The 144179-nt window shown below is 45.1% G+C and overlaps 1 protein-coding gene and 1 long non-coding RNA gene across 2 annotated transcripts; one reads left to right on the top strand and one right to left on the bottom strand.

Moving 5' to 3' along the window:
* Window positions 1–36305: 36305 nt before the first annotated feature.
* LOC137529069 (transmembrane 9 superfamily member 2-like) lies at window positions 36306–120301 on the bottom strand. Its single transcript, XM_068250985.1, has 17 exons — window positions 120062–120301; window positions 114118–114185; window positions 110539–110632; window positions 104074–104195; window positions 103292–103421; window positions 101334–101461; window positions 98706–98817; window positions 91105–91184; window positions 84325–84433; window positions 78753–78885; window positions 76390–76509; window positions 74413–74470; window positions 72324–72483; window positions 65571–65722; window positions 53240–53351; window positions 50955–51126; window positions 36306–38982 (listed from the first exon to the last, which is right to left on the bottom strand). Exons 1-17 carry the CDS (start codon window positions 120173–120175, stop codon window positions 38915–38917), a joined length of 1932 nt encoding a protein of 643 aa, XP_068107086.1. The 5' UTR covers window positions 120176–120301; the 3' UTR covers window positions 36306–38914.
* Window positions 85041–98858, top strand: LOC137529071 (uncharacterized). The gene is made up of 2 exons (XR_011023574.1): window positions 85041–85218; window positions 98459–98858. It is a non-coding gene; the product is annotated as an uncharacterized lncRNA (long non-coding RNA).
* Window positions 120302–144179: the final 23878 nt, after the last annotated feature.

Raw genomic sequence — 144179 nt, 5'->3', positions numbered from 1 at the left:
AATCCTGCCCTGCATGCAGCATATCAAGTGTCTCTAACATTATTGTCAGATCTGACAAGATTAGCTGCATGCTTGTTTCTAGTGTGATTCAGACACTACTGCAGCCAAGTAAATCAGCAGGGCTGCCAGGCAACTGGTATTGTTTAACAGGAAATAAATATGGCAGCCTCCATATTATTCTCACTACGGTTGTCCTTTAATAAGACAAAAGAGTGATATTTTAACATGCTCATCGATGAAACAATTGTTATTGTACAATCGTTGCCAAAAGTATGTAGTAGAAGGGTACATCGTGCAAATATACTTTGAATGGATACTTCAGGTAGTAACTCCCTCAGAGCTTGTTCACACCTAGGGCTTGATTCACTAAACTGTGATAACTAATATCACGGGCGTTTTTGCGCATTTTCGCCTTTGAGCACAACTGCGAATTATCGCGCGCCAATCGCGAATTATGACACAGAAAATTTGCGATTGCATGCACTAATTCGCGATCACGCGCATTTTCACGTTGCGCGTGAAAACGGCCGTGATATGAGTTATCACGGTTTAGTGAATCAACCTAGAGCTATTTGGGGATTTTTTAAGCTCCGGCAATTTTCAAAATTGCCCTAATAGCGCTTGTGCAATGACTCCCTATGAGAGTGTTTACATCTGAGCGGTTCGATTCCGATCCGCTCACTAAAGCGCTGCCTGTACCATTTTCTGGGCGATTTGCCTATAATGGAAGGTATAGGGAAATCACGCTTGAAAAAGCGCTTTGCATAGCGATTTCCCCAGCGCTTTCATAAATAAATACATTGTATTTATTCATTTCCGGGTACAAGAGTTCACTTCCTGACTGAAGTCAGGAAGTGAGAAAAAAATCCTTCTGCAAAAGCGCTTAAAAAAGCACCGTATATAGTGCAGGGAAAGACAAAAAATTGATCAGCGCTTACAAAAGTGCTGGCAACTTATAGTACAAAAATGTCCAATCAAGCATTGATGGCCACCTTAAGGCAGATAATACACCATGCAACCTTACTTTACAACCATTGTCCAAACATATATATATATCGGTAGTATCAGGGTCAGCTGCTAGTATAGAACTGGAAAAGTATTTTTTAAGTAGGCTGTTACAATACCCGAAGGTAAGATTGTGCAAAGAATATGCCAATTAAATTACGGTACATCTTTGCATGATTTGGTTGGTCCATTTTCAAGCAGCATAACTTTGCAAACCAAATTTGCATAAACCTGCATCAACTCAGAACGATTAGTATCTCATTGACTATCCCTATTCAGTGACCACCCTGAAGTCTGGTACACACTTTCAATTTTGATTGGCCAATCACTGACCAATTTTACCACTTCCATGTAGTATGAGAGTTTACCTACACAATCTGCTCTTAGTATTCAACATCTGTTGACCCTCATACTCAGGGCCAGATTTAGGCCTAGGCCACCTAGGCCATGGCCCAGGGCACCACAGGAGCAAGGGCACCAAAGCAGCAAACTAAACTGGTGCAGTATTTGCAAGACTGCAAATGCTGCAATGCAGGAAGATCAAGTGAGCTCCTAATCTCCCTGCTGCCAGCCACCTTGCTCTCTGTGCACGTTGGCGTTGTGGTGTGCGGCTACGGACTTGGGCAGCATTGGAGACGGAGGGGAAGAGGAAGGTTCTGCACTGGAGATGAGCATAGAAGTGAGTGACACTGATGGCTGCTGCTGTGTGGAGGCAAGCTGTACTGTTTGGGGGGGAGTGGGAAAGGGAGGGATTAAGGTAGTCATCTGGCTATCTAAACTGGAGGGGGGAGGGGAAGGGGTCATCAGGCTACCTATACTAGAGGGAAAGAGGGGACGGGTCATTTGGCTACCTATAATGGAGGGGGGTCCTAAGGCTATCTATACTAGAGGGAAGGATGGAGGGGTCATCTGGCTACCTATACTGGAGGGAAGGGGGAGGGGTCATCTGGCTATCTATACTAGAGGGAAGGATGAAGGAGTCATCTGGCTACCTATCCTGGAGGGAAGGGGGAAGGGTCATCTCGCTACCTATACTGGAGGGAAGGGGGAGGGGTCATCTCGCTACCTATACTAGAGAGAAGGGGGGAGGGGTCATCTCGCTACCTATACTGAAGGGGGCGGCTGGTGAAATTGGACTTGGGCGGTAAAGAGTACAAATCCAGCCCTGCTTATACTACGCTGACCTGATTACCATGTATAAATACATCAGAGAGTAATACAAAATCTCGGCAAATAAGCTTTTTTTCCCTAGGGTTGTACAATGGAAAAGGGGAAATGATCTGTATATAAAAAAGAAAAACGCTTTTACCATCTATTTAGAAAGAGGTTCTTCACAGTAAAGCTAAGTACACACTTGAGATAAAAATCTTTTGGAAAATGAAAGATCACAGACCAATTTTACCACCTTCCGTGTACATACCTCCCAACTTTTTGAGATGAGAAACCGGGACACTTAAGCCATGCCCCCAACCACGCCCCCAAACACCCCCCTGACACACCCCTAGTCAAAAAAAAAATATATATATATAAATGGTGGGGAGAAGGGTGAGTGTGCCCAGGGTGTGGAGGTAAAAGAAAGGATCGAGGCGCCAGCCGGCGGATGCGGTGTGTGGGATGCGGGTCTGGGATAAGCTTGTCCCCCCTCCCTCCGAATGTGCCCCCCAGTGTCCCCCTGTATGGCGAGATACGAGCGCAGCAGAGCGGCAGTCTTACCATTCCTCGTCGCATATGGGCATCTCGTCTTCTCCGCTTCCTGTGATGTCACAGGAAGTAGATGGAAGCAAGAGATGCCGTACGCGAAGAAGATGGTAAGACTGCCGCTCTGCTGCGCTCGTATCTCGCCATACAGGGGGACACTGGGGGGCACATTCGGAGGGAGGGGGGACAAGCTTAACCCAGACCCGCATCCCGCACACCGCATCCGCCGGCTGGCGCCTCGATCCTTTTTTTTTCCTCCGCTGCCTCCTCTGCTGCCAGCCGGGACAAAGGGGGGCTATCCCGGGACAGCGGGACCCCTCCCCCAACCCGTGATGGTCCCAGCGAAAACGGGACGGTTGGGGCCCCTGCGTGTTGTATGAGAGCCATACCTACACAGTCTATTCTATTAAGCTGAGTACACCCATCAGATGAAAATCATGTGCATCAAAAAAGGGCGCCTGGAAAAAAGGGCACGGGATATAGCCGAAATTATAAGTTGTAATGTAAAATAGTGTTGATCGAACACCCAGTTATTCGGGCTCGGGTCGGCTAGGCCGAACATGGTCCAGATGTTCGGGATATTTGGCCGAACACCGAGCCTAATTGAAGTCAATGGGGACACGAGCATGCCTGCTTTGCAGGCCTGAAAAAACTTGCAAAATGAGGGAAACTTCTGCAAAATGGGTTGGAAATAGTGGTTGGACATTTACACATAGATCTTAGGCTCAGAATAAAAGCAGGGACTCATGTTTGCAGAGCAGTGCGCCAATTATACTTGACTGCCAATAAAACAAATAAAACTCCCAAAAAAAGGCATATGTGTATGGGGAAAAACTGCACGCTGGCAACAATAAGCAAGAGTAAAATGCAATAAAGTGTGTTTTTTTTTAATGGGCACAACTGTTCCCAGCTGGCACTGCAAGTACTGCTTTTTTTTGGTAGCAATAAGCAAGAGTAAAATGCAATAAAGTGTGTTTTTTTTATGGGCACAACTGTTCCCAGCTGGCACTGAAAGTACTGCTTTTTTTTTCAACAATAAGCAACCGTAAAATGCAATAAACTGTGCTTTTATGATGGGCACAAGTTTTCGCAGCTGGCAGCAGGAAAAAGGCTGCCCTCAGTGTTCTGGCACAAACATGCTGACAGTGGTTGGCCTGGGACCAAATATGATGGGCACGGTGGCTGCTGGCAGTGGTGAGGCAGGTGCACTGTGGCTGGCAACAAACAAGATGGGCACAGTGGCTGCTGGCAGTGCCTGCTGGCAGTGATGGTGAGGCAGGTACACTGTGGTTGCCAACAAAAAAGATGGGCACAGTGGCTGCTGGCAGTGGTGAGGCAGGGGCACTGTGGCTCCTGCCAATGCCTGGCAGTGGTGAGGTAGGGGCTCTGTGGCTGCTGCTGGCAGTGGTGAGGCTGGGGCACTGTGGCTGCTGCTGGCAGTGGTAGTGAGGCTGGGGCACTGTGGCTGGCCTGGCTGGCAGTGCTGGCACCTAACAGCTCTGTCTCCTACCTACCCCAAGCTAAACCCCAATGCGAATGGCGTAGCCAGCCGCGCGTTTCATGCGGTGCTCGGCTGTGCTCGACCCGAACACGCCAATGTTCGGGGAATAACGAACAGTGCCGAGCACTGTTCGATCAACACTAATGTAAAACAATATTTTTTGCTTATAGCTTATAAACGAAAATGTAGTGCTAAATAGGTTGAATAAACGGAAATGAAACGCCAACTAGCGTCTATAACAAAAAAAAACAATATTTACACTTGTATTAAGCATAGTAATACAATGGTAGATTTTACAGGTATTTTACTGCAATTACACCTATCTGTAGGCTCACACAGATTTCTCCCTAACCCCTAGACCCCCCCCCCCCCTTTCCCCTTTGTGTAAATATACATAATTTAATAAATTGTATATATTTCAGATATTGTACTGTAACTATACCTAACCCTACACAGAACCCTCCCTGTACCCAGTGGTGTAGCTAAGGAGCTCTGGGCCCTGATGCAAGTTTTACATGGGGGCCCCCCCCAAGCACTCTATATATAACAATTTATACGGCACACCAAAACTTGCTAAGGACATCCACAGTGTCAGAGGTGCAAGAAGGGGATGGGGAACAGTTTGTTAACGATTATCACTATTCAAAGTATCTATAGAAGTGATAATTATGAGCACAGGGCCAATAGAGAGCTAATACTACAGTTGCGGGAGGGCCTCTTGGGGCCCCTCTGGCCCAAGGGCCCGATGCAGTTGCTACCTCTGCACCCCCTATTGCCATGCCCCTGCCTGTACCTATCCCTAACGCCTAGACCCCCTGGTGGTTCCTAACCCTAATCACCCCCCTGGTGGTGCCTAACCCTAACCACCCCCTGGTGGTGCCTAACCCTAAATCTCCCCTAGTTCTGCCTAAACACCCTTACACACATATAAACAATAATATATTTAATCCTTAAAATACTTCACTATAAATAACATGAATAGAATAATTTATATATTTGTAATAGAATAAATAGCCTTAAAATCACGTACACATTAATAATATTATAAATAGAAAAAGGTATATATATATATATATATATTAGAATATTAGAATAGATAGCCTTACAATCATGTACGCATTAAAAATCTTAAAATAACGGTAATATTAAATGCGATATATTAGTAAGTTAATAAATCTGAAAACTATAATCGACGCAGTATAAGTGTAAAAAACAAAGTTAATACCAAAAGTGAAATTTAAAAACGAAAAAATAAGTAAACCACAAAGTCGAAACAAACTTGTAAACGATATTTGTAATAAACCTTATTCTGTAAACAAAAACTTTTTTAACACGATCCCTGCAACCGCTATTTCTCGGGCGCCCAAATTTCCTGTCGGGTGCCCAATAGCCGATATTTTGCATTGCAGTCTATGGCGGCGCCCTTTTTGTCCATTAGCCATAGGCGCCCTTTTTTACTTCTTCCTGAAAATCTTTGCAAACTGAGGAATTTACAATATCTGTTACATAGGTTTATCAGGGAGGTTTGAAAAACTGATCTTTCTAAAGATGCTGAACACATGCAAAAGATCAGGATCTGCAAAAGATTAGTTACTGCAAAAATGCTTTTATTGTGTATGATATCTGGTGATCTCATACACACTTTGTTTAATGGACATCTGCAGATCAGATCTTCCTGGATGGATGCTGGTGGTTCTGATCTGCTGATGAATGTCCGTTATACAAGATGTGTATGCGATCTCCAGATATCATAGACAATGGAAGCATTTTCAAATAACTAATCTTTTGCAAATCCTGATCTTTTGCATGTGTACAGCATCTTTAGAAAGATCAGTTTTTCAAACCTTCCTGACAAACCTACGTGACGAGATAAATTCCTCAGTTTCTCTCTCTCTCTCTCTCTCTCTCTCTCTCTCTCTCTCTCTCTCTCTCTCTCTCTCTCTCTCTCTCTCTCCTCCTCCATCCATCCATCCAGGAATTGCAGATTTTCAAAACAGCTTATATACCATAGCTGGGATTTGAACCCAGAACCTAGTGTGTAGTAGGTATCTGTCTTACCCTCTAGACCATGACCCACACTACATGCTAAAGCTGCCGGTAGCATAAACCATACTTCCATTATGATCAATTCGATAGAAAAAGTAGCATGATTAAGGATTTGTACTTTTTGAAAAGCATGCTTATTTATATACCATAGCTGGGATTTGAACCCAGAACCTAGTGTGTAGTAGGTATCTGTCTTACCCTCTAGACCATGACCCACACTACATGCTAAAGCTGCCGGTAGCATAAACCATACTTCCATTATGATCAATTCGATAGAAAAAGTAGCATGATTAAGGATTTGTACTTTTTGAAAAGCATGCTTATTTATATACCATAGCTGGGATTTGAACCCAGAACCTAGTGTGTAGTAGGTATCTGTCTTACCCTCTAGACCATGACCCACACTACATGCTAAAGCTGCCGGTAGCATAAACCATACTTCCATTATGATCAATTCGATAGAAAAAGTAGCATGATTAAGGATTTGTACTTTTTGAAAAGCATGCTTATTTATATACCATAGCTGGGATTTGAACCCAGAACCTAGTGTGTAGTAGGTATCTGTCTTACCCTCTAGACCATGACCCACACTACATGCTAAAGCTGCCGGTAGCCTACTTCCATGCAGTGTGGTTCATGGTCTAGAGGGTAAGACAGATACCTACTACACACTAGGTCCTGGGTTCAAATCCCAGCTATGGTATATAAGCATGCTTTTCAAAAAGTACAAATCCTTAATCATGCTACTTTTTCTATCGAATTGATCATAATGGAAGTATGGTTTTTGCTACCGGCAGCTTTAGCATGTAGTGTGGGTCATGGTCTAGAGGGTAAGACAGATACCTACTACACACTAGGTTCTGGGTTCAAATCCCAGCTATGGTATATAAGCTGTTTTGAAAATCTGCAATTCCTGGATGGATGGAGGAGAGAGAGAGAGAGAGAGAGAGAGAGAGAGAGAGAGAGAGAGAGAGAGAGAGAGAGAGAGAGGAGAGAGAGAGAGAGAGAGAGAGAGAGAGAGAGAGAGAGAGAGAGAGAGAGAGAGAGAGAGAGAGAGAGAGAGAGAGAGAGAGAGAGAGAGAGAGAGAGAGAGAGAGAGAGAGAGAGAGAGAGAGAGAGAGAGAGAGAGAGAGAGAGAGAGAGAGAGAGAGAGATTTTAAAATTTTTCCGACGGAATTCCGCGGAACTGACCCGGTACAACCGTCGGAATGGAACGGTAACGGAATTTCTATATGTCGGAATGCGGAATTGTGCCGGAAACGGAAATCGGTTATTCCGACCATGCCTGCTCTCTAATCAGATTTGATCGGGGAGAGATTTGTCTCTTGGTCGAATCTGCCCATCATCGCTAGATGTATGGCTACCTTAAGTGGGGGTAAAATCTGGAATATCTTGCCTCAGGAAGTAGTTATGGCAAACTCTGTATCTGCATTTAATGAGGGCTGGGATGCTTTCCTTGCTCTGAAAGACATCAACGGCAGCAGGGACAGTTGTCTCTGTGTAGCTGGGTCCGTGCTATTTGCTACTGCGCATGTGCACAGCACGGACCCAGCCTCACACAGGCAGGACGACAGGGACAGAGCCAAGCGGGCATGTGTGCGGCGGGTGCACCAGCGGCGTGTGCAGCCGGTGTGCACGTGCGCGATGGGCGGGTGTGCGCAGCAGGCTCGCGTAGACAGACCTAGCCCGTTTTTAAATGGGCTAAGGTCACTAGTCTATGTATAAATTCTTTACAGAGAGTGCTTTTGTAAAGAATAATGGGAATGGTGAAAACCCCCTATGAGAAGATGAACAAGTCCAAAATCTGTCAGATCTGTCAGAATTTGACTGCTTACTGTAAGCAGCAGCAACATTGGGAAAAGGTAATTGACAGTGCATTTTACTCAGGAAGAAATGTACATCTTAAGGTGGCCACCAATGATCCAATCTTTTACATCCAATTATACCAAATTGATGTAGCATAAGGGTAAACTGAGTGAATATATTGAATGGATAATTTAGGCAGTTCCCTTATATGACACAGAAATGGTAAGATTGGATACAAAATATTAGATCATTAGTGGCCACCATGATATGTATGTGTTTACATGTGTATCACATTTTACAAAACTTTGCGATTATGGTCCCTTAAACACACCCATGCTACTTTGTGCAGTGAACCATGGGCCCCGGGCAGACTCTACACTGGGGCACCCCAGCACTTTATGTGTAATAATCACATGGTACAGACCATTAAAGTAAGCATTCCATGGACAGCCATGTGTGAGAGAGGTGGGAATGGTATGTTAGTGATTACCACTATTCAAACCACATTCAAAGGTGACTATTACCACTATAGCACCAATAAAGAACTAATGTAGGAGGCGGGTCTCATATGAGCCCCTCAAGTCGAGGCCCTGATGCAGTTACAACCATTGTATCCCCTATTGCTTGACCAACACACCAAACTCTAGCAGCTGCCCAAATTCAGTTGGAGTCCTGAACGTGGAAGTCTAATCAAACCACCACCTGTCCCATACACTGGCCCCTGTTCCAGTCCAGAGGATGGCAAATGATTAGTTTGTTTGATGGGCCTCATTCTGGCACCAACCTCATGTTTGAGAACCTTCTTGTAGCATATTTTACAAAAACAGTGATGCTTGCAAAGTGAGATTCCAAATATACATTTAAAGCGGATCCGAGATGAAAAACTAACTATAACAAGTAACTTGTGTATATATTTTATCTAAAGTTTAGATAGTTTACACAGCAAATCTAGCTGCAAACAGCTTTAATAGAATATGATTATTTCTTCCTGTGATGCAATGACAGCAGGTCAGCAGCCATGTTGTTTGTAAACATTACACAGAGGCACACTTATCTGTATCTTGAGCACTCAGCCTGTGAAAAAAACCTAATCCCCCCTCCTCCCCTCTGCCTCTGAAATCAATAGCTAGTAACACCTCCTCCTCCTCCTCCTGCCCAGACTGAGCTCCCATGAGCCCTTGCTACAGCCAAGGCTCTCTGAAAACTTGTGGGCATGGCTTGTTTAGTTTATATTGAATTATAGTATTAAAACAAAAACAAAAAAGTATTTGGCTTGAGGAATGCCCTATAAACAATAGGAAAGGAACACAATTATGGAATGAGTAAAAGTTCACCTCGGATCCACTTTAAGAGGACAAGTCTATGTTTCAATAACTGCTGCCATAGGTTGACTCACAAGCTGAAAGGTAGGACCAGGACACCAAAGTATCTGTTCAATGTGGAAATGAACAAAGGCACCAAAAGAATAAAAGTAGCTGAAACATTTTTAAAAAAACGGGGGAGGCAGTGGTGGACTTACCGTCTCCAAGTAGACACAAAAACAGGTTGATATTATATCAACAAGCAAATGTATTTATATAAACACAGCAAAGGGTCAAAGTAATGTGTTTCACAGTTGTGGCCCCACTTCATCAGCCAATAGCGGATGGAGCATACAGCAACAAGTGTCTATGACTCAGCCTAGCGCCTCTGTGCTAGCTACTTTTAGCCTTTTGGTGCCTCTGTTCATTTCCCATGGTGGAAGGGTGCCTTGTTTCCAGATCAACAGAGAGCAACTTCTTAATCCTGGGTGGGGACAAGTCTAATCTCCCCACCTACATTTACAGTGGTTGCCTTAGTGTTTGTGAGTATAACGTTACATACTTTCCTCTCATTACCCACATCAATCCAGTACATACCGCACTAAATTGGGCTCTTGGTGTTCTCTTCTTGTTTTTTCATTGAAAGCATCTGTTCAGTCTGTGAGGGAGATGGTTGCTTTAATACAAGTATGCAGCTTGTGAGTAGGGATAATGTGGTCATTGAGATGATAATAATTCAGTGTTGATGCAAATATAATTTTAATCTTATGCAAATACACGCTGCTTGAAAATGAAAATCAAATTCAGAAGTTGCTATTTCTGATTTGATAATTTCCAAGCTGCATGAATTTGCATTAAATTGGCATAGCATTTGCATCAACTTGGAATTATTGTTGAGTTACTTAAGCTCCCCAGAATAAGCCTCCAAGACAGTCTTGAGTGACTTTTCCAAGTGTATACAGGAGTAACCTGACATCCAGTTGTTAGCATTTGGGCACGCCGAAAGACCATGCCTGATTACTATTGTTATATATTGCCGCAGGCACCAGCAGTTTACCCTCACTGGTCCCCCCCCCACACACACACACACACACACCTCCCACATAGAGCAGAACATACTGATCAGTAGTTTCTTTCAAGTAGATAGCAGTGATATTCTATACAGCTATATTAAGCCAAACATTTCACTCTTGCTTACGTTCTCAGGTCTTTTCACGCTTGGTAAGAAACAGCAGAGAAGTGTGTAGCCTTATACACATGTAGATTCGTACAGGTCCCAATCCCTCAGGCAACATTTTTGGGACAAGGCTGCATAGAGACATTTCTAGCCTCCAGGATAGTGACACGTCTGTTACTGTAGAATTGGGAGGAGGAACAATGCATGATGGAGCAGCTTCCTGTGGGCGAGTGGGAGATCAATGCGCGTGGGGCTCACTTAGGAGTTGGACATCGCTTTGGCTCACACTGGCATTAAAAGGGTCCATTTAGCGGTCCATTTAGCGGACCATAACGGACCGGATCCTAAAGGATGTTAACAAATCATTTATTAATCAATAGGATCCGTTCACATTGCTTCGTTCGAACAGACCCGTTCGGGTCGTTCTTCCAAACGGACTGCAAGTTTGGGGAGGGAGTGATCTCTCCAGATCGATGGATGTGCCGAATTGAACTAACAGAACAGAGGGTCATAGTTGAAAAACTGATGCCCAATAAAAACTGATCAATTTGATCAATCAGTTTTTACACGTATCAGTTTTTCATCCGTGCAGCGTGAACCAGCTCTAAAGATCTGGCAGGCTGGATCTTTTTAAGGACAGGTGCGAGCAGGAAAAAAAAATAAGATCTACTTACCTGGGCCTTCCTCCAGCCCCTGGCAGCCTATCTGTCCCTCGCCGCAGCTCCGGCTATTGCAGATGCCAACTGCACCAGGTGAGCATCTTCTGCGCCTGCGCGAGCACACGGCGGCACCCTTGTGATTGCGTTCACGTGGTCTGGGGCAATACTTCTGCGCCTGCGCAGAACACTCCAATCCACGTGAGCTTGCGCAGGCGCAGAAGATGCCGCCCTGGCGAGGTCGGAATCTGCAACGGAGGGAAACCACAGACACCAAAGTTGCGGCGAGGGACACATAGGCTGCCATGGACTGGACTAAGCCCCAGGTAAGTAGATCTTATTTTTTCTCCTGCTTGCCAGGTTGCTCCCCTGCAAGCGCAAGATTCTCACCTGAGGGGAGTCTTGGCTGCTGCTGCTAAGTGTAATCTACCGTGTATGTAGGTAGCTTTTGTTCAATTGAATGTGATTGTATAGACATTTGCCCAATTCGGTTCCAGCTTATCAGCTTGCCTATCCATCAAGGCAGCCACTAAACAATTTAGCATAGAAACTGCTAATAGGTTTCCAAAAATCTTTTCATTTTTTTCACCAAACTGGATTTAATTTATCATGTTGAATTTGATAAAAGGTTCAATAAATTAAATTGTTTACCTTAAAAAAAATTGGTAAAAGGTTCACTTTAATTAAAGGAGACCTGTAGTGAGAGGTATATGGAGGCTGCCATATTTATTTCCTTTTAAGCAATACCAGTTGCCTGGCAGCCCTGCTGCGCTATTTGGCGGAAGTATTGGCTAAATCACACCAGAAACAAGCATGCAGCAAATCTTGTCATATCTGTCAAAATTGTCAGAAACACCTGATCTGCTGCGTGCTTGTTCAGGGTCTATGGCTGAAAGTATTAGAGGCAGAGGGTCAGCAGGATAGTCAGGCAACTGGTATAGCTTAAAGGAATACTATCGATTCACATATTTTTTTCAATTGACACAGGAATTGTTTGGGAAGTGCTGCTAAGTACTGGTGTATACATTTTAGTAGCAACTTCTTTGTTTACTGTTAGCAAAATACATTCAAAGTTTACTGATGCCAAAACTGACGGCTGACTGAGCCATGAGGAGAGGGGAAATTCCCCTCACACTTGATCAGGTAACTCTATGTGTAGCTCTGTGTGTGACAGAGAAGAGAGCTCCCAACAGCTGCAGCTCCTGTATCCTGTGTTTCTGACTGAAGTGTCTGAAGAGAGCAGAGGAAATGTAACTAATTGTCACAGCTTTTTCATACTGTTTTTGCTTTCAGAGTTTGATATGTTTGATATTTGCTTTCTGTAGTCTGATATGCAACTCTGGCTGTGCATTGAAGCAGACACCCCTTCTGCAATTGATTTGTCCCAATATAGCTAAATCCTACACTCAATAAATTACAGCTTTTGCCTCTGATATATAACATGAAAAGTAGGAAAATGTTTACACAGCTACTTAGACATTATTTGCACATTGTCATTTTGGAACACTTGGTTATCGATAGTATTCCTTTAAATGGAAATAAATATGGCAGCCTCCATATACCTCTCACTACAGTTCTCCTTTAAAATGGAATCAAGATATAATAGATGCACTAAGGTGTATTTATGTTATAACAGATCTGAACTGCAAAAATGTGGAGTACTCCAAAATTTCTCAGCAGAGCCGGGCCGAGGCAGAGGCGAGATAGGCTCCAGCCTCAGGGCGCAGTGTAGGAGGGGTCGCACAACTCACTCAGCTATCATTCCTCTATTGTGTTTGAAGCAGAGATAAATAAGAAAAGGGTATACATGGCAGTGGCTGCAAGCCAGATAACTAGAGACTAAGGTGTTGGGGGCCCTGGAGTGCCTCTTAGTCTAATAGCAATCAGTGTGGCAGCTGGGGTGGGAGGGATGGAGGGGCCCAATTTGGTGTCTTAGACTTGGGTGCTGGAGGACCTTGTCCTGCCTCTGTTTCTCGGCACACAGCTGAGATATACAGATAACTTCATAACCAGTGCCTTTATTACTCTCTTCTTTGGCTGACTCCAAAAGTGCACCTGTGATGTTTTGGGGGGGAAAAAATTCATATAATGAAAACTCTGTGAAAACTGCATGTAACCATAGATAGCATATCTATTCAGCACAGGCTGAAAAAGTAATCAGCAAATTATAAGTAGTGATGATCGTAATTTGCTAAAATTACGATTATGCAAAATGTTGCAATTATGGCCATACAAAATGTTGTCGTTCAACTGATTTCATGTAATCCATTCATAATTTCATGTAATTTTGTATAATTTGTTGTAGACTTTAACAATAATAATCCTAACATTTGTATAACACTTTTCTCCTGTTGGACTGAAAGCACTCAAAAGCGTCAGCCACTAAAGGCGTGTACACACGTCTGATTCCTTCAAATGTTGGATCGCCAGACCCACCTGCGGGGCGGCCGATCGGCCAACAGTTTGCCCCGTGTGTACAGTCTGTCGGCAGGCTGATAAGGCTCAGCGGATAGTCAAATCCAGCCTTATCAGCCTGCCGACAGACTGTACACACGGGCAAACTATCGGCAGAACGACCCGTCGTTTGAAGGAATCAGGCGTATGTACGTGCCTTAAGGGGGCGCTCAAGGGGCCACCCTGTAGTGTTAGGAAGTTTTGCCCAAGGACTTCTTACTGAATAGGTACTGATCCTAGCCAAAATTCAAACCCTGGTTGCTCATGTTAAAGGTAGAGCCCTTAACCAGTACATTATCTAGCCACTTTAATGGCAAAATCTCCCATACATGCTATTGTCACCAAAATGGCTACATACGGTGGTTTGCAAAAGTATTCAGCCCCCTTGAAGTTTTCCACATTTTGTCATATTACTGCCACAAACATGAATCAATTTTATTGGAATTCCATGTGAAAGACCAATACAAAGTGGTGTACACGTGAGAAGTGGAACGAAAATCATACATGATTCCAAACATTTTTTACAAATAAATAACTTCAAAGTGGGGTGTGCGTAACTATTCAGCCCGCTTTGGTCTGAGTGCAGTCAGTTGCCCATAGACATTGCCTGATGAATAATGACTAAATAGAGTGCACCTGTGTGTAATCTAATGTCAGTACAAATACAGCTGCTCTGTGACGGCCTCAGAGGTTGATGGGAGCAACAACACCATGAAGTCCAAAGAACACACCAGACAGGTAAGGGATAAAGTTATTGAGAAATTTAAAGCACGCTTAGGCTACAAAAAGATTTCCAAAGCCTTGAACATCCCACGGAGCACTGTTCAAGCGAGCATTCAGAAATTGAAGGAGAATGGCACAACTGTAAACCTACCTAAAACTTATTTAGGAGCAGCATGAGTTGTCGTAGGCCATGGGACCTAGAGGTGGTTCCACGGCAGTCATTAGAAAAGTATTTAGGAGCAGCAGGAGTTGTCGTAGGCCAATTATTGTAGTCATCTTATTATTGTATATTGGACTCATTCTCTTATGAATCAGTGAGAGGGGCCTTGTTTCTCCCCTCAATGTCCACAAAGCGTGCCATGGCCGTGTAAGACCGCCTGAAATGCCCACACAACTTACTGGCCTGCTTCAGGAGGTCCTGTAAGCCTGGGTACTTAGACACAAATCTCTGAATGATGAGATTCAGCACATGTGCCATGCAGGGAACATGTGTCAACTTTCCCAAATTCAAAGCTGAAATTAGATTGCTGCCATTGTCACACACCACGTTGCCGATGTCCAGTTGGTGCGGGGTCAGCCACTGATCCACCTATTTGTTAAGAGCAGCCAGGAGAGCTGCTCCAGTGTGACTCTCCACTTTGAGGCAAGACATGTCTAATATGGCGTAACACTGTCGTACCTGGCATGCAGCATAGGCCCTGGGGAGCTAGGGCTGTGTAACTGGAGAGGAGATCACAGCACCAGTAGAGTTGAAATACCACTAGCCAAGGAGGAGGAGGAGGAGGATGACAGTGAAGAGGATGTAGCAGGAGGAGAGGAGGAGGCAGCAGGCCTGCCTGCAAGCCGTGGAGGTGTCACAAGTTCCGCTGCACAGCCACGTACTCCCTGCTTGCCATCGGTCACCAGGTTGACCTAATGGGCTGTGTAAGTAATGTACCTGCCCTCACCGTGATTGGCAGACCAGGCATCCATGGTCAGATGGACCTTTGACCCAACACTGTGTTCCAGAGATGACACCACTTGCCTCTCAATTTCATCATACAGTTTGGGTATCGCCTTTATTGAGAAATAATTGCGGCCTGGTATCACTGCGGTGTCCCAATGGCCACAAATTTTCGGAAGGCCTCAGAGTCCACCAGCTGGTATGGTAACAGCTGGCGAGCTAACAGTTCTGTCAAGCCAGCTGTCAAACGCCGGGCAAGGGGGTAACTGGCAGACATTGGCTTTTTCCGCTCAAAGATTTTCCTCACGGACACCTGGCTACTGCTGTGGGCAGAGAGCAGGAGCCGCTCAAGGTGAGAGGGGGAGTGAAAGGAGGGTGGCTGTGATTGTGAAGGTGCAAGGGAGAAAGCAGCTGAAGATGATGCACCTGAAGGAGGAAGGGGAGAAGGTGGGTGGCTTTTCTTTTGTGTGCTGCTTGTCATACTCACCGGCCTGGCTCCCTCCGGCGTCTTCGCGGGCGCGTCCTTACACGCGCACGGGCACGCTGGGATTTGTAGTCCCTGTAAACTATCATGGCGTGCACAGCATGCGCAGGCGTTAATTTTGGCGCCCATTGCTCTATTTAAACAGGCCTGCCCTTTAGTCCAGTGCTGTTTGTTCATGCAGCGTGCGCCCAGTGAACCTGTTATATTCCTGATTGTTTTCCTGGTATTTGACCCTTGGCTTGTGACCCCTACTACTCCTGTTTGCTGCCCGTCTCGACCCTTGGCTTGTATCCCCACTATTGACCGTCTGCTGCCTGCCCTGATCTCCGGCCTGTCCCCGACCATTCTGATCTCCGCCTGCCCTGACCTTGGCTTGTGTTCGACCTCAAGTACGCCTGTACCTGGCTCTCCACACTGAGACGTCACCTGTTCTCCAATCCACTGTGGGATTATCCTTAAGCGCAACCTGGTGGGCACTAGGCAGCGAAGTTCCACTTCCCCCTCCTGGGGTTGTGGTCCTGCTTCCCCCTCAAGGGGTCGTGGGTGAAGACCCGTGGTCACTTAGATTCTGCGCTTGGGTGGTCCGTATCATAGTGGGGCGGTCAACAGCTTTTCCCGCAACCTTAACACTGCTTTTCCTCAGGTGGTCTTCCCATTGCAGTTTGTCCCTTTTCAGCATGTGCCTTCGTAAGGCAGTTGTCCCTACGTGGGTGTTGGCGTTTCCACAGCTCAATTTTTGGAGGCAGAGAGAACAGATGGCATTGCTCTGATCTACGGCAGACACACTAAAACATTTCCAAACCGATGAGCCCCCCTGGGGTGTGGGCACTATGGTGGCCTCAGCAGCTGACGTTGAAGGGCACGTTGGCTGGCTGTCCATAGGTGGCGATACATGGCGCCGGACACTGCCACCAGCTGTTTCTGATGACAAGCTCCCCCTTCTTCTTTTAGCAACTCGTCTCCTCCTACTCCTCTCTGACTCCCCCTCTGAACTGTCCCCTTGGTCATCTTGTCTCTTAGGATCCCACCTAGCATCCATATCATCATAATCATCCATCCCAGCTTCGCTTGCTTCAGACACCTCATAAACTGCACCACCAGCAGGTACTTCATCATCCTCCTCCTCACACGTTACATCCATAGTGTCGCCTAACTCAGACATATGAGGTGGTGTAACTTCCTTAGCGCCTTCATCTTGTTGCAACAAGAATGGCTGTGCATCACTGATTTCCTTACCAAATAACTCCTGCGATGTGTCAAATGCAGCGGATGTGGTGCTAGTAGTAGCGCTGGTGGCTGCGGAAGATGAGGTGTTCTGTGTTAAATAGTCAACCACGTCCTGGCAATCTTGGGAGTTGTGCCTTCTTCTGAGCACTGTACTATGGGCCAGGGCCGCACGAAATCACATCAGCACGACCTCGAACAGACCTGCTGGGTGGCCTGCCTCTGGGTCTGCCCCTGCCTCTGCCTCTACCTGTTTTGTTCAAATCGGGGGAGATGAAGTGAAAGGTGTGCACTGACTTGACTAATACAATGTGCAGTCACACAGGTGCAGTGAAAGGTATGCAGTGACTGGTATTACAATACAATGTGCAGCTGTCACACAGGTGCAGTTAACAGGTATGCTTGGAGTGGTATATTACACAGCATGCAGTCACACAGGTACTGTGAACAATTATGCAATGACTGGTATTACAAATGTGCACCTGTCACACACACAGGTACCGGACAGGCACAGTGACACTGCGTGTGCTCACGTAGGTAGGTGGGTGCACTGTGAACAACAGGTAGGTATATGCAGTGTTGGGTATTACAAATGTGCACCTGTCACTCACAGATAGGTACCGGACAGGCACAGTGACACTGCGTGCGCTCACGTAGTTAGGTGGGTGCACTGAAGTGAACAAAAGGTAGGTATATGCAGTGATGGGTATTACAAATCTGCACCTGGCACAATAGTAATTACCACCAAGGGGCCAAAGGCCAACTGCGACTGACTGACAGGGCTGTATATAATGCAAATGGGCAACACACAAAAAAAATAGATCACAAGAACAAGATTAGCTCTCAAAAGAGCTGTTGAGGGGTGCTTTTTTAGCAATAAGAATCAGCAAGGAGCAAGCTAACAAGCCTACAAGAGCCTAACTAAGCTTCCCCTATATCTCTCTCTGCAGCAGCTCTCCCTTCTCTAATTACTGCAGCCACACGAGTGAGTGAAAAGCATGACGCTGTCTGCCTTTTATAAGGGGGGTGGGGCTCCAGGAGGGAGTGTAGCCTGATTGGTTGCAATGTGCCTGCTGACTGTGATGTAGAGGGTCAAAGTTGACCATCATGATGCACTATGGAAGCGAATTGAACTTCCGGTAAAGTTTGCGGTTCTCCGCGATTGCGAACCCCGGAAGTTCGCCGGTTCCCGTTCGCCGGCGAACCGTTCGGGCCATCTCTAGTCCTGGACCACGCTTCCATTTTTCCTGCTGTCCGCTCCTCCTCAGGATGAGCCACCAGTTTCCGCGTGTTTCAGTGTATTTCCTAGTATGTTCAGTCTCTGCCCAATCGATTTCGTCACTGCCTCGTGACTCATCAGGGCCCCTGATATATGGATATGGATAATATAACATATATGGATGTGCGCTAAACAATCTTTATGGAATCTTTAAAGTGTAACTCCAGTTGCATGTACAGTTCCCACAAGGGATTTTAGCTCACATTTTTACAAGCAGCTCACCTTCTTCCATTGCTGTTTGTCACAGATGGTTACTTAGGTGAACTGACAGGAAATTGAGTGGTGTGGCTACACATGGGCTATGAACAGACATTTAGCAATGTACAGGAAAAGTTCACCCTAAAGGTAGCCACTAAAGGTCCAATTTCTAGCGAAAAATCGTTCGCACAATCAGATAATTCTGATTGGATGTGATCAGATTGGTTTTAAATAATCTCCGTTGATAGGCACAATCGATTATGAACGATTGTAAAAACAGTCGTCTGATTGGATTTTTGTTGAACCAAGATTTGGATTTTCTTGTCAGTTATGATAGACAGGAAGCAAAAATTGGTTCGTTAATGGTGTAGTGAATGATGTATTACGATATTTCACTTCCGATCAGAATTATGGTATCTGATCACTCAAACAATTTTTCGCTAGATTTAGAACTGAATTGGATTGGATTGTTAGTGGCCACCTTTACGGGTGGTTCACACAGGCTTCTGCCCAGCTTTCGCTCAACGCCACGTTCAAACGCCAGCATTTAGATGCCAGCTTTTTGGGTCTCTTCAATTGTTTCCCGGCATTTACTGCCTCTGAAAGCAACATGTTGCGTTCGAGATGAGACGCAATGCTGGGATCTACCGCCAGGCTTTCATGAAAGCTTGCAAAAGCCAGCTCTAAATGCTCCCATATACTTGAATGGGACAGTGGAAGATCCCAAAAAACGCAGCGTCTGAAACCCAGTGTTTAGCGCTGCAAAAACGCCCGTGTGAACCAGCCCTTAGGCATCACCAGAGGGGATTCTTCAAATCTGCACTGGATAAACAAAACAAAAATGTTCTGTTGAGTTGTTAGGATTTTCTACCCCCAACTGGGTCAAATCAGATTATGGTGGTTGATAGGTATGTAAATTAGTGGCTGTACATAGAATTCATAGTAAAGGGGCCCATACACTCAGCCGATTTTCTGGCCGACCGATCGATCCCGATCGATCGATAGATCGATTGCAAATCGGTTGGCCAATCGACCGATCGATGGCCGATTTCGATCGATTTCGATGGATTTCCATCTAACAGGCAGGGTGGAAAATTTAGGTCGATCTGATGAGATTGCTTAACAGTTTGCATTGGCCTTAATGGAAATCTGATGGCAAAAAAATGCCATCAGATCGAATTTCAATAGATTTCAAACTGAAATCTATTGGAATTCTATCCTGGTAAAAAATGTTCTAAAAACGCATCAGATAGATCATCAGATGCATTTCTTATCTATCTGCTGCCAATCTGACGAGTGTATGGGTACCTTAAGAATTAAACAAATAAATAAACCCAGGACAGGACATCTTGGGTTAATGAAAACTGTCAGTGCCAGCATGAGACTGCAATCACACAACTACTAATTTACTAACCTTTTAGCAATTCCCGCCAGGTTATTATATGATCAAGACTTCTTTTACCGAATCAAAGCAGATAGTTTTTAAAAAATATAATTTCACCTTTCGCGGACCGACGCAAGTAAATCCTACCCCACACTTGTGGCTGCTCTAGGCTGATGCGGCGTTTCCACTCCCGACTCGATCATGCTCACCGGAGAGGGGAGATTAAGATGTCATATGACAGCTGACATCTCCCCTCCCTGACCAGGAGCCATCGCATATGGCTCCTGGTCACGTGATTACTACAATCGTAGTGATCCCTGTTACTGATGTGGCGGTAGGGGGGGGGAAATAAGAGGATCAACTCACCTTTGGCACTCTCTTCCGATCTGGCCGGCTTCACCGCTTGCTCCGACGTAAGTGCCGGGTCCCAGCTTGATGACATCATCAACCCGTGATCCAGAACTTAGCGTCAGTACGAGCGGGGATGCCGGCCAGAGCGGAGGGGTCCACAGCGGCTCAACGCTGGAGCCTGGGAGGTTAGTAAATGCAGCTGGCTACAGGGGGGACATCTGGATACCATGCCCAGCTACCAAAAGTGGGGTTTCGGCTGCCTGACCCCCGGAACACACCTCTCCCCCTTCCCGGCATGCAAAATCGCCTGGTCCTTAAGAGGGGTTAGGGAGCTGGCCCCCAAATGGTTAAAGAGTAACTGAGGCAAAATAAAGATGATGATATAATAAATTGGTTGTGTAGTACGGATAATTCCTAGAACAATAGTACCATAGAAAATATTCTGATATTTTTATTTTCAGTTATATAGTGTTTTTATAGCATTGCATCATTCTCTAATATTTTCAGTTTACACACTACTCAGCATTCTAAATGATTTTACAGAGCAGCCCAGTGAACTATTGACCTGTCCTCTGGAGGGAGAAAAAGAAAATACAGTGACTGACAGTTGAGATAACAAGCTTCAGAAGACAGAGATCTCTGCGACTTGATCTTTGGAGACGATAGGTGAGGCTCAAGCTTTTGAATATATGGAGGTCCTCATAGCTTCGAGCAATATAGAGATAGCTGTTATCTGAAGAGCATAAACAGACAGAAGAGTCAAAGCCAGATTACTGAAGCACACCTTTTGAAAGTTCAGAACCAGGGGGTGTCGCAGCTACAACACATGCTTTGTCCCACCCACACCCCTCCTCCATCAGGCTATGCACAATGTTCTGTGCACGCACTGTTGAAATTATTTCTAAACCACACATGCCCAGAACACTCCTGTGTATGGCTTCCATGCACAGTCGCTCGGAGCACAATCAAGGAGGATTGCAGTCGGGTCAGAGCAAGCACCGTAGCGGCGACCAAGCCGAATCGTAGCTTTGAAGAACTGGGCCCACAGCAGCACTATGGAGGGGAGGACAAAGATACTGACGGGCCACTTAGATTATGGGGAGCTGGAAGAAGCCTCAGATATGGTCAATTCTTGTTTTTCTAAGTACAGAAGGGCTTTTTTAATACCATGTAACAATTCCATTACTCTTCATTATAGAAATTAAATATAAATGTACGCCCAACATTGCTTAGAAAAACCTCTCAGCCAGCCTTTTTTTACAGGCTGCAGTATCTAATTTGATATCTGCACTAGCCCTGTATTGTCTTCTCTTCTAAAGTGTTACATTCATGCTCAACTTAGTTGGTCCTGAAACAAGAGGGCATCAGCCACTTTGTTCACTGTTTGCACTTCTGCAGCAGCGCATTGGAAGATCACCACATGAAACCTTAGACTCCATTCACAGTGGTGCATTGCGGTGTGGTGTAATGGCCACAGTGTAACGTAGCTTACAGCACTGCAGTGCTCCACCTATGTGACATTCACAGTGCGTAGGATGCATTGCCGTGTAACGGCTTGCGGTATGGTACCACACAGGATGCAGTGTGTTCCCTGTAAATGCACACATTAACAGTAGAAGTGAATACTTTACTGTACCTAATACAACACAGCTGTAACTAGTGGTGTAGCAATAGGGGTGCATAGGTTGCGACCACACCGGGGCTTTTTGACCAGAGGGGCCCCAAGCCCCCCCCCCCCTCCCCTCCTTAACTGCAGAATTAGCTCTTTGTTGGTCATGGTCCTGTGCTGTGCTGGAATTAATAACTTCTATAGGTACTTTGAATAGTTGTAATCATTAACAAACTGTTCCCCATCCCCTTCTTGCACCTCTGTCACTGTGGTTGTCCTTAGTAGGTTTTGATGTGCCGTATCAATTGTTATGTATAGAGTGCTTGGGGAGCCCCAATGTAAAACTTGTACTTGGGACCGTAGCTCCGTAGGTATGCCACTGGCCGTAACGTTTTGATTCCGTTGTGTTCCACTGTGAACATGGCATGCATTTTCTGCACATCATGTTTGTCTGTATGTGAAAATACACAGAACTAATGTAATTGATAGTGAAAATGCATGCAGTGCTTCACTGCTGCCAGTTGTTTTACTGCATGGGAAAAAGGCATTCAAGTGTGCTCTAGTCCAGAGTTCCCCAACCCTGTCCTCAAGGCCCACCAACAGTGCATGTTTTGCAGAAAACCACAAACAACCACAGGTGAGGTAATTAGTGTCACAGCAGAGCTGATTATCCACCTCTGTGGATGTCCACAAAACATGCACTGTTGGTTGGCCTTGAGTACAGGGTTGGGGAACACTGCTCTAGTCCATTGATATAACATGGTTTTCGGTTTTCTATTGCATAAAAGGCACAAAAAAAACAGACAAGTGTGCTCTCAATCTCAGCCTTAGGGCCGGTTCACATTAGGTGCTTGCCCGCTGCTTCCCAGTGATCTCGTTCGGGTCCACGATCGCGATTCATCATGGGCAAAATCTTGTGATTCATGGTTGTGACTCCCGTTCAATAGAACGAGAATCACAGCACAATCGCCCCAAAGACGCTGCATGCAGCATGTTTGTGATTGATCAAAATAGCAAACACTGCGGTGTGAATGTATTCATAGGGATACATTATTAGTACCAGCACTTTGCTGATCGCCGACAACCAGCAAAGTGCTGAAAAAGTGCCAAGTGTGAACCAGCCCTTACTGTTGTATCAGTTGACTGTGCATTGATCATAATAATGGTTGAGGCATTGATATATGGGCCTATGATCGGAGTTCTGTTGAGCAGTAGAACACAATGTTACGCTTAAATGAAAACTACACTTTTGCCATAAAATTTCCATAGCTATAGATGTGGGTGGCACAAGTCTTGTTGGAATGTTATTTTATTAAAATTATCTTTGTATTTCAATCCGTAGCCAGCTAAGCTCAAATAGTTCTTATTTGCAACCATGGCAACAGTACTCTGCGTAGTCTGTTTGGAAAAATGTCCCCAGTAGAGTGTTGTACCATGTTAGGCCTCGTTCACACTAGGGACTTTTCTGTGCGCTTTTCACAGCGCATTGCCCTGTGCATTCTGCAAGGTATTGATTTGCCCATGTAATTAATGTGCCTGGTTCACATCCATGCACTGCGCTGAGCATTGTTACAAAAATGTAGGGTTGCATGCATTTCTGTGCATTGAGCTGTAAAGCAATGCAAGTGAATGGGTGCGCTTTTTTAGTGCATAAAAGTGCATACAAGCACGTAGAAGTGCATGCGGTTTTTACCCCTAATTGAAAAAAAAAATACATTTACATATGAAAACAAAGCTTTTTTGACAACTGCTACTGCTACAATGAGCAAAACGGGCTTAAAAAACGTGCAGTGCAATGCACTGAAGCACACTAAAACGCACACAAGCACACGCATTTTTTAACATGTGCTTGTACACGTTTCTCAGCGCACCTAATGTGAACGAGGCCTTAGCCATTAGCAAAAAGCAAGAAGTTTTAAATCAGGATATTATTTATTGGCTAACTTGGTAGAAATAGAGTAAGCTTTTGGCTGATGAGCTTTCTTTAGACTCGGTTCTGAGCTTTGGATTTCCTTCAAAGATTTTACATTTTAGAATTTGCCTTAACTATTGTGAAAACCCTCTTTCTACACAGGTGGTAAAATCTATTTTCTTCCATGCATAGATCATGTATTCATGTCCTTGTACAGGCCTAGAGATAAAGAGTTATTTTTCCACGCTTTTATATTGCCCTTGGATGTCTGGATGTACAGTTTTTTTTCCCCAGGAAAATGTTTAAGCTTTAAAAATTACAGCCAAATGTCTGACACAACCATGCCAGATGTTTCACAGAAAAACATATTACAGCGGTACATTCAGAAACTATTTCAGTTAAGTTGGAAATTCGAACAATACTAAAATATGTATGATCATTGCAACACCATTATTATTATTATTATTTATTGTATTTATAAAGTGCCGACATACAGTATTACATAGCACTGGACAATAAATATATAGAATGATACAAGAATGACAGATGTAACAAGGTTATACAACATAGAACAAAAAGTTATATATATTTTTTTACAGTCTTTCCCCAAAAGAAGATTGTGATGCAGTAAATAGTTTTTTTTCAGAAAGGGTAAGTCTAGGCCTGTAATTTTATGAGACCAGGAATGCAATTCTTGTCAGAATAGATGGATTGTAGGGCATCCCCAACACAAGTGGTCAAACCAACCCACATCTGCATTGCATTTTTGGAATCTGGAAAGAGTCTGTGCAGTCTTCCTGGGATGTTATACCAATGAGAAAGGATCTTAAAGTTTGTCTCCTGTATACTCAAACTGAAAGAACCCTGTAATGTGTAAGTTTCCCATTCCAAAGAGATCCTTTCATGGGATCTTGCATCTTCCCATTTCTTTATTTAAGGCCCTTTTCCACCAGCGCGTTTGCGCTGGCTGAATCGCAAAGTCGCAAACCGCTAGCGATTTTACAATCGCTACGGTTTGCTTTTTAACATAGGAATCGCGGTAGGTCATTTCCACTACCGCGATTCGTTTTTTACCCGAACGCGCGGCGGAGCGATATTTGCCGCGATTCTGCTATGCAGTGCATAGCATAGCAAAATCGCGGCCGCAAAACGTCGGGGAATCGCCGGTTTTGCGATTCAGCAATCGCTAGCGTTCAGCAGGTGGAAAAGGGCCCTTACTGTAGTTTATGTCAGACAGGGAGTTAGTTGGGATTAGCCAGGAGTCGATTTATAGATGTTAATCAGGTTTGCTGAGTCCAGTTAAGGTCCATACAGACGCCGGACTGGAGGCAACTCCCGCTGGGTGGGCGTTCCAGCGACAGTCTGGCGTGTGTACAGTCTGTCGGCGTGAAAATTTGGATGAGCCCCCCCACCCCCCTCGCTTTCTGAACAGGAAAACTGAGGACCAATGTGTTTTCCCCATGCTGATAAAAACACTTAGACTTAAAGGGAAGCTGAAGAGAGAGGTATATGGAGGCTGCCATGTTTATTTCCTTTTAAGCAATACCAGTTGCCTGGCAGCCCTGCTTATCCTCTGCCTCTAATCCTATTAGCCATAGCCCCTGAACAAGCATGCAGCAGATCAGGTGTTTCAGACTTCAAAGTCAGATCTGACAAGACTAGCTGCATGCTTGTTTCTGGTGTTATTCAGATACTACTGCAGAGAAATAGACCAGCTGGGCTGCCAGACAACTGGTATTGATTAAAAGGAAATAAACCTGGCAGTCTCCATATACCTCTCTCTTCAGTTCCCCTTTAAAAGAAACGTCAGGCAATCTATGCTACCCCTAGATTTACTTACCCAGGACTTCCTCCAGCCCCTTGCAGCCGACAAGTCCTCCCTGTTCCCAGTACATACATACACACACAGACTTATTATTTTACTACATGAGAGCACATGCTATATGGAGGAACAACAATGACATGCTGAACATAAGATATAGTATTCAATGTAACATTGGCAAAACATTCAGAATGTCACTGATTGATACTGTTATTATGGGATCTTATGAGACAACAAGCTCTCAATGAGGCAGTGACAGTCAGACATCAATCTCCACTCCATTGTGTTGTAAAAGTATTCAGAGGCCATAAAGTCATTAGCCTGTGTGTGATAAGAATCTAGGACCAAGCTTTGCTGAAAGGGAAAGTCTACAAACAAAGGAGTCACATTTTGAAAAAAAAAGTTGTAAAGTCTTTCTCAAGTGTTTAGAACTTTGCTGCAGTGAGAGACAGATGTTTTTTTACGAACTGTAGGGAGCAGGGACAGTGTACAAATTCCAAAGTGTGTGTGAGTCCTTATCTGTGTGGTGGACACATGCAGTCAATATAACAATGCTGTGAGAGCAGAATACGTTTTTTTTCCTCCATGCCCTTAGTTGTCAGTCTCTCAAACTTTTCCCCCCACGGGCCCCCTGTGGCGTCTGGGCCCCCTTGCGGAGGCATCTCTTGCAGGGTCTATTGTTACGCCCCTGACTACTCCCAAGGTGTACATTTAATAAAGATTACGGTAAAAAGGGCGTGAGATTATGCCAAAAGTAGAATATCAGTAATTTTACCTATATTCTACTATTCCCGACAGCAAACTATTGGTAATTATACCAATATTCTACTACCCCCCACTGTTACCTGATACTCACACTAACCTTCTCCTACCTACCGCTAAAGGCTCAGACTTACTATGCGGTTTTACCACGATTTTTCTGTGATTTTTTTGAGCGATGAACGTTTATCTTATGATGTGGGTATAGGTGCGCAATTACACAAACAACGTTTGGCGGCATGCAGCAACAATGAACATCACGCTGGATGGGATCTTTAAGATACCCGACGACTCCCGTGCAAAGTACCACGATCAATTGACCTCTTATTCATGCCCGTTGTGTACATTCACGTGACATCGTGTGTCCCGCGAGTATGAGGATGGATCGGGGAACCACGTTCGTAGGGAGGCATTGCTGTGAGATTCCCTGATCGATCGTTAGGAAAATATTTAGCTTTACAATAACCTGCCCCCAATATATGCCTAACACTAACCCAGATTACCTGTGCCTAACACTAACCTGCCCCTAATACTGTATATGCCTAACACTAACCCAGCTTACTTATGCCTAACACTAACCTCTCCCTGTATATGCCTAACACTAACCCAGCTTACCTATGCCAGTGATCTGCAAACTTGACTCTCCAGCTGCTAAGGAACTACAAGTCCTGCAATGCATTGCAGGAGACTGACAGCCGCAGTCATGATTCATAAAGGCAAATGCATTGTGGGACTTTTAGTTCCTTAACAGCTGGAGAGGCAAGTTTGCAGATCACTGACCTATGTCTAACACTAACCTGCACCCGATATATATGCCTAACACTAACCTGCACCCGATATATATGCCTAACACTAACCTCCCCCTATATATGCGTCCTACTGGACACATATGCAAAAAAGCTAGAAATGTATTTGAAAATTTTATTTTCCCCTTTTTATTATTTAATATGTCGAGACCACATCCTGAAGAACTTTTTAGCAGGGCCATTTCATTACAGGTCCTGGTTCTGTTTCTTGAGAACTACAAATAAAATTCAGTTTGAAGCTAAAACAGAGCAAGCATAAATCATGTTAGAAAATATTTATTCACACTTGTGAATATTTTTTCAGTCTCCTGTACTTTTGTATCTGTACAGCCGCGGCGTGAGAAGGAGAGCATGCTACACTGACATCTGCATGCGTTGTGTGTTCAGCTTCCAGCAAAATGATTCAGTCACTCGACATCTCGCCCAAAGTGTGATACTAATCTGTGTTTCTGGCAAATAAAACACAGATCAATCACTATTTACTTCCCAGTGCCCAGGACACTTTCCACATTACATCTGGAAAATATTTTGCTTGGCACGAGTCCATTTTAATACCAACTGCATTACATTAACATCCAGGTCTCTGCAAAGTCAATTTTTTTTCACAAACTGCCCAACAACATGTCAACACGCGGGAGATCTGGCTCAAGCTATTGCCTAGCAAAGAAAAACTGTCAGTGGCTGTTAGTGTCAGATCTCCCCTCTAAACTATTATTTTTGTTTTGGATGGAAAAAATAGAAAAAAAAAAAAAAAGAGATTTACAAAATGTAAACCTCGATTGTAAAGCCCTGCAGAATGCCATATACAAGAGATTTTGATACAATTGTTTAAAAAACATTCACAAAGGAATTCAAATCGTCTGGATGTTTTAAAATTATGTATTTGATTCAACTTGCTTAATTTTTCTGGTTGTCAAAAAAAAAAAAAAAAAAGAAGGATCAAATGTGATCTAAAACAAAGCCAGTTAATTGACGTATTTAAAAAACGGATGCCTATTGTATACATGGGGAGTTGTGCAGATGCTTACCACACTTCTTGTGCTCCTGCGTAACCCCCCTATTTTCCAGTAATTGGCCCCTTTCTTTACTTCCTGGTCGGTGCCCTCCTACACTGCGCATGCGCAGTATGCAGTGGCGTAGCTAAGGAGCTGTGGGCCCCAATGCAAGTTTTACAATGGGGCCCCCCAAGCACCCTATACATAACAATTGATACGGCGCACCAAAACCTGCCAATGGCAACTACAGTGTCAGAGGTGTAAAAAGGGAATGGGGAACAGTTTGTTAATGATTACCACTATTCAAAGCATCTATAGGTGTGATTATTACCAGCACAGGACCAATAGAGAGCTAATACTGTAGTTGAGGGAGGGCCCTTCGGGGCCCCTCTGGCCCAAGGGCCCCGATGCGGTCGCTACCTCTGCACCCCCTATTGCTACGCCCCTGGCAGTATGTCCGCTTGGGGACCTTGTGACTGCACTCCCTGGCGACCCCATATGATGTAAGCGCGCACCAATCAAATATACTGTGAAAGTGCAGCATAGCCAATCTAGCCAATGACCTTGCTGACCAGGAAGTAAAGAATGCAGCCAATTTCTGGAGATCGGAGGGTTATGCTAGGGGCTGGGCACGCGAGGTGCGGTAAGCATCTGCACAACTACCCACACACAGTAGGCATCCTTTTATAATTTACCACTGAGGTATCCTTTAACATTGCAATCCAGTTTTGCATGGATGGGATCGTTTTACAAGATTTGAAGTGTCATGGAACAACTAAAATTGAAATGAGTGTAGTTATCACTGCTATGGCACATTAGTAGCTACTATATCCCCTCTTGTCAGGGCATCATTTTGTACAGTGGCCCATTTCCACTGCGTGCGAATTCACATTGCAAAAATTCGCATTAGTACTGAACCATGTGCAATGTCAATGGAATAGCTTCCACTGAATGTTTTTTTTGTTTGTTTTTGTAGTCCGTTCTAATAAGGAAGCCTATTTTCATATTTGCACACCACGCATCTGCTTCACATGTAATAATTGTCAATTACGCTAGATGCATGTGAACATTTGCATATGGGAAACCGCATAAAAAATGTAATATCCTTGTGGAAACGGGGCCATAGGGTCAGGCTCAGGTGTGTTGCTAGGAAAGATCAGGGCACCTGTGAGCACCAATGGAGAAGCAATTATCATGGCAAAATGTGGTCATGGTCATGGAATCACTATGGGTGTGGCCAAACATTGTATGTGAACCTAGCAAAAAGGAATGGTACTAGAAATCAATTGTACCATTCTTCCTAAACAAAAATATGAAGTGAATATAAATTAATACAAATTGGTGAATTAAGCATGAATCCACCTTGATGCATTGCTGAAAGATCTTTCAGTTTTGATGCAGTCAGCTGCTCCACTGATACATTCAACACAGTATTCATGTTAAGTCCCTTGATGCTGAATATTGCTGCATTACACTGTTTTGCCCATTTGTTTACACTCTAGTATCGGTAAAATGCCTTTTTGAATTTTGGTTCAGTGATCTCCTCAACATGACCCTAAAATGTGCAGAATGCAAGATTTATTTGCAGATGAAACATCTAAATTGAGATTAACCCTTCCAGCTTCTAAAAAAGGCAATTAGATGACTTTCTCACTTAAAGGCAAGGTTGTCATTAAAATGCAAGCGGAGATGCCCATTACATGCACAAAAACGAGACTGTTTCATCTACAGCATGTTGTCTAAACAGTGCACAGATCCTCAACACAGGTTCACATTCAATGTATCCATGACAACCTCCTCAGGTGGGGAGAGAGCACTTTGCATTCTGCTGCTTTATTATTTCTTCCTTTTTACTACAGAGTTAAGCATTGCATTCAGCCCCTGCTTTGTTGTAAAGAGGGTCACATTGCAGATAACTTGTTTCCAAAACCTGTGGTAACAAGAGAAATACTGTGACCCAGAACGCCAGGCTTAATTTACCAAGGTTATTAAAGATGGAGACTGTCAGTGCACATGAGCAATTCTGCAAACACATTTTATGAAAAAGTGGAACTCTGCCCACTATTATTCGCCAGGGTGGAGGTATAGGACTGAAGGTGTGTGTGATACATGCCTGTCAAGTGTAGGATCAGCTTGCTTTTCCTGGCAGATCCACGTGTTTGCACCACACTGCAAGTTTGTGGCTGACCAATGCACAGGAGCAGCTGACGGCCAGTGAATGCACTTCTTGCAGCTGCCTGTCGGAAAGAGGTCTAAGCAGCGGCACAATAATAGTCTCTGCAATGGGGAAGGTGGGGTGGGGGGGATAAGAGTGGCTATGGAGACCCGCTCCTCCCTCACCCACTAGTGCAGAGTAACACAGGGAGTGTGGTTATATTTACCAGGTCCAATCTGCCTCTGGTCTCCTCTTCTTGCAGGGAGTCCTGCACTGTATGCCGACATTACGCATCAAGAGCCAGAGGATGTCAGCATAGATCGATGGGCTACCATCAAGAAGAGACAGCACGTACTTGTTAAATATAACAGCACTACCAGCGTTACTCTGCAAGGGGGGGGGGGGGGGGGGGTGTTAATTGTCTGGGCCCCTCAATCTTGCATACACCCCTTTGGCCTAAAGCTCCTTAGCCTGTTGCGATGGACAATATAATCATATCACAATGCAATGAAACAATATTTCTGTGGTGCATTCACATCGGCAGGGCGGTGTCCCTACTTCCGTTGGGATAACGCATAGGTTGCATTTACGCTGCAGTGAAGTATACTTTCAATGCAGTGTCTGCTTCACATTGCACTCAGATTGCGGTGCGACTTTCGCCACCATTTTGCTGTAATTTTTTGGATCATGTGCAAAAATGCCAACCTTAGGACCGGGGCCAACTGCAGCACTCGCTGACAATCACCAAAGCACTGCAACAGTGGACCCCTATGTGAGTAGATCCCTTGCAGAATGCACTGAATGCAGGACAGCCAGGCAACTGGTATTGTTGAACAGGAAATAAACTTGGCAGCCTCTATCTCACTTCAGGTGGGTCTCGAGCTTACGGGCTTTCCAGATCTGTTTTTTCCTTTTTAAATACTGTGAAAACATGGGCTGTATACCAGACCATTGGAACTGTCCTACTAAAAATCACAAAACACAAGATAAAGCAGTTAGTCGATATAGAGAAGATACTGCATAGTGGTTTGCCATTGGGCCATCTGGGGCTGATACAGTGGGATGCGAAAGTTTGGGCAACCTGGTTAATCGTCATGATTCTCCTGTATAAATCGTTGGTTGTTACGATAAAAAAATATCAGTTAAATATATCCTATAGGAGGCACACACAGTGATATTTGAGAAGTGAAATGACGTTTATTGGATTTACAGTAAGTGGTTCAGACTTATAAGTCTGATTTGACAAGACTAGCTGCATGCTTGTTTCTGGTTTTAATCAAATACTACTGCAGAGAAATAGACCAGCAGGGCTGCCAGGCAACTGGTATTGATTAAAAGGAAATAAACATGACAGCCTCCATATAACTCTCTTCAGTTCCCCTTTAACTCACACCACAGATATTCAATTATATTCAGGTCTGGGGATTGAGATGGCCATTCCAAAACGTACTTGTTCCTCTGCATGAATGCCTTAGTGGATTTTGAGCAGTGTTTAGGTTCATTATCTTCTTGAAAGATCCAACCCCGGCGCAGCTTCAGCTTTGTCACCGATGCCTGGACACTGGTCTCCAGAATCTGCTGATGCTGAGTGGAATCCATGCGTCCCTCAACTTTGACAAGATTCCCAATCCCTGCACTGGCCACACAGCCCCACAGCATGATGAAACCACCACTATATTTTACTGTAGGTGGCAGGTGTTTTTCTTGGAATGCTGTGTTTTTCCTCCATGCATAACATCCCTTGTTATGCCCAAATAACTCAATTTTGACCCCCTTAACTACTCTTTCTCTTAATTGGATTCACCTGTGTATGTAGGTCAGGGGTCGCAGAGTTTACCTAGCCAATTTGAGTTCTAAAAGTTTTGGAATCAATAAAATGACAATAGTGCCCAAATTTATGCACCTGCCTAATTTTATTTAAACAATTATTGCGCACTTTCTAGAAATCCAATAAACTTAATTTCACTTCTCAAATATCACTGTGAGTGTCTCCTATATGATATATTTAACTGACGTTTTTTATCGTAGCAACCAACGATTTATACAGAAAAATCATGACGATTAACAAGGTTGCCCAAATTTTTACAAAAGACTCGCTGATACAAATGTCCCGAAAATGGCTTTCTGATTCTGTGGTAACAAGTCAAAACTTTTTTTTTTTCAAAAAGACCTTGTCGTTTGAGAAAATCGATTTTAAAAATTCAAAAGAAAAAAATATTTTTTATACCCAGTAAAATGACATGTTGCTGCGATACACTATACTATTAAGAGAGTTCTGCATACATATTTTATACATTTTAAAGCAAACTTGTGATCCAGTGCTGGGACTGTCTGGAAGTTTGCGCACATGCTCCTGTCCATAATTAGCGCAACCGCACTGCACAGTACCTCGGAGCCATTCAGGCTTGGCTTTTCCCGCTAAATAAACAAACAAGGGAGAAGGCACACAACAGGCTTTTCAACTTGCGTTTATCTATACACAACATGTTTCGGGGTAACCCCCTTTAGGGGGGTTAGCCCAAAACATGTTGAGTATTTGCTAAAGTTTAGATAAACGCAAGTTGAAAAGCCTGTTGTGTGCCTTCTCCCTTGTTTATTGGATTACTTGAAGTGGATTGGTGACCCACTGGAGGATCAAGCACCAGCGACTCAGGATAACCTAACCTGAGCAGCTTCCCGTTGGTTACAACTGTCTTTTTCCACTAAACTTGAGCTACTCCATGCAGTTGCACAGGCACGAGGTCGTCTGTGTTGTGCGGCCGCTTCTGTTCATGGATAGAATTGCAGTTACAAACCTCCTAAAGGCTCATACACACATCAGACTATGGTCTTTGGAAAATGAAAGATCACAGACCAATCTTACCACCCTTTATGTAGTATGAGAGCCATACTCTACACAGTCTTTTCTATGGAGCTGAACTCCACATCAGAAAAAAATCTTTGCAAGATGCTGCACACACAGATGCTGTACAGACACAAAAGATCTGTATCTGCAAAAGATCTGTTCCTGACAAAAATCCATTCCTGCAAATTGCAATGATAGTCTATGAGATCTGCAGATCACCATACACACATGATTTAACTGACATTCATCTGCAGATCAAGCAATCATCCGCAGATCTGAAAATACATCCTGGTGGATCTGATCTGCAGATGAATGTCAGTTAAAATCATGTGTGTATGATGATCTGCAGATCTCATAGACTATCATTGCAATTTGCAGGAATGGATTTTTGGCAGGAACAGATCTTTTGCAGATACAGATCGTTTGTGTCTGTACAGCATCTGTGTGTGCAGCACATGGTCTATGGTCTGATGTGTGTATGTGGCCAAAGGGTCCCAGCACTGGATCAGTGGTCTCAAAGAACACGTGGGAAGCCTCTGGAGGATCCAGAAGCTTTCCTCTATCGAGGCAAGTATGTGACTATTTTTAAAGTCACAGGTTTGCTTTGAAATGTATAAAATATTTGTTTTAGTTGCCTCACCTTTTTATGCAATCGTTCTGTTCACCCCATTTAATTAAAGCTGAATGTCTGCATGTCAACTGCAACTGAGTGGTTTCATTTAAAATTCACTACAGTACTGTACAGAACAAAAATTAGGAAAAAAAAGTTGTCTCTGCCCAAATATTTATTCATCTATTTGACAGAGTTCAAAAAACATTTTTTCTTAAATTTTTTTTCAATAGGACTTTTTAAAAATTGTATTTGCCTTGTTCCTAATTGTTATTTTACATGAATGTGTTTTTGCAATTTATGCACAAAATAGTTTACAATGGCCGAGTTCATAATTTTGGAATAATAAGGTGAAATCTTAAGAATGGTTACGTGAAATACAATTTCAATTTTTTTCTACAATTCAGTTTTTGTTTTTTCACTGAGCCACGGTCTGTTGAACACCAAATAAAAGGTTATCATATTGTGATCACCATTTCTCAAATGTTCTTGAACCTGGACATTTAATACATTACCTGGTCTATTTTAAATTACCAAATCTAGCAGCACATTCCCCCTAGTTGGTTCAGTGACTACTTCAGTCCAGCAATGGTCTTGCAGTGCTTCTGGAAATCTGTGACTTTTAGTAGAATGAGTTGCTTCAAAATCCCGTTTGATGGCTGGATAGTTGATGTTACTCATATTTATGACCTAATTTTTACTTGCAGCTTTTCTAATCTGCTGCAGTAATTGAAGTTCTGCAGTATCATTTTTTTGCAGTATCCTTGATAAGCTATGGCTTACAGCACACCCTAATAAGCAATTGGCAACTTATTTCCACCCAGACAGACTTGACATCTTCACCCATTTCTTCATTCATGGCAGCTGCAAACAGAATTTTTAAAGTCAAATTGAAGTAAACAAGTCTGATAATTAAGGAAACCTAAACCGAGAGGAATATGGATGTTTCCTTTTAAACAATACCAGTTACCTGGCAGTCCTGCGGATCTTTTTGGCTGCAATAGCAGCTGAATCACAGACCTGAAACAAGCATGCAGCTAATCCAGTCTGACTTCAATCAGAGCATCTGATCTGCATTCTTGTTGAGGGGCTGTGGCTAAAAGTAATAGAGACACAGGATCAGCAGGAGAGCCAGGCAACAGGTATTATTTTAAAAGGAACAATCTATATCCTTCTCAGTTTAGGTTCCCTTTAGTACTGGGGGGGTGGAAGCTCCCAAAGATAGGTAATGTGCTGAAACAAAAAAATAATAAGGTGGAGGGAGGTGTCTTTACCACTCCAGATAGAAGAACCCAAACCACGGGGTTAACGTAAAGAAAATTAAATTTATTCAGCACGATTAAAAGTACGTGTTTCACGGGTCTCTGCCTGCTTCTTCAGGTCAATACGTCACAAGCATGGACGCCAGAAATTATACTGTCAAAGTCTGATACTTAGCTTTGGAGAGGAAAGGCTCTGGATCCTTCCCTGTCCTCTCTCGGTCCCCTCTTTCCATAGCTGTCACCCCCGTTGTATGTCTTTGACCAACTGGTCGAATACACCTTTGAGGCTCCTCGGAAGGCTTTAGGAGCATGTGGGTCTCCGAGCGCTCCTGAATACAGGTGGCTCTGAGCATGTGCGAGCATGCACTAGCTCATGCAGATACAGTACAGAGTCTGCCATCTTCAGACTTCACTCTGGGACACGAGCGCTCCTGAAGCCTTCTGTGGGCTCCTGGAGCCGACCTAACATCACCGGGGGAGCGAAAGCACGGAAAGGTGAGAGGGAAAGCACAATAGGATCCAGAGCCTTCCCTCTCCATAGGCAAGTGTCAGACTTTGCTTTATCTCTACGGATTTGCTTTAACAAAGAGCTCTTCTGTTTGCTCTAGTGTTTCCAAACATTGTAAGGGCAGAGACACCACCGAGTGAATAAACACAATTGCTGCAATTTTAGCGTAGGTCAATAGGAGCGTTAATAAAAAAAAAAAACTAAACTAAAACAGATCAAAAGCGCTTTGTGGTGTGTCTTTGCTCTTACCTTCCAAATTTGCCATCTAACCATAGTTATTACCCATCCATATTTCTACACTGTCATAGCCTTTGTCTGCATACAAGCAAAAAATAGCGCTGGGAAATTTGGGTGCAGGGTCTCACCCTGTTCCCAACAAAGTCCCGGCGGCATTAATTACCATTCCCGCTCCAGACTGCCATGGACTCCAGGGAAAGACGTAATTTGGTGGCCAGCTATTGCCAGCAGCCGAATTACGCTGATTTTAGAGTAATTTTGGCGCAGTGTTTCGATGGCGCCCAAATTATTGTCTGAGCGATGCTATAGTCATAATTCGCATTACCGCGAAAGGTGGAGCATGGTGCGCCAACATTTCCCAGTGCCGTTTTGCCTTTGTCAATCAAAACTGAACTAGTTAATCAACTTTCTTTGCAAGGCTCTGCGCATCGGCTACCATACACTTAATATTTTTACCACCACTTTTTCCAATCTTAGTTAAATTTAACATGCTCCATGCTGCAGAAGATGTCGGCACTGTATATGAAAATAATGATAATACAGCCACAAAAGATATTGGTTTTAAAACTTTTATTGCACAAGACAAGGGCAAGGCTGGAAGTACATGCCACATATTTTGGTCTGTCATTTCTAGAAAATCTGGAATTCAGTATCAACATTTTTACCAGAGAACCTGAAAGCATCAAATGGTTATATACAAGTGCAATGCTTTCTGGCTGAAACAGTAAAAAGAAACAAGTAAAGTTACAGTACATGGAACAAAGTATGATCCCCATCACCCGCAGCTGTACCATTAATATCAAGCCTGGACAACTCTAATGGTCTCCAGTAAAAGAGCACCTGTCAGTTCACTTAACTTAGTAAGCAATGCCCATCACCTGTATAGCATATGCTCACCATGCACATGATAATCTTACAAAAGTATCCCACACAACGCAGTATATAGACAAACATTTATATCCTGTTTTTCTCCTGACGGACTCAAAGAGCCAGAGCTGCAGCCTCTAGGGCACCCTCTATAGACAGTAGCAGTGTTAGGGAGTCTTGCCCAAGGTCTCCTACTGAATAGGTGCACAGGAAGAGCCAAAATTCAAACCCTGGTCTCCTGTGTCAGAGGCAGAGCCCTTAAAAAGTACACTATTTAGGCACTGGATAGTCTCAGAGATGTGTGTAGCACTGTACAGAATGCTGGGTGCTTGCTAGCAAAGCCTGTACAAGGTTCTTCAGCAACCCAACCCAACGCTGAGACATCAAAGTGCGCCCCTCCATCCCTCCACTCCTCAGCCGTCACACACTGATTGCTATTAGACTAAGAGGCGCTCCAGGGCCCCCAACACCTTAAGCTCTAGTTTTCTGGCTTGCAGTTACTGGCATGTATCCCCTTTTCTTATTTCTCTCGGCTTCAAACACAATAGGGGAATGATAGCCGAGCTGTGCGCCACCTCCTACACTGCACCCTGAGGCTGGAGCCTCTCTCGTCTCTGCCTCGGTCCGGCCTTGCTTGCTAGGTCTGCTTATATTTTTTGAAAAAACTCAAAATAGTTACTGCAGTTGCTATAAGAAGTTCAGGGTGAATTACTGCAACTCAAGCTGGCCAGGAAGACATGACAAGCACACAACACTGCAGAACACTGTAGCCAAGCACACTGTATCGCTGGGTGAAGTTGATACTCCTGTACTATTATGATGTTCATGGTTAGCACCTGCTGAATCGATAAAAAAAAAGGGTGGGGCAGAGTTTTGAAAGTTCAGCAAAGCAATAGGTGTACATAAAATAACACACGTAAGGCAAGAAGAAAAAAAAAAAAACAGAATGGACAATGTATTAAATAACTTGTGATTCCAATCCACTGAGGCAATGGTAGCACAATTAATTAAAGTCTTTTAAACACATGTCAAACTGGTAAATTAGTATGAAAGTTGAGTTTGGTAATCATGCCCAGCCATTTGAATCCTCAATATAAGTAATAGCCAGTAAATAGACCGGGTTTTTCACACAGCAGGTTTTACTGCGGGTGCCTTAGAAGCACCTCAAGTTGATTAATTTATTAAGGTAAACTTCCCGAGGTTGTGTGTGAAATCTAACTGTGCTGCCGGAATGCCGATACCTACGAGTAAGTCCCTAACTTCCAACTTTCAGCAAAGCCCCAACCATTCCTGCCCCATCAGCCATTTACAAGTTCAGCACTAGAGCCACAGTAACTAGTAGAAGCCACCAAACTGGAATGAAAAAATTCTGGAGTGAGGAGTCATACAAGAAGAAGCAACACTTTACTGAGGAAAGTTAATGGCCCTTTAGTACACTATGCACCAAGGTCTCCTCAGGTGCAGAGTTGAACTTCTCATAACCACAACAGAAGGGGTTAAGTGTGCACCTTGCTTGTACTGCTAAGTCTAAACATACTTTGTACTGGTATTTATTTTATTTAACAATCCAAAGGGCATTTAAAACCAAATCTTAATTTTTCTCAAAAGGTGCTTTATTTTGTTTTTCTAAAAGAAGGATGTAAACCAATGATCTCAATGCAACTACCAAAAAGGTGCCTAATTCTCAATGAATGACAGGGGGGCTATCAGAATGAGTGGTGGTCTCATTCAATGCACAAGCTCATTGCTCTGGCCAGACTTTGGCACTCTAGCCATAATGTGTTAAAAGAAGACATAAAATATATAGATAATTTGACATTAAAAAGTCATATTTTACAAACACAAATGTACTCTGAATGGACGAATTGATTGAACATTTGCACAAATAAACCTTCAATGTACAATAATGTCTGAAAGGCACAGCAGTAACAATTGAAACTGCCTTACAGCGTCATGGGATATCAAACAACATCGTGGTCAGCCATTACTTTGGATCACCAGTCATGGGTAAAACAAAATAGTGTATTCAGTCATTGTTGAATGAAACTAGTCAACAACATTCGGCAACTTATACTTCAGTTATTTACAGTAGTTTACAAACCGCGGCGGTAATAAAAACAGTATTTGAAGTATTTGGTGGAATGTTGTAAACAGTGTCCCAAGGTGCTCAGTCTTGGTAGCAAAGTCTGTATTTTGTGCCATCCCAACATCCACTGCATGTCCGTACATGGTAGTAATTTCAGATCCACTCTAGGCGTTTGCTGTGATTGGTATCTAAGCCACTGGTGTTGTCTTGGTTAATCCACCTTTACAACACTGTAAATCTTTCTGACAAACCAGTAGCATGCAAAGAATCCAATAGTGCCTGGAATAGAGTATTTAATAAACGGTCAGTATAAAACAACAAATATACCTGGCATGGATTAGAAGATTAAAATCAATTCACAAAGCTTTATTTGTCTAAAGTATTCTTTGTTATTGACTGAGTTAATTTAGTTTTTTTTATGCAATTCAGGGAAAAAACATTAAAATGAATTGTGATTGTATTTCAATTGGACTAAGTCATCGCTGCGCCGGGCAGCACAGATGCGAGCCAGCTCTATAGCAGACGACGCGTTGTGTTGCTATGCGGGGAGGCGGAGGGACGTCGGAGCGGCATGTGCGTGGCAAGCGGGGGAGCAGCATGTACAGTGTTACTGGGAGGGAGTAGGCGCCCCAAGATGGGATGTGTGGAATGAATAATGTAAGCCGGATAAAACATACATAAATAGGCTTACCTCTAATAGAAGGGGTAGCCCCAAAAAAGTAATACAAATTTTAATAGAAACCAGCGGACTGTGATCTGCAAAATGCGTCATCATTTAAGTGTCTAGTTTCTATTAAAAATGTTATTAATTTTTTGGGCTACCTCCTTCTTTTAGAGGTAAGCCTATTCTGTATGTGTTATCCAGCTTATATTATCCATTCCACACATCATATCTTGGGGCGCCTCCTTCTTCCCAGTAATATCCCACACCAACCCACTCTGCTCGGGGTGTTGGTCATGTAGGTTTGTTCCTTGGAACCCTTACACCCCTTTTTCTTTTCCTGGAGAACGGCCTACATTGATGGAGACTAAAGAACCCGAGTGAGGACGGGCTTTCCTCACCAGCCGTTACACCGTGGTTGCTGCTCTTGCAACCTATCCTTATCAGTATTCTGCACATATTGTTGTGGAGTGTCTCATACCCTCAACGTGCTACACTATCAGGGGCTCGTGGTGTCCCTGTTTCGTTTTTTTTTGTCTCCTTTGGAAGGTCCTTGGACTCCTTTGGCACCACACCCTCTATAGCATGTACAGTGGGATCGGCCATTGCTGGAGGTGAGTTGATACACCGGGAAGATCACTAGTGGGTTGGGGGTCGCGGGCCTCTGTACACATCCCTGATTATCATCTGAGGAAGACGTTATCGGCCGCCTCAGCTGACTTTATTCAAGCGTGTGTACGAGCCTTTAAGCTACATACACACACTGCTCTGAAGTCGCCCATGGCAGACGATAATGATCGACATGGCCGAGAATCGGGAGTCAGACCAGGTGTTGTACAGCAGCCGCACAAAGTCTGTTTAAAATGATCCCAGACCCCCGAGCACTGCACGAATGCATTGTTCGCCATTACGTTGCAGGTTGCTTGTTCTCCTCCTCCTCCTCCCCCCCATAGCAACAGATGTGCCTCTAGCTAGGAGGCTGATGCTGCGTATGTACAGTGTAAGCAATGCTCTGTCATCTGGCAGTGATCTGCACACAATTCTTTGGGTGACAAACTACCCAAAGTCGCCCCACCCCATTCCCAGTGTGTACAGTGTTCTACATCAAAGGACTATTTCCCACTAAACACACAGCTGTTAGTGAAAGTAAATTTATTAACCATCTACTACCGTGTTTCCCCTAAAGTAAGACATCCCCTGAGAATAAAACCTAGCAGGAATTTCAAGAATGCTTGAAATGTAAGACATTCTCCGAATTTAAGCCCTAGCAGCATCCCACATGACACCAGCAAGTCATGCTCAATACAAAGCCTGGATACAGGAGAGCAGCAGTATAATGTGAGTTCTACACAGTCCGATATATGTGTCAGGCAATTTGTGTTTTTGTTGGAGCCAGCCCTTCTGATCTGTTGTGATGATAAACATCACCAGTAGAGGTGGGCCGAACGGTTCCAGGCGAACATCGGGTGGTAGGCTCCGGCGGCCATTAGCCTCACTCGTGTGCCTGCTAGAGACAGAATAGGGAAAGCTGCTGCAGACTTGTTCTCCTAGGGACAGATTAGTCAGGCTCTTGCCTTCTTAGCTTGCTTAGCTGAATCTTATTGCTATAATAGCGCCCCAGAAAAGCTATTTTCAGAGCTCATCCTGCTGTGATCAATTTTTTTTTCTGTGTTTGAAACTGACACTTGTGGTGTTTAGACAGCATTGCTAATTCATACTGTGTGTCCCACTGCCAGCAGCAGCACATTCAGTGACTAGTACTACCTCTGTGTGTGTGATACACTTGCGTTGTTTAGACAGCATTGCTAATTCATACTGTGTGTGTCCCACTGCCAGCAGCAGCAGCACATTCAGTGACTACTACCTGTGTGTGTGATACACTTGTGTTGCTTAGACAGCATTGCTAATTCATAATGTGTGTGTACCACTGCCAGCAGCAGCAGCACATTCAGTGACCACTACCTGTGTGTGTGTGTGTGATACACTTGTGTTGTTTAGACAGCATTGCTAATTCATAATGTGTGTGTGCCACTGCCAGCAGCCCACCAGCATTCAGCAGCACATTCAGTGACACCTGTGTGTGTGACATGGAGCTGCACATTGTACTACCTACCCAGTACTGCATTTACCTACTACTAGTACCTGTTGTGTTTAGTTAACCCACCTCATCACTGCATGCACCTACGTTTGTGTTGAGTGAACCCACCTCGCTGCACATAACTACCTTTTGTGTTGAGTGAACTTGCGTCACTGCATATAACTACCTTTTAAGTTGAGTGAACTCACCTCACTGCATATATAACTACCTTTGGGTTGAGTGAACTCAGCTGACTGCATATAGCTACATTTTGTGTTCAGTGAATTCACCTCACTGCATATAGCTACCTTTTGTGTTCAGTGAATTCACCTCACTGCATATATAACTACCTTTGGGTTGAGTGAACTCACCTCACTGCATATAGCTTCCTTCTGTGTTCAGTGAATTCACCTCACTGCATATATAACTATCTTTGGGTTGAGTGAATTCACCTCACTGCATATAGCTACCTTTTGTGTTCAGTGAATTCACCTCACTGCATATATAACTACCTTTGGGTTGAGTGAACTCACCTCACTGCATATAGCTACCTTCTGTGTTCAGTGAATTCACCTCACTGCATATATAACTACCTTTGGGTTGAGTGAATTCACCTCACTGCATATAGCTACCTTCTGTGTTCAGTGAATTCACCTCACTGCATATATCTAGCTTCCCCCCGAGATGGACAAAATGGACAAACCAGGTAGAGGAAGAGGTAGAGGAAGACCCAGAGGAAGGCCACCTGGCACTGGCAGGTCTGTGCGAGGTGGTGTTGCTGTGATTTCGTGCGGACCTGGACCAAAGTACAGTGCTCAGAAGAAGGCACATGCCATCACTTCCCAAAATTGTGAGGATGTGCTTGAGTATTTAACACAGAAAACCTCATCTCCCGCAGCCACCAGCGCTACAACAAGCGCCACATCCGCTGCATTTGACACTTCGCAGGAGTTATTTGGTGGTGGTGAAATCACTGATTCACAGCCACTACTGCAACAACAAGAAGAAGGCACAGGTACACCACCTCATATGTCTGAGTTAGGTGGCGATAGTATGGACGTAATGTGTGAGGAGGGGCATGATTATCCACCTGAAGTTGGTGCAGTTGAGAAGGTGTCTGAGGAAAACGAAGCTGGGCAGGAGGATTATGATGACGATTATACGGATGTCACGTATGTACCCAATAGAGGAGATGACCAGGGGGACAGTTCAGAGGGGGAGCCAGAGAGGAGTAGGAGGAGACGACTCCATGATTGAAGCAGAGGGAGCTCGTCCTCAGAAACAGCTGGGGGCAGTGTCCGGCGCCATGTATCGCCAGCTATGGCCAGCCAGCATGCCCTTCAAGGTCAGTTGTTGATGCCAACGTAATGCCATCACCCCAGGGGGGCTCTGCGGTTTGGAAATATTTTACGGTGCGTGCCTCAGATAGGAGCAAAGCCATCTGTTCTCTCTGCCTCCAAAAATTGAGCCATGGAAAGGCCAACAGTCACGTAGGGACAAGTGCCTTACGAAGGCACCTGGAGAGAAGGCACAAACAGCTATGGGAAGAACACCTGAGGAAAAGCAGCACCCCTCAAAAGACAAGCCACCCTCCTTCTCTTCCTCCTTCAGGTGCATCGTCCTCTTCATCCGCTTTCTCCCTTGAACCTTCACAGTCACCCTCCTTCACACCGCCTCTGCCCTTGAGCAGTTCCTGCTCCTCTGCCCACAGCAGTAGCCAGGTGTCCGTGAAGGAAGTCTTTGAGCGGAAGAAGCCAATTTCGGCCAGTCACCCTCTTGCCCGGCGTCTGACAGCTGGTGTGGCGGAACTATTAGCTCGCCAGCTATTACCATACAAGCTGGTGGAGTCAAAGGCTTTCCGTAAATTTGTGGCCATTGGGACACCGCAGTGGAAGATACCAGGCCGCACTTATTTTTCACGAAAGGCCATACCCAAACTGTGCCGTGCAGTTCAGAGGCAAGTGGTGTCATCTATTGCAAAGAGCGTTGGGTCAAGGGTCCACCTGACCACGGATGCCTGGTCTGCCAAGCACGGGCAGGGCCGCTACATTACAGCCCATTGGGTCAACCTGGTGACTGATGGCAGCAAGCACGGAGTACGTGACTGCGCAGCGGACTGACTTGTCACACCTCCACGGCTTGCAGGCAGGCCTCCTGCCACCTCCTCTCCTTCTCCTCCAGCTACAGCCTCTTCGCTGTCAACCTCCTCCTCAGCTGAGTGTCAGTTGAACTCTAGTGGTGCTGCCATCTCCTCTTCCTCTCCAGCTACACAGCCCCATCTCCCCAGAGCCTACGCTGCATGCCAGGTACGACGGTGTCACGCAATTTTAGACATGTCTTGCCTCAAAGCGGAGAGTCACACTGGAGCAGCTCTCCTGGCTGCTCTTAACAAACAGGTGGAGCAATGGCCGACCCCGCACCAGCTGGAGATCGGCAACGTGGTGTGTGACAACGGCAGCAATCTCCTTTCCGCTTTGAATTTGGGAAAGCTGACACATGTACCCTGCATGGCAAATGTGCTGAATCTGGTCGTGCAAAGATTTGTCTCAAAGTACCCAGGCTTAGAGGACGTCCTGAAGCAGACCAGGAAGCGGTGTGGGCATTTCAGGCGGTCTTCTACGGCCATGGCAGAGCTCAGACATTCAGCGGAAAAACAACTTGCCGGTGAGACGCTTGATATGCAATAGCCCGACTCGCTGGAATTCCACCCTGCTCATGTTCTCTTGCCTGCTAGACCAGGAGAAAGCCGTCACCCAGTACCTGTACAGCTACAGTAGAAGGACACAATCTGGGAAGATGGGGATGTTGTGGCCCAACAGTTGGACACTGATGCGAAATGCATGCAGGACCATGCGGCCGTTTGAGGCGGTGACCAACCTGGTGAGTCGCGCTGAAGGCACCATCAGCGACTTGATCCCCTACGCTTACTTCCTGGAGCGTGCCGTGCGTAGAGTGGTGGATGAAGCTGTGGAGGAGCGGGAACAGGAACAGCTATGGCAGGAGGAGTCGTGGGAACAATTTTCAGCCGAACCACAGGTTTCCTCAACACCTGCGGCATCACAGAGGGGGGAGGAGGAGGAAGAAGAGGAGTCGTGTGGGGAAGGAGAGGAGTCAGACTCGGATGATTATGAGGAAGGTGTTTCTGTGGAGGAGGAAGAGGCGGCAGAAGAACAACCACAGCAGCCGTCACAGGGGGCTTCTGCTGCTCCACGTTCCCGTGGTATTGTCCGTGGCTGGGGGGAGGAAGAGGAGTTGCGTGACGTCACTGTGGAAGAGCAAAAGGAGATGGAGAGTACGTCTGGATCCGACTTTGTGCAGATGTCCTCTTTCATGTTGTCCAGCCTGTTGAGGGACCCCTGTATCAAAAAACTCAAGGGGAATGACCTGTACTGGGTGGCCACGCTGCTAGACCCTTGGTACAGGCACAAAGTGGCAGACCTGTTACCAACTACACACAAGGCGGAAAGGATGCTGCACTTGCAGAACAAGCTGTCAATGATGCTTTACAATGCATTTAAGGGTGATGTGACAGTACAACGCAATAAAAGGTACCACTGGCAGTATTCCTCCTCCTCCTCCTCACCAGTCCACGCAGGCAAGGACAGGCCGCTCCAGCGATCTTGGGGTGATGTCGGACATGCGGACATTCTTTAGTCCAACGCCTCGCAGTAGCCCTTCGGGATCCACCCTCCACCAACGCCTGGACCGGCAGGTAGCCGACTACCTGGCCTTAAGTGTGGATGTACACACTGCGACTGCGAGCAGCGAGGATGAACCCTTGCTCTACTGGTTGCGCATGCTTGACCTGTGGCCAGAGCTGTCCCAATTTGCCATACAACTTCTCTCTTGCCCTGCCGCAAGCGTCCTGTCAGAAAGGACCTTCAGTGCAGCTGGAGGCATTGTCACTGAGAAGAAAAGTCGCCTAAGTCATGACAGTGTTCAGTACCTGACCTTTATCACAATGATCGAGGCATGGATCCCTGAGGGCTATTGCACGACCGAAGACTAAGTCAGTCCCCACAGACAGCATCTCTGCCTGCAGGCCGTTTGACTGCCTTCTCCGCCGCCACCACCACCAGGGTCCAGGACTCTAGGCGGATTCCAGAATTTTTAAGGCCGCTGCTAGCAGCGGCCGCTATACTAATTTTTCTTGGGCATGCACATGCCTGCCTAATTTTTATGGCTGAACTGCAGGCGGCTGCAACAATAAACAAAAGGCATGTACATGTGCCCATCCCCCTTCGTGATCATCACCTTGCCGCGGTGAAGGGGCTTGCGTATCACAATGAAGCAATGACCGCCGGCTATACGAGTGTCTCGGGTGGGGGTGGCACATTAAAGATAATAAGGTCGTTGTTTCATTGTGGTCAGACCAAATTTGATCAGCTGGACAGTCACTGTTCTGTCATTCAGCTACATCAGCCGGGCGAGCATATGGGCTGAAAAGCCACCATCACATGCACTCTCGTCATGATGCGCACCAGTCCAGCACGGCCGTCACTACACAAACGGATGTTTGCACTCACTGCATACCTTTCACTGCATCTGTGACTGCACATTATACCTGGCAGTCAGTGCATAACTTGCACTTGAACGGATACAGTTTCAAACAATTTAAAAATACAACCATCTACATTTTCAAACAATTTAAAAAAATGCCAACAAAAATTGCCCTCCGTAAAACATTCTTGGCAAATGCTTTCGACTTGGTTTGTCTTCCGCTGGCTCAAGGGTCCATCTGACTACAAATGCCTGGTCTGCAAAGCCCGGTCAGGGCAGCTACAGCATGGGTCTCAGCAGGCTCCCACTTCCGGTCGGAATCCAACCTTCATTCCCCGCGGTGACAATGGCAGACTTGCCCTCCATAACGGATTCCCGTTAAAGGATTTAAAGTTGATTCATTACAATTGGGGCCTCAAAGTCCTGTATTGCATGCCTGGCTGCTGCCCTCCTTGGATGTGCAGTGGTAGCCGTTGCTCAGGCTCCACACCGGATTCCATACCTCATTCCCTGGCCATTACCCGGGGTCACAAATGGCAGACTTGCCCGCCTCCATATGATTCTCGTGAAAGGAATGTGGTGTCATCTTTGCCCGCCATAACTGGTTCTCGTTAAAGGATTTAAAGTACATTCATTTCAAATACACAGCAGGGCCTCGAAAGTCTTCCTCCTGTATTGTTATTTTTGGTCACTACCTCGGGGCGGGCGGGCGTGCATGCCTGCCTGCTGCCCTCCTTGGATGTGTAGCGTTGCTCAGGCTCCACACCGGATTCCATCCCTCATTCCCCGGCCTTTAACCGGGGTCACAATGTCAGACTTGCCCACCTCCATAGGATTCTCATTGTAGCGGTACTGAACAAGTACACAGCAAGTAGAAAATGTAATTTAAAAACAAAACATAAGCTTTTTAACAATGCCATGGAAAGTTGAGAAGGAAGTCACACATTACCTGACATCACTGAGTGAGGAAGAGCAATCTCGCCATGTTGCGCAGTAGTCCAGCATGGCCATCACTACACAAACAGCTGTTTGCGGTGCGTTACACAGTGAGTTTGGTGTGTCAGTGTGAAGCAGAACTCTAATTACACTCCCTGATTGATGTATACACATGCAAGATGTTTTAAAGCACGTTAGGCCTGCAATTTAGCATTCAATGTGATGTCTGCCCTTAAAACGCTGCTTTGCGTCACATCCAGATTTTTCCCCGGGACTTTTGGCATGTATTCCACTCCGCCATGCCCCCCTCCAGGTGTTAGACACCTTGAAACATCTTTTCCATCACTTTTGTGGCCAGCATAATTTTTTCTATTTTTCAAATTTCGCCTCCCCATTGAAGTCTATTGCGGTTCGCAAACTTTTCCGCGAACCGAACCTTCCGCGGATGTTCGCGAACCTAAAATCAGAGGTTTGGCCCATCGCTAATCACCAGCACTTCACCTCTTCCCAGGACACACACACAGCTTATCCTGTCATAGCTCTGGGGAGACTAACAGAGTTCTTTGCCTGCAAGAAATAAACTCTTACCTACATGATCAGCAGAATCAATTTCTTGTAATTGAGAGCCAATATTTGCAAACCACAAGCTCTGTGTATGTTGCACATGGCAATACAGTATGTACATTTTGTATAGGAAAAATACCAGTGTTTGCCCCAAAATAAGACATCCTCTGAAAATAGGCCCTAGCACATCTTTTAGAGCAAAAATTAATATAAGACTATGGCCTCAATTCACTAAGATCATGCTGGAGATGATAAGGCAAGAGAAAACTTACCTCCACATAAGAGAGAGTTATCTTATCTCTTCATTCCTTAAGTTACCTCCTCTGTAGTTAAGTTACCTCCTCTGTAGTTAAGTTACCTCCTCTGTAGTTAAGTTACCTCCTCTGTAGTTAAGTTACCTCCTCTGTAGTTAAGTTACCTCCTCTGTAGTTAAGTTACCTCCTCTGTAGTTAAGTTACCTCCTCTGTAGTTAAGTTACCTCCTCTGTAGTTAAGTTACCTCCTCTGTAGTTAAGTTACCTCCTCTGTAGTTAAGTTACCTCCTCTGTAGTTAAGTTACCTCCTCTGTAGTTAAGTTACCTCCTCTGTAGTTAAGTTACCTCCCCTGTAGTTATTTTCACATGCAGTTAATAAACAGCCTGTCTTTAACTCTGGAGTTATTTTAAGGATTGAAGAGTTAACTTAAAGACAGAAGAGTTAACTTTAGGTTTGCCTGAGGTAAAATGTTTCCTGAATACTACATGCCTTATCACCAAGGTAACAACTCTAGAAGAGTTATTAAAGACAGGAGAAAAGCTTAGTGAATTGAGGCCAGTGTCTTATTTTCGGGGAAACACTGTATCTCAAGCCGGGGGAAATTCTGTCTGCAATTGCAATTTAGATTCACCCCTCCAAATCCTTAGAAAAGAAGTGGCCAGAACCTAGTCTTCCTTTGAAGATACTACATATTGCTAAGGTGCACCTTTACTGCAGCCACACCAGTTAAGACAATCTCTGACTGGCTGCTATGTGTTACCACTAAACAAAGCAGTACGGTAAATGTTTCAATTTAGCATTGGTTCCTGTAAGTGCAGTTATTCAGGATGTAGTTGTAAATGCACCAATCTAGACACATTTCAGTAATAGGAGATTGCAATAAATGTCTCGGTTTGAAACATTGGCAGAAAGAACACTAAATTAGAGCAGCTTAAGGTTGCATCTGTCTAAACATACATTAAGCAAATGAAAACATACACTAGCAGACAACTGTCTCGCTGTATTTCCACAGCAGATTGGAATTCATTAATTTACATTTTTTTCCATGAAGTGGGTTTGCCTAAGTGCAGAGAGGCAGCCGGCAATATTTTTTTTCAGCCCACTACGAAGACAAAATTGGTTGTGCGTTCAAATATTTACTATGCTTTAAATAAGGGAACCAGTAGTCACAGCAACAAAAGCAAATTACCGTGCTGGCTTGTAGACAAACACCCCCCCCCCCCCCCTGAATAAACAGCACAGATGATGATGGGCGCACGAGAAGAGGCTAGCCATTGTTGTAAGTCACGGAAAGGAAAAGCAGTGCAATTTACTGCAGAATAGGAACCACCAGGGTTTCCTTCTGAAATAATCTTTCAGAAGGAAAAAAAAAAAACAAAAAAAACAAGCCAAACAAAAACGAGTTCTCACTTCAACCCATTTACTGGTCACAAACTGTAACTTGCAATGTAGGACACCAGCGAAATTATAATCGTGTTACTTCGCTGATAAGGATAACCCTTTCATCCCAGGAGAAAAAAGATCAAGCTTAACAGAAACCTGAAGTAAATGTTCCACCAATCAAACCCAATTCTGCCAGGTCCTACATATGTAAATATTTTCTTACTGTTGCAACATTTCACCTGTTTCTTGCTGTATTAAAAGGATATCACCAGCGGGGCGGGATTTCCCAAGACAGAAGGTGCAGGAGGGGCGAGTTGGAGTAGAAGGTCTCCTGCTCTCCACTGGAGGTAATCCTCCAGGCCATACCTCCCAACTTTTTGAGATGAGAAAGAGGGACACTTACCCCCCACCCCTGACCACGCCCCATCACACCCCTAATCACGCATATAACGATTTCATAAGAAAAATAGGTTTTATAATTTAAACCACACTGGTCCTTTCTATCCTGGTTCATTTTCCTTCATATTAAGATTTTAAAATTAGTAATATATCAATTTAAAGGATGGGAGTAAAGTTTAGAGTCAAACATTTTTTAGAAGATACATTTATATATTGATATAGAAAGAGGGACAAAGTCCTGAAAAAGGGACAAATGGGTAGGACAGAGGGACATGGCTCCCAAAGAGGGACTGTCCCTCAAAAAGTGGGGCAGTTGGGAGCTACGCTCCAGGCTAGTCTCTCACTAACCCGAGAGATTCGCAGCAGGGTCGGCCTCTGCTGAAAACAATCTATAAGGCTTCCATCTGCTTTTACATTTTTTTTTTAATATAGGTTGCCTCCATTGCGTTTATAATTAAATCATCACCCTCTTTTAGGAAGTTGGTGTCTTTAGGTCTTCTGTAATTCACCTTTTTCTAGGAGGCGAATGCAGACAGAGTTCCATCACTCAGCTGAGTGCAGGGCCAGCTTCATCATTTATCACCATTCTAGTATTTGCCATAGGGGCAATGTTGGTTTGTGAGCCCCTTTTTCCCTCAGGGCTGTGAAGTTGGAATCATTTTGGATACCTGGAGTAGAAGATTTCATAAACTGAGGAGTTGGGAGGGTCAGATGATTTTTGTACCCACTCCATAACCCTGCAAGGGATGTGGCGCTAGAGTCAAAGAAGCAGAGGTGGAGCAATGTTGAGTACTTGGAGTTGGAGGTTTCATAAACCGGAGTCGGAGTTTGAGCTGGATGATTTTTGTACTTTTGCTAGGTAATTTACATTTCCTCTAAATACTACACCAGGTTAGTTTCTGGTCTTATGCATTCTTTTGTTTTAGAAGTTCATCAATACTCTCTTTCTTACGGTGTATAATGCAGTGTGGTGGTATCATGGAACTGAAGGCTTGGTTCCCACTTGCACAAACCAGTTTTGTAGGTTTTTGGAAAAACAGCTAGGGTCATGTCCAGGAAAACAATGTTAAAAATAGCTTGTGCGCTAAACGGAATGCAAAATCCCAACCTGCTACATTTTTACTGGATAGTGGATGAGTTTCCCATAAAAACCTATAGTGGAGCATATCCACTCAAGAAAAGAAGGAGACAAGAAAAATAAGCAGAGCGGACAATCTGTTCTGCTCATCTCCGATCTAAATGGGGAAATTATGAATTGAAATCTAAAACTAAATTTATCCTTCAACGAGTACAAGATCAGAGAATAAAAACCAGTGATTGTTACTTTTCCTTTAGCACTGTAAAATAAGCCTGCATGTCCTATTGAGACAGATAAATCTTGTTCTTTGACTGTCCCTTGTACATCCCCTCATTTCACGACCAGGAAACATCCTCAAAACAAACATTTCTGAGAATTCTCTCTGTAATTACTACCTACCTGTAAACAGGAAAAAAATTAAGACCATGATCATAGTGTAGCCAAAGTACAAAATGGTGCTAGCAGTTCCTGTGATTTGCAGCTTAGAGCAGAAATAATGAACTGCATAGATAAAGAGGTAAACGGCGGTGAATCCGCTCGTTAAGAAGGATCTCCACCACCAATGGTAATCCTGAAAGGAAAGAGAAACATTTGTTTTATAAAGTCATTTAGCAAATTATTTTGGGGTTTAAAGACTAACGCTTGTCTAAATACACTTCCTGTAGTAGTTTCTAAAAGGTAAAGGCCTGTAAATATAGTCATTTTTTTCTCAGCTTCTGAGGATGGCAAGGCTGCCGTTTTTAAAATTTTCACACTTATGCTAGGTACACACTATGGGCTTGATTCACAAAGCGGTGCAAAGTGTTTAGCACGGGTGTGCTAAACAGTTAGCACGTGAAGTGCCGTTCACGGACTTTTGCGCGCGCAAAAGTCCGCGATCACGCGAATCGTGGCACTTTGCGCGCGCAAAAGTCAGCGAAAGGCACTTCACGTGCTAACTGTTTAGCACACCCGTGCTAAACACTTTGCACCGCTTTGTGAATCAAGCCCAATACCATTTTCTGGCAGATTTACCTGCCAGATCAATTTTTTCCAACATGTCTGATCTGAATTTCGATCAGTTTCCATAGAAGTGAACGGAAAATTGTTCGAAATTCAGATTGAACATATTAGAAAAAAAAATCGATCTGGCAGGTAAATCTGCCAGAAAATTGTATTGTGTGTACCTAGCATTAACCTCCCTGGCAGTAATCCTGAGTCAGCCTTGGGGTGAAAAAAAAAAAGCCAGGTGTAGTAATCCCAAGCCTGACCGGGGGGTCCTGAAGCACAGTGTGCATTTTAACTCGCCTGCCTCATTCAACCCGACCCCCCCCCCCCCCCTCCGGACGCTGGCAGTCATTCTCCTTTTGGTCCTTGGAGGCTCTGGATCCCCCTGGTGAGATCGCAGTTTGTAGTCATGACGACAGCGATCTCATTATAGGGATACAGCGCCACCCGGAGTACGGAGGGAGCGCTGGATCCCAGAGAGGAGAGTAAGTGCAGGGCTGCCGCAGACCTCACTGCGGTATGATTCCCCCCCCCCCCCCCCCCTGGTTTTAGTGTCTCTAAGCATGCTAAAAATTTGCACCGCTTTTGAAATTTCGGAAATAATCATACCGCCAGGGACGTTAAAGAGGAACTGTAGTAAAAAATTAATAAAATTGCTTATTTTTTACAACATTAATTTATAGTTTTAGTCAATGTTTGCCCATTGTAAAATCTTTACTCTCCCTGATTTACATTCTGAAATTTATCACGGGTACATCTTTAGTTCTGCTACATAATCTGTATGGAATGTTCGTTACTGAGAGTTGTATGCAGAGAGGGAGATATCGCTTTGCTTGCTCGGCAGTTGGCAAAAGCTCCCGTTTCTCACAATGCAACAAGGTTCACAGACAGCTAAAACTGTCAGGACCAATATTTTGACATCACACTGTGGGAGTGGTTTCACTATTTGAGAAAAGGTAAAGAAGGTCTCTCAAAGGAAAGGGGATATCAGCTACTGAGTGTGATGCTGATCGCTAAAGTCTTCAGCTAGTCGGCAGAAGCAGTAGCAATACTACATAGGGTTCAAAGAAACCTGAAGACTGCTAGTGGTGGACTCTGTTCTGCTTGGGTTGCACTAAGCTCCATCAGTAGCAAGTCATGAAAAAGCCCTTGGGGACTGTTCTCACTGGGCGATTAGCAGGCGATTCCCGCTAATCGCTGAAGCGTTAATGCTTTTCAAAGCGCTATCGCAATACTAACTATTGGCAGTGATCTCACTGCCGCGATTGCGATTAGCAGCAACCGCAAAACGCAGTGCATGCAGGATTTTACCGCGATTCTAGAGCAATCGCGATATAGTGCTTAAGCACTAATCGCAATTGCTCAAAATCCTGAGTGTACAGTGATTTTTCCATGCTAATCGTCGTAAAATCCCCCACGCAAAATGCTAGCGCTAAGTGTTTTGCACTTCTAAGTGAGAACAGGCCCTTATACTCTCTGTGCAGTCAGGCACTGTACTGCATATGTCACAAATGGTGCATCACTGTGGCAACCACTGTGCTTCACTGCTTGGCTTCCAGTACATCAAGCAATGTAAGCAGAACCATTCTGCTATCTGAAGAGGAGACGTGAGGTGGAGAAACATGGCAGATTCCCCTGTCTTTTGTAAGTTAAGTATAGCATGCTCATCATATAACACGAGTTCATTGTATAAGTACCTCTGCACATAGATGGAAGTAACACAGCAAGATGGTAGCTTCTGAACAAGTTATTAGGAGTATTATGAACACCAGAAACAGGAAACCAAACATATAGTACATTTGATGAGACCTACAAAACAAAATAAATGACGTGAAATGTACAAAAGTACGACCAAAGGGCCTAAAAATGACTAAAAAGCAGACATTTATGCATTTTTTTTATCATGTATAACATTTAACAGCCTATAGAAACAACAAGTTACATAGAAGGACATTTGACAAAAGGAACGAACATTATCTGAAAGAAAACGTACAGCATACAATTGTACATCTATTTAAAGAGACACTGAAGCGAAAAAAAATATATGATATAATGAATTGGTTGTGTACTAAGAATAAATTACTAGAAGATTAGCAGCAAAGAAAATATTCTCATACTTTTATTTTCAGGTATATAGTGTTTTTTCTAACATTGCATCATTCTCGAATATGTGCAGATTACACAACACTCAGCATTCAAAATGATGCTTTCAGAGCAGTCTGTGAACTAATGACCTCTCTGGCAGAGAAAAAGTAAATAGTTCAATAACAGTTGAGATAATAAAAGTCAGATAACAGCCCTCTCCACGACTAACTTAGTCGGAGAGCTTAATGGCTTGTTTGCATAGAGATAACAACTGGAGTTTCTCAACTCTTCCTGTACTGGAAACAATTAGACTGATGTATCTGATCTTAAGGTTTTATTTCTTAGCTGTGCTACACATACAAATCATAATATCATAATTTTTTTTCGCTTCAGTGTCTCTTTAATGCCCCAAGTTTTAAGTTTAAAACCAGTGAAAATATGTCTACTGGAACAGTCTTGCTTGTCTGGAGTACCCATGTGTGCAGAGCTGAAGATAGCAACTGATAAAAGATAGCAACTGATTTGCATTCCATTGAGGGAAATAAGTTTTTGAACCCTCTAACAATAAAAGACTTAATACTTAGTGGAAAAACCCTTGTTTGCAAGCACAGAGGTCAAACGTTTCTTGTAATTGATGACCAAGTTTGCACACATTTTAGGAGGAATGTTGGTCCACTCCTCTTTGCAGATCATCTCTAAATCCCTAAGGTTTTGAGGCTGTCTCTGTGCAACTCTGAGCTTGAGCTCCCGCCATAGATTTTCTATTGGATTAAGGTCCGGAGACTGACTAGGCCACTCCATGACCTTAATGCGCTTCTTCTTGAGCCACTCCTTTGTTGCCTTTGCTGTATGTTTTGGGTCATTGTCGTGCTGGAACACCCATCCACGACCCATTTTCAGTTTCCTGGCAGAGGGAAGGAGGTAGTCGTTCAGGATTTCACGATACATGGCTCCGTCCATTTTCCCGTTAATGCGATTAAGTTGTCCTGTGCCCTTAGCAGAAAAACACCCCCAAAGCAAAATGTTTCCACCCCCATGCTTGACGGTGAGGACGGTGTTTTGGGGGTCATAGGCAGCATTTTTCTTCCTCCAAACACAGCGAGTTGAGTTAATGCCAAAGAGCTCTATTTTGGTCTCATCAGACCACAGCATCGTCTCCCAGTCACTCACAGAATCATTCAGGTGTTCATTGGCAAACTTCAGACGGGCCTGCACATGTGCCTTCTTGAGCAGGGGGACCTTGCGAGCCCTGCAGGATTTTAATCCATTGCGGTGTAATGTGTTTCCAATGGTTTTCTTGGTGACTGTGGTCCCTGCTAATTTGAGGTCATTCACTAACTCCTCCTGTGTAGTTCTAGGATGCTTTTTCACCTTTCTCAGAACCATTGACACCCCACGAGGTGAGATCTTGCGTGGAGCCCCAGAGCGAGGTCGATTGATGGTCATTTTGTGCTCCTTCCATTTTCGAACAATCGCACCAACTGTTGTCACCTTCTCTCCCAGCTTCTTGCTAATGGTTTTGTAGCCCATTCCAGCCTTGTGCAGGTCTACAATTTTGTCTCTGACATCCTTGGACAGCTCTTTGGTCTTTCCCATGTTGGAGAGTTTGGAGTCTGCTTGATTGATTGATTGATTCTGTGGACAGGTGTCTTTTATACAGGTGACTAGTTAAGACAGGTGTCCTTAATGAGGGTGACTAATTGAGTAGAAGTGTCTAACCACTCTGTGGGAGCCAGAACTCTTAATGGTTGGTAGGGGTTCAAAAACTTATTTCCCTCAATGAAATGCAAATCAGTTGCTATCTTTTTTTTAAGGTTATTTTTTCAATTTTCCTTTTGATGTGCTATCTGCCACTGTTAAAATAAACCTACCATTGAAATGATACTGTTCTGAGACTTTTCATTTTTGTCATTGGACAAATGTACAAAATCAGTGAGGGGTCAAATAATTATTTCCTCCACTGTACATATCTGAATGATGAATGTCAATAAGAAAAACTGCTGGCTTGAGTAATTGGCATATCTACCTGCCTGAAGAAATTGCACCGTAAGGATAAATTCACTGTACTCTATGATTATTTTATCATTATTTTTAGTATTTATATAGCGCCAACACCTTCTGCAGCGCTATACAGAGTATATTGTCCTGTCACTTATCTGTCCCTCAGAGGGGCTCGCAATTTAATCCTTACGATAGTCATTTGTCCATGTATGTATAATATAGTGTATTTACTGTAGTCTAGGGCCAATTTAGGGGGAAGCCAATTAACTTATCTGTATGTTTCTGGGATGTGGGAGGAAACCGGAGTGCCCAGAGGAAACCCACACAGACATGGGAAGACCATACAAACCCCTTGCAGAGATTGACCTGGCTGGGATTCGAACTGGGGACCCAGTACTGCAAGACGAGTATGCTAACCACTATGCCATCGTGCTCTATGCGGGAAGGGGGGGGTGCCATGTCAAACTGCAATTCTACTAGAAGCGTCTGCCACAAATGCAGCGTTAGCCTTTTATGGTTTTGCAGGAAATGTCATTTCAACATTGGCAGAAAACAAAATGGCAGCCCTCATAGAGCAGACAGCACATTACGCAGTTCAGGCCAGTACAATGACAAGACACTGCAATAGTAAAATGATGTTACAGTAGAATCCCTTTATAGTAACCTCCAAAGGCCCAGGAAAAGTAGTTTACTATATCAGAAGTTTACTTCAGCAGAATTGGTCATACATTGTATATTTATACAGACACATTTGCTGGGACCTGAGGACTGAGTTTACAGTACTATATCCAGATAATTACTATATAAGAGTTATTATAACGAGATTCTACTGTATTTATGATTGAAAAACATGACAGCAATGGGATCATCTAAAGGAAAGTATAGTTCATGTTCTCTTTAACAGAGGTCTCTTAACGGAAACCCAAGGGGAAAATGAGCAGATCAGATACAATTGTATCGATCCTCCTACTCCTGAAAAAACACTTTTTTATTATTATTATTATAATAGAATCCAACAGTTTTCATTTTAAAAATGTAAAATAAAATAAAAATACCGGTAGGTTAATGTTGTATTGTCTCATATGAATGATAGCCTCACACAGCCTCAGTGTCCCAGGGCTAAAATATGTGACCATTACCCTTTTTAATTTATCCCTTGCAGCCATTTACTGCCAGGAAATAGTTTTATGGCTGTAAGTCTTTATCAGTGAGTGTTACGCCAACGTCCGACTAGCTCCTGACTAGAGAGAAACTGTCCCTTGCGTACCTGAATGTTTAATTCTTACAGGGAAAAAAAAAAAAAAAAGCAATACCCAGTTACTTGTATTCTTGGCACTGTACACACATGTAACCTTGGGTACACTTTAAAGTCTTGTCCACCATCACAATATTTGAATCCAACTTTCAGAGCAGAAATGTGATAGTTACCATTATGGATTTGTATTTAAAGAGAATCCGAGATGGCTTCTAAGAATCCAATTAGCATACAGAGGCTGGTTCTGCATACAATGACCAGCCATTGTTGCTATACTGTTTCCCCCCAGCCCCCCCCCCCACTGCGCTCTGCTGTCCCCCATAAATCAATCGGCTGTTTGCATTGTCAGTGTGCCGCTCCCCCGCCTTCCCCCATAGCGCCGGTCCCAATCAGCGGGGAGGGAAGGGACGCGTGCGGGGACCAGCGATATGGAGGAGGCGAGGGAGCGGCAGACTCCAGCAGTCACCAGCACGGCAAATTTATTTATTTATGGGGCATAGCAAAGCACGGGGGGGGGGGGGGGGGGGGGGGGTATAGCAATAGAGGCTGGGTATTATATGCAGACCCAGCCTCTGTATGCTAATTGGATACTTAGAACCCACCTCGGGTGTAAGGTGTAAGGTCTAAGGCAGTTATTCCACATATTTTACTGTTTAATAATCTTCTGTCACAGAACACGCATGCTGCCAGAATTTGTTCAGCCGCATGCATACTGCAAATGCTAGCCCAGGGTTTTGTATTGTAAAACCAGGTTCTTTTCTGACACTGGTTTATCCTCTATTTTAACACCCAAGTGTATCTAACATTTTAATGTTTGTTCATACACTGCTTTGTCTAAACTTGTTGCAAAATATTATTTCAAAAACAAAGAATCCATAAAAGACATAGGCTATATTTATTAGATATTTATAACCCCAGCAAGTGGTGTTGTAGCTACTATTTTTATATTTTAAGTTTACACATACCTGGGGCTTCTTCCAGCCTGACCGCTCCCACGCCGCTGTCCTCCGCTGCCTTAAGCCTCAGCAAATTGCCCCGGAAGGCCCGGTCCTGGGCATTCTGCATAGGCTGGCTGCACGCGTTCCCCCGTCATGCACAGAACCCTCCAAGCCACGGGAGTGAGACAGAGGAGCCCTCTTATAGGGGCCAGTTACAGAGGCTGTGAGCAGCTGAGGACGGTGGCAGCGGAGCGATCTGGCCAGAGGGGGACTGGAGGAAGCCCCAGGTATGTGTAAAGTTTGTATATCCCCCGTCTCAAGTACACTTTAAAGGACAAATGAAGTGAGAAGAATATGGAGGCTGCCATAGTTGGCGGCACTAATATTTATAGAACAGACAAGCATACAGCTACTCTAGTCAAATCTGACAATGTCAAACACCTGATCTGCTGCATGCCTGTTCAGGGTACATGGCTTAAAGCAGGGCTGTGGAGTCGGTCCAAAAATCCACCGACTCCGACTCCTCAGTTCAGGATTCCACCGACTCCACGACTCCGACTCCTCTAATTTGCATATTACAATTTTGTTGATTAAAAGTATGTAACATGAAATTCGTCTCTTAACTGCCAACGCTTAGGAATTTTACAAGACAACTGAAGTGAGAAGGATATGTAGACTACTATATTTATTCCCTTTAGACTAAAACTAGTCCTTGGTAAGAGTACTTGTAAAAGGTACAACCGGAACAAAGAACATCTATCAAGTGTGGGTGCATGTAAGAATGATGTGCAGGTACTCTGCAGGGGAATGAGGAGATTGAACACAGACAACACCTCTGTGTTCAATGTGCACAGCATTCTCAGTGGATTCCCTGCAGCTCTGTGGGGAGTGCATATGTAGAGTATAGTACTACTGTGTAACAAAGTAAACCTGAGACAGATGAAATTAAAGTTTTATACATACCTGGGGCTTCCTCCAGCCGCCTTCAGGATAATCAGTCCCTCGTTGTCCTCCTCCACCACCTGGATCTTCTGCTATGAGTCCAGGTACTTGAGTCAGTCAAGCGTAGTGCGCATGAACACACTCCGCCGTGAGCGTACTACACCTGTGCAGCACTATTGCGCAGGTGCAGAATGTTCCTGGCTGTGGGAGCGGCATGCGGCCGGACATCGCTGACTGGCTGAATTACAAGGACTCATAGCAGAAGATCCGGGTGGTGGAGGACAGTGAGGGACTGATTAGCCTGAAGGGGGCTGGAGGAAGCCCCAGGTATGTATAAAACTTTACTTTTCATCCGTCTCAGTTACCCTTTAATTTGTAGTCACCAAACCAAATTTTAATAACATATCAAATTATTTTATTTCATCAGCAAAGGGAGTGCATACATTTGCATAAATCAGCATCAATGCAGAATTATTTCCATCTCGTTGACCATCTCTATTAGTCACATAGCTACACATCAGGCTTTATTCTTACAGCATAGATGTTATTTAGTATATATAAGAGATTCCTGTGTACACATCATATATACAGTCACAATCAGATATGTATATCTGACTGCTTTATTGAAGCAGCACAAGTAACTAATTTTGATTGGTTTATTTCATTTTTGTGGACTAAGCACAGCTATTACTGTATATATACTGTATATATACATTATTTTTAATGACTATTATCTGAGAAATAGAACATTTTATCATATTTTCTATTTTAATTAATTACAAATTCATTAGGAGTCGGAGCATTTTTTCCCGACTCCGACTCCAGGCACCCAAAATTGCCCAACTCCACGACCCCGACTCCACAGCCCTGGCTTAAAGTATTAGGGCTAGTTCACACTGGGCGATTTTTCAGCGATTTGTTGATCACTGGCAACAGCAAAATGCTGCTGCTAATGCAAGTCAATGGTAGTGTTCACACCGTGGGAAATCGCCAGTGATTAGCTATTTGTGGATGGTGCATGCAGCATTTTTGGAGCGATTTTGGAGCGATTTTATTTCAATGTTACAGAATCACAAAACGCAATCACTCCTAAATCACTTTCTTGTACAGTGAAAAAACAGCTTTTTGCTGATCACTGGCGATCAGCAAAACTCTACCAAAGCGCACAGTGTGAACTAGCCCTTAGAGGAAAAATGATCAGCAGGACTGCCAGGCAAATGGTATTGCTTAAAAGGAAATAAATATGGCAGCCTCCATTATCCCTCTTGTTACAGCTGTCCTTTAAAGGCAGCTGCTCGAACTTATCTTGACCAACATTACATAGGTCAAGATTAAATGTTACATGAGGGTCTATGCACTAAAGAACTTTAATCTTGACATGTTGCAGATGGTGCACTTTAACCACTTTACCCCCGCGCGTACGGATTTCTCCGCCCCTTTTTCCATCCTTTCACCCCCAGGGACGGAGAAATCCGTACTCTGCGCACTCCCGCCGCTGTCCGCGCTCCCGCTCGTAAACACGCCGCCCGCCGCTAGTAAACACGCCGCCGCCCGCTCGCCCGGAGATCAATGAACGGGAAAATCCATTCCCGTTCGTTGATCTCAGCCCCGCAATGATCTGCTGCCGCTCGGCTGAGCAGCCCGATCATTGTGAAAAAAATAACAAAGTCCCAGCCTCTTTCTACTTCCTGCAAGAGTCCAGAAGGACGCTTGCAGGTCGTATGAAACAAATTGGTAATGGTGCCATCTTGTGGCCAAATAGTAAAACTACATCCTAACCATTTTTTTACACACAAATAAACTTGTTTTACACAAAAAATTAACTCCTTACCTCCCACACTCCCCAATTTTTTTTTTTTGTAATTAAAAAAAAAATAAAAAAATTTACAATTTAAAAAAAATACATAAATAGTTACCTTAGGGACTGAACTTTTTAAATATTTATGTCAAGAGGGTATAACACTGTTACTTTATAAACTATGGGCTTGTAATTAGGGATGGACGCAAAACTGAAAAAAATGCACCTTTATTTCCAACTAAAATATTGGCGGCAAACATTGTGATAGGGACATAATTTAAATGGTTTTATAACTGGGATAAATAGGCATATACATTTAATGGGTTTTAATTACAGTAGCATGCATTATTTAAAAACTATAAAGGCCGAAAACTGAAAAATAATTTTTTTCCCACATTTTTTCCTATTTTCCCATTAAAACACATTTAGAATAAAATTATTCTTGGCATAATGTCCCACCTAAAGAAAGCCTAATTGGTGGCGAAAAAAACAAGATATAGTTCATTTCATTGCGATAAGTAATGATAAAATTATAGACGAATGAATGGAAGGAGCGCTGAAAGGTGAAAATTGCTCTGGTGGTCAGGGGGTAAAACCCCTCAGTTGGGAAGTGGTTAAGATTACCATTACAATTTACATGGTGACTTGCACAAATTGCGTTACATGCTATATACATGCACCACTTACATTGTATGCTACTGAAGCAACGCAAGTAGTGCATGTACATAGCGCGGTATGCAATTTGAGTAAGCCACTAAGTAAATGCTTGTAATCTCAACATGCATCTACTGCCCACATTAACATTATGCAAGTAATGAGAGAACAGCGCTGGCATTGCAGTGCCTGTAGGAAGATTTGGACTAACTAGTCTCTATTAGTGTTGGGCGAACACCTGGATGTTCGGGTTCGCGAACGTGCGCCGAACATGGCCGCGATGTTCGAGTGTTCGCGCCGAACTCCGTACATAATGGAAGTCAATGGGGACCCGAACTTTCGTGCTTTGTAAAGCTTCCTTACATGCTACATACCCCAAATTTGCAGGGTATGTGCACCTTGGGAGTGGGTACAAGAGGAAAAAATTTTTTGAAAAAGAGCTTATAGTTTTTGAGAAAATTGATTGTACAGTGGTGGGTGAGCGGTGTACTACTATTCCCAGCAGCGACACAGAGCACAATGCTATACAGTGGTGGATGAGCGGTGTACTACTATTCCCAGCAGCGACACAGAGCACAATGCTATACAGTGGTGGGTGAGCAGTGTACTACTGTTCCCAGCAGCGACACAGAGTGGCAGTAAACACAATGCTATACAGTGGTGGGTGAGCGGTGTACACAGAGTGGCAGTAAACACAATGCTATACAGTGGTGGGTGAGCGGTGTACACAGAGTGGCAGTAAACAATGCTATATAGTGTGGGTGAGCGGTGTACTACTGTTCCCAGCAGAGACACAGAGTGGCAGTAAACACAATGCTATACAGTGGTGGGTGAGCGGTGTACACAGAGTGGCAGTAAACAATGCTATATAGTGTGGGTGAGCGGTGTACTACTGTTCCCAGCAGCGACACAATGACTGGGGGGACCCTGGCTAGCCTGGCTGGAGAGAGAACTACCCTGCCTGCCTACCCAAAGCTAAACCCACAGACAAATGGCGGAGAAATGACGTGGATCGGGTATTTATTTACCCGAACCACGTGACCCGTTCGGCCAATCAGAGCGCGTTCGGTTCCGAACCACGTGACCCGTTCGGTCAATCACAGCGCTAGCCGAACGTTCGGCCATGCGCTCTTAGTTCGGCCGAACACCATCAGGTGTTCGGTCGAACATCACCCGAACAGGGTGATGTTCTGCAGAACCTGAACAGTGGCGAACACTGTTCGCCCAACACTAGTCTCTATGCACACAAATTTCAGTATGTGGTCCTGGCCTGTGCATGCTCTGACCACGTAGACAATAAAAACGTGTGGAAGAATGAAAGTGAAGGTCGACACTGCTGCCATTGGCTTTTTAATTCAAAGATTTGCATACATCAATAACGCATACATTTTGTGAAAACATATTGGTGAATAGTACACAAAGAAAGGAATATGACCACATATAGCACCACACCTCCAGATTGAAAAAGATGTAACAATTTATTTAAATATTCATCACATAGCACCATAGGAACAAAATTAAAAACATCTAAAAACCAAAGAAGCACCTCATCTCACTGGTAAAGATCCATAAAGGAAATAATCACAATTAATAGCTGTAATAGCAATTATATGTATCACCAGGGTAGCTCAGTATAAAGGCTCACACACATCAGACTATAGTCTTTGGAAAATGAAAGATCACAGACCAATCTTACCACCCTTCATGTAGTATGAGAGCCATACTCTACACAGTCTATTCTATGGAACTGAACTCCCCATCAGAAAAAAATCTTTGCAAGATGCTGCACACAAACATGCTGCACACACTCAAAAGATCTGTAGCTGCAAAAGATCTGTTCCTGCCAAAAATCCATTCCTGCAAATTGCAATGATAGTCTATGAGATCTGCAGATCATCATACACACATGATTTAACTGACATTCATCTGCAGATCAGATCCACCAGGATGGATTTTCAGATCTGCGGATGATTGCTTGATCTGCAGATGAATTTCCGATTAAATCATGTGTGTATGCTGATCTGCAGATCTCAGACTATCATTGCAATTTGCAGAAACGGATCTTTGGCAGGAACAGATCTTTTGCAGATACTGATCTTTTGTGTCTGTACAGCATCTGTGTGTGCAGCATCTTGCAAAGATTTATTTCTGATGTGGAGTTCAGCTCCATAGAATAGACTGTGTAGAGTATGGCTCTCATACTACATGAAGGGTGGTAAGATTGGTCTGTGATCTTTCATTTTCCAAAGACTATAGTCTGATGTGTGTATGCGGCCTTAAGAGCTGCCACAGGGATTGAACCCGGGTTCAGTAGGCCATACTACTAAAGTGCATATAGAAGTGAATAGACATCAATATAAACCATGATCAAACAACATGTAAATAACAGTGAAAAAACCTGTGGAAAGAAAGTGCATAACGTGCTAATAAATATATCATATAGGATCAGCCCAGTAACAACCCATGGTCCTGAATAATATCATACTACACTATTATTCAGCATCCATGGGTGATGCATATAATTGCTATTACAGCTATTAATTGTGATTATTTCCTTTATGGATCTTTACCAGTGAGATGAGGTGCTTCTTTGGTTTTTAGATGTTTTTAATTTTGTTCCTATGGTGCTATGTGATGAATATTTAAATAAATTGTTACATCTGTTTCAATCTGAAGGTGTGGTGCTATATGTGGTCATATTCCTTTCTTTGTGTACTGTCATTTAGTGACTAAGCACACACTTATATTTCACAGTGTTGCTGGAACACATCTTGTGTTATTGTATATTGGTGAATAGGATGGTTGCAATTGTGATGCAACGAACCGTGGTGGTAGGTGCAGGGCACTGGATAGCCTTATAGCCGTTTTGTTATGTGGTATAACAGAGGCGCCGAGTAAAATTAGTTAAAATTGTTAAAAAGGGGGAAGTGGGTGGACTCACCTCCCTTCTGAAAAAATGGCCAGACAAGAGGCGCTATATCTGGCTCTTGACCCGACTTTGCTCCCTCCAAAAATTGTTTGCCTGAAGAAGCGGGACTGTTACCCGTGAAACGCGTTGCACTTTTGGAGCTCATAATAAATGTTACTTTAAACTTGAAGTAACTTGCCCGTTGTCTGGCCATTTTTTCAGAAGGGAGGTGAGTCCACCCACTTCCCCCTTTTTAACAATTTTAACTAATTTTACTCTACTTGGCGCCTCTGTTATACCACATAACTGTTTAGTCCACCCTTGGTGGAGGGGTGTATCCCCATTTCTTCTATCTACAGAGAGCGACTTCTTAACCCTGAGCGGGGTCAGGTTACAATTCTCCCTGCCTGCTTATCCAGTGGTTGCCTTGGAGGCGACCCGTCCTTGCGAGTATAACCATTGTGTGTGTTTGCATCAGACATCACCTCATTAACATACTACACCATATTGGGCTCTCGGTTCTCCCCCTTTCTTTCAAGCTTATAGCAGTTTTGCGCTTTCGGCACTTCTACGGAGGCATGCACAAAAATGTGTGCGTGATTGATGTGGCAAGTTTTTGGATTAAAAAGCCAATAGCAGAAGTGCCGACCTACACTTTCATTCTTCCACACACATTGAGCTTCATGTTCTTTAGTACGTCAAGCCCATGGTAAGTTGTATGAGGGAAGGGGGACCGCTGCACACCAGGTAACATATGGGGGGGGGGGGGGGCACTAGGCACCAGGTGAAGCTGTATGGAGAAAGGTGGGGTGGGGAGGGGGAACCACTAGACACCAGAGAACACTTTATAGGTGAGGGAGGAGGGACCCCTAGAGAACCAGGTGATGCTGTATGGGGGAGGGAGGGGTGAACACTAGAAACCAGGTAAGTCGCATTTTCTGGTGCCTGGAGGGAAAATTAAGTTCTTAGGTTTATACTCAGATTGGATTATATTGGAGTATATATGGCAAGTGATTCAGCAATCCTCGACTGCAATTTTTTTGTAAACGTTTACAACCATCACCCAGGTCATATTGGAATATAGACAGGGTTGCTAAAAGAATAGTGGATAGTAAAAAGGACAGTAATGCAGACTAGCCTGGATGGTAAACTCTTGGTGTGGATGCCCACTGCAACGATAGTAGTGGAAATGCCCAAACTAATGCCTCCTGCTTTTTTTAAATCCAGTTTAGGCTTTCTGATGTCTCATGTCTAGAATTTTCCTCCACCTCAGGAAACTGACTATGTCAACCCCAAAGTGAGTCTACAGTACACTAGAAGATACTCTGAAGCTCTTGCTACAGAGAGTTCTTTACACTGTAAGAAATTGCGGGCAATAAAAAAAAAAATATACAGTAGATAAATTATCAGAAAGATATGGTATATTTAAAAAAAATCGTACACTTACCAAATACTGTTCAGAATAAAGAACAGCTGTATAAAAATGCAGCCAAATGGAAGAATCCCACCCATAACGATGCCAGGCAATGGTTTTGTGAAGAAAGACTGTGTGGGTATCTGCCGAGGAATTTGATTTGTGCGAACTGGATGTTCAATGGACTATGAGAAAAAATACATTAAAACCGTAAAGCCAATTATAAGAAACAAAACCATCACACCTTGTTTCTATTCAATAAATAAAATTCAGAATATGCCTACAAGGCAAATAAATCCAGGGCCAGTTTAAGTGTTAGGATACATCTATTGAAAGCGAGTCTGTCTTTATGGAATGAAACTTAGAAATGAATAATTGTGCCTAGCCCATCCGTCTTCACTAGACTGCTCTCACTGGCTAACGGTCACTATCTCTATTCATAGGATGACGATGACAAGATTAGTGAGCGCTGGTCTCATGATGGTTGGCCAATATGAACAGCTTAGTAAAGAAGGAAGGGGTGGACACAATTTGCAACTTTGGCCTGCGTCTTACTCCATAAACTGTTGGATCACTTTAAAGCGTACCTGAAGTGGTGACATGTCATCTAGAGAAACAAGCACATACAGTACTAGCCCTACTAAGAAATTATCTGAAGTCCCTTTCTGTTTCCAGTACAAGAGTAAAAAAAACAAAAAACAAAACGCAATTCCCATTCATTAATCTAAGTCCCCGATTCAATGATTGCTGGCATCAATGAGAAGCCTGGATCATTTTAACTTCCGAAGTAACACGTCTACACATTACTTCCTGTTCGTGTACTTATAGTATAGGAATAGGAAATAATGCGCGAGGACATCTTGTGGCCAAATAAAAAAATGTAACCACTCTGCAACCGCCTAACACCAATTGGCGGCCGCAGAGTGCTCCCCCAGGACTGCCTAACACGACTGGCATCAAGTCCTGGGGGCGGGGATTAGCAGGGAACGCGTACGGGCATGCACGATTGTTTCCTGCTGAGACATGGAGCGGACCTGCGTGATCAGCCTGCCAGCCAGTGATTGTGGCTGGCAGGATGTTAAGAAAAAAAAAGCCATTATTTACTTTGTACAGTGCTGCGATCTAGCGCAGCGCTGTTCTGGGGACAACCCTGTCACTTGGCTGTCCCCTGGGGTGGCACGAAAACAGATCCCTCTCATAGGCTGATGCCTATGAGAGGTGATCACACGGATTGGCTCTCAGGGGGGGGCTCTGTTGGTGGCAAGAAAAGGAGGCAAGATTATTTTGTGTGCCAAGTTGTATGGCGTGCAGTGAACTGTTAAAGCTACAGAGTGCTGAATTGTAAAAAATGGCCTGGTCACAACGGGGGTTTAAAGGGAATTTAAACTGAGAGGGATATGGATGTTTTCTTTTAAACAATACCAGTTGCCTGGTTGTCCTGCTGATCTCTTTGATTGCAGTTGTGGCTGAATCACACACCTGAAACAAGCAAGGAGCTAATCCAGTCTGATTCAGTCAGACCACCTGATCTGCATGCTTGTTTAGGGGCTGTGGCTAAAGTATTAGAGACACAGGATTGATAGGAGTCAGGCAACTGGTATTTTAAAATGAAAAATCCATATCCTTCTCAGTTTAGATTCTCTTTAAGCCTGTGGTCCTAAAGAGGTTAAAATTAACCCCTTACCTCCCACCCTCTCCCATAGTTACCCAAATAAATTACAAGCATAAAAAACAAAACAAAAAAAATACACAAATGGTTACATTTGGGGCTGAACTTTAATATATATACCGTATTTTTCGGACTATAAGAGGCACTTTTTCTTCCTCCAAATAGGGGGGAAAAAGTGAGTGCGTCTTATAGACCGAATGCTACAAAATTTGGACTGTGCTATTGTCTCCCGCGGCAATCTTTAATCCTGAGCGTGTCAGATGGAAAGGCTGGGAGCTCTGTCTGCAGCGAGAAGATACAGTATCTTTTATTTGCCTGCCCGCTGCCTAATGTCGGGTGAATGGAGAGGAGCTGAGCGGGCTAATATTGCAGCGTGCACGGAGAGGCTGTCAGCTGTCTGCAGGAAGATTTAGCAGCTTTTACCAGCCTGCATACTGCCTATATCGCGCTGTAATGTCGGGTGAAGGTAGGAAGAGAGAGTGGAGGAATGTAGCAACTTTAACTGAGAGGCTGTCTAATCGAAGATTTAGCAGCGTTTACTTGCCTGTCAGCTGCCGATGTAACTCTGTAATGTCCGGTGAATGGAGAGGATCTGAGCGGGCTGTTACAGCTTTGTGCACAGAGAGGCTGTGAGCTCAGGCAGACAAGATCCTTCCTGCAGAGTGCAGACTATATAATGCCAACTTGCCGGGTGAAGAGAGAAAGATGAGCGGCGAGTGTAGCAGCTTGTGCGCATTGCATACAAGCTGCCTGCTACACTCACCGCTCATCTTTCTCTCTTCACCCGGCTAGTTGGCATTATATAGTCTGCACTCTGCAGGAAGGATCTTGTCTGCCTGAGCTCACAGCCTCTCCGTGCACAAAGCTATAACAGCCCGCTCAGATCCTCTCCATTCACCGGACATTACAGAGTTACATCGGCAGCTGACAGGCAAGTAAACGCTGCTAAATCTTCGATCAGACAGCCTCTCAGTTAAAGTTGCTACATTCCTCCACTCTCTCTTCCTACCTTCACCCGACATTACAGCGTGACCTAGGCAGTGGGCAGGCTGGTAAAAGCTGCTAAATCTTCCTGCAGACAGCTGACAGCCTCTCCGCTCAGCGCTGTCTGTCCCCTCACCAGATATACAGCAAGTAAGAGCTGTTAAATCTACACAAACTTTTTTTTACCCGATGCTTTGAGAAATGAGTGGATAGGAGGGAGAGGTCAATGTGCCCAACATTATCAACTTGCTTTTAAAACTTGCAGAGGAGGTAAAAAAAACAGCACATACAAACGCATACAGACACAAGCAATGTACACACACACACACTTTGTCCTCCTACAGAGTCTAGCTCATATACTACACAGACACACACAGACACAGACACACACACACACACAGACACACACACACAATTTACATAGACACACACACACACACACACACACAGACTACACTCGCTCACCCACCCACCCTACACCTAGCATGTCAGCAATAGCACCAGTTTTTGCCTCAATTAGGGGATTACTGTAACCGGGGAAGGAATTACTGTAACTGGGAGATTATGGAGACTTATGGAGCTTGGGAGAAGCTCCACAAGACGCCCCTGTACCATAGATGCACCAGGGTTGTATATATTTTTTTTCCCTTATTTTTGTCCTTTAAACCTAGGTGCGTCTTATGGTCTGGAGCGTCTTATAGTCCGAAAAATACGGTATGTCAAAAGGGTATATTAATTTTATTTGACATTATGGGCTTGTAATTAGCGATTGACCCAAAACTGAAAAAAATGCACCTTTATTTCCAAATAAAATATTGTCGCCATACATTGTACTAGTGAAATATTTTAAACGTTGCAATAACCAGGACAAATGCGCAAATAAAGTGTGTGGGTTGACTGTTATTTTAAAACTATAATAGCCGAAAACTGAGAAATAATGAATTTTTTAAATTTTTTTCTTATTATTCCCATTGAAATGCATTTAGAATAAAACACTGCTCAGCATAATGGATCACCCAAAGAAAGCCTAATTGGTGGTGGAAAAAAATCAAGATATAGATCATTTCGTTGTGATGAGTAGTGATTAAAGGGAAACTTAAACAAAAAAAATGAGTTTTACTCACCTTGGGCTTCCAATAGCCCCCTGCAGCTGTCCGGTGCCCTCGCCGTCTCCCTCCGATCCTCCTGGCCCCACCAGCAGGCACTTCCTGTTTCGGTGACAGGAGCTGACAGGCTGGGGACGCGAGTGATTCTTCGCGTTCTTCGCCACAATAGCGCCATCTATGCTGCTATAGCATATATCATATAGCAGCATAGAGGGTGCTAAGGTGTCTGCGAACGTGAAGAATCACTCGCGTCCCCAGCCTGTCAGCTTCTGTCACCGAAACAGGAAATGGCTGCCAGCGGGGCCAGGAGGATCGGAGGGAGACGGCGAGGGTACCGGACAGCTGCAGGGGGCTATTGGAAGCCCTAGGTGAGTAAAACTCATTTTTTTTGTTTGACTTAAGTGTCCCTTTAAGTGTCCCTTTAAGTTATTGGCAAAAGTAAGGGAGGAGTACTGACAGGTGAAAATTGCTCTGGTCCATAAGGGGATAAACCCCTCAGTGGTCAAGCGGTTAAAAATAAAAATATAAAACTGGAAGAAAAAAAAACAGGAGAGGGATGCAAGATGATCTGGCTCTTCAGATCTTTCAGTGGCAAATTGGGGTGGCACGTGCCAGATTCTCAGACACAGACCTGACTGTCTCTGGGAACTTAGTCTAGTGTATGTACAAGGCCTCATCAGCTAGAAAACCAAACAGAGGGTTAGGTGCCAATAAATAATGTTAAGGTTACACAGGGATGAGAAGCATTGTGGTCAGACAGCTGTAATGACACACAGGTAAAGGCCCAAAAAACAACATCAAAGCAAACTCTAAAAATACTTTAAAAAGTGTACCAGAGACGACATGTGACATGATGAAATTGACATATGCATATACAGTAGCAAGCATACAGACACGTATGCTGTGCTCCTTTTCTTTTTTCCCTGCCTGAGTTTATAATTAGCTATGGAACTGAAAGTTTTTCTCCAGTCAAATTACAGCCATCAAAAAGACTTTCCTAAGCAAATACCTGGGCTTTTTACTGTGAGAGGAATACATTAAAAAGTCAATTGTTCATGTATTTTCACTCTGGGACTCTTGTGACACTGCAGTTGAGCAGAGACTATGAAATATTAAATCTGCTTTGTAAATGTTTATACATAAAATAAAACCTTGAGATATTTAAGAGTCATTTTTAGGAGTAAAAGGACAGATCCAATTGTTTATCTCAGTTTATTTTCATCTCTGGTTCACTTCAAGCCAGAATCATATGTACTCTGCAACAGCAAAAGTAACGATGAGGCACGTTTGTACAGGAGCTTTTATGTTTTACATTTACGCAGCTGAAGATAAATTAGTGAGTACTGCTTCCCTTATTTTTATTCATTTTAATTTTTTTATACTGATTGGTGCTTCCGTTTCATCATCACCATAACAGTTTCCATGCATTATTTGAGTGAGTATATAGCATCTAGAAATCTGGAATAGAGGAAACTGGGCCTTAAAAGAAAACTCATTTACATGGTTCACTCTTGGTCTGCTGGAACCTGACTGGCAGCGCAAATAGTATAGATATACTGTACTGCTTTGGACGTCCACTACAGTGCCAGATATACTCAGGAGTGGAGGAGTGCTACTTGATCAGATAAATGGCAACACATCCAATTTCCCCCCCAAAAAAACATGCAGCTTAAGGTAGAGTGTTGTGGAAAGGCAATAGACAAATGGTGCAGACACAGATTCATAGGAAAGCGTGGGTCTGTTCTGCATGTCTGTCTATCTATCAGAGTCGGCCTTAGAGTACGTGAGGCCTGGGGCAAATGTCATATGTGGAGCCTAAAGCCATAAGTGTAGGCCATCGACCATACCACCATGCTCACAGGCTTGTCCACTTCTAATACAGTACACCTTATTATTGTTTAAAAACAAGTTTGTCAAAGGCCACTAAGCCAACCAATAAAGTGGAGATGAGCACTAAGCTGGCTGGGGAGCTAAGGATAGGTAGAGGTTGGGGAGCTAGGGGTGTGTACCAGGCTGGCTGGGGAGCTAGGGGTGTGTACCAGGCTGGCTGGGGAGCTAAGGGTGTGTACCAGGCTGGCTGGGGAGCTAGGGGTGTGTACCAGGCTGGCTGGGGAGCTAGGGGTGTGTACCAGGCTGGCTGGGGAGCTAGGGGTGTGTACCAGGCTGGCTGGGGAGCTAGGGGTGTGTACCAGGCTGGCTGGGGAGCTAGGGGTGTGTACCAGGCTGGCTGGGGAGCTAGGGGTGTGTACCAGGCTGGCTGGGGAGCTAGGGGTGTGTACCAGGCTGGCTGGGGAGCTAGGGGTGTGTACCAGGCTGGCTGGGGAGCTAGGGGTGTGTACCAGGCTGGCTGGGGAGCTAGGGGTGTGTACCAGACTGGCTGGGGAGCTAGGGGTGTGTACCAGACTGGCTGGGGAGCTAGGGGTGTGTACCAGACTGGCTGGGGAGCTAGGGGTGTGTACCAGACTGGCTGGGGATGGGTGCTTGGCTGAATGGGGAGCTCCCCTTTCTGCACCACCAGGTGACAGGGTGATATGTGTTGTGTCTCTGTTGGCCTGACTTTGCTAGCTGACTGATTCTGTTGGTGGTATTGTAGAGTCTTTACCTGTTTAGCAAATTCCAAAATAAGATGCTTCGGAGTCTTGTGAGGGGATAATTGTCGCAGACTCACAGTGGTCAGCGCTGGATTGGTGGAATTTTGCACGCCCGTGGCCAGGAGTGGCCAGGAGTGCTATGCACATGACGTAAATCAGCGGGTCAGCACCTGAGCATAAGCCGACCAAGAAGAACAGGGCTCTCAGTGCGAGCGCAGTGGGCATGACTGCGGGGCCTGGGGCGATCTTGCCCCCCTTAAGGCCGCCTCTGCGTCCATTCTGGGTAGTGGACCTAGTGTGGATACAGCCTGATGAAAGGAATTTCAGCTTTCATGCTATTCCATGGTCAGCAGCTTATGAATCACCTTCATTAAAAATATATAATATGCTTGGTTAGTTTCTAATAATGCAACATAAGTAATTTGTAAATACTCACTTGCTCTTTAAATCCAAAGTATGCACCTAGGAATGTCAAGGGGACAGAGATGCCAAACCACATTGCCAGGACAGCCACCAGTGTGCCAAAGGGGATTGCAGCGGATGAGCCTTTAGCCCACAAAATAACATTCATGATGAAGAAATCAGAAAAAATGATTCTGTAAATGGAAAAAGACAGACTTTTAGATCTACAATAGAACAAAGTTGACATAAGCCAACACCAGCCATTATGTTTATTCAGTTATACCAGTCACACCTGAAGCTTATTTTATGCTGCCCTCTAGTGGCTAGGTCTAAAGCACAAGTCCATAGACTGCTGAAACTAATTTTCAAACTATTGAAAGTTGGGGAACTCAAAAACAGATGATTTTTTTTTCTAGGGTCCGATACAGGCAAAGGCTTATATTGAAGAGATACATTTACAAAACCTACAGTACAATAAATAAAACAAAATTTCGATTTCTTTGGTGGATACCACCAGCATGCAGGTTTTGATATTTCACTGTTGTACGGACGACATTTTAAACAGCCATTTTCAAACTGCATACATTTGCATAAAAAAAAAAAAAAAAAAAAAAAAAAAAAAAAAAATTCGCATAATTTCAGAACAATTTGCATCTCATTGATCATCCCTAATATATATGTGAATGGCTTCAACTTTATCAAGAATAGTACAATGAGGTTGTGCCCCGTGTCACCTGGTCAATAGCAGTGAATCAGTACAGAGCTGAATGACTTAAGGTGCCCATACACTCGTCAGATTGGCAGCAGATAGATAAGAAATGCATCTGATGATCTATCTGATGCGTTTTTAGAACATTTTTTACCAGGATAGAATTCCAATAGATTTCAGTTTGAAATCTATTGAAATTCGATCTGATGGCATTTTTTTGCCATCAGATTTCCATTAAGGCCAATGCAAACTGATAAGCAATCTCATCAGATCGACCTAAATTTTCCACCCTGCCAGTTCGATGGAAAACCATCGAAATCGATCGAAATCGGCCATCGATCGGTCGATTGGCCAACCGATTTGCAATTGATCGGTCAGAAAATCGGCTGAGTGTATGGGCCCCTTTACTCATTGTATTATGGGCTAGTGTCACAGGAAGTTGTAAAGATGAATTAGAACCAGTGTCACCTGATTAGCAACACACTGTAGCAGAGATACGTAACCACAGGACTGGTTGAACAGGATTATACAGTAAATCCTTTCACAAGAACAAAACTACGTCAGCCCATATGGAACTCACTATTTCTTCCAAGTTTTTTCCTAGGTGATATTTTCATACTTGTCCACAAAATGCCTTTTACACCAGCAAGCAAGAAAATATTCAAAAATTGATAGTACCTTTTCACCTATTTTTTGGGGTACTTTTTCAATTGCAATGTTCTGTTATTTTAAGGAGGGGAGGGGGGGGGGGGGGGGGGTTAAGAAAAAATCTCTTATGAGAAAAAGTTAATTTCAATAAGGACCAATTGGCCGGATCCAATTCACTTTTTCCTCCTACGTTTTCACATAGGAGATCATTTTTCATATTTTTAAAATAACCTTTTAGAGCTTCACAATTGAAAAATTATCAAAAAGTGAAAAAGTACTGCCAAAATTATTCTGAGAATGCTTAACCACTTGAGGACCGCAATGTTAACCCCCCCTAGTGACCAGGCCATTTTTAGTTAAATAGGCCACTGCAGCTTTAAGGCCAAGCTGCAGGGCCGTACAACTCAGCACACAAGTTATTCCCCCCCCCTCCTTTTCTCCCCACCAACAGGGAACTCTCTTTTCTTTGTCAAGTAACACAATTACAAAGAGGCACCTGGCTGCCTTGAAATTTTGCAGCATAAAGTTTTTTTTAAATATACCTTTGGAGTGCCGATCTACTTAATCTTTTTATATTTTTGGATAACAAGGATCCATGGTTAGAGCACCAAAATATTGAGCCAAAATATTGAGCCATACCATAAGGAGCGCATTGTTGACACTATACCTTACCAATTCATTTCAAAAGACAGCTAAGACAATACATTCAAGCAAGCAGATTTATGAAATAGTGTTCACTCCAAGTACCTAAACATGTAGCACTTACCCAGGACACAATAGCGCAGTCAGCAGCACATTGGATTTCCATCTCTCGCCACCAAAAGCTGAGAACAAAAATTGGAAATACCGGTAAGTAAAAAATTAAGACAAACTGCAAAAGTCTGCATTATCTGATCCAGATTATACAGAAAGGAAAATGTGTCCCAGTTTCCCACTAATACTAAAACCCCATTTTAGGCTCCTGGTTTTAGACGCTTATTAATGCATATTTACTATATTATGAAATATACAAAGTTTTGTGCAAAGCACACCTTAACTTTTTGCAATAAATATTTTTTAAAATGCCAGACTGGCTCAGTTGTCTAGCTCAATTCCCTGTCGTAATGACAGTACCGTCTTTATTGGAGACAGCTGTCCAACTTCTCCCCCTATCCCATCACCCACAGAAGATGAAGGAGGTGGGAGCGGTCAGCAGCCAGTCTCTCCCTGTGTGCATAGATCACCTGACCCCACCCATCTCCTTGCTGCCCTGAGAGCTGGTTCACACAGCTTTTTCTGCACGCTTGTGATTTTAAAAGCTCATGGTAATGTAATTTTTCAGCCAAAATACGGCTCCATATATCTTTGCATCGCTCATTGGGGTACAAGTGAATACAGACTGGCTGGGTGAAGAGCTCTACAGTGTACAGTACATTCTGCACTTTATATTACAGGAGGAGGCACAAGTGGCTGCCGAGGCCACAGAGATGCCCCGTCAGGAACGCCAAGAACCAGGGTTGGTGGAAAGGGCAGTTGAAATAATGGACCCCTTGGTTTATATTTGAGGTCAACTATGTTTACTTATTCTTCGGATAAAAGTGAAACGCTCAGTTTACACACTATTTGTGAATATATATAGTAGTGCCAAAAGTTAAACAGTGCAAAAAAAAAAAAAAAAAACGTTTGTACATTGCTAATGAATGCAATTTTACTCGCAGTAGGTGAAACTGACGCAAATCTGACATGCAGGAGATATTGGTGTTGGGGGCAGGGTTGAACTATTGGAGGAAGAAAAAGGCATTCCACTTGATACAGTGTGGTCAACAGCATGGAGAAACTGGACTAGTGTTTCTGTGCATCATTATACCATACCTCGCTTTATGGAAGATGGTGTTTGCCAATTACTCTTTAATGAGTAGATCACGTTAATCAGGCTGTGTTTTCATTTGAGCTGAGAATGGGCATTTGTCCGTTTTCTACTCCTTGGAAAACCGACAGTGAATGGCTCCTATTTTATATATAGGAGCTGTTCACACGTGTCAGCCTGCAACCGATCCATTAGATCCGTTGCAGTAAGCACTTCTGTACACTCTGCAATAATCCTGGAAGAGAGAGTACATTCCCCCATATAACCTATGGGGGCAACGCATCTACCCCGGGCTCCAGTCAGATCATCAGAGCCGGCACTACACTGTCCGCTCCCGCACGTTATCCGATATGTCAAGTGGGAAATGACCCTTGTCCGGCTCACAGAGCTCTGCCGCCATAGTGACGGCAGAACAAGGGGGCTGTGCAATTGGCAGTAGTGGTGGGCCCATGCAAGCACAGTAATTTAAATTTATGTCCTGGCAGGAATAAGCAGCCAAAAACCGTGCATAAATTTTAATTACAGCGGTCTGGAAGCAGTTAATTAACTTACATAATTATTCATGATTGATTACAAATGATTTATCATTCTTTGACTCTCAAAAAACATAATGGATTGAGTGCGACAAGCTCAAGTACCCTTTAAACCTAACATAACACCTCCTATGGTTTGTGTGGTGAGTGTGGAGAGCATAGGAGCTAGAACTTGCCAACCCGATGTTAAGGGTGTCTGAGGACCTGGAGCTAAACCGGTTAAGTAACTGTACTGTAATAGCTCATTCACAATAATTTGTGTTCACACATGAAGTCCTCACAGGCTCCCCATTTTATAAAGAAAGTACTGTAAAAGTTGATAGGAACCCCAAACTCAACCAAATCAAAGCTATTAGTGACTCACTCTTGTACATCCGAGCAGAGACGTAGCCAGCAGGCGTTCCCAGCAAGACCCATAACACGACTGCACAGGTCATCAATGCTCCTCGGTTAGCAGGTGATAGGAACCCAAGGCATGCCAAGACTTAGCAGAACAAAGGAACAAATGTAGGTTAGAATATATGTACTTGGAGAAAAATAACTTTAATTCACCTTTCAATAAAATTTCCTGACAGACGCATTTATAAAAACGAGTAACTCGCTCCTGACGACGGTGGAACGCCGAAACCGGTAGAGCTGTGGACATTGGGCTTTTTCTCCAACATCGTGTTTACTTTGTGTGCACTTGATGCAATATTATTGCAAAAGGGTCCCTGTCATAAGGGCCCTTTGATGTGAGTTTTGTTTATACAATTTGAATGTGCTTTTGAATAAATGTTTGCAACTACTTTTAAAATGGGCTGACAGATATATGACACTTTTATCCTGGTGACGGTCACCTCTTGTCTGAGCACTGGGTGACTGCAGCTTTGAGTATCCCCGGTTGATTACTGGAAGTGTGGATGTAGTGCTGAGGAGTACTTTGGAATTTTGTTTGGAACCAAGTGGAATTGGTTACCTTGGCAGCGGGATCGCATCCAAATTGATTTTTTATGAAGATTAGCGCTGTATGGTTTACATATCTAACACATCAAAGTATGGCAAAACCCAAGGTTGGCCAACCATTGAGAACATGGAAAATGGCTGCACCCAAATTTGACTAAATATGGTGGCCATCTCGCCACTCCTAAACAGACCATTAGCAAACACCCAGTAGCAGCAGACATTCACCGCCATCAAGGGAACCTAAAGCACAAAGTATATGGAGGCTGCCATCTTTATTTACTTTTAAATACTAGTTGCCTGACAGCCCTGCTGATCTATTTAGCTGCAGAAGTGTCTGCATCACACCAGAAACAAGCATGCAGCCAATCTTGTCAGATCTGACAACAATGTCTAAAGCCTCGTCTACACGAGGCGATCCGGCGGCTCGATTAGCCGCTGGATCGGCTCTTCCGCATCCCCGCTCGCACCCGCCGCGTCCCCGCTCGCGTCGGATTCGATCCCCCGCTCGATTTCCCTGCCATTGTCCCCTCGTGGGGAACGAGCAGGAAATCGGCGGTGGCGAAATCCAACCCGACGGATCTTATCAATCGAGCCGCATCAGCGGCTCGATTGATAAGTCACATCGCCTCATGTAGATGAGGCTTAAAACATTGGACCTGCTGTTCAGGGCCTATGGCTAAAGGTATTAGAGGCAGAGGATCAGCTTAACCTTCCTGGCGACCAATTTCCCCAGGATTTCTGTGCAAAAAGTGATCAAATTAATTTTTATAACTTTTTTTTTCCTGTAACTTGCCAAAACGTGTCAAGCAAGGGTCTAGTATACAGTGCAGGAGAGTATTGATGTGTATGCACGTGTATACTGTTCACAGCATGTTTTGTATGGACGGATTATCTGTCAATACCGCTAGGGAGGTTTAATAGCCAGGCGACTGATATTGCTTAAAAGGAAATAAATATGGCAGCCTCCATATCCTTTTCCCTTCAGGTGTCCTTAAAGGGAACCTGAAGTTACTTAAAAAAAAAAAAGTTCACTTACCTGTGGGTTATGCGAGCCCCCTACAGCCGCTCTGTGCCCGCAAAGTTCCTGCAGTACGTCCTGTACGATCCTGCAGTCTCCCGCTGCAGCCAAGTTTCAGTACCGCTGACTTGCAAGTCAATGGCCACTGCTTATGTACAGGAAGATACATTTTTTTTCCCATGCATGCGCAGGACGGCGAAATGAGCGTTGACGAACGTGGCCAGGGCCACACAGGCGCAGTGGCTCAGCAACTGGCCAGCCACCGAAAATGAAACTTAGCCGCGGTGGGGGAATGGAAGATTGTTCCACGGTGGCATGGGCACAGGGCGGCTGCAGGGGGCTGGCAGAAACCCCCAGGTAAGTGATTTTTTTTTTTTTTTTAAAGTATCTTCAGGTTCCCTTCAAGCCTCCAGTGTGAAAGAGGTCTGCAAGGTAAAGTGGTTTGAGCTCACTGCCAATTATGTTAATTCTTGGATGACTCGCAGATTGAAATAGAAAGGTCATTTTACCAAAACTAAACCGCAGTAAGACTAGTGCAGCACAAAACTAGATATATAGCAAGGTTTTTCATTTATTTTTTAAATGAAAATTGAATTTCCAGTGAAATCCTAACCTATTAATTTAGTCAGGATATAGTGACTGACTTTAAACTCATGCAGTTTTTATACTTATACTTTATATAATGCTGCAGTATACACCCTCAGAGCCTTTCCTACTGGATACGTACCAAGCAAATTAGAAACAATTATCTACAATATACTTACACAGAGTAATAAATGTCATAATAAAAATTTGAGTTCCCTGCCCCAGAAACACAGACAGCAGCATTCCTTTCTTGGGTGGCCTGAATATATCACCATGCACCAACTTCCAGCCAAATTCTTCCTGTGCATCTTCCTGTTAATAGAGGAAAAAGACCTATGTGCTTTTTAAATGTAGTAGAAAGCATAGTTACTAAATAAATGTTGAACTTTAAGCTGCGGCACATCTCCCTGATAGCGGAGTTCCGATTCAGAGGAGCCGAGCGAGTGTAGTGTGCCGTACTGCCCTGCCAAACATGACTTTGCTCCACCCACTACCCTGTCTCCACATGACACCGCTCCCTCAAATACAATAAATGTGAAGGCTTTGGTAGATGAGTGCACATTCTGGCAGCCTTATAGAACACTGTGTGCAAGGAGTGCCTGCCATATACACATAGAAGGATACATAAGAGTGGAAAAACGCCATGGAATCTTAAATATTTTATATCCGTCTTGTGTAATTAAAAAAAAAAAAAAATAAAGTAAAGATTTTCCATCTAACTCTGTGGGAATAGATATCTGGAATTCAAATTGTTAAAGGGGGCATTTAAATTCCACGTAAAATCACCCCTTGCTCTCGCTCAGCATTTAATTCCCCCACAACTACTTTTGAAGGGCACATAAAAGTTGGGAATAAGCTCCATGTACTAACACTGGACAAAGGGGCTTCAAAATATGAGGGAGGATTTGTGGCCTCCTTTAACTTTTGTTAGGAGCCTCCCCAAAAGGTTATGGACCATGTGGGCTGTGCTCTGTGCAAAGGTTCAACGCTTGTGGGCTCTGGATTTCCTGGGACATACCAATTTGCTTGAGGGAAAAGGGGGGGTTCTTATTTCTTTAATACAATTAAAATATGCAAAAAGAAAGTGTTGCAGTGCTGTAGAAAACTCACCAAAACTATAAAAAAAAATAATAATAATAAAAAAAAAAAGAACTGCCCACCTATTGAGGAACACCCTAATTCTCAAAGCAACTTAAGGATTACATTAACCTTGCAATTGTATCAGCAGGCAAAGGGAGTGTTATTCAGACCAATGGTTTAACCATCCCAGGAATTTTTCCTAAAAAGATGAAAATTCACAACAACAACAAAAAAAAAAAAAAAAAAAAAGTTTACTTTAATTGCTCTAATTTTTTTTTACCAATGAATAGTCCTGTTTTGCCATTGAAAAGATGTACGCTGTAGCCATAACTATACTATAATTATCGTGTAACAATTGTCTGATGCATGATGGACTTAGGACTAGCCCAACTGAGCAGGGACCAACATTTCAACAGATTTCTTTTTATGACCATTTGGTACCTCCCTGCTTTCTAGTGGTCCCACCGGCCATTATTGCAAAGCCGTCCCCCACAGTTGTAAGCAGGCCAGTAAAGTAAAGCTGTGGAGACTAGGGGACACTTCTGTGTATGTCCCCCTCCTGCGTCCCTCAGTGGCTCAGTATGTGGGCAGTCATTATGCTTGGCTGTAGCACTAGATTCCAATCCAGAAATAAGGTCAGATTGCTTCATTCTGCAGTGAGATGCTTATTCAGATTGCCCATACAGTCCCAATTTTGAAGTGATGGTGGGTGGGAATATACTTACCTGGGGCTTCCTCTAGCCCCTTCCAGGCCAATCGCTCCCTCGCCGCCATCCTCCTGGATCTTCTGAATTTGGCCCCAAAATGTCAGCGCAGGCGCAGTCCGGCCACGTGTGCTCCCCCATCACACTCCCATATAGCTGGGAGAATGTTGTGCCTGCACAGAAGCACTGGCGTAGAACACGGCGGGGCCATGAATGCGCAGTACTGCTGCAGACCGGAGGACTTTCTGGGGCCAATTTCAGAAGAACCAGGAGACTGAGAAGGATGGCAAAGGAGCGATCAGCCTGGAGGGGGCTGGAGTAAGCCCCAAGTATGTATATCCCCCACCCCTGGTCATCTCAGGTTCACTTCAAAGGATACCTGAAGTGAGAGGGGTATGGAGGCAGTCATTTATTCCTTTAAAACAATATCCGTCCCACTGATCTCTCATGCCTCACTAGTGTTTGAATCACACAGCTGAAGCATGCATGCAACAAATCCAAATCAAACATCTGATCTACATTCAAAACAGGGGTGGAGGTGCCCAATGCATAAAAGATAGGCTAGTAAGCTGTTGATCTTATAAACAGAGGTAATCTTATTGAAGGATTTGGACCAGTTTAATGGGAAGAAAAAAAAAAAAAAAAAAAAAAAAAAAAAGTCTTTTATTGAAGCACATGAAATAAGATTACATCTCTGTTTATACAAACAGCAGCATATTAGCCTATCTTTTATGCATTGGCTGCCTCCTCCCATGTTTTAGTGTGTTGTCAAACTTCTTCATGAGGTGATAGTTTTTTAGTTTGTCCTAAAGAACATTTGGAGTGCGACCACCCAGTTCCTGTTACAGACCTGGAAAACCCAGCGGGGACTGTTAATTTCCCACCTGCTCTGAGCTCAAGGATTTGCAACCCACCTTAATGCTGGGCATACACGGTGAGAGGTTTATCAATCGAGCCGCTGATGGCTCGATTGATAATTTCCGAAGTGTCCGATCACCGTGCCGGATCGATACCGCGCTCGATCCCCGCAGGCGGACAATGGAAGAGACGAGCGCCTCAAAGGCGCCGAGCTCGCTGATATAGTATAGATGCTGTGACTCCTACTGTATTTTGCCTGAGGAAGCGGGATGTATGGCCCGTGAAATGCGTTGCATTGTTTTTTTGGAGTTCCGAATAAATTGTTGACTGTCTGAATCGCAGTCCTTGCCTGTGTGTTTGGAGGGGGTAAGACCACCGCTGCCTCCTTTGTTTAACCAGTTGGTTTTTTTAAGTTCAATTAACCTCCTTGCCGGTTATCCCGAGCTCAGCTCGGGGTAACCTGTGTAGGAGGATTTCTCAGGCCCCGCTGGGCTGATTTTCAAATTTTTTTTTTTTTACTGCACACAGCTAGCACTTTGCTAGCTGCGTGCAGTTTCCGCTCGCCGCCGCCAATTCGCCGCTACCCGCCGCGCCCCCCCCCCCCCCTCCAGACCCCTTGCGCAGCCTGGCCAATCAGTGCTTTGCTAGCTGCGTCCAGTTTCCGCTCGCCGCCGCCAATTCGCCGCTACCCGCTGCGCGCCGCCCCCCCCCCCCCCTCCAGACCCCTTGCGCAGCCTGGCCAATCAGTGCCAGGCAGCGCTGAGGGGTGGATCGGGATTCCCTCTGACGTCCCAACGTCCATGACGTCATTGGCGTCATCTCGCCCTGGGCTCGCTACATGGAAAAATAAAATAAAAAAAAGTGCTGCGCTGCCCCCTTGCCACCAGAATTGTAACGGCAAGGGAGTTAATTACCTTTTATTCTTTTGGCGCCTCTGTATCTTGTACACTAATTTGACCGAATTGGTCGAATGCTGCTACAGGTGTGCCAGCGCTGGAACGGGCAACGGGAGAGGAGAGAGAAGGCTCATTTGGACCCGGAGCCTTTCCTCTCCTTAGGCAAGTATCTGACTTGTTTTTTTCAAGCGGTTCCCATTGACTTTAAAGCAAAGAAGTGGAAAATTCTTGAATGGACAAGTCAGACACTTGATCTTAACCCAATTGAAAATGCATTTCACTTGTTGAAGACTAAACTTTGTGCAGAAAGGCCCACAAACAAACCGCAACTGAAAGTGGCTGTAGTAAGGCCGGGCAGAGCACTTAAAAGTAAAGGGGTTGCAACCAATTATTAGAAATTAACATTTTATTTCCAGTTACCGTATTTTTCGGAATATAAGACAGACTTTTCTCCCCCAAAAATAGGAAGAAAAAGTGCCTGCGTCTTATATTCCAAAGGCAGGGAATCCCCGACTTCAGAACCGCCTGCCGATGCCAACCGCCGATCCGCCGCATTGTCGGAGACTCCCTGCCTTGTCCCCCTGTGTGGTCTGCCGGTCCGCTCCCCCGGTAACAATAACTGCAGAGCAACTCACCTTCCTATGGATTCCAGCGCTGTGTGGTCTGCTGTGTGGTCCTCCGCCTCCAGCATGTCAGCTACACCTGTAAATGAAAAGTTAGCGCAGAGACGCTCACCTACTCAGCGGCAGCACGATCTGCAGACATCTCTCCCGGGAGGCTTCCCCTAGTGACAGCTCCTGCTAATGACTCATTGAATCATTAACAGAAATCGTCACTAGGGGAAGCCGCGCTGCTTCCCCTAGAGACGGCTCCTGTGAATGATTCAATGAGTCATTCCCCATGACTCAATGAGTCATTAGCAGGAGCCGTCACTAGGGGAAGCCTCCCGGGAGGAGATGTCTGCAGATCGTGCTGCCACCGCCGCGGCCGCTGCCGAGTAGGTGAGCAGACATCTCGGCCTCCCGGGACCGAGATGTCTGCAGATCGTGCCGCCGCTGAGTAGGTGAGCGTCTCTGTGCTAACTTTTCATTTACAGGTGTAGCTGACATGCTGGAGGCGGAGGACCACACAGCAGACTACACAGCGCTGGAATCCATAGAAAGGTTAGGTAGAGTTGCTCTGCAGTTATTGTTTCCCGGGGGAGAGCTCGACATAGGGGGGGGGGCACACATGGACATGCACAGGAGGGGGCACACACAGGAGGACAGGAGGGGGACACAGGGACTGGAGGACCACACAGGGGGGAGGGGGGGGGGTGAATGGGACACAGGGACTGGAGGACCACACGGGGGGGTGAAGGGAACACAGAAACACACACAAAGGGGGCAGGAGGGGACACAGACACACACAGGGGGACAGGCGTGGACACAAGGGGCCTGGAGGACCACAGAGGGGGGCTGGAGGAGACACACAGGACATTAGGGGACACATGGGGCAAGAGGATCACACAAGGTGGCAGGAAGGGATGCCACACACAGGGGGGCAGAAAGGGACACATAGTGGACACAAGAGGACAATGGGGAGAACATGTACTGTACAATACGCTCCTGGAATATGGACGCACCAGGTTTAGTATATACTGTATACATTTTTTTTCCCAGATTTTTGCCCTCTAAACCTAGGTGTCTTATATTCCAGAGCGTCTTATATTCCGAAAAATACGTTATTTAATCTGTCCAATTACTTTTGAGCCCCTGAAAAGAAGAGATTTTGTTCAAAAAGTGCTTTAACCGCTTCAGATTTTTGTGCAATCATTTTGTTCACCACACTGAATTAAAGCTGAAAGTCTGCACTTCAACTGCATCTTCGTTGTTTCATTTAAAAATGTATTGAGGTAATGTACTACTTAGAAAAAAAAAAGAAAAAAAAAGTCTCTGCCCAAATATTTATGGACCTAACTGTACGTAAAAAAATAAAAAAAATCTCCAATCTCCTGACAGTCAAAGACCTAGATACACTACCTAATTGCTCTTACTATTAGAAACATGCTACTAGGGTTATCCCAGTAGCCTAAATTTTGCTATAGTGTCCCTTTAACTTCACATAAACCACCAAAATAATCTGCCTCTAATGAACTAGATCTTTTTATGGTGTAAAGAACAGGTACACTGCTTCTACTTGAAAAATCAGTCTGAACTCCAGAAAATACTCACAGAAGAATCTATTTGGTTGTATCTGGCTATATCCTTGTGAAGAGTGCGCAGCATAATCATAGCTACCATGCCAGAGAGGAAGAGGACAATTACCAGGGAGTTCATTATGCTGAAAAGAGAAATGGAAAAGTCATTATACTACCTTATACAATAAGAGGGCAGCAATATAAAAATATTCAATGACTATTAAAGGGATACTTAGGAAAAAAAAAAAAAAAAAAGAGTTTTACTCACCTAGGGCTTCCAATAGCCCGCTGCAGCTGCCCGGTGCCCTCGCCATCTCCCTCCGATCCTCCTGGCTTCGCCGGCAGCCACTTCCTGTTTCGGTGACAGGAGCTGACAGGCTGGGGACGCGAGTGATTCTTCGCGTTCCTGGCCACAATAGCGCCATCTATGCTGCTATAGCATATATCATATACCATATAGCAGCATAGAGGGTGCTAATGTGTCTGGGAACGCGAAGAATCACTCGCGTCCCCAGCCTGTCAGCTCCTGTCACCGAAACAGGAAGTGGCTGCTGGCGGGGCCAGGAGGATAAGAGGGAGACAGCGAGGGCACCGGACAGCTGCAGGGGGCTATTGGAAGCCTCAGGTGAGTAACACTAATTTTTTTTGTTTGACTTAAGTGTCCCTTTAAGTATAAATCTGCATTGTGTTTTTTTTTTTTTTTTTTTTTTTTTTTTAATTCCTGTACTTTCCCTATGCCTGCAGGACAACAGTGGGCTAGCCTTGAAGACTGCTCACCTAATGGTATGCTGGAGAGATGTTCCTTAGTACCTTCCTATGCTAAGGAGGTGCTCAGCCTGTGCTGACAGAGTCTGCACTGAAAATGGATGTTCTCAAGAGACAGCAGGGGGTGTAGGCAGCAAAATTGCTTCCAGAAGAAGTGGAAAAGGTAAAAACCATATCGGACCTGCTAAATCTGCAATAATTCTTTAAACAGTAAGCCTACAAAGTGGGTGAAAGGTGTAAGCAGTTCTGCATACAGTATACACAGTCCTGATTTCTCCAGGGTTATATTTTCACACCTTATCAATAAAATGCTGTTTAAGCCCCCACCATAATTTTGACAGTACTTATTCAATCTATTATTGGTACTTTAAAAACATTTTTAGCACTCTGCAAATGTTAAAGGACACCAGAGTTGAATGGTAAATGAAAAACAGACGGTACAGTGGTGTGAGGGGAGCAGACTCTTACAACACTTCCTGTGTGCCAGCGTCCCCGTCCGTCTTTCTCTAAAAGCCTTTGTGTGGATACCGTAGGTTGGCGCCAGGGCTGTGGAGTTGGAGCAATTTTGGATAGCTGGAGTCGAAGTTGGAGTCGGTGGTTTCATAAACTGAGGAGTTGGATGATTTTTGTACCAAATCGACAACCCTGGTAAGAATTAGACTAAGGAGTCTGAGTCATTTTGGGTACCTTGAGTCGGTGGTTTCATAAACTGAGGAGTCAGAGTCGCATGATTTTTGTACCGACTCCTGGTCGGCCCTCTTTGACCAGGACATGCATGGCTGCACATTTACTGTATGTCAGTCGGCGCCTTGTCACCGTGCTCCCTGCTTGTGCACAAAGAAGATGATGAGCGGGGAGTGCTGTCACAAGGCGCCGACCTGACCTATTGTGCATGAGCAGCCATGTAGGTCTGGGTCAAAGGGCGCCAACCTATGGGACCCAAACAGAGGATTTTAGAGAGGAATTGAAGGGGATGCTGGAACACAGGAGGTGAGGTAGAGTCTGCACACCTCCTCACACACTAATATAGCATCCATTTTTTTATTTACTATTCAATTCAGGTATCCTTTAAACAAGATATGAAAAATATCTTCTAGAATACTTGGGAGAAAAATAAATTAAATAAGTGCCCTAGTCTCCATTAGGATTGCAGCAGTGCCACGTCCATTCACCAATACAATTTGAGGGACTTTCTGAAGTATTCATCCAAAGTATATTCACTCAGTTTACTTTTCAGCTAAGTTATATAGATTTGGTAAAATAATCAATTCATTAGTGAGCACCGTATGTCATCACCATGCAATGCTAGTTCTGTTATCCCCAATTCTGTTATACCCAAGATCTTGCTATACAAGTGGGACCTGACTTCATAGGCATCGGCGTACACTTATGACCATTTCATTAAAGGGGCACTACAGTGAAATTTAGGCTACTGGGGTAAACCTAGCAGAAGGTTTCAATAGTAACAGCAACAATTAGGTAGTGTATCTGGTTACAAATGTGGGCTGGATAGGATAATTTAACGCACCTCTTATGCTGTGCATACACGGCTTCGATTTTGCCGCTTGATTCTCCCGCCCGCTCGATTCCCCAGGAGATTCTGTTATGTTCCGCTCGTTTTTCTTATCATTTTTCCATTGTCCTCAATGCGGAATTGAGCGCGGAAACGATCGGGTCGGAGATCAGACATGTCGGAAATTATCTTTTGAGCCATCTAAATGGCTCAGAATCGAGCAGTGTATTCCCAGCATAACAGATCCTGGCTGTCCCTTATGCTGGCTACACACGGTGCGTTCCCGCACTCGATGCGCCGCTCGATTCCCGTTGATTCGTTTATTTCTGACATGTCCGATTCGTGTTTCGATGGATCATTAGGTCGATTTGCCATACTTTAAATGGCAATCGACCCTAAAATCATCGAAATGCGCTCGGAAATAAACGAATTGACGGGAATCGAGCGGCGCAGAAACACACCGTGTGTAGTCAGCATTGGATAGAAGCAATGTCCTTCTCTGTTTAGCTCAGCTGTGAGCGAGATAAAATGCTGTTCTGCAAGGGCGGCTGTTCAGCAAGTACAGATATCTTACGTAAACAAACAAGCAGCTTCCTGTTTATTTACCCAAGATATTTATACTACTTGCTGCTGACAAACCTGCCTACAGAACAAGCTTTTATCTCACTCACAGAGGGGAGAGAAAGAGTTTACAGCTTAAAGGTAGCCATACACTGGTCGATTTGCCATCAGATTCGACCAACAGATAGACCCCTCTCTGATCGAATCTGATCAGAGAGGGATCGTATGGCTGCCTTTACTGCAAACAGATTGTGAACCGATTTCAGCCTGAAACCGTTCACAATCTGTTGTGGTGGTGCTGCCGCCGCTCCCCCCGCCCGCATACATTACCTGCTCCGCCGGCGCGACTCCAGTCCCCAGGTCTCCACTATCTTCTCCGCTCTGGTCTCCAGGTCCAGCATGCTTTACTTCTTCCTGCCCGGCAGGAAGTTTAAAAACAGTAGAGCGCCCTTTACTGTTTAAACTTCCTGCCGGGCAGGAGGAACTGAAGCATGCCGGAGACCAGCGCGGACACGGAGCAGCGGTGACCGGGGGTAGTCGTGCCGGCGAAGCAGGTAATGTATGCGGCTCTATTACGTCGGGCGTCGGGTACTCGAATGCCGTTAGCGACGAGCTCCCTACCCACGGGCGATGGGCGGTAATTTTCCGCACGGAGCGATCGGACGAAATGGATCAAAATTTGGCGTGTAGCGCGAACGATTGGCAGTAGATTCGATCCCAGTGATCGAATCTGCTGTCGAAATGGCGGCAAATCGGGCCAGTGTATGGCCAGCTTAACAGAGGAGGAGGCTGCTTTCTAATGACACCAGGATCTGAAAGAGATGCTATCCTACCCAGCCAACCTATATGAAATCAGATATACTACCTAATTGCTCTTCCTATTAGAAACATGCTACTGGGGTTATCCCAGTAGCCTAAATTTTACTGTAGTGTCCCTTTAAGTAGAAAAAATAAATTAAAGCGGACCTGAACTCAGAACTTCCTCTCGGCTCTAAGATATGCAACAGCATAATAACCTTTAAAGAAAAACATTTGTTACAGCTGGTACAAATCCTGCGATAAATCTGCAGTGTCTACTTCCTGCATTCATGGAAGCAGACATAGGGTTAATATCCTGTGTTTACCAATTAGCTTCTCAGCTGTGGCAGTCAGCTGACACAGCTGAGTGATCAAATTACAACTTGCGACTAGTCACAGATGAGGGGCAATAAGACAGGCTAAACTCTTTAACTAAATACAAGGTTAAGGAAGGAGGAGATTGTGACAGTGAGGCGAACGGAAACTACGCGGGGATCGAACGGCAGCGCTAAAACAATACACAGATCTATGCCCCTGATTCACAAGTGAAGTATACAGGGGCGTAGATATGCGTAGCAAAAATCCTGAAGTGGTTAAAGTGGTTCTGCAATCATGGTGGCTGAGTATATGTTAGTATAAAGTAGTGGGAGTCCTACCAAATGCGTGTGGAAGTGTGCCCAACCATTCTAGGGTTGGTCTGGCAACCCTGAATATTGTCTGGCGTGCTTATCGGCAATGCATGCCCTGCTGTTAAGTACCTAGTGGTAGGACCATGGGTAATGCACAGGAGGCTTGTAAGGGCCCCATGGCTTAAATGTGCCATTGTAATTATATTTGACTAATACCTGTGCATTTAATGACTAAGATGTTGTTGCAGCCAGCTGAGGGCTTCCTGGAGTTCCTGTGTTTGGTTCAATTTGGTACCAGATCTGGATATGGCTCATAGCCTGGTATATAACCATGTCCTGGAACTAGCAAAGTTTGTAGAGTTCCAAATGTTAAAATGTAATGCAGCATTACCTAACATTGCAGCCAGTTGATAATTTGGCACTTTGTCCTCTCATTTCTTCACTCTACCCACATATGATCGCACCAATGCACAGATATCACACCGCACATAAAGCAGTATTTCGGTTTTTTTTTATCATGCTAGATGAATTATTAAGCTAGGTGTTAATTAGGGAGGAGTGAAAATTATCTCGCCAAAAACAAGATTGTCCCAGGGTGTATGAACGGTACAGGTTGTGTATGTGGGCATTATCTCACCTAAGTCAAGGCCTCCCTTCCCATGCTGCGCTCCATCTTACACTTGATAAGCAGAAGTTCCGGATTAGAAGGCAGAGGTGGAAGATGGAACACAGCACGGAGGAATGGAAAAATTCACACCAGCCTGTTCATTTTGTCTGTTGCTTTTCCACAAACAAACAATCCCAACAGGTATGATTTTTTTTGGGACAGCAGACTACCTTGCTATTCTCCAGATATACATGAATCTGCTCCGAACTGGAAGAGGACCCTGCAACTGACCACAACCCTGCATAAATACAGCACATCCATACAATACAGATAAAGTACTGCTTGTGCTGGACTCTTGTGAACCAAGCCTCAACTTCTGGCCCTGACCCACCTCACTCATTGGCCCAACTCATTTCCTACTTCATCATTTGATATACCGTATATACTCACATATAAGCCGACCCGCATATAAGCCGACCCCCCAACTTTTCCCTGAAAAACCAGGGAAAAATGATTGACCCCCCATATAAGCCGGGGGTAGGAAATGCTGGATTGGTGCAGCCCCCAGTGTGTCCCAGTATAGCTAGTATAGTTCCCAGTATAGGTAGGTAGTGTCCAGTATAGCCAGTATAGTGCCCAGTATAGCCAGTATAGTGCCCAGTATAGCCAGTATCGTGCCCAGTATAGCGCCCAGTATGGGTAGGTAGTGCCTCAGTTTAGCTAGTATAGTGCCCAGTTTAGCTAGTATAGTGCCCCAGTATGGCTAGTAAAGTGCCCAGTTTAGCCAGTATAGTGCCCAGTTTAGCCAGTATAGTGCCCAGTTTAACCAGTATAGTGCCCAGTTTAACCAGTATAGTGCCCAGTTTAACCAGTATAGTGCCCAGCATAGGTAGGTAGTGCTCCCCGCTCCCCCCCGCGGCCGCCGCCGCTATTACCTGCTTAGGCAGCGGCCGCTTCCTAATCCGCGTTCCTCTTCTGAACTTTCAGCGTGTATCACAGCAGCGCGCCCGCCGCTGCTGCTGTGACGATGCAGAGTGCAGGAAAGAGCGCAGCTCCCTATAGCAGCGATCCGTATCGCCGTTACCAAGGGAACCGCTCTTTCCTGCCCCCTGCATCGTCACAGCAGCAGCGCACACGCTGAAAGTTCAGAAGAGGAACGCGGATTAGGAAGCGGCCGCTGCCTAAGCAGGTAATAGCAGCGGCGGCCGCGGGGGGAGCGGGGAGGGGGTGAGCGGGGCGCGGACCACCCACCACTAGACCACCAGGGAAGACTCGCATACAAGCCGACCCCCCAACTTTTGACCCCATTTTTGGGGGTCAAAAATTCAGCTTGTATGCGAGTATATACGGTAGTTCAGATAAATAGACAAAGTACCAAAGGAGTATTGAAACAAAAAAGATAGATACTTACCTATATAGAGGGAAAGCTCTGAATCCTCCCGAGGCTTCCCAATTCCTTCTTGCCCCCACCGTTGGTGCGCAGCCATATTGCTCGCCCACGGGCGGCTCCGTGCTGCTCGGGCATGCAGAGGAGCGCAATCTGGAACTTCCAGAGGGTCCCTGACAGCTGTGGTGGTCTCTAGGACAACACAGAAAGCCTATAGAGGCATACCTCTTTGTAAGAAAGTATATTCTTTTTTGTTAGTATCCACCTCGGGAAAAAAACGGATCTATTCCATTGACTGGATACATTTTCCCTTCCCATTAGTGGACCCGATCAATCATTTCCAACCAATCATATTTATTGGATCAGCCGATTGACCAGGAAATTGGACTATTAGTGGCCACCTTTAGATGAAAATGCACCTATGTTCTGTAATATCTACAAAATTTGATTAAGGGCCCATAATGTAGCTGAGCTAAGTGAAAGAGTTCTGAGTATTGTTGCTCTTAATTTCTTACAATCGGAAGACACATTAAATACGCTTCACTTATCCTTACCTGAACCACTGAATATTTGTGTGTGGCATTGACTCCAATATATAGTCCCAACGGGATGCCCATTTAATGGCATCATTTGCCTAAAAGATTAAGAAAATTATATGTGAGAGATGACGAACAGTTACAATTTGAAAGGTTCTGCGGAAACATCTAGTACTAATGGCCAAAGGCACACACACAGGTTCATTCAGCAGTGACCAGCTATAGAACAGTTATGTGAAGCAACGCATTCAAGACAGCAAAAGAGGTCTCAAATGTTAAACTGTAGGCCAAATACACGAAGTTTTCAAAAAATCCAGCAGCCTCTCGGTCCTATCTAACATCATGTAGTTTTACATGGTACAGTTACTAAAGTGTACAATGCATGTTTCTATTGCACACCAAGGACTTTACCTCAAATGTGCCCAGTTGAACACTTTAAAAGAACAACTGAAATAAGTGTTATACAGAGGGTGCCATATTTATTTTCTTTTAAACAATGCCATTGCCTGGCAAGCCCGCTGATCTATTTGGTAGCAGTAGAGTCTGAATCACAACAAACAAGCATGCAGCTAATCTTGTCAGATCTGAAAATAATGTCAGAAACACCCGATGTGCTGCATGCTTGTTCAGGGTCTATGGCTGGATGTATTAAAGGCAGAGGATCAGCAGGACAATCAGGCAACTGGTATCGCTTTAAAGGAAATAAATATGGCGGCCTCCATATCCCACTTGCTTCAGTTGTCCTTTAAGCTGGCTTTACACATAATGCTAACTGCACAATTGTATCCAATCTCACCACATCTGTGATGTATGAAGGCTTACTAATAGAATATGTTCAAAAGGTAGAAGCAATCAATTTACCATTACATTGCATAGATCTAGGCCCATTCACAGTGGGGTGCTGTGGTGCAATGTAATGCATTGTAAAGCATTGTTACACAAAGTCACACTGCCATGTTAAATATATGCATGTTCATAGTTTGTATGGTACAGCTTGATATGACAGTGTGAGGTATCCCGATGTACTGCATGCAGTGCATTACAGCATTATGCATGTGTTAACGGTGAAGCATACTTTTTTCATTGACTGTACGCTTCACTGTATGTGACGCGCGCCACACACACACGGTTCAACTGGAAAGCAATGCAAAACCCACTCTAAAAGCAGCCTGAAAAACTTGGACACAGGTGTAAAATCGAGATTGTATAGTAGTGTATGCAATCTACAGGGTGGGCCATTTATATGGATACACCTTAATAAAATGGGAATGGTTGGTGATATTAACTTCCAGTTTGTGGCACATTAGTATATGTGTGTATAGAGGAGTATAGCACTCTTTCAGCAGTAGAATCACAGCAAGAGGTCTTCAAATTGCGTCGGAGCATAGGATTGGTCGTCGTGGGCCAGTTGAATGGCCCCCAAGGTCTCCCGATCTGACCCCCTTAGACTTTTATCTTTGGGGTCATCTGAAGGCAATTGTCTATGTTGTGAAGATACGAGATGTGCAGCACCTGAAACTATGGATACTGGAAGCCTGTGCTAGCATTTCTCCTGCGGTGTTGCTATCCGTGTGTGAAGAGTGGGAGAAGATGGATCTCCTGCTGATCTTGTTCACACCACCAACACAATCAATGAGTTCGCTCTCATAGCCGAAAAGTATCAAAGTTTCTTGCTCAACTGGTTGCTCACAACCGACAGATAAAAACAGCAAACTGGCTGTATGCCAGGCCAATTGTGCCAAAAGCTTGCAGGTATCCGGCTAAACCGGCTGTCACTACATAATCCTGCTGGCATCTAGCACCAGCCTGCTGCTAAAGATAAACCCAGTGTGTATCCCCTGCGTCTGGCCCATATGACATGCTACAATTAGAACAGCCCTCCATACCCCCGAGCTGGACTTTTACGCTACGAGAGCGAACTCTTATTGTATTGGAGGTGTAAATGAGATCAGCAGGCGATCCATATTCAGGAGGTTTCCAGCAGGCGCAGCATCTGGCGAGTTGCCTGCATTAGGGAGGAGGGGTTTCATGGTGATCCCATGCCCTGAAGCAATTTGAAGACATCTTGGAGGTGAAGTGGTTAAAGAGAATCTGTATTGATAAAATCGCACAAAAGTAAACATACCAGTGCGTTAGGGGACATCTCCTATTACCCTCTGACACAATTTCGCCGCTCCTCGCCGCATGCAGTTGGCTGATGGTATGCAGTTGGCTGATGGTGTAATGGTTAAGGGCTCTGCCTCTGACATAGGAGACCAGGATTCGAATCTCGGCTCTGCCTGTTCAGTAAGCCAGCACTAATTCAGTAGGAGACCTTTGGCAAGTCTCCCTTACACTGCTACTGCCAATAGAGCGCGCCCTAGTGGCTGCTGCTCTGCTCTGGCGCTTTGAGTCCGCAAGGAGAAAAGCACAATATAAATGTTATTTGTCTTGTCTTGTCATTAAAAGTGGTTAAAAACAGTTTTAAAAAGTTTGTTTATAAACAAACAAAATGGCCACCAAAACAGGAAGTAGGTTGATGTACAGTATGTCCACACATAGAAAATACATCCATACACAAGCAGGCTGTATACACCCTTCCTTTTGAATCTCAAGAGATCATTTGTGTGTTTCTTTCCCCCTGTTCTCATGCACTGAAGTTTCAGGCTGCTTGTTTCTTCCTGCAAACAGCTTTGCCCTTGTCTGCAATTCCTCAGTATGTGAAAGCCCAGCCAGCTCAGAGGACTATTTATCCAGCTTGTAAAAGATAAGAGAGAAGAGAGAAGCTGCTCTAATCCTAAATAATACACAGGCAGTGTGCATATAGGGGCCTGAAAGGGGGAGTTCATAGCAGAACCACAACACTGAAGAACTTGGCAGCCTTCCAGACACAGCCTGACAAGTCTGACAGGGGAAAGATACATTGATTTATTACAGAGACAGTGATAGTATAAAGTGCTGCAGTAAGCCAGAACACATTAGAATAGCTTTTTGAACTTGTAGGATGATAAAAAACAGGATGCAATTTTTGTTACGGAGTCTCTTTAACAGTGTGGACTGTTTGTGTTTTTGCCTAAAACAAGCATCTTGGCAAAAATTATTTCAAATTTATCATGGTTATTGCAGACTGTGATACAGTAATCTGTGAGCGCTAAGACCATCCAGAGTTTGAATAGTAGTGTATCAGCAGCTTTAATTCATTTGCTTGCTCAAAACACTTCTGTGTGCATCCTACTATAGTTAACACAATTACTGCCTTAAAAGGAAACCTGAAACAAAAACTATAAAAGCATTTGTTCTTACCACGGGCTTCCTTCAGCCCCCTTTAAGCTGTGGGCTCCATCGCTGTCCCTCGGCTGCGCCGTTCTTTTCCAGTCAGCACATACAGCCCTGGTGTGCCCCCCTTGGGCTCTCGTTGCTGGGAACGCTCTGCACAGGCGCAGAACATTCCCAGTGACGGGAGAGCAATGGGGCGCATGCACAGTATGCGCCGACAGGGGCAGCCAGCAGAGGATCAGAGCATCCCGGGAGCATGGCAAAGGGGGTCCATGGCCTAAAGTGGGCTGAAGGAAGCTCCAGCCTCCAGGTAAATCTAAAATGCTTTTAAAGTTTTTGTCTCATGTACACTTAAAAGCCTGATTAAACCTAATTTTTTCTGTTTGCATTACCTAAGCTGGAACACCCATTTAAAGCGGGGAAGGATTAGAACTACCGTTTTTTTTTTTTTTTTTTATGTGTCCTCAACAGGGAAAGTACTGGAATAAACCCTGGCTACAAGAAGAAATAAACAAACACACACACACACACACACACACACACACACACACACACACACACAGAATCCTTGCTCCTCACCTCATCTTAGACATTTTAATAAGTAATAAGGGAGGTGGATCAATCATCCAGGAACCAATGCTTTCCCTGCCTATGACCAGTGTCAGCATGCACACAGCTTATTCTGGTGTGTGTATGGTGCACATGGATGGGTTTTGTTGTGGGAATAGTTTGGTGCACTATCTGAAGAGAATATGTCCTATGCATGTTATAGGGCCAGAGTTAGGACACATATGAAATTCTAGGGAAACACTACACTGTGTATGCAACTACCCAAGAGAGCTTCTTAGCCACAGGTCTTCCATTATCATCATCATTGATTTATATAGCACCAACATATTCCATGAAGACTACTTATCAGATTTCTAGGACTGTACATGGGCATGCCAGGGTCTTATTGGATTCTGCCAGAACTGAGCTAATGGTAGACACATCCCGACTGTGAAAGGAGGTCAGCATACATCTGGATAGTGTACTAGTTAAGGGCACAGCCTCTGACATTGGAGACCACGGGTCGAATCTTGGCTCTTCCTATTCAGTAAACCAGTATCCTATTCAGTAAGGATTCCTTGGGCAAGACTCCCTAACACTGCTACTGCCTACTGAGCACGCACTTAGTGGCTGCCTCACGAGCGCTTTGAGTCAGACAGGAGAAAAGCTGCACCAAGTTTTATTACCTGACCACTGCATTTTCAGTCCTCACCATTTCCAGTTTCATTGTGCTATTGCGGATAACCTTGGACAGCACATTTGAAGACATGCAAGCCTTAACATTTTTGCAACCTTGTTGGACCAGTAAGACCAGTATATATTTTGTTATTATGCCCAGGCTTGCCATTGTGTAGTATTGTTATATACATTGAACAACAACTGTAATGTAAATTTTAACAGAGTATGACTCTTTACTCCTACACAGCCAGCTCTGCTTGATTTAATTATTATGTTCAGCCTACACATTATAGTGTTGATCATTAGCACTTGTGTGGTATACCTATTTAATCATATCCTGGACCAATTAATTTTTTATTGTGTTCAAGTGTACCTGAAAGAACTGATGTGGTTTTAAAAAGGTGGTCACTCCAGTGCTAAAGTATCCTTCCTTAACAGCTTTTATTTCACAAGTTGCTAAAAATGTTTGCACGGTTGCGTGCGATTGTTAGCAGGGCTGTGGAGTCAGAGTTGAGAAGTCTGAGCACGCGCGTGTGTATATTTTCTTTTTTAACCACTTGAGGACTGGCATATAAAACCCCCTTAACCACTTGATGACCCACCCTTTACCCCCCCCTTAAGGACCAGCGCTGTTATTTGTGATCTGTGCTGGGTGGGCTCTACAGCCCCCAGCACAGATCAGGGTGCATCTAGAGCGATCAGATCGCCCCCCTTTTTCCCCCACTATGGGGATGATGTGCTGGGGGGGGGGGGTCTGATCGCTCCTGCCTGCCGGTGTTGCGGGGGGGGGGGGCACCTCAAAGCCCCCCTCCGTGGCGAAATCCCCCCCCCCCCCCTCCCTCTCCTACCTGGCCCCCTGGTGTTCCGGGCTGCACAGGACGCTATCCGTCCTGTGCAGCCAGTGACAGGACTTCCCCTGTCACATGGCGGCGATCCCCGGCCGCTGATTGGCCGGGGATCGCCGATCTGCCTTACGGCGCTGCTGCGCAGCAGCGCCGTACAATGTAAACAAAGCGGATTATTTCCGCTTGTGTTTACATTTAGCCTGCGAGCCGCCATCGGCGGCCCGCAGGCTATTCACGGAGCCCCCCGCCGTGATTTGACAGGAAGCAGCCGCTCGCGCGAGCGGCTGCTTCCTGATTAATCAGCCTGCAGCTGGCGACGCAATACTGCGTCGCTGGTCCTGCAGCTGCCACTTTGCCGACGCGCGGTATGAGTGCGCGGTCGGCAAGTGGTTAAAGGAAACCAGAAATGTAAAAAAAAAAAAAAAAAACATGAATTTTCATACATACGTGCGGCTTCCTCCAGCCCCCTCCGGCCTGATCATTCCCTCTGCGCCATCCTCTGCCTCCTGGATCTTTGGTAATGGGTCCCTGTATTAAGGCCAGTCGGGCCCTGCCCCGCTGTGTTTCTGCTGCTAGGAGCTTTCTGCGCCTGCGCAGTACTACTGAGCAGGTGTAGAACTCTCCTAGTCGCGGGAGATGGGGAGCGCGCGCAGCCACACTGCACATGCGCCGACTGGCCAAAGATACCGGGACCCTTTACCGAAGATCCAGGAGGCGGAGGACGGTACCACGGGAGCAATCAGGCCGGAAGGGGCTGGGGGAAGTGCCAAGTATGGATGATTTTTTTTTTTTCCCTAACATCTCTGGTACACTTTAAGGACCAGAGCAGTTTTGTCTTTTTTTTAGGTGTCACCAGTTTAGATAGCCAGGTATAGGTACCCCCAGTATAGATAGACAAGCTTATGTTTTCCCAGTATAGGTAGCTAGGCATTACTCACCTCTCAGGTACAGCGATGAGCAGCTCTCCCCGCTTCCACTCTCACCGCCGCTAAGTAGCGAGTCCTGGCTTGATTTCGTCATCAAGCTGGGACCAAACACTACAGGCAGTGCGAGGCTGGACGCTGGGCAAAGTAAAGCAGAGGGACACCAAGAGCCCCAATAGTGTAATTCGTCTTGGGGACAACAAAATAAATGAGAAAATTATACTTACAAACCAGGGTTACCAATAGGCAACCACTGTATAGGCAGGTGGGGAGAACAATCCTGACCCCACTCAGGAATAAAAAGTCGCTCTCTGTAGACAGGAAAATAGGGTAACAACCCTCCACCCAGGGTGGACTCAATGTAGTGTACAAGATACAGAGGCGCCAAAAGAATAAAAGGTAATTAAATGAACTTAAAAAACCAACTGGTTAAACAGAGGAGGCAGCGGTGGTCTTACCCCCTCCACACAGACACAGGCAAGGACGCCGAGGCGCCGAGCTCACTGATATAATACAGATGCTGTGACTCCTACTGTATTTTGCCTGAGGAAGCGGGATGTATGGCCCGTGAAACGTGTTGCATTGTTTTTTGGAGTTCCGAATAAATTGTTGACTGTCTGAATCGCAGTCCTTGCCTGTGTCTGTTTGGAGGGGGTAAGACCACCGCTGCCTCCTCTGTTTAACCAGTTGGTTTTTTAAGTTCATTTAATTACCTTTTTATTCTTTTGGCACCTCTGTATCTTGTACACTACATTGAGTCCACGCTGGGCAGAGTGGAGGGGGAGTGACAATTGCTGGAAGAAAGTAAGAAGAGGCGAGTCTGGTTCTCTTCTTCCGCCGTTGCCTTTAGTGATCACTACGATCAGCGGAGATCGTAGTGATCACGAGCCTATTACCATGGCTCCTGATCAATGAGGGGAGATGTCAGCTGCAATATGACATCGGGTGCATGCAATCGCGTCAGGATTTCAAGGACATTACAGTTACATCCTGTCTGCAGCAGACAGCCACACAGAGGACGTAAACGTAACGCCCTTGGTCCCAAAGGGGTTAAATAGCATTAAAAAAAAATGTTTTGCAGGCTACAAGTAGCGTTTAATTCCATCATTTATTGCCATCTAGGTCCTGGTGAAGAGACTTTCTCATATCCTGTCCCATTGACCATCAGGCCACCAAGTAAGACATCTTTCCAACAGAGAGAAGAAAACAAAGGCTTCCTTTCAGAAGATTCTACACACTTCCTGCCCAGGTGGAAGTACAAGGGACATGAATAGCTATAAAACACCTGACCAATGCTGTAAACCTTTTCCCATGCTACACTAAATTAAGACGTTTTGTTAGAAGCGCCACTCGAATTAAAAGCACTTACTTGAAAAACCACTGAATAGGTGTAGATGACATCCAGTTTTCCAGTTAGTACATTTGGGATCTCCATTGGTTGACCTTCACATTTTAAATTATTTAAATCAGTATGTTTATAACTAGAGAGAAAATTAAAAAACAAAGATTGAAAATATCATAATACTGTCTGTCCATTATAATAGTCACATGGAATGCGGAAAGCCATTACGGCTGTTTCACACCAAGAAGTGTAGTGATGGGGTGATTTTGGAGTGACTTTATAAACTTTGGTGTGAAATAGCCCATAGGATTTAATTGTCCAAAAGCTTTTCAACACACTAGAAAGCGATTGCGATCAGAAAAGCTCTTTAAAGAGAACCCGAGGTGGGAATCTTAGAGTTAAATCTATTCACAGAGGCTGGGTCTGGCTATAGTGCCCAGCCTCTGTTGCTAGTTGAATATTCCCTAAATCCCCCCCGCGCTCTACACTAGCCCATAAATTACAGCCGCGCTGGCGACACTGAGCGTGTTGCAGCAGGCTCTGTTTACCATTCTAGTGCCACTCATGCCGCTCCCCCGCCTCCTGCAGAGCGCCGATCCCCGCCCACGTCTCTTCCCTCGCCGCTGATTAGAGAGAAGGGACTCGGGCAGGGAACTGCGCTCTGCAGGAGGCGGGGGAGCAGCGTGAGTGACACTAGAAAAGTAAACAGAGCCAGACAGCGCAGCTGTAATTTATGGGCTCGTGCAGAGCACAGGGGGGATTTAGGGAATATTCAACTAGCAACAGAGGCTGGGCACTATAGCCAGACCCAGCCTCTGTGTATAGATTTAACTCTAAGATTCCCACCTCGGGTTCTCTTTAAAGAGAATCTGTATTGGTTGTTTTTTTTTGTTTTTTTACAACACAAAAGTAAACATACCAGTGCGTTAGGGGACATCTCCTATTCCCCTCTGTCACAATTTCGCCACTCCCCACCGCATTAAAAGTAGTCAAAAACAGTTTTAAAAAGTTTATAAACAAACTAAATAGCCACCAAAACAGGAAGTAGGTTGATGTACAGTATATCCACACATAGAAAATACATCCATACACAAGCAGCCTGTATACTGCCTTCCTTTTGAATCTCAAGGAGATCATTTGTGCGTTTACCTTCTGTCCCTCTGCAGCTCTCATCCACTGAATACTAGTGACAGGCTGATCATTTCTTCCTGCAGACAGCTCTGCTCTGTCTGTAATTCCTCAGTATGTGTCAGCCCAGCTCCTTTCACAGCCTAACAGGAGGATTTTTATCCAGCTCTCTTCTCTCACTGATAAGAGAGCAGAGACGCTGCTGGCTTATGTAAATAACACACACACGGGAGTGTGCATAGAGGGGCCCGGAGAGGGGTGTGCATAACAGATCAGCACGGAAGAGTTGGCAGCCTTCCAGACACAGGGCGACAAGTCCGACAGGGGAAAGATACATTGATTTATTACAGAGACGGTGATAGTAGGATAGTAGAAAAGTGCTGCAGTAAGCCAGAGCACATTAGAATAGGTTTAGGGACTTGTAGGATGGTAGAAAAATGGATGAAATTTTTGTTACAGAGTCTCTTTAAAAGCCACCTCCCACCGCAAGAGCTTTTTCTAAGCACTTGTGATTTTAAAAGCTCTTGCTAATGTAATGCTATGTGTGTGTTCTCACTTGTGCGATTTAATTTTATAAAAAAAAAAAAAAAAAAAAAAAAAAAATCACCCATAAGATTGCATTCGAAAGAGCTTTTCCGATCACTACCACTTAAAGCAGCAGGGACAGCCATACCACCAATGGGATAAAAACACACATACAGAAGCAATAAAAAAAAAAAAAAAAAAAAAATGTGAGCCCTTAGGAATTATATGGATTTCTGTACAAATTAGTCATAAAAGGTGATCTGATCTTTATCCAAGTTACAACACACACCAGTTTTGGATTTGCTTTTCCAAAGAACTGCCTGATGTGAATGATGCCTCACACAAAAGCTGTCAGAAGACCTATGATTAATAATTGTTCATTTGCATAAAGCTGGAAAGATTTATTTTCTGAAGCACTTATACATCAAAGAAACCGTGAAAAACAACTTCAGATAAGATTTTACTGCAGGGAAGTTCAAATGGTCATTAGTTCTGCTCTGTTTCACAGTTTAAAATGCAGTGTAGTTTGTAAACTGCAAATATTAGAGAATGATCAGTGTTCTCCCCAGGCTCTTTTAGCCGGGTGTTCCACCCGGCTAGTTTTGGTGACCACCCGGCTGTCATCAGCTCAACTCCACCTCTGCTGTAAGCAGAAATGTGCAGAGAAGCACTGGCCCTGCATTCTTTCATCTCGGCCCACACGGCTACATTTTCATGCCACCCAGCTGGAAAAAAATTCTGGGGAGAACACTGATGATGCAATGTTATATATTAAAAAAAAAAATCTATATAACAAAATAAAAATGAGACTCTTTTCTTTGCTACTAATGTTCTATTAATTATCCGTACTATGCATACAGTTCATCATACCATAAGGATTTTTTTGCTTCAGTGTCACTTTAAAAATGCATGCCTGCAACCGTACTAAATCAGATGTGAGATGGTGAAAGTGGGCCATTATTATTAGAACAAGATCCCCACTGCCAAAAACAAATAACTCACCTTTTTGGTTCTAGTCGTGCCGCAACCAGTCTTGCCCCTTCCCAGTTCTCGTTTATGCCACTATGATAGGTGATGGTTATATCAACGTGATTGAAGAGGTAAAATGTATTTTTCTTATTAAACTCAGTCTGAAAGGACAAAAAATGCTTTGTAATTAGATCAGGTATGTAAATGATTTATATCTTACTCCATAAAAGTATGTGATGTGACTGTTAAGTAAAATAAATCTGACCAGTTTAACTTACCTGGGGCTTCTTCCAGTCCTGATCCCTCACCACCATTCCGCGCTGCTCCTTTCAGCCGCTGTCCGCCTCTAAAAGCTGGCCAGTCGCGGGCCATTGTGCACGTGTGGCCCTGGCCGTGCGCCTTCACGATTGCATTTCCATTGCTGGGAGCATTCTGCAAATGCGCAGTAGCAATTTTTACTTACTGTGCAAGCGCAGAACGCTCCTGGCCACGTAAGCACAATGGTGGAGGCGCACGGCATGGGTACTGGATCGACAGGTTACAGAGGCTTCTTAGCTTGCCTCAGAGTTTGATGTCCCTGGTCTTCTGGTTAGCAATAGTGGCTGTGCGTATAGTTTTCTACTGCCTAACAGGTTTGTCAAGTTACTGTTTACACCAACAGCAGCCCAGTTTAACCACTTCCGTACCAGCGGTCTCTGGCTCCTTAAGGAAAGGAAGAGAGCGATGTGATCGGTGAGGGTTCCTATAGTCCGACTAGGTCCTGACTGTCACTTGCGTACCTGAATGTTTAACTCTTTCAGGCAGAAAGAGGAAAAAATAAAATAAAAAAAAAAAAAAAAAAAAAAAAAAAAAAAGCAACACAGCCTAGTTTTATGAATGCTTGGCACTGTACATACAAGTCTGTCTCATGTCACCTTGGGGACATTTTACTTTTTCCCAAGTTAGATCTATTATTGCAACTTTTTTTTTTTTTTTTTTTTTTGTTTAATATTCAGTTTGTCTTCAAAAGTAACTAAACAAAGGCTGCTCCCTGTATTAGAAGTGGCTTAATGAATCCTTGAGTCTTCTCACTAGTAACACCAAACCCATCCATAGCTTTCTCAGCAACATGTACTTTTTTTTTCAGAGACTAAAAGCAGCTCACAAACTGTTCAGACTAAGGCCTGGTGCACACCAAACGTTTTTGAAGCGATCCGCAAACCACTTCCGCCTTGGAAAACGCTTGGCTAATGTATTTCAATGGCCTGGTGCACATTGGCGGTTTGGGTCCTCCAGCACTTTTGCGGTTTGCAGAAGCGTTTCTGCCTCAATGTAAAGTATAGGAAAAGCTCAAACCGCTCTGAAAAATGCTAGATCAGAGCGGTTTTCCAGGCATTTTTGTTACAGAAGCTGTTCAGTAACAGCTTTTACTGTAACAATATATGAAATCTGCTACACAAAAACGCTCCCAAAAGACGCTAGGTATGTTTAGAAAAGCTCTCTAAACATGTCTAGAATCGCTCTGAAATCAGCTCCAAAAACCTCTAGCGTTTTGAGGATCTGCTAGCGGTTTTGGTGTGCATTGGGCCTAACTGCTGAAGAAATAAGCTGAGAGCTGACTAGATCAACAATTCAGAAACATTAAAGTAAATGTCAGCTGAAGTGAGAAAAAAACAAAACAAACAAAACACAGATACTTGCCTAAAGGAGAGAGAAGGCTCTGGGTCCTATAGAGCCTTCTGTCTCCTCTCACGGTCCTCTAGTTCCAGCGCTGTCTCCCCTATTAGCAGTTGTTGGGCTACCGAAGACTTCCGAAGCCTCCGGGGGCAGTAGATTGGAGCAAGGTTACAGTGATGGAATGAGGGGACCGTGAGAGGAATCGGAGAGCCCTATAGGGCCTTCCCTCTCCATAGGTATCTTTTTTTAAATTTCAGTTGACATTGACTTTAAAAAGGAGAAATCAGATGTGTGTACGCTCCTTTATTGTCAGTAGTGCTGCATTTTCAACTTACGTTAATTACACAAGCATCTTTAACTCTACCATCTTGAGTGACTGCACAACCAACTGGGAACCCAGGACTGCAATATTTCTGACCATCTTCCACATCATAACACCAAGTCACAGGCATATTATCAATGATCCTAGGAAGAGAAAACATTCAGATTAAAAAAAATAAAAAAAAATGTTTCTAGTAAAAATGAGTGACTATATGTTCAATCTCTATATCATACTGTAGCTAATAATGCGGGCCTAAATTCAGAACTTCCTCTACTATAAAAGATAAGCAACAGCATAACATTTAAAGAAAAACATTTCTTTGTTACAGCTGATACAAATCCAGCAATACATCTGCAGTGTGTCTACTTCCTGCTTTCATGGGAGCAGACATAGGGTTATCATCCTGTGTTTAAAAAAAATTAGCTGCTCTGCCGAAGCAGCCAGCTAACAGCTAATGTATCAAGTTACAGTTGTGATTAGTCACAGATGAGGGGGAATTAGGCTAAACTCTAAATACATACAGGGTGCATTTCTGTCCTGTGCAAGAGTTCAAGTCCACTTTCAGATAGGTAGATATGTAAGCAAGACGACAAATTTAGTCAACCTGCTATATATGTAAAATACCAAGTGTATGTGTGCCTAACATAGAACCATAAATGCACTGCTGCCTTTGTGGCTGAAATAAAGCTGGTATCTTCTTCATGGCTGCACACAGTAGAGGCAGCGCATATTTTTCAGATATTCTCATTGAAGACAATGCATGCTACAAGAATGGATGAAACCATTTCTACTCACCAGTGATGCTGATAATTCAGCTGTATTGCCTTTTTGATGAAGTCAAGATCAGCGACTTTAGTTGTTGGTTCATACTTCTTCAAACAAACTGCTGCACAGCTTTTATTTGTGTTAAAAGTAAACTGGTAACAAAATGAGAAAGTTTCAGTCTGAGCTCCTAAATATAGACTGGAGGCAAACACAATGTAATATTGTTAGCATTATTAATAAAACAAACATATTGGCCTATATTCATTTAAAAAGGTAACCTGAGATAAAACAGGTACAAGCATTTATACTTGCCAGGGCTTCCTCCAGTAGGCCGTGGACTCCCTTGGGGTCCTCCTGGGCCACTCTGTTGTCCCGCAGTCAGCTCTGGTAAATCCTTCAGTTGCGCTCCATGACACGTGAACCCCAAAATCGCACTCTGGTGGCCAGGAGCATTCTGGGCATGCACAGTTTGCCAAGACTGTAACTGTGCAAGTGCAGAGCACTACCAGCAACAGGAGCGCGCTCGGGAGTGGAGCACGTCTGAAGAATTTACCGGAGTTGATTGTGGGACAATGGAGCAGCCAAGGAGGACTGCGAGGGAGCCTCAAAGGGCTGAAGGAAGCCCCAGGCAAGTATAAATGCTTATCTTTTTTTTTTTTTTTTTTTTTTTTAACTCTTTCTCCTGAGTTTTCTTTTAGGAAGTATTTTTTCATCTTCTCGTTAAAATAATTTTTCAGTACATTGCAATTTAAAAAAAGTACCGAGATGCAGATGAAAAAGTACCATCAAAATCATTTTTTGAGAGGTTGCACAGCCTACTGACTGCTATTTTAAAGTACTATGAAAAGCAGGGCCGTGGAGTCGGTCCAAAAATCCACCGACTCCGACTCCTCAGTTTAGGATTCCACCGACTCCTCTAATTTGCATATTACAATTTTGTTGATAAACAGTATGTAACGTGAAATTCGTCTCTTAACTGCCAATGCTTAGGAATTTTACAAGACAACTGAAGTGAGAAGGATATGTAGACTACTATATTTATTCCCCTTAGACTAAAGCTAGTCCTTGGTAAGAGTACTTGTAAAAGGTACAAACCGGAACAAAGAACATCTATCAGGCCCTAGGCAATGTAAGTGTGGGTACATGTAAGAATGATGTGCAGGTACTCTGCAGGGGAATGAGGAGAGTCTTCCTCTATTACACATTCTTCATGCACAATTTGAACCAGGTTTATGGGTGATAGACAACACCTCTGTGTTCAATGTGCACAACGTTCTCAGTGGATTCCCTGCAGCTCTGTGGGGAGTGCATATGTAGAGTATAGTACTACTGTGTAACAAATTAAACCTGAGACAGATTAAATTAAAGTTTTATACATACCTGGGGCTTCCTCCAGCCCCCTTCAGGCTAATCAACCCCTCGCTGTCCTCCTCCGCCACCTGGATCTTCTGCTATGAGTCCAGGTACTTGAGCCAGTCTGGTGTAGTGCACATGCACACACTCCGCCGGCGGGAGCGTACTACACCTGCGCAGCACTATTGTGCAGGTACAGAAAGCTCCTGGCTGTGGAAGCGGCATGCGTCCGGACTGTGCTGACTGGCTGAATTACCGGGACTCATAGCAGATGGTGAAGGAGGACAGCGAGAGACTGATTAGCCTGAAGGGGGTTGGAAGAAGCCCCAGGTATGTATAACACTTTTTTCCGCTGGGGGGGATAACCAATATGGCACCAGGGCATTCGTGCCCTTAGATGACGTATTTCCGCCTACTGACGTACTTTCATCTATGAACAGGGTCCAATGGAGAAATGGCGTATAGCGTCTACTGACGCACTTGTGCCTACGAACGGCATACTGCGTCCAATCGGATGCTCATCCCGCCCACTTATAGCCGCTTACAGTACTTAGGGGCTGGTGTGGCGTCCGCTCGGCACAGAAGCGCCACGCCAGCATACACTACTGCTTTGGTAAGTCCCTTAAGTTTTTCCTTTATGTATTCACTCTCTCATCAATATAACATGCAGGTCCACCCTCGCCCCTATCCTCTCATAATTTCTCTCGCCCATCTAATTTCATTTTTTTCTAAGGACGCATCTCTTGAACTACTTTGTATTTTTGTATTTCTGTATATGGTTCTTCCATAACACATGCTGTCCTTTCTCCTCCTCTTTGTATATGTGCATGTGGGCGCATGTATATGCACATATGTACATATTTTTCCTTCCTTTTCTCCTTCCTGATTGATCTGTTATTTGATTATTGATTGATGTCTGATGATTGATTTTTTAATTACTGAGATGAGTTTTCAAATTTGAGTATATTTATTGTTGCTATTATTATTCTATATCATATTATGGCTGATTATCAATTATTGATCATGCATCCACGATTAGTGTTAATACAGTGCTGAGACCGGTATTAAAGAGACTCTGTATCATCAAAAACATCCCCTGGGGGGTACTCACCTCGGGTGGGGGGGGGGGAAGCATCCGGATCCTAATGAGGCTTCCCACGCCGTCCTCTGTCCCACGGGGGTCTCGCTGCAGCCCTCCGAACAGCCGGCGACAGACCCGACTGTCAGTTCAATATTTACCTTTGCTGGCTCCAGCGGGGGTGCTGTGGCTGCTTTCGGCTCCAAACTACACGGAAATACCCATTCTCAGTCGGGTCCGCTCTACTGCGCAGGCAACTTGCGCCTGCGCAGTAGAGCAGACCCGACGGCGATCGGGTATTTCCGCCCACTTCGGAGCCGACAGCCGTCAGAGCGCCTGCGCAGGAGCCGGGAATGTAAATATTGACGTCATCTTTCATGGAGGGCTGCAGCGAGACCCCTGAGGGACGGAGGACGGCGTGGGAAGCCTCATTAGGATCCAGAGGCTTTCCCCACCCAAGGTGAGTACCCCCCAGGGGATCTTTTGACGTTACAGATCCTCTTTAATTGCGGTTACAATAAAAAAATATTTTTATATATACACATTTTTTTTTATATATATGGATTTTTATATGGAATGTACCTGTGTTTTTTTGTTTATGGAATGTCTGTGTATTTCTCTGTTTCAGTTGCTCCTGTTTATATGTTGTTTTGCCTGAGGAAGCGGGCTTGGGACCCGTGAAACGCGTTGCAAATTGGTTGTTCTTACCTGGAGTACTAAATTGATTAAATTTAATATTTTATACTATGCAAAGTGGTTGTGCTTTTTGTGGGAGGGCAAGTCCACCATTGCCACCCATGTTTTAATTTGGTTTTAATTGTTACGATTTTTACTCTGTTGGCGCCTCTGTATTCCCTATCACTTTTTTCTTTTCATCCATCTCAGGTATCCTTTAATTTGTAGTCACCAAACCAAATTTTAACATATCAAATCATTTAAAGGGAAGGTTCAGGGAGGGTGGGTAAAAAATAAAAATCAATTTCCACTTACCTGGGGCTTCCTCCAGCCCGTGGCGGGCAGGAGGTGCCCTCGCCGCCGCCGCTCCGCAGGCTCCCGGTGGTCTCCGGTGGCCGACCCGACCTGGCCAGGCCGGCTGCCAGGTCGGGCTCTTCTGCGCTCCAAGGCCCGGAACTTCTGCGTCCCACGCCGGCGCGCTGACGTCATCGGACGTCCTCCGGGCTCTACTGCGCATGCGCAGTAGTTCTGCGCCTGCGCAGTAGAGCCCGGAGGACGTCCGATGACGTCAGAGCACCGGCGTGGGACGCAGAAGTTCCGGGCCTTGGAGCGCAGAAGAGCCCGACCTGGCAGCCGGCCTGGCCAGGTCGGGTCGGCCACCGGAGACCACCGGGAGCCTGCGGAGCGGCGGCGAGGGCACCTCCTGCCTGCCACGGGCTGGAGGAAGCCCCAGGTAAGTGGAAATTGATTTTTATTTTTTACCCACCCTCCCTGAACCTTCCCTTTAAAGGAGAACTGTAATGAGGGGTATATGGAAGCTGCCATATTTATTTCCTTTTAAGCAATACCAGTTGCCCGGCAGCCCTGCTGAGCTATTTGCCTTCAGAAGTGTGAATAACACCAGAAACGAGCATGCAGCTAAACTTGTCAAATCTGTCAAAAAATGTCAGAAACACCTGATATGCTGCATGCTTGTTCAGGGTCTATGGCTAAAAGTATTAGAGGCAGAGGATCTGCTGGACAGCCAAGCAACTGGTATTGTTCAAAAGGAAATGAATATGGTAGCCTCCATAGCCTTCTTAGTACAGTTCTCCTTTAATTTCATGAGCAAAGAGAGTCCATACATTTGCATAAACCAGCATCAATGCAGAATTATTTCCATCTCATTGACCATCTCTATTAGTGACACGGCTACACATCAGGCTTTATACTTACAGCATAGACGTTATTAAGTATATGTAAGAGATTCCTGTGTACACATCATATATACTGTACAGTCACAATCAGATATGTATATCTGACTTTAAAAATACGGGGACTGCTTTATTGAAGCAGCACAAGTAACTAATTTTGATTGGTTTATTTCATTTTTGTGAACTGAGCACAGCTATTACTGTATATATACTGTATATATGCATTATTTTTAAATGACTATTATCTGAGAAATGGAACATTTTATCATATTTTCTATTTTAATTACAGTTACAAATTCATTAGGAGTCGGTGCATTTTTTCCCGACTCCAGGCACCCAAAATTGCTCCGACTCCACAGCCCTGATGAAAAGGTATAAAACTTTTTACTTACTTCTCAGATATGACTTTTAATGAGGTTCATTGTTAACCAAGTACAGAGTTGACCTTTATTGAGCTGTATTTGCAAACAGGGCTTACATACGAAAGCATAGGGAAAAAAATTCCTTTGCTTTTAAGAAATTCTGGTTATGTAGCATTGTGCCGATTTTTCATCGATTCCTGATGCACACAAGGCTGGTGATCTAGGGCTGGTTTACACGGGCGTCTGCCCGGCTTTCTGTGGCGTCGCGTTTGGTGGCGTTGCTTTCGGGCTTTCAGCAGCCTGCACCTAGCTTTCGGATGCGGTCGGCGTTTTTCTTCCCCTAGGGGAACATTACCCGTGGCGGTTAACTGCCCCAGGACGCTACATGTAGCGTCCAGGGTCGCCTTGAACACCACGGAAAATCAGGACCCTGAACGCCACATTCGTGTAAACGCCTGGTACAAACGCTCCCATTCACTTGAATGGGAGTGTTTAACACCAAGTCCCGAACGCTGGCGGTAAACGCTGCGCAGACGCCCGTCTGAACCAGCCCTTAGCCATGCCCGAGTAGCACATGGTAATTTAACCCAACCTAACAGCAGGTAAGCACTACTTGTTACTCTAGCTACATGTCACCATGGTAACACATGTGGCACTGATAGAGTAATGGCAGTGCCGCCCTGATATTAGGATTGGTAAAATTGCCGTGCACTGCCTGTTCATCAGGCCCAAAACCCACAGATTGGCACAGAGCCATCTACTCAGGAGGAGTAAGGAAGAATACATGACATCTCCTGGTCATATATGTAGTGCACAGAAGATGGGAAAATAAAGTTTGCACTCTTTGAAAGGTTTAGTTCAGGATCAATGTAACCCCCATAAAATACCAATCCAACACATGTAGTTACACAGAACCCAAGTATGGTTTGCAATTAATGCAAAAGAAAGCTAGGCATAAAAATATCAATGGTAAAAGTGTACCTGAGATGGCAAAAGAAAGAGATTTTATAATCACCCGGGGCTTCCTCCAGCCCCATGAGCACCGATGCATCCCTCGCCGTCCTCCCGGGTGCCTCTGTTCTGCCGCATTCAGCCCCGGTAATCTGCCTCAGTCGCGGCAGACTGCTCTTATGTGCATGCGTGAGGGGGCCACGCATGCGCAGAAGAGCCAACTGGCGCGACTGAGGCAGATTACCAGGGCTGACTGCGGTGGAACGGAGGATCTCGGGAGGATGGTGAGGGACGCATCAGTGCTCAAGGGGCTGGAGGAAGCCCCGGGTGAGTATAAAATCATTTTCTTTTGCCATCTCAAGTTTACTTTAAAGTGGATCCGAGGTGAACTTTTACACATTGCATAATTGTGTTCCTTTCCTATTGTTTATAGGGCATTCCCTAAGCCAAATACTTTTTTTGTTTTTGTTTTAATACTCTAATTCCCTATGAACTAAAAAAGCCACGCCCACAGGTTTTCAGAGAGCCAAGGCAGTAGCAAGGGCTCATGGGAGCTCAGTCTGGGCAGGAGGAGGGGGAGGTGTTATTAGCCATTGATTTCAGAGGCAGAGGGGAGGAGAGGGGAGGGGATTAGGCTGATGGCTCAAGATACAGATAAGCCTGCCTCTGTGTAATGTTTACAAACAACATGGCCGCTGTCATTGCATCACAGGAAGAAATAATCATATTCTATTAAAACTGTTTGCAGCTAGATTTGCTGTGTAAACCATCTAAACTTTACATAAGATATATAGACAAGTTACTTGGTATAGTTAGTTTTTCATCTCGGATCCGCTTTAAGTATTATTAAAGCTAAAAAAATAAAAATAAATAAATGATGAACCTTATATGGGGATGTTGCAATTCGTTCACCAAACAGGACTTGGCCAAGATTTTCAGAAGGATGTTTTTCATTTTCATCCTTGCAGAAGTCAAATCTGTGTGGAAACCCCCGCCCAAAAAAAACAGAACAATTACTCACATAGTGCTAAAAAAAAAAGCAAGTGACAAAAACTAAAAGCACAACTCCACACAAAACTTTGGTTGGAGGAAAGAAGATGCTTATACACCATGACTAATTTGAATAGTCAGTTAGGAGCTACTTGCTGAGACTCAGTCACCCATAAGACATGGGACCATGTGCTAGCTTACATCAAACATTATCAGCCACACATTGGTTTAATGTCAGTTGGTCGGGTTATCTCAGGAAGTGGGCCTGGAGGCAATGCTGCCACTTCTTTTGGATATAGCTTTGGAGAAAAATAGGACTTTATTGTGCAGTGTTCATTCAGCATAGCCTTTGATCATGTACTTTGCCTTCATAGCCTCACATTACATTGCTCAGATTTACTTCGAAAGCACTTTAAAGCAAAGTTTCGCCATACTTGGCACAGTGTGAAAGCAGTTTCCAACATACGTAAGCATTACACTAAGAGAAAAACTTGTAGTTGCTACAGCAGGTTGTAGCTAGCTTCTGCCTCAGAATATCTGCGGCACTGCCACAAACAGACGTTAACATCCATAGTCTATTAATTATAGCCAAAAGACACTACGATATGTGGAAGGGCTAAAACAAATGTCCTGGTGTCAGTTGTGAGGGCGTCATCTTCTCATGGTGATGGCAATACTAAAAAAAGTGTGTGTGTGTGTGTGTGTGTGTGTGTGTGTGTGTGTGTGTGTGTGTGTGTGTGTGTGTGTGCGTGTGTGCGTGTGTGCGTGTGTGCGTGTGTGCGTGTGTGTATGAAATGGATGAGAATGCACAGAGTTGAAACCAGGTTTGTGGAGTCAAGGTGTCAGAGCAATTTTGGGTACCTGGAGTCGGAGGTTTCATAAAACTGAGGAATCTGAGTCGGATGATTTTTGTACCGACCCCACAGCCCTGGTTGAAACAGTCATATTTCAAAACCAGTACTGTATTGCACTACACAATGCAGCCTTCCCTTTTGAGATTTTGCTGCAATTTTCACTGGATGCTAGGAACTAAAAAGGAGAAAATGCAGACAATTCAGCCAAAATCGCATCACAGTAGTATAAATGGGTTCCTGCGAAATTTTCATTATTTTGCTGATGTCCTTGCGTTTTGGGATTTGCATGTGATTGGAAAACGTACCAAAATTGTGTGCAATATAACAAAGCCCGAAGTAAACATGAGCAATATAATCTGCTGCTATGGAGATTAAAGTACATCAGAAGCTATGCTGAATGAAAACTCAACAAAATAAATTCTTCCTTAACTATACCAAAGAGAAGCACTACCATATCTTTGAAGCCCCACTTCCCAGGAGGAACATCAGGGACCATGGCAATCTATTTTGCCAAATTTCCAGAAAAACTTAGTTCACTGCTGCATCAGAAACCAACTGGCCAAATGGTACGTACACAAGTTCAAGTTTGATTGGCCAATTCTACCACTTCCATGTAGTATGAGAGCTTACCTACACAGTATTCAAAATCTGTTGACCCTTATCAGTGTTCTCCCCAGGGCCAATTAAGTGGGCGGGCCGCCCGGCTGGTTTCAGACCCCGCCCAGCTGTCAATCACCCACCCAGCTGCAAAAAAACCCAGGCAGGAGCGCTCCATTGCCTGCTAGCAATCAGCGCTGCAGGAGCTGAGGAGCGCTTCTCTGCCTGTCACCTCACGCTGTCTGGTCTAGTGGAGCAGGGATTGGCTGGGCGGGTTGTAAGGGGCGGCACCATGCATCTAGCTGGAAACTCTGCTCTGTCTCTGCCTCCCGCCCTCCAATGAAACAGGCATTATTTTATGCTGGCAGCTCTCTGGCCAATGGAAAGAGAGGCAGCCAAGCAAGCACGCCCACACATCTTTCTCAGCAGCCTGCAGAAGTTATGCGAGGAGAGAGACCATGTGCGTTCGTTCTGCAAACAGGGACAGTCAGTCAGAAGCGACTTCTTCATTCACCATCCCCGCAGACAGCAGATAACAATGCCGTTCAGATAAGGAGCTGCTGGTCTAATCAGCTAGAAGAGGTGATATAACTTCAGAGCTCAGACGTTTGCTTTTCTTTTATGTTCAGTTCGGGGGAGGATCGAGCATTACAGGGCATGTAGAGTGACAGGGTGTTTCCGAGGCAGCCTCCTCTGCACTCAGCTCTTTTCTGCTCCGGAGTCCCAAACGTAAAGTTTAAAAAAAAAAAAGCAATCTTCTCTCCTGCTGTGTCTGTATCTACCCCCCAGCTTGCATCCTGTCAGTAATGCTCCACCTCCCCCTTCAACAATCACTCTGCATGAACAAAGTGGACCTGAACTCTTGCATAGAAGGAAAACAGTGAAATGTACCCTGCATGTATTTATAGAGCCTGGCCTGTCTAATTACCCCTCTTGTCTAATCACAATTTGTAGTTTTTTTCCCTGTGTCACCTGACTGCTATAGCAGATAAACTATTTTGAAAGCACAGGAGGTTAACAATGTCTGCTTCCTTGAAAGGAGGAAGTAGAAACAGTGCAGATTTATTGTAGAATTTGTATCAGCTGTAACAATGAAATGTCTTCCATTAAAATGTATTATATTGTTGCTTATCTTTTAGAGAAGAGAGAAAGTTCTGAGTGCTGGTCTGCTTTAAAGTAACCTGAGCACCATAATCTGAAATACTTTCTCCCTAATGCTAGGTACACACGATTAAATTTTCTGACAGATTTACTGTCAGATGGACTATTTCCAACATGTCCAAGTAAACGGAAAATCGATTGAAAATCAGATTAAACATGTTGGAAATAGTCCATCCGACAGTAAATCTGTCAGAAAATTGCATCGTGTGTACCTAGCAGGTACATCGGCTCGTCTCCTCATCCTCCCCCTATGCTGTAAGCAGAGTTGCACTTGTCCTGCACTTCCCCGTCGCACGCCACCCGGCTACTTTTTCATGCCACCCGGCTGGAAAAAAAATCCTGGGGAGAACACTGCCTTATACTACATGGAGGTCATGGCCAATCAAAATCCATCAGGTGGAATAAAGGGGCCCATACACTCAGCCGATTTTCTGGCCGATCAATCGATCACGATCGATCGATTGCAAATCGGTTGGCCAATCGACCGATCGATGGCCGATTTCGATCGATTTCGATGGATTTCCATCGAACTGGCAGGGTGGAAAATTTAGGTCGATCTGATGAGATTGCTTATCAGTTTGCATTGGCCTTAATGGAAATCTGATGGCAAAAAAATGCCATCAGATCGAATTTCAATAGATTTCAAACTGAAATCTATTGGAATTCTGTCCTGGTAAAAAATGTTCTAAAAACACATCAGATAGATCATCAGATGCATTTCTTATCTATCTGCTGCCAATCTGACGAGTGTATGGGCACCTTAAGGCAAGTAGAGACACACAGACACACACACGCACTACAACACAGTGTATCTTAATGCAATTCATTACTATGTAGAACAAAAAAGTCTGGCTACTTACGCATCATATTCGTATGGTAGAACCGATTCTACGGAATCCAGGCGATTTACGAAAAGCTCAATCTCTGACTTAAGAATTTAAGAAAAAAAAAATAATAATAATAATAATTAGCTGGGAAAAAAAAAAAGATGTCCAGTTACATTTTTTTTTTCTAATTTGGAATTTAGTATAACAAAGTACATTCTCATTTCAATTTACAGCCATCTATGAATTTTCATAACTGGCAGAAATGTCCTCTTTACAAGCCTGTAATTTGTACTTGCACTGCTACAGTGTGTACGAGGCTGTTACTCATCCACTCACTGGCAGCGGAAATGGGCATTCCAATCTCCTAGTTTTTGCAAAGTATACAGTTGTAGAACTGTGTTTTACATGCACAGGTCTGACATGCTTACATGAAAACAAGCTGAAAAATCCTGACACTAATCCCTGCAGAGCTGACCTGAAAGGTAAGTTCAACTTTTTTTTCCCCAGCCCCTCCCCCTTCCTTTACAGTACTCCTTTAAAAGGAAATGAATATTGCACCTTCCTTAGGGCTCACACCTTGGGTTCCTTAGAAGGAACTGTCTTTTTCTACACGATAGAGGAGTTTCACTTGGAAACATTTAATGTTGCTCAGCAGGGGTCAGTACGCGACACTTCAAGGCCAACATTGTACAGATGCTTTGCTAGCCTGCAGGCTGGAGAAGTGTTCTGTTGCTTTGCAGGAGGCGTGGGATGGGAGAGACCATAAACGGCGGGGTGGGGTGTAAAGAACAGTGCCTTCGTTTGGTTGAATCGATCGGCCAGGCAGATTGCTGGCGGAAGCTACTGTACACACGCTGGATTTTTGGGAGAGAGAGTCGTTATCGGCTGGGTTTCATCTAGCTAGATTCCTGGCCAAGAGCCATCTAGTATGTGTATGAAGCTTAGAGTTGACCACTAACCAGATAGTCATTCTATATAGTAGTACACATAATGAGTACAATATCTTTTTTTGGACACCACTGCCCTTTAAAGACCTCCAGTAAAGTGTAACTGCTAAAGCCTTGTTCTTAGTGCAGATCACCAAAAATGATGCATGTAGTGCATTTGTTGTGTTAAAAGAATCACATGGCTCTAATGGGAACAGAAATATGGTCTATGAGAAAGCCCCCATCCTAGAATAATGAGATCCAGACAATTGATTGGATGGTTTGCAACAAGAACAAGGTGTAATATTTTTCTGTCAATACAAAAACAAACATTAAATTACTTGGAAGGGAGTCTACTTATAATCTGTTCCTAAAATAGCGATGACATCACTGTTAGTGCACCTGCTCGTCTTTCACTATGCTGAAGGGAGGAATCTGACAAGTAATTTCTAGCAACCCAGTGGTGGCAGAAGGACAATCTCATTGGCTCACATTGATCACATCCGAGTATAAAAAAAAACAAAAAAAACAAAAAACAAAAACAAAACACCACAAGCCAAGATATACTTACCCGGCGCTTCCTCCAGCCCCGGAAGCCGATATATCCCTTGCCACACCTCGTGTCCCCTCCAATGCAGATGCCGACCTTCCCAGGTCGGCATCTTCTGCGCCTGCGCCGCTCGGGCTCCAGTGGGCAGGAGAGTTGAACGCTACTGGCCACGTGAGCGCGATCACGTGAGCGCGACTGCACAGAAGGCCTGCAACGGAGGGGATCCCAAGGGACAGATTTTTTTTTTTTTTTTTTTTTTTTTACTCCGACCTGTCCTTTAAAGAGAACCCTAGGTGGGTTCTAATAATCCTATTAGCACACAGAGACTGGGTCTGCATATAATGACTGGGTCTGCATATAATGCCCAGCCTCTGTTGCTATACTGTTTCCCCCCAGGACCCCCCTGCACTCTGCTGTCCCCCATAAATAACACAGCCGCGCTAACGACATCTAATTATGCATTCTAACAGAAAATCTAATGCTGGGCATACACGGACCGTTTCTGCGGCTCGATTAGCCGCCGGATTTCGCCACGTCCCCGTGTGCGCCTGGATCGATTCCCGTGGGCACTTCCTTATCTTCCGCTCGCGGGGATCGAGCGCAGAATCGATCCGCCGGGTCATCGGACACATCGGATATTATCAATCGAGCCATCAGCGGCTCGATTGATAACAAAAAAAAAAACCGACCCGTGTATTCCCAGCATAACAGAAAAATCTAAAGCCGCATCTACACGAGTAGATGCGGCCACGATGCTCCTTATCAATCGAGCCGCTGATGCGGCTCGATTGATAAGATCCGACAGGACGGATCTCCGCCCCGCCGATTCCCTGCTCGATCCCCGCGAGGGGACAATGGCAGGGAATCCTGCGGGAGATAAGCGGCGCCGGCGGGTACGAGCGGGGAATCGAATGCGGAGCGGGGACGCGGCGGGCACGCAGAAGAGGCGATCCGGCGGCTGATCGAGCCGCCGGATCGCTGCAATGTCCCATGGTGTAGATGGGGCTTAACAGAAGAATCCCAGCAGTAGAGACTGGTCATAATCTGACTGGTCATTATCTCTGGTGCATTGTCTTCTGGTTATCTCCTGCTGAGTAGAACAATGCTTAATTGCTAGGCAGATAGATGGTTAGATAGATAATTTCCAACATGTTTGGAAATTATCTGACAGGTAAATCTAATTAGAGTCCACTAAAGGTAGCCATACACTGGTCAATTTGGCATTAGATAGACCAGCTGACAGATCCCTATCTGATCGAATCTGATCAGAGAGGGATCGTATGGCTGCCTTTACTGCAAACAGATTGTGAATCGGTTTCAGCCTGAAACCGATCACAATCTGCTGAGCTGCTCCTGCCGCCTTCCCCCCCCCCCCCCCCCCGTCCGTATCCATTACCTGAAGCTGGCTCCGGGTCCTCTTCTCCGCGCTGCACCCCGCACCGCATCCCAGCGTACACTGTGTCACTCCGTGACCAGGAAGTTCAAATAGAGCGCCCTCTATTTGAACTTCCTGGTCACTGCAGTGACACAGGAAGTTAATGTACGCTGGGATGGAAGCAGGAACAGAGGCCACCGCTAGCGACACGCTCCCTACCCGCGGGCGATCGACGGTATTTTTCCGCACGGCGCGGACCGATCCGATTTCAAGAGGACGTTCCAACGACAGTCCGGCGTGTGTACGCACTGTCGGCCGACTGATACGGCTGTTTCTGAGCGATCCGCCCGGCGGATCGCTCAGAAACAGCCGTATCAGTCCGCCGACAGTGCGTACACACGCCGGACTGTCGTTGGAACGCCCACCCAGCAGGAGGTGATGACGGACCCGTCGTTGCCTCCAGTCCGGTGTGTGTACGGACCTTAAGCAACAGTATACATAATGACTTAAAAATGGTTAAGTGATAATGCAAAGCATCATGCTTTATATTATAGGAAGAAAGATAACACTGTTGGTTACTTCCTGTTGAAATAACTGAGCAAAATGCAAAGTAGTTATATCATTGGTGCCATCTACAATGGCTCTCATGTTATGCGAGTCGTCATATGATCTATGACCTGCAGCTTCCTGGTGCTAAAGTCTACTAGCTATAGTCTGTATCGACTGTACCATTCCATTGTGATTGCACAAATATACCTCTACACACCTTATAGGTACCTAGCATCAGCGACTGAACGGGAGAATCGGTCACCTGTTTGCTGGAAAAGGCCAATATTGTTAACCCCCACCCACCCCAACAAAACTGCCGTGGCAGTTTTTGCCCGAATCCTTGCTAAAAAAGTCTGAAGCTTTGTGGCTACCCCCACTAGTGTTGCTGTGGCCTGCCTCCCAGCTCAGCTGCCACATCCTGAGAGGCAGCTGCCTAATACAAGTAGGGATTCCCACAGAGCTCCAGACTTCAACAGAGAGGATGTGCAATGGGATGGAGGGGGGGGGATTAACAATAATGGCAGTTTCCCAGCAAAGAGGTGAGTTATTCACCCATTCAATCGCTGAAGCTACATTCAGGTACTCCAAGGATCCCATTACTTGCATTGAATTGTATTTAAAAATACACGGTAGTATGTCGGTACCATCATTTCCACAAGTTCCAAAGGCAAAAAACAGCGCACAGACTTAAAAATAGTTCGGGGGGGGGGGGGGGGGGGGGCCTCACACTTGAAATAAAAACAGACACTTACCTGGGGCTTCTGCCGGCCCCCTGAAGTTGTAATGTCCCGCACCATCCTCAAACGAACCAACGTTCTCCGCCGCCGGTCCCGGTCTGATCGGCATCTGAGACCCACTGCGACTGCGCGGCCAAGTGTGGGAGTGAGCACACTGCACAGACGCAGTACAAACAAAACTTCGTACACAGTAAGGTCCCGATGAGGCGCGCGGGAGCGAGCATTATTTGTCTTGTTAGACGAACACATTACCGGGACTGGAGGTGGGGAACCGAGGATCGTAGGAGGACAGTGCAGGACATTACAGCTTCATGGGGCTGGTAGAAGACCCAGGTAAGTGTCAGTTTTTATTTTTAAAAAACCCCAAGAGAACCCCTTTAGGATAGCTATACATCTAGCAATAATGGGCAGATTTGACCAAGAGACAAATCTCTCTCTAATCAAGAGATCTGTAAGCTACCCATACACCACAGGCAGATTCCTGATCGATTTAAAGAGAACCAGAGATGAAGCACCCTCTTGTATTTTACCTTATAAATCAGTGGGAACATGACAGTAAACACCTAATCTGCCCTTTGTTTCATTGTTCTCTGTGTAATCTGACTGTTATCACGTCTGATAAGAATCCCCGACTGAGAAGTCAGGCTGCTCCGTCTAGCTTTGCTACAGAAAGATTATAGCTAAGTCTGTATTCTGTGGTGTTATTTCAAGCCCAAGCCTGCCCCCTTGTGGCTTTGCTATAATGACTCAGCTATAACCATTCCCAGCAAAGCCAGATTTAATTGCTCAGTCTGGGATTCTTGTGACTGCTGTTAACAGACACTTTTAGCAGTGAGGAGGAAACAGAGAGCATGGTAAGTGTTTTCTCTAATGTTCTTACTGATATACATGGTAAAATACACAAGGGTGCTTCGTCTCTGGTTCCCTTTAAGTATGAAATCTCTCGGGAACCGGTCAAGTCTGCCGCGTACGTGTCTGCGTGTGTATGTATGTAATGTATAAATGTGCATTTATACATTACCTGTCCTGTGTCACGGTGCTTGTTCATCTTCCGCATCTCTTAAATAAGCCGCATACATGCTGCTGGCGTAGCGCTTGTGTGATGTCACACGCCGGCCGTGCTATGCAACAGCAGCATGTATGCAGCTAATAGAAGTGCAGCGGAAGATGGATGGGCACCGCAACACAGGACAGATAATGTATGAAAGCACCCTGCAGCACATTTACACATCACACACACACACACACACACACACACACACACACACACACCGTGGGAACAGCGCTGGGGGTGTCTTCGCATTCATCCCAAAAATCGCTCGTCGTGACCGCCCCGCTCACAATCGAGCAAGTCAAATTTGTTGCAGTCAATCGGGCATGTACTTGGCAGCACCGATTTTCATACGGTATAGAATCAGATGGTTGATTGGCCGCCAAGTAGCCTGATGTAGGGCCACCTTTAATCTACCCCCTTGCAAGGCTGACAATATGAACTAGAAAAATCTACAGACCAGAATAAGAAGAGAAACTGCAAGCACGTACTCATTATTACCCATTAGATTTCTACATCTCAATCAACACATTACACACAGGTTTAGTCTAAGCTCTAAACTAATAATAATAATAATAATAATAATGAAATAAGCTAAAAGGTGCAGCAGCTCATTCGAGAACCCAGAGGAAACACCTGCTAAGCAGACAGCTACTCTGGGCTCCAGGATTGGTAACTCTGCGAGTCCCAGCATACCAGCTGTCAATCAATGATGAGTATTGCAGCACCCCCTTCCCCAGCAGCCAGTTTCAGGTGCTTCCCTGGTCATGTGACCTTCGTCCACCTCACCTTGCAGTTGTCTTTCTCCTTTTCACAGAAGCTGACAGGGGCCAGTCCGGGCAGATAGAAGGCGGTGGCGCAGCCACAGAGCAGCAGCAACACAGCAGCCGGTAGACCACTCATAATTCCTCTCCGGGGCCCAGCTACTACGAAGCGAGTCAAATAATCAGGAAGGACTCCCTGTGACGCTCAACCGCTGCTAAGGACTTGGTACTACGTGGGCGTGACGTCATGACGCAGCGTGCGCGTTCCTCCCTAGGTGAAGTTCTTCAGGCGCATTCATGGGGCTCTGAGCGCTGAGATCGGATAGAGTGACGGTGCAGTGTGATCGTGCTAATGAGAGGAAACAGTGCAGCAGAGGGAGGTTCAAAGCGGGAAAGAGGTGGCAGTCATTGGATCGCATATACGAAGCATAGCTCCCAACTGTCCATCTTTGAGAACCTAATCCCCCTGTCCCTCTCTCATCCTCATTTCTTATGAAATCTTTATGATATGCATGACCGGCCACCTGCCTAATGCTGGATCCACACGGTGCGTTCGCGCACTCGATTTCCCGCTCGATTCCCGTCAATTCGTTTATTTCCAACATGTCAGATTTGGATTTCGATCGATCGTTAGGTCGATTTGGCATACTTTGCATGCGAATCGACCTAAAGAGCCATCGAAATCCAAATCGGACATGTTGAAAATAAACGAATCGACGGGAATCGAGCAGGAAAATCGAGTGCGCGAACGCACCGTGTGGATCCAGCATTAGGTTTCACAGTGCCCTGAGCGAAACCTGATTTTGGTGCCCCCCCCCCCCATTCATCCTCTTCACGTGTGTGTGCGTGCACACACATGTAGGCAGATCCCCCCTTTAGTATATATAGGCAGATTCCCCCCTTTAGTGTATGTATATGCCAGGCTTGCAGATCCTCTTTTAGTGTATATAGGCAGATCCAAGACTATGACTATGGTAGGATTAGATTGTGAGCTCCTCTGAGGACAGTCAGTGACATGACTATGTACTCTGTAATGTGCTGCAGGAGATGTCAGTGCTATATAAATACATAATAATAATATGGTAGGGCATTAGACTATGACTATGGTAGGATTAGATTGTGAGCTGCTCTGAGGACAGTCAGTGACATGACTATGTACTCTGTAAAGTGCTGCAGGAGATGTTAGTGCTATATAATTACATAATAATATGGTAGGATATTAGACTATGACTATGGTAGGATTAGATTGTGAGCTCCTCTGAGGACAGTCAGTGACATGACTATGTACTCTGTAAAGTGCTGCAGGAGAGGTCAGTGCTATGTAAATACATAATAATAATAATAATATGGTAGGACATTAGACTATGACTATGGTAGGATTAGATAGTGAGCTCCTCTGAGGACAGTGATATGACTATGTACTCTGTAAAGTGCTGCAGAAGATGCCAGTGCTGTGTAAATAAATAATAAATGGTAGCACATTGCGCTATGACTATGGTAGAACAGCACGGCCGCGTAGTGGTTAGCACTCTCGCCTTGCAGCACTGGGTCCCTGATTCAAATCCAAGCCAGGCCAACATCTGCATGGATAGGGAAAGGTGGGGGGAAAGGCTGTGCATCCCTAAACACATGTTGCAATTGAATGGTTAATCGCACAGGCATACACCGCCTCTGCCAGACTGAAAAATGCATGCCCTGCATCCAAGACAAGTGCTAACATTTATTAAACTAGGAGGAACTTTAGCTTCCAATATGGTTTGCATGCAAAGTATATTATACTAGACACTTGCGCCACGGTGAGGCAAACCTCCGGGCAAGTGACCTAACCTAAATTTAAAACCTTGGGAGCAGCTAAGCAAAAAGAAAATTTGTAACTTACATTTGGTTGAACAGCGAGGAGAACGCCAGCGCATACCACTAAGGCTGCATCTGAAATGACCACCAGCTCAGTGTGCAGCACATAAATAGATTTTCTGCACACTTCGCATTCAATTCAGATGCAAATCATATGCACATCTGTTACTACTTATCATGCAAACAGGAAACTCCTCCTGAGTTTCCTGTTTGCATGATAAGTAGTAGCAGATTTGCTGTGTTATATAAATTAATAATAATATGGTAGGACATTAGAGGGATGCACATAGACTGAGGCAAAGAAGGTGGGGGGGGAAGCATGGAAGGTGGACACAGGGGGACGCATTGGAAGGTGGGCACAGGGGGACGCATGGGGAAGGTGGGCACAGGGGGATGCATGGGGAAGGTGGGCACAGGGAACGCATTGGGAGTGTGGGCACAGGGGGACGCATGGGGAAGGTGGGCACAGGGGGACACATGGGGAAGGTGGGCACGGGGATGCATGGAAGGTGGGCACAGGGGGGATACATGGAAGCTGGGCACAGGGGGGATGCATGGAAGGTGGGCACAGGGGTATACATGGAAGGTGGGCACAGGGGGATGCATGAAAGGTAGGCACAGGGGGGATGCATGAAAGGTGGGCACAGGGGGGATACATGGAAGGTGGGCACAGGGGGATACATGGAAGGTAGGAAGGTGAGCGCAGCATGCAAAGAAGGTGGGCACAGTAGGATGCCAGGAGAGTAGTCACACAGATGCACAGGGAGAGAGGGTGGACACAGGATAGAGACAGAGATGGACACAAGAATAGAGATCAAATGGCAAAAATAAGCCAGAATATAATATCACCTCCTCCCTCTCTGGCTGAGTGTCCCTCAGTCTGGCTGTGTCTCTGCTCCCACCTCCATGTACGGCTTGCAGACTATCTAGATGTTATCTGTCTCCGATCTCCCCCCTCCTCTCCTCCATGTCCAGCTCCCAGTGCTCGTCTCGCTCCACTGCTCCTCACTCCTCTTAGTACAAATTTCGCGCCACAGCAGCTGCTGAACGCTGAAGAAACATCAAGGGGGGAGGAAGCAGGAGAAGGGGTAGGCGTGCACTGGTCCCTTCTACTGCTAATCAGCAGCTCAGTATTGACAAACACTGACCCGGTGGGTCAGTACGACCTTGGGCGGAGCTACCACGGAAGATGGACCTGCCAGAGCCCACAGCCAAGTACATATGCACCAGAACAGCAGGAGCGCCCCCCTGGAAGCCGGCGCCCTGAGCGACCGCTCTGGTCGCTCAGGTCAAAGGCTGGCCGTGGCCCTGAGCGAAACCTGATGTTTGTGCCCCCCCCTTCATCCTCTTCCCATGTGCATATACACGCACGCACGTATATACACACACAGGCCCATATGCAATTCCCCTTTTCACCTGATACTGTATATCTCCTAGGACAGTGGTTCCCAACCTTTTTGACGTTGTGACACATTACGCCAAATGCTCAGATCTCTGTGACACGTCACATATGTATAATAGAAAAAATACTATTAATAACCACGAATGGTTGGAAAGAGTGCATTATTCTGAATAAACTTAAAAATGAAGGCTAGAACCTTTCAGGAATATTAATAAAAACAATCAGTGGGACAGTTAGCCGCCTCCCACCCATTTAGAATGATAGCACAGTACAGACAATTTGCACCACGCGTTATAGCTGCAGTGCGCCCCCCACAAAAGACGCTCTCAGACTCCGTATAGGTAGGTAACCAGATATAGGTGCCCCCAGTATAGGATCTCATGTCTAGGTACCCTCAATATAGGTTGCCAACCAAAGTTAGGGCCCGTTCACATTGCAAACGCGGATGGCCACGCATGCAGAACGCAACGCATGCGAACGCACGCCTTCCGCGTTTGTATGCGTTGTGTGGCTGATCCCATCACTGAAAAGTGAATGGGACAGCCGCGCGTTTTTGCAAAAACTGCGTGCAGCAGGTACGGAACGCATGCAGTGTGAACATCAGACAGTGCACTCTATGCACTGTCTGATGTCGTGCGTGTTGGCCTCCCGCATGTGTTTCCAAAACACGGCTGGAAACGCGTGCAGTCTTAAGTGATCATAAATGCCAGGCTATACAGATGGCCTTTCAGTTATGATTTAAAGAGACACTGAAGCGGAAAAAATATATGATATAATTATTTGTATGTGTAGTACAGCTAAGAAATAAAACATTAGGAGCAGAGACATAAGTCTAATATTGTTTCCAGTGCAGGAAGAGTTAAGAAACTCCAGTCTTTTGAAGCTTATTATCTCAAGTGTCTGGCATTGTATTTTCTTTTTCTTTGCACCGGACAGGTCAGCAGTTCACTGGCCTGCTCTGTAAAATCATTTAGAATGCTGAGTAGTTTGTAAACTGCAAATATAGAGAATAATGCAATGTTATAAAAAAACACTATATAACTGAAAATAAAAATCTGATATTTTCTTTGCTACTAATGTTCTAGTAAATATTCGTACTACACAACCAATTCATTATATCATATTTTTTTTCCGCTTCAGTGTCTCTTTAATTGTGTCCAAGGTTGGAGCTGTCTTGTTTGGCAAGGCATTCCACAGGGTAGGGGCAGCATGACAAAAAAGCTCTTGCACCAAAGTTTTTTTAGTTAAATCTTGGGGTGCTCAAGTTATTGGATCCTTTTGATCTGAGGTTGTGGGTGGTGTGTCGCAGTTGCAACAAATCCTTTAGGTATCTGGGGCCCCGATTTTGAAAATAATTCTCCATTTTATGGGTAGGCAGTGTAGTGAGAGGTTGGCATGTTAAGACTTGCGTAAGCATTCTGTACTAGCTGTGAGGGGTGAAGGTCTTTATTTGGAAGGCCTGCATAGAGGGCATTGCAGTAGTCCAGCCGTGATGTGATGAAGGTGTGAACTAGGGTTGGAAGATCCTCTGATCCACCTGCTTCATTTTCTTAGGTGAAAGAAGGAATGTTTCACAACAGCTGAAATTCGATTCCTGAATCTTAATTCCCCATTAATTAGTAAGGCCTGGAACCCACTACAAAGCGCTATCACAATCCCTAGCGATTTGTGGTAGCACTTTGCAAGCGATTTTGGAAGCGATTTTCTTGCACCTGTACAATACATTAGAATGTAAACGCTCCCAAAATGCTGCATGTCCTGCGATCGTGATTTGCCTAATCGCAATCGCTCTGGTGGAATCTGTCCCATCCATTTACATTAGAGCATTTGGGGAAAACGCTAGCAAATTGAAAGCAATCTGTAAACGCTCTAGTGGGTTCCAGCCCTATGGGCTGATTCACACTTCAAGCGCTTTTTAATAGCTCTTGCTAATGCAGCGCTATGGGGGATCTTTACAAAATCACATTGCTCTAGTGAGAACACACACATAGGATTACATTTGCAAGGGCCTTTAAAATCAGAAAGTGCTCAGAAAAGCTCTTGTAGTGTGAATCGGCCTTAAACCCAAGTTGTGCACAGTGTTGGAGCTAGTAAGGCCTGAGTTCCCAACCTCAGTGGTGTTGTCTGTATCTGGAGCTGCTTTGCTGTTAGGCGCTAACCTCAGAAGAACCTCAGTTTTGTCAGCATTTAGTTTAAGCCATTTTTATTCATCCACTTCTGACGCTCAGCTAAGCATGTGTTTATTCTTGGGATAAGGTCTGTCATGTGGGGTTTGAATTACATATATAGCTGGGTGTCATCAGCATAGCAGTGGTATGTCAGGCCTTGTTCACATCATAGGCGCTTCCGTGTGCATTTGGAAGCGCGTATGACGTGGTGACATGCAAGAAGGGCATAGACAGCCCTTCTGCCGTTCACATCAAAGGCGTTGCGCAGCAGACGATGTGCTATGATGCGCTTGCGTACTGCTGCATGCATTCTGCCCGCAAGCGCAGAGCTGACCCATTCCCTGTCAAGAGATGGGATCAGCAGCGCAGCAGGTAGTGGCGCAGATGGTGTGCAACCATACGTGTTGCGTTCTGATCACATGGCCATCTGCACTGCATAGATGTGAACGAGGCCTCAGACCGCGTTTTTGGATGATTTTCCCAAATAGCAGCATGCTCATACAATGAGCATATCTACAATTAGACATCCCATCCTTGTTTTATAATATAGAATTTTGTCTAACAAGAGAAATTACATGTAAAATTATTTTTCTGTGTTTGAACCCTAATAGCACTTTATTATCAAACAACATAATCTGATGTAAAGGAGGAAAAATATAGTAACGTTGTTTCAAACTGCAGAACATCTAGTAAAACATTGCCCAAATGAGTTGGTTCACACTGACGTTTTCACAGTGGTAAACGATGGCTGCGGTGCTCATTTAAATGCTGTCCATTCAAGTGATCGTTTACCATAATGTGCGTAAACCTGATCAATCGCCTAGTTTCCCATCAATCTATTTTCCCTAGACACTGCATGGAGCGTCTAACTGTGGCGCATCCGTGTCCCCCTGAAGGGGTCAAAATGCCATGCAAAAATCAAACGACAGGAAGCACCACCTGAAGTTGCCAAATACTCGCTTGCAGAAAAGCATCCGAAGCCAGAAGAGGTCTAATGCACAGTAAAAAAAAAAATCACTAAGCGATTTTGCAGTAGCCATTTCCGGCATGTGCCTAGCGATTTTCTATTTATGCCTAGCAATTTTGGAGTGTATGCATTTAAGGCTAGGTCCACACTAGACACAGTTGCAGGACGGACACTGCAGTCCGGATCAGGGGAAGATTAGGGGAAGTACCACCGTACTGCAAACTGATGAAAGTGCATCAGTTTTCATCAGTTTCCGTTCAGTTTTTCCCTGACAGAAAACGTCTCCATCATTGGGAAGGAGTGGGAGGATTTTTTTGGGCCAATCATAAAGCTCAGGCTATCCGTTTTCACATCTGTTTTTTGCCTGTGGAGCTGGAGATGCGTTTTCTCATTGCTTTTCACTACCCCTGCGTGTATCCGTGGTCCTGATCCGTTGCGTGAAAATGCAGCAGATCCGGACCTTCCATCCAGGTTTTGAGAACGGGTCCCCGCAAACGCAGACGGATCCCTTTTTTACTTGGGTGAGGCTGGCTGCTATTTTGAACATTAGTATCCGGGACTCCGTTTTTCATCAGGTTTGAAAAACTCAGCCACGGAAACGTTTCCGGACCTAGTGTGGACCAGGCCTACAATTTTGTACAGACAGTAGCCAACTGCGCTTTGAAACTCTAGTGCTTCTGAAAGCACTCAGAAGCACTCTTGGTGTGAATCATCCCTGACTCACCAGACTTTCTTGTGTGTTAATTTTCTCTATAGTCTCTTGTAAAAAAGGCCAAAAGAGGCCAAAATTGCAAAAAGGGTCCAGGAAGAGACCATTGTATGCTGAAAAGTTTAATTCACACCTGGAGTTGAAGGAACATCTTTGCCTTGCTAATTAGGAGTTTCAGACCACTACATTGAAACAAAAGCATTTTGATCATATAGTATATTTGACCAGGAATGTAAATGCAGTTGGGAAACCTTTACTTAAAAATATGATTAAAAAAAAGTTCTATGCAAATAACTTAAGGTGGCCATACATGTTTATATCAGATCTAAATCTGATCAGAGAGGGATGAAATCCTCCCATACACTGCACACACATTTTAAATAGATTTCTCTATGAAATGTTACGACCAACTTTGGGCCATAAAAATCGCCGCAATCGCACAGCGATTTTAATGAAAGTGAATGGGAGCGATTTTTAAAAAGTGCTCAGAAAGTGCTAATCAATCACAAGTGCTCAGAAATGCGCTTATAGTGTGGCTGAGCCCTAATTGGTCGCATTTATCAATCGGCTGGTAAATATCGGGCTGACGTGCTCGACCGGGTGCTTGGCGGTAACAGTGCGATATTGGGACGAGAGGCAAACGTGACAGAATCCCCTTCTGCCAGTGTATAGCACATGGTGCTTGTGTGACATCACACACACACCACGTGCTATACACCAGCAGTGTGTGAGGCGCAAATGGAGGAAGCGGAAGCTGCACTGGGTGACAGTGGACAGGTAATGTATAAATGCATGCACAGGGGGGCACATTTACACTAGTGGGGCAGTGACTGAGGCGGAGCCACAAGGCCGATTCTCAAGAGATTTCATGCTGAAATCAATCGGGAATCGGCCTGCAGCTTATGGCGGCCAACAGATCTCTCCAATCAGATTCGATCAGAGAGAGATCTGTATCTTGGTAGATTGGCTTCCAAAGTTGCTAGATGTATGTGTACCGTTAATATGGACTTAAGCACCATAGAAAACATGCTTTAACCTGCAAATTGGTGTCCTGATAACATTGGTGTGGTGATAACTGCACTGTTTTTGAGTTAATCTGATGGCCATATGAAGTTTGGAGGTCTGTAGCTATTGTCTCTGCAGAAAGTTGGTGGCTTCTGTGCAATGTGCGCCCCAGTAAGTGCTGATCTTGCTCTGTGATTTTTATGTTGCCTACCACTGCTGTTGTTCCCAATTCCTCTTACTTTTTTTAACACCAGTAAGGCTATGTTCACATTATAAGTCGCAAGCGCTGAGCATTTTTGTGCGCAATTTTTTAAGCGATTCCCAGCGTTTTCTGAGTGTTGGGCAATTTTGTGTAACCGCTTTTCTAAGCACTTTTGATGAGCGATTGAGATTTTCACTTCCTGACGTCAGTCTGGAAGTGAACTCTTTGACCCGGAAAAGAATAAATACAATTTATTTATTCTTAAAAGCGCTCGGGAAATCAGTATACATAGTGCTTTTTCAAGCGCTTAGTGATTTCCCTTTTCATTGAGACAAAGCTCTCAGAAAATGGTACAGGCATCGCTTTTGGAAGCGGATCGTAATCGAACCGCTCATATGTGAACACTCTCATAGGGAATCATTGCACAGGTGCTTTTAGGGCGATGTCTAAAATATACAGCCGCTCATAGTATGAACAAGCCTTAACAGCTGAATCCGGAATACTTGGTGGCAAGGAAATTTTATGGGCTGACTAGCTCTTCGGAACTACTTGTGTCCCGAGAAGTCCCAAGGACTTGCGCATCCCTACTGTGCATGTGTGGACTGGACTCTGCACAGCAAGGATGGACTCGTCCTCATAACTACTTGGGGTCACAAATAGTTCCGAAGAGCTCTTTGACCCAATGGGTCAAATAGCTACTTTTGAGGACAATGCTGGAACGTCGGGCCAGGGGAATGGGAAGGTTCTATTCTGCTGATTGGCCTAGTTAAGACATGGTGAACAAGAACCCCCAGGATTTTGTAAGAGCTAAGGTAACCTAAAAAGATTCCTTGCTTAAAAATAAAAACTTTGTTAAAGCATACCTTAGTCCTAAAAATATGGCAAAAATTATGCCCTTTGTATGTATAACCCTTTGCTAGCGATGGTCGCTGGATTCCGCGGAATTAAAAATTCCGTGATTCCGGCCGGAATTTGACGATTCCGTTCCGTTGTGAATTTCCTCGGAAAATTACGAAATTCCGTGGAATTTTACGGAATTCAAATTTTTTTCTCACCGAACTGATTTCTGCCTAATAAGAAGAATTTCTACTCGACAGACTCCCTCCTCCCTGAGGAGGGAGGGAGGAGGGTCTCGTCTTCCAGGGAATTGTAGGATTTCAAAAGCCAGCTTACATACCTTGGCTGGGAATCGAACCCAGGTCTAGTGCTTGGTAGACAGCTCTCTTCACCACTATACCACCACCAACACTACATGCTGAAGCCAGCCTAGCATGTACCATTATGATATATCCAAGAGAAAAATGAGCTTGCTTAACCAGTTCACCCCCAAGGGTTTTTATCCTAACGGACCAGAGCAATTTTCAGTTGTCAGCGCTCCTCCCTTTTATTCCCTAATAACTTTATTACTACTTATCACAAGAAAATGATCTATACCTCGTTTTTTTCGCCACCAATTAGGCTTTCTGTGGATAGTACATTTTGCTAAGAATTTTTTTATTCTAAATGCATTTTAATGAGAAAAACAGAAAAAAAAAGAAAAAAATCATTATTTCTCAGTGTTCAGCCTTTATAGTTTTAAAATTAAACATTCTCCTGTGGATAAAACAAACACGTTTTATTTGCCCAGTGGTCCCGATAATTAAACCGTTTAGATTATGTCCCTACCACAATGTATGGCGACAGTATATTATTTTGAAATATAAGTGGTTATTTTTCTGTTTGTTCTGGCCATAATTACAAGCCCCTATGTAATAAATTAAAATTAATTTTCCCCCATAAAATATAGAATAAAAAAAGCTGAGTCCCTAAGGTAACTATTTATTTATTTTTTTTAAGCTGATTTATTTTTTTACAAGTGTTTTTTTTTGGGGGGAGGGTTGGAAGTGTAATTTTATTAATGATGTGTATATACTTGAAAATGTATGTATTTTGTAAGTGTAATATACTTTTTGGCCACAAGATGGCGCTGGTGAACACTCATAGGACGTGTTCACTTTTTTTTTTTTTTTTTTTACACACTTTATTAAACTGTTACATTTCCTGTTTATGTGAATGGACGTAGCCGCTGTTCGCGGTCACGTCCATTCACTCCAGGCACTGCGATTGGGTAGAGGACTGTTCAGTCCTCTTCCCCAATCGCCCAGCACGGGATCCCGACGGTAATGGCGGCGGTAGCGGCGGACACACGGCGGTAGCAGCGGCGGGAATGCGCGACGTATTAAAACGTCATGTTGCTGTTAATAGCGGTAAGCATGACGTTTTAATACGTTAGGATGGCGGTAAATGGTTAAGGTGGCCACACACGATACAATAAAATGACCCGATTTTACAGTAATTCGATAAAAACAATCGTATCTCTCGAAAAAAATCGAAAGCTTTATTTTCATTCGACTAAAAAATCTGATCGGATTTCCCGTTTTTTTTCTATTTAAATCGATCCGGAATGCCAGATATTTCTCTTCAATTTCTACTAAAGATTGTATGGTGTGTGTTGGATTGTTAATTTATTAATATACACACCCTAGCAATTTTCTCTGAGTTTCCAATCAGTTTTATCATAATTGAGGAAAAAATTGAACATAGGTGTGTGGTACATTGGTCATATTTTTGGAATGTTACAATCAGTCAGAAAAAATTGATTGCAATTCTTAAATTGACCAGATATTTAAAAAATTGTATGGTGTGTGGCCACCTTTAGGGATTTGTAGGATGTCAAAAGCCAACTCACATACATTGGCCAGGAATCGAACCCAGGCCTACCGCTCTGTAGGCTGCTATCCTAACCATTATACCACCAACACAACACACTACAATGCTACATGCTGAAGTCAGCCTAGCATGTACCATTATGACATATCCAAGAGAAAAATGAGCTTGCTTAGGGAATTGTAGGATTTCAAAAGCCAGCTTACATACATTGGCCGGGTATTGAACCCAGGTCTAGTGCTTAGTAGGCTACTATCCTAACCATTATACCACCAACACAACACACTACAATGCTTTATGCTTAAGCCAGCCTAGCATGTACCAGTGTGATATATCCAAGAGAAAAATGAATTGTAGGATTTCAAAAGCCAGCTTACGTACATTGGCTAGGAATCGAACCCAGGTCTAGTGCTTAAAAGGCTGCTATCCTAGCCATTATACCATCATCTTCTCTCTCTCTCCGGTTTTCTCTCTCTCTCTCCATTTTTCTCTTGGATATATCACAATGGTACATGCTAGGCTGGCTTCAGCATGTAGCATTGTAGTGTGCTGTGTTGGTGGTATAATGGTTAGGATAGCAGCCTACAGAGCGGTAGGCCTGTGTTCGATTCCTGGCCAATGTATGTGAGTTGGCTTTTGACATCCTGCAAATCCCTAAGCAAGCTAATTTTTCTCTTGGATATATCATAATGGTACATGCTAGGCTGGCTTCAGCATGTAGTATTGGTGGTGGTATAGTGGTGAAGAGAGCTATCTACCAAGCACTAGACCTGGGTTTGATTCCTGGCCAAGGTATGTAAGCTGGCTTTTGAAATCCTACAATTCCCTGGAAGACGAGACCCACCTCCTTCCAGGAGAAGGGAGGAGGGAGGAAGGGAAAAGAAAAAGTACTAAGGGAACAGTCAATAGGGTCTATGGGCTACTATATAGCATAAACAAGTTTCTATTTGCAATTATTTTAATTTTTCTGCCAGAATCCGGAATTCCGCGGAATTTTCATAGCGACGGAATTCAGCGCTGGCGGAATCCGCGAATTCCGTCGGAACGGAATTTGCTCTTTCCGATCATCCCTACCTTCTGCTACTTCCATCTCAAAAATATCTCCAGAACATGTCCCTTCCTTACACAAGAGGCTACTAAAATGCTTGTACATGCTCTAATTATGTCCCATCTTTATTAGTGTAACACCATACTCTGCGGCCTACCAAAAAACAGACCGGCACCTCTGCAGTCCCTAATAAATTCTCCTGCTCATCTCATCCACCTCCCCTCCCGCTCTTCTAAAGCTGCCCCTCTCTACAAATTACTCCATTGGATACCAATCACCCAAAAAATCCAGTTCAAACTCCTAACACTGTCATACACAGATCTACATAGACTATCCCAACCATACATTTCATTAATAATCTCCAGATAACATGCATCCCGGAATCTTCTCTCCTTCCAAGAGACCATCTTGTTGTCCAGCTTGGTCACCTCCTCTCACATCCAGGACTTCTCATGAATATCACGTCTTCTTTGGAACTTTCTCCCACAACCTATCCATCATGCTCCAACTTTCAAGCATACCCTTAAGACACACCTATTCAGACAAGCTTATAATGTTATATAGCCAAAACGTAAAGTTCATTTGCTAACCCCTTTGTCTACTCCCCCAGTGTCTCAACCCCACTACCCTCTAGATTGTAAGCTCGCAAGGGAAGGGACCTCCGCCTTTTGTTTCATTTCTTGTTACTTGTGTCACTGGTTGTCCCGATTGTACAGTATGTTGAGCTGCTCACGTGTCTATGCTCCACATTGTTGTATGGTTTGCACATTGTACAGCACTATGGAATATGTTGGCACTCTATAAATAAAATAATAATCAGTGTAACACATGGGTTGACATGTTTTTATGAGTGGCACTTGTGAGGGGAAAAAGTAATTTTGCAGAGCACCCATTTAAAGTGAATGGGAACCATGCTGTTAAAAAAAAAAATCCAGATACTTACCTAAGGAGAGGAAAGGCTCTGTGTCCTAATGAGCCTTCCCTCTCCTCCCCCAGTGCCCTCGGTGCTGCGCTGTCCCCGGGTGCAGTATTTGACTAATTTGGTCATATACTGCTCCTACTGCCTGGCCAAGGTGACTTCGGATAAGTCTTCGGGAGCCCTAGTGCTCCTGAAGACGGGTCGCTGTATACTGCGCACGCGCAAACACCCTCTCTAGCGTGTGAGTAGTATGGAGCCGTCTGTATTTGGGAGGACTTGGCCACCCAAAGGCTTCCGAAGTCCCCAGCAGCGGGGGATTTAAACGGGGGATCCTGTGCTGCACCGAGGGCACCGGGAGAGGAGAGGGAAGGCTCATTAGGACCCAGAGCCTTCCCTCTCCTTAGGTAAGTATCTGGTTTCTTTCTTTTTTTTTTTTTAAGACGATACCCATTAGCTTTAAGTTAGGGGGGACCAGAACCAATAGGATTTTTCAAGGACCTAAGATGAACCTAAAACCCCCCTAAAAATATGTCAAATATGAATATAAATTGGCCTGAAACAGATGTCTGCAAGTTTTATTTAGTATGGCTCTGTAAATTGTTTGGTTATAGCCATACTGTACACCAGGAGCAAGAAAGCAGAGGTGCTGTGCAAATTCTTATCTGTTGAACACCCACTTGTATTTGGGGTAGACCACACAAAGGAGGATTCAACCGCGCCATTGGTCCAAAGTAACAAAAAGAAGTGGATATCTCAGTATTTACTGTTTTATTAGCAATATTAACAGGGGTGTAGCTAAGGGTGGGCAAGGGGGGACATATGTCCACGGGCGCACTACTGTGAGGGCACTCCGCACGGCTGCCACACCCCCACATGTGTGAGAGGTGGCTTGCTGGCCACCTGAAGTGCCACCGTTTCTCTCCCTCCTTCTACAGTTGAGTGAGTAAACATTAATAACACCAGAAGACTCCACGGCTCCGACGTTCCGGAGATATCATCTCTCTCCTGTTACCAAGGAGAGGATGCTGGGCACGCTGCAAAGGACAGCTGATGGCGTCACTGGAACATTGGGGCCAGTGAGTCTTCTGCTGTTCCATCTGGCTATGTAGTGGGGGTGCTCATCTGGCTATCTAAACGGAGGAAGGGAGGCACATCTGGCTATCTATAAGGGGGCACACTGGCTATCTGAACAGGGAAGGGGGCACATTGGGCTATCTAAATGGGGGTGGGGGGCACATCCGGCTATATAAACAACATTTGTACATTTGGCTCCACCCATGACCATGCCCACATTCTGATGCGTGGTCACACCATTTTTTTGCCGGGGCACAAAAAACGTCTGTGTCCCCGGGTGCTGAAAACCCTAGCTACGCCTCTGAATATTAATACATCTACCAAAACGCACCAGGCATGATGTTAATTACCTCTGCCCTTTCTTAAATGCCTCAAGTCTCAATAACAGAGGCCCGAAAACCTCATGGCCTGTTTGTGGTCGTAGCTGTATGCATAACAATACCACATGGAGGTCTAGTGGAATGGCTTCTTTTTGTGTTAGCTTGGCTTTTCACTGACACAAAGGAATGTTTTGTATATGTTGTCACAGGAGCCCTTGTGGCTGACCGCACTTAGCCTTCTAAACGGTGCCAGCGCACAGATCGCGCGAACTCTGGTCGCAGTCAATGCGCAGGAACCGTTAAGAATTAGCCGCAGACAACTCAGAAGGGAGCCTGTGAGACACGGGTGATTACAACGTCACCTACTGGTTCAGAGTAAACTGCCACCACCGCGGTTACTATGGGACCGTGGGGCCCACTAACTGACTGACTAATCCTGCGAATAAAACGGTTAAACACACGATATTCTGTCTAGCCAACAACAAACAAACAGTAGCGTATCTTCAGAGACCCGGGATCATTTCTGTGTGTGCTGATAAGCAGGGTAGCGAAACAGTGAATGACTTGGGGAAAGTCGTTTATTCACGCAATATAAATAATTAATATACACAGACAATTATGAAAATCAACAATTATGAAAACAGTAATAGCCAGTATGAAAAATAAAAGAAGGGAGAAAAATACTTAGTTCCTGGAAAGATGTCCTGTTTGTGGGAAAAATCAGAGTTCTGGTTTCCAATCAAGTTCAAGCAAACGGTTTCAAGTTCTTAGAGTTCTTTGTTCAGATGGGAAAGCAAAATGGCCACCAGCCCTATGTCCTCTGGCTGGCAGCAGATTGTCATGAAGATGGTAAAGGGAGGAAGATCTTCTCAGGCAGCTCATTCACTTTTAATGGAGATGAGCTCAGAGGCGGGCTTCCAGAGTCGGCCCCCTAGGCCGGACTATGGTAATCACACCTGGGCAGGGGCTTTAGCAAAGCCATAATCCTGACAGGTTCCCTAGGCCGACCTGCGCGGCCGGCACACAGATAATAATTACATATTCTCGATCCCCAGAACCTACCGATTAATATGATATCAAACTTGGGCATGTTTGCATGCCCGGTTACAAAACGGTGGAATTCCCAGCGTTCTGGTTAGGCTAGGGGCCCAAATTTAATATCAAAACACTCACAAGCTCCGGACCAGCAGAATGATATAACTTTCACATTTCTCCGATGTATGGTACTTCTAAAACATGCATAAAGATCATAACTCTATGTTTCCCTATCCTGGCTGAATGGTTCCGCTAAGTCTGCCCCCTGCTGGGATTAGCTTCCTTGGCTCTGAAAAGACTCCTGGTTTGTTAATTAACATCTCCATGAGATCAGCTAAGTGTCACCTGGTTCCCAGAGCCAAAAGGGAAATTGTGCCTTCCACAGGGAATATGTCCCAGCTAATTAACAGCTTCCCCCCAGGCTGTCACTGTAGCTTAGGAACAGCTGGGGAATCTGTCTTAGCTGAGGGATACTGTCTGAAGCGCAATCGATGCAGGAATCGAGTGCGATCGTTCTTTACTTCACGGGCGGTGCCAGGACGCGCCTGCGTCCCCGCAACCGTCCGTGACAGCCCTCCCCCTTGTCCGCGGCTCAGCCACTCATCCGCAAGATGTGTGGCGGCGCCGCTAACCTGGCTGACGGGCCTCGAGTTGCCGGTACGGCGGGAAAACCTATTGGAGCCTGTGGCTCGGTTCCCCTGGACCGGTCGCGGTCTGCTACCCTCAGGGTTGACCCAACATGGACCGTTCTGGACAGGGCGTTTGCGCCACTGCAGTCGGACGTGGTGTCTGCCGGGACTGCTGACAACGGGCAGTGGGTTGGTTAGGTCAACAGCCAGCCCACGCAGGGTTCCCCTGCTAAGTGGCTGTGGACCTAAGGGAACCCCGCGGGAATCCCTGGACCTTCCCAGCTCCTGACAGACGGCACATGCCCTGCAGTAGTTTGCTACATCCCTGTTCATCCGGGGCCAATAAAACTGGTTCCGAATACCGGCGAGTGTCTTGCGGACCCCTGAGTGCCCTGTCAGAGGATTACCATGTGCGGATTTCAGCACATGTCCCCTGAACGCACTCGGGACCACAAGCCATTTGGTATTCGCGTGGGATCTACCTGTAGGGGGCTGTGCAGACTCACTGTACAGTCTCCCACCTTCCCAGTACACCTTGAAAGCGGCCCCGTCTGCGAGGGGCTCAGCGGCTTGCTGCATGAGCACCTCCAGGCTTGGGTCACTTTGTAGTGCGGCTGAGAATACGGCGCTGTCAGTTTCAGCCAACTGGCTCATGTCACACGAGGCCAGCGGCTGAAAGGTCTCATCCCTGCGGTCAGAGGAGGGGGAGGAGGCCGGAACCCCCTCCACCTGTTCTGAGCTCGGGTTCTGAGCAGTGCAGCTGCGCGGTATTGCTAGCACAGGTACACTGTCAGAATGGCACAGACGGACATTACTCAGATCATCATTGCATGCAGTAATGACATTGACAGGTATAGACATTTTTTCATTACAGACAGGTTGTACAGGAGACTCAGGTACAGTTACAGCATCATCACAACAGACAGTCTGTACCTCAAACTCAGGTGCCTTTGAAGCAGGCACTATTGAACCTGGTACCCTTGAACTGGGCACATTCAACCCACCTCCCCCTGGTGCTCCCCCAAGTGTATAAAGTACCTGGTGGTGGGTGGAGAGTCCGTCTCCTTCCGTGAGCGACAAGGCGGTCGTGGCAGGTTCATAGTAGGACACAAGCTTGCCCAAATCAGTCCCTAGCAACACAGGGACTGGGAGATCCTTCATAACCCCAACAACCCTTTCTTGGACCCCTCCCACTCCCCAATCCAGCTTCACTCTGGCGTGGGCTATGTGAAAAAGGGTGCCTTCTACTCCAGTAAGGGCAAGGGATCGGCTGGAGCTGATGCTCTCCTTTGGCACAAGGTGTGAGTGAACTAACGTGATGTCAGCTCCGGTGTCTCGGAATCCGGTGACAACTTTGCCGTTCACTCTAACAAGTTGCTGCTGGTCGGTTCGGTCGCGGATTTCCTTTCCGCGGGCAAACAGGACAAAATCGGATGATCCAGGCTGTGGTTCGCTGGCGGGTTGCCTCTGCTGTGGGTGAGGTGCAGGTGATGCAGATGATCCAGGTGCTGGTGGTGTCTGTCTCCGCTCCGGACAGTCGAATTTCATGTGTCCGGGCTGGCGGCAGTAGTGACAGGTGACCTCTCCAGGCGCTGCAGGCCTGGGTGCAGCAGCTGCGCTGGGTGGCCTCTGTGGCGGACGGCTCACAGGGGCAGGAGGGTCTGCCGAGGTATTGGGCTGACCTCCTCTCCAGCTGGATGGGACAGTTCTGCGGGTATCAGCCACCCGGGTAGTTGCAAAAGTCTCAGCAAGGTCTGCAGCGACAGTTGTTGAAGCCGGCCTGCGTTCTAGCACAAACTGGCGTACACCAGCAGGGCAAATGTTCAGAAATTGTTCCAGGACTATCAAGTCCTCCAGGACATCATAAGACCCTTTGGTGAGGCCTAGTGTCCACTGGCGGAGTGTGGTGAGCAAGCTGCTGGCCACATCTCGGTACGAATCAGAAGGCTTTTTCTGCCAGGCCCTGAACTTTTTCCGATAGGCTTCTGGCGTCAGCTGGTACTTAGTAATGATAGCGTCTTTTATAGCAGCATAATCATTATCCTTCTCCGCAGGCAATTCTGCGAAGGCATCAAGCGCTTTGTAGCGCAGCAAAGGTGTCAGATGTCTGGCCCACTGGTCTTGGGACAGACGATACTGACGGCATGCTTTTTCAAAAGATCGCAAAAACAAGTCAATGTCTGTGTCTTTCTCAATATTAGCAAATTTAAATTTTGCACTTACGGGTGGTGCAGCTCCTTCAGCAGGGAGGCTGGGCGGTGAACTCCGGCTGGCCTGTTGAACCTTTGCCATGTTGAGCTCATGCTGTCATTGGCGCTCCCGCTCAGCGGCATCCCTCTCCGCGTGGCGTTCAGCAGCAGCAGCAGCAGCTTTGCGTTCTGCAGATTGGCGCTCCCGTTCCTCTCGTGCATCCATGTACTGCATGTACTTGTCCAGGTCAGTCTCCATCAGCTTTTGTAATGCCTGCTGCATTACCGGGTCAGCACCCATGGACAGTCCAGTACTGGCCAGTTCCGGGCGAGTAATGTCAGAAACTCTGGGATTGGGGTCCATACTGACAGTCTCTGGCGTAACTGTTGCAACAGGGCCCGCAGGATGCTCAACCTCTGTACGCCTAAGATCTTCAGCCTCTGGTTCCCCTTGATTGTCAGATGGGCTGGTATCCACCTCAGCGGACACTCCCGGCTCCCGCAGTTGCTGGGCATCCCATCTGGACAAGTCTGCTATCAGGTCCCGTTTTGTCTTGCGGAGGATGCCAATGCCCCTCTCTTCGCAAAGATTTTCCAGGTCTGCTAGGCACATGTTCTGGTAGTTCCCGGACATTTCCATGCCAAATAAAATAAAACTTTGGGGAAGGGGTACTGGCTACACAGTCTCTCTGTATATATAAAAAATATATTGCCTTCCAGCTACACCAACGAATTAGTTCGTTTCTCGATAGCGCTAGCGCTATCGCAGATACTTTCAGCACAACACAGATCCAACCGCTGCCTAACACTGTCACAGGAGCTCTAGTGGCTGACCGCACTTAGCCTTCTAAACGGTGCCAGCGCACAGATCGCGCGAACTCTGGTCGCAGTCAATGCGCAGGAACCGTTAAGAATTAGCCGCAGACAACTCAGAAGGGAGCCTGTGAGACACGGGTGATTACAACGTCACCTACTGGTTCAGAGTAAACTGCCACCACCGCGGTTACTATGGGACCGTGGGGCCCACTAACTGACTGACTAATCCTGCGAATAAAACGGTTAAACACACGATATTCTGTCTAGCCAACAACAAACAAACAGTAGCGTATCTTCAGAGACCCGGGATCATTTCTGTGTGTGCTGATAAGCAGGGTAGCGAAACAGTGAATGACTTGGGGAAAGTCGTTTATTCACGCAATATAAATAATTAATATACACAGACAATTATGAAAATCAACAATTATGAAAACAGTAATAGCCAGTATGAAAAATAAAAGAAGGGAGAAAAATACTTAGTTCCTGGAAAGATGTCCTGTTTGTGGGAAAAATCAGAGTTCTGGTTTCCAATCAAGTTCAAGCAAACGGTTTCAAGTTCTTAGAGTTCTTTGTTCAGATGGGTCAGCAAAATGGCCACCAGCCCTATGTCCTCTGGCTGGCAGCAGATTGTCATGAAGATGGTAAAGGGAGGAAGATCTTCTCAGGCAGCTCATTCACTTTTAATGGAGATGAGCTCAGAGGCGGGCTTCCAGAGTCGGCCCCCTAGGCCGGACTATGGTAATCACACCTGGGCAGGGGCTTTAGCAAAGCCATAATCCTGACAGGTTCCCTAGGCCGACCTGCGCGGCCGGCACACAGATAATAATTACATATTCTCGATCCCCAGAACCTACCGATTAATATGATATCAAACTTGGGCATGTTTGCATGCCCGGTTACAAAACGGTGGAATTCCCAGCGTTCTGGTTAGGCTAGGGGCCCAAATTTAATATCAAAACACTCACAAGCTCCGGACCAGCAGAATGATATAACTTTCACATTTCTCCGATGTATGGTACTTCTAAAACATGCATAAAGATCATAACTCTATGTTTCCCTATCCTGGCTGAATGGTTCCGCTAAGTCTGCCCCCTGCTGGGATTAGCTTCCTTGGCTCTGAAAAGACTCCTGGTTTGTTAATTAACATCTCCATGAGATCAGCTAAGTGTCACCTGGTTCCCAGAGCCAAAAGGGAAATTGTGCCTTCCACAGGGAATATGTCCCAGCTAATTAACAGCTTCCCCCCAGGCTGTCACTGTAGCTTAGGAACAGCTGGGGAATCTGTCTTAGCTGAGGGATACTGTCTGAAGCGCAATCGATGCAGGAATCGAGTGCGATCGTTCTTTACTTCACGGGCGGTGCCAGGACGCGCCTGCGTCCCCGCAACCGTCCGTGACAGCCCTCCCCCTTGTCCGCGGCTCAGCCACTCATCCGCAAGATGTGTGGCGGCGCCGCTAACCTGGCTGACGGGCCTCGAGTTGCCGGTACGGCGGGAAAACCTATTGGAGCCTGTGGCTCGGTTCCCCTGGACCGGTCGCGGTCTGCTACCCTCAGGGTTGACCCAACATGGACCGTTCTGGACAGGGCGTTTGCGCCACTGCAGTCGGACGTGGTGTCTGCCGGGACTGCTGACAACGGGCAGTGGGTTGGTTAGGTCAACAGCCAGCCCACGCAGGGTTCCCCTGCTAAGTGGCTGTGGACCTAAGGGAACCCCGCGGGAATCCCTGGACCTTCCCAGCTCCTGACAGACGGCACATGCCCTGCAGTAGTTTGCTACATCCCTGTTCATCCGGGGCCAATAAAACTGGTTCCGAATACCGGCGAGTGTCTTGCGGACCCCTGAGTGCCCTGTCAGAGGATTACCATGTGCGGATTTCAGCACATGTCCCCTGAACGCACTCGGGACCACAAGCCATTTGGTATTCGCGTGGGATCTACCTGTAGGGGGCTGTGCAGACTCACTGTACAGTCTCCCACCTTCCCAGTACACCTTGAAAGCGGCCCCGTCTGCGAGGGGCTCAGCGGCTTGCTGCATGAGCACCTCCAGGCTTGGGTCACTTTGTAGTGCGGCTGAGAATACGGCGCTGTCAGTTTCAGCCAACTGGCTCATGTCACACGAGGCCAGCGGCTGAAAGGTCTCATCCCTGCGGTCAGAGGAGGGGGAGGAGGCCGGAACCCCCTCCACCTGTTCTGAGCTCGGGTTCTGAGCAGTGCAGCTGCGCGGTATTGCTAGCACAGGTACACTGTCAGAATGGCACAGACGGACATTACTCAGATCATCATTGCATGCAGTAATGACATTGACAGGTATAGACATTTTTTCATTACAGACAGGTTGTACAGGAGACTCAGGTACAGTTACAGCATCATCACAACAGACAGTCTGTACCTCAAACTCAGGTGCCTTTGAAGCAGGCACTATTGAACCTGGTACCCTTGAACTGGGCACATTCAACCCACCTCCCCCTGGTGCTCCCCCAAGTGTATAAAGTACCTGGTGGTGGGTGGAGAGTCCGTCTCCTTCCGTGAGCGACAAGGCGGTCGTGGCAGGTTCATAGTAGGACACAAGCTTGCCCAAATCAGTCCCTAGCAACACAGGGACTGGGAGATCCTTCATAACCCCAACAACCCTTTCTTGGACCCCTCCCACTCCCCAATCCAGCTTCACTCTGGCGTGGGCTATGTGAAAAAGGGTGCCTTCTACTCCAGTAAGGGCAAGGGATCGGCTGGAGCTGATGCTCTCCTTTGGCACAAGGTGTGAGTGAACTAACGTGATGTCAGCTCCGGTGTCTCGGAATCCGGTGACAACTTTGCCGTTCACTCTAACAAGTTGCTGCTGGTCGGTTCGGTCGCGGATTTCCTTTCCGCGGGCAAACAGGACAAAATCGGATGATCCAGGCTGTGGTTCGCTGGCGGGTTGCCTCTGCTGTGGGTGAGGTGCAGGTGATGCAGATGATCCAGGTGCTGGTGGTGTCTGTCTCCGCTCCGGACAGTCGAATTTCATGTGTCCGGGCTGGCGGCAGTAGTGACAGGTGACCTCTCCAGGCGCTGCAGGCCTGGGTGCAGCAGCTGCGCTGGGTGGCCTCTGTGGCGGACGGCTCACAGGGGCAGGAGGGTCTGCCGAGGTATTGGGCTGACCTCCTCTCCAGCTGGATGGGACAGTTCTGCGGGTATCAGCCACCCGGGTAGTTGCAAAAGTCTCAGCAAGGTCTGCAGCGACAGTTGTTGAAGCCGGCCTGCGTTCTAGCACAAACTGGCGTACACCAGCAGGGCAAATGTTCAGAAATTGTTCCAGGACTATCAAGTCCTCCAGGACATCATAAGACCCTTTGGTGAGGCCTAGTGTCCACTGGCGGAGTGTGGTGAGCAAGCTGCTGGCCACATCTCGGTACGAATCAGAAGGCTTTTTCTGCCAGGCCCTGAACTTTTTCCGATAGGCTTCTGGCGTCAGCTGGTACTTAGTAATGATAGCGTCTTTTATAGCAGCATAATCATTATCCTTCTCCGCAGGCAATTCTGCGAAGGCATCAAGCGCTTTGTAGCGCAGCAAAGGTGTCAGATGTCTGGCCCACTGGTCTTGGGACAGACGATACTGACGGCATGCTTTTTCAAAAGATCGCAAAAACAAGTCAATGTCTGTGTCTTTCTCAATATTAGCAAATTTAAATTTTGCACTTACGGGTGGTGCAGCTCCTTCAGCAGGGAGGCTGGGCGGTGAACTCCGGCTGGCCTGTTGAACCTTTGCCATGTTGAGCTCATGCTGTCGTTGGCGCTCCCGCTCAGCGGCATCCCTCTCCGCGTGGCGTTCAGCAGCAGCAGCAGCAGCTTTGCGTTCTGCAGATTGGCGCTCCCGTTCCTCTCGTGCATCCATGTACTGCATGTACTTGTCCAGGTCAGTCTCCATCAGCTTTTGTAATGCCTGCTGCATTACCGGGTCAGCACCCATGGACAGTCCAGTACTGGCCAGTTCCGGGCGAGTAATGTCAGAAACTCTGGGATTGGGGTCCATACTGACAGTCTCTGGCGTAACTGTTGCAACAGGGCCCGCAGGATGCTCAACCTCTGTACGCCTAAGATCTTCAGCCTCTGGTTCCCCTTGATTGTCAGATGGGCTGGTATCCACCTCAGCGGACACTCCCGGCTCCCGCAGTTGCTGGGCATCCCATCTGGACAAGTCTGCTATCAGGTCCCGTTTTGTCTTGCGGAGGATGCCAATGCCCCTCTCTTCGCAAAGATTTTCCAGGTCTGCTAGGCACATGTTCTGGTAGTTCCCGGACATTTCCATGCCAAATAAAATAAAACTTTGGGGAAGGGGTACTGGCTACACAGTCTCTCTGTATATATAAAAAATATATTGCCTTCCAGCTACACCAACGAATTAGTTCGTTTCTCGATAGCGCTAGCGCTATCGCAGATACTTTCAGCACAACACAGATCCAACCGCTGCCTAACACTGTCACAGGAGCTCTAGTGGCTGACCGCACTTAGCCTTCTAAACGGTGCCAGCGCACAGATCGCGCGAACTCTGGTCGCAGTCAATGCGCAGGAACCGTTAAGAATTAGCCGCAGACAACTCAGAAGGGAGCCTGTGAGACACGGGTGATTACAACGTCACCTACTGGTTCAGAGTAAACTGCCACCACCGCGGTTACTATGGGACCGTGGGGCCCACTAACTGACTGACTAATCCTGCGAATAAAACGGTTAAACACACGATATTCTGTCTAGCCAACAACAAACAAACAGTAGCGTATCTTCAGAGACCCGGGATCATTTCTGTGTGTGCTGATAAGCAGGGTAGCGAAACAGTGAATGACTTGGGGAAAGTCGTTTATTCACGCAATATAAATAATTAATATACACAGACAATTATGAAAATCAATAATTATGAAAACAGTAATAGCCAGTATGAAAAATAAAAGAAGGGAGAAAAATACTTAGTTCCTGGAAAGATGTCCTGTTTGTGGGAAAAATCAGAGTTCTGGTTTCCAATCAAGTTCAAGCAAACGGTTTCAAGTTCTTAGAGTTCTTTGTTCAGATGGGTCAGCAAAATGGCCACCAGCCCTATGTCCTCTGGCTGGCAGCAGATTGTCATGAAGA

Source organism: Hyperolius riggenbachi, chromosome 8 (assembly GCF_040937935.1).
Source record: "Hyperolius riggenbachi isolate aHypRig1 chromosome 8, aHypRig1.pri, whole genome shotgun sequence".
Taxonomy (NCBI): domain Eukaryota; kingdom Metazoa; phylum Chordata; class Amphibia; order Anura; family Hyperoliidae; genus Hyperolius; species Hyperolius riggenbachi.
The sequence above is the reverse complement of the archived record's forward strand: the minus strand, read 5'-3'. Positions and strand labels throughout refer to the sequence as shown.

Bases quoted from the DNA above. Each gene is read 5' to 3' on its own strand.
- LOC137529069 (XM_068250985.1), bottom strand. From the start codon at position 120,175: ATGAGTGGTCTACCGGCTGCTGTGTTGCTGCTGCTCTGTGGCTGCGCC. The intron at 103,422-104,073 runs GTGAGTAGAAAT...TTCTCTTCCTAG, and splicing joins CTGAATTATCAGCATCACTG to GATCATTGATAATATGCCTG. The intron at 98,818-101,333 runs GTGAGTTATTTG...TTTTCTCTCTAG, and splicing joins GCACGACTAGAACCAAAAAG to TTATAAACATACTGATTTAA.